Here is a 143,584-nt window from a genome sequence, read left to right on the forward strand (position 1 = left end):
TAATGGTTGGACACAGGTATTTTCAAGTTAGGTATTAAGGCCTCAGGCCCAAAGATAGTTTGTGGTTAATTCATGCATTCTCACCTCTCTTTGGGTCTTTAGTTCTGTTCTACGAACTACACATATAATATTTGCATAAGAATGTGAGTTTCTGGTTGCGTAGGTATAGGGAGCTTTGAGGGATATTACACACATGCAGTTTCAACTCCACACCAGAGAGGATATGGGGTTTGAAATCATGTTGCCTTAATGGCTTACGTCTATATTGTTTATAAGCTGGTTTCAGGTCATGACCTATGCCCTGGATTTATACAATACGTATTCAATGACCAAGCCTCTGAAAGACATGAGGTAGGAGCACGACTCACTCTTCATGATGGAGGGACATTTTTACCATCCTTTTCAGCCATCGGTAAATAGCAACTACACTGGTCCTTCAGCCACTGTACAGTGGGAAGAAGGAAGGGGAAGGAGAAGGGGGGTTAGAGTGTGAAGGATCCTTCAGACTGAGTGGGAAGGAGGAAGAAGGGAAAGGGGGAAGGAGAGAGGGAGGGAGGGGTTAGAGTGTGAATAGCAACCACACTGATCCTTCAGCCACTGTACAGTGGGAAGGAGGGAAGAAGGGAAAGGGGGAAGGAGAGAGGGAGGGGTTAGAGTGTGAATAGCAACCACACTGGTCCTTCAGCCACTGTACAGTGGGAGGGAGGGAAGAAGGGAAAGGGGGAAGGAGAGAGGGAGGGAGGGGTTAGAGTGTGAATAGCAACCACACTGGTCCTTCAGCCACTGTACAGTGGGAGGGAGGGAAGAAGGGAAAGGGGGAAGGAGAGAGGGAGGGAGGGGTTAGAGTGTGAATAGCAACCACACTGGTCCTTCAGCCACTGTACAGTGGGAGGGAGGGAAGAAGGAAAGGGGAAGGAGAGAGGGAGGGGAGGTTAGAGTGTGAATAGCAACTACACTGGTCCTTCAGCCACTGTACAGTGGGAGGGAGGGAAGAAGGGAAAGGGGGAAGGAGGAGAGGGAGGGAGAGGTTAGAGTGTGAATAGCAACTACACTGGTCCTTCAGCCACTGTACAGTGGGAAGAAGGGAAGAGGGAGGGGAAGGAGAGAGAAGAGGAGGGGTTAGAGGGAGGGGAGGGGTGTGAATAGCAACCACACTGATCCTTCAGCCACTGTACAGTGGGAAGGAGGGAAGAAGGGAAAGGGGGAAGGAGAGAGGGAGGGGTTAGAGTGTGAATAGCAACCACACTGGTCCTTCAGCCACTGTACAGTGGGAAGGAGGGAAGAAGGGAAAGGGGGAAGGAGAGAGGGATGGAGGGGTTAGAGTGTGAATAGCAACCACACTGGTCCTTCAGCCACTGTACAGTGGGAGGGAGGGAAGAAGGGAAAGGGGGAAGGAGAGAGGGAGGGGTTAGAGTGTGAATAGCAACCACACTGGTCCTTCAGCCACTGTACAGTGGGAGGGAGGGAAGAAGGGAAAGGGAGAAGGAGAGAGGGAGGGGTTCGAGTGTGAATAGCAACCACACTGGTCCTTCAGCCACTGTACAGTGGGAGGGAGGGAAGAAGGGAAAGGGGGAAGGAGAGAGGGAGGGGTTAGAGTGTGAATAGCAACCACACTGGTCCTTCAGCCACTGTACAGTGGGAGGGAGGGAAGAAGGGAAAGGGGGAAGGAGAGAGGGAGGGAGAGGTTAGAGTGTGAATAGCAACTACACTGGTCCTTCAGCCACTGTACAGTGGGAGGGAGGGAAGAAGGGAAAGGGAGAAGGAGAGAGGGAGGGAGAGGTTAGAGTGTGAATAGGACCCAGTGTCAGTCCTGTGTCTCTGCCAGCTGGGCAGCACCAGAGGATGGCAGTCTGCAGCGTAGACTGTGTCATCTGTATAGAGAGGAATGAATGGGGAAGTCACATGACTAGTAATGTGCAGTACACCTGGAGAAGCCGGGGAGGGGGAGGATTGGTCAATAAAGGACCAAGTAAGTATGCATGATCATAAGATGACCAGGTATTATCTTTGACTCCCGAGTGGCGCAGCGGTGCTAGAGGCGTCACTACAGACCCAGGCTGTATCACAACCGGCCGTGATTGGGAGTCCAATATGGTGTCGCACAATTGGCCCAGTGTGGATAGGGTTTGGCCGGGGTAGGCCCGTCATGAGAAAAAAATACAATTGTAAATAAGAATTTGTTCTTAACAGACTTGCCTAGTTAAATAAATACAAATACATTTAGACTAGTGACATCATCCTAATGTGACACATCACAAATTAACTACTTGTAACTTTTTTGGCAAAATAAAAATGGTTAAGAAAATATTACAATGAATGTACATAATGTTACAGATTTGCCTCTGGTCTACTCTTCTCTGTTAGGAGCACATCTCTATCACATAGATACACTAACTAACTAACAGAATATGCCCGTTTTTAAGTATGTGCTCTATATGAATCAGCACGCACCGTTGTTTAAAGAGCTTTGCTACTCGCTGAAATAAAAGTAATTAATTGGTGGTATACACCAAGGACATAATTATATTTTTCAGTAACTGGCACATATTTAATTACCAGTAATTGTTCCCGAGCCTTGTTGAAAAGTGTTGTACACCAGACAGTGGTACTGTATTGTACATTAATCCTGGTGCTGATACACACTCATTACCACGTTGGTGTCAAAGAGTAGGCATGAAAACAACAGTGGAAGATTATTTACCCCACCCCCTTCAATGATGTGATAATGAGCTGACATGTAGGGGAGACCGGGGCACAAAGTAACAGTTTCGCTCTTTTGCTTATTTATGAAACATTATTTGAGTTAGATTCATGATATTTGTATTCAAACATCACACATCTCAGCTACCATTGCCCACGGTAACTACATTTCTAGGACATACCCGTCGTTTACAAGTGGCGGCAGTCAAGATGTAGGCGGGGCTGCAGGTTGCAGGGTTAAATGGAACACTGTCTTCAATTGTAATTACCCCAATTAGGGGTAATTGAACAATTTAATGATTTGGAACTGATATTTGAAAATACCCAAAACTGACCAAAAATATGTTAATTTAATCTTTTAGGTAAAAAATGTATAACATTTTATATAAGATACATTTAGCATTCAAAAATATAAATATGTTTATGTTTTAAGGTATTCTCTTAGTTGTAAACTTGATGGAAAGAAGTGAAATGTTATATCATTATGTAAATGTGTCTAAATACTATATAAAATACCATCTAATTTTAAGTAAGGGGTTTAATAGTGACAAATGTTACAATTTGCATCTAATCTTGTGAGAAAATACAATTATAATTCTAATCAACTACACCAATGAAAATACTTATTCTTACTGATAAAAATCCTATATGATTAGAAACATAGGGGATGTTCCACATGTCAATAATAAAAAAATACAAAACGACTTGTTGCCAATACAACAAAATATAATAATGTCATAGGAGTGTAGATACACTAACCAATCATTTTCACGTTGATTACCAGCTTTCTAACTGGTTTCTAATTGGAGTTATTTCGTTGTTACTCTGTGCCCCGGTCTACCCTACATACATGTAGTACATACACATACAGATCTACTCCTGGTCCACATGCCTTTGTTTCCAGTCCTTAGGCTCAATACCCATCCTCCACCATATGTGTTAATGCCAGCCAGATTGGAAAATAGTTATTTAAGACCCCTGTCTACCACAAAGGGCACCAATACTGATTAACAGGACTTTCAGTGAAGTGTGGTCCCATTTAAAAGTGTTAGGAGCTAAACGTACCTGCTGGGCTGATGGGGGGCTTGAACATGAGAACAGGGTTTAATAAGTAAACAGAGACACGGGAGGAAAGAAGAACAGAGCTTCTGATCAGGCCTTATTTGCCCAGCCCCCCTGTGTGCCCCAGTAGCTGATTAGCCCTGCCGATTGTACCTTGTAATTGCTCTGCCTTGACCCCCTCTGGGCAAATATTACATTTTAGTGGTTTAACCTTTGCAGGCTACAGTGTGGTGAAATTGCCAGAGCAGATGTCTATGGAGCCCAGCAGTAGTTCCCAGGTCCCTCTGATCAACAGAGAAAATGCCTCCCAGATTGGACCCTTGACTATAGTCTCAATTTGCCGCCGCAGCCTTTCAGTCAGACGCCTGATTTCTTTACAGTGATTTCCCCCAAAATGATTTCCCTGCTCCTGTCTCTAGGACTACCAACCCTGGCTGTGAATTGAGGTTGTAAGCGTGGCGTGTCATTTTGGATCTGTGCAATCACTGTAATTATAGAGAGAGAGAGGGAGGGGGATCGATCAACGGAAAGATTGTCAACTCATCAATCAAACTAGTCTAGCCATCAATCTATCTATTGAATTCAAATATCAATCCTAAGACTCTATTCGACATAGGCCCACAATATTGTTAACTCTAATAGTTCAAATTATTCATTTTCATTGTGTTAATTGCAACCATGTCCCCTAATGAAAAAAGGAAAACTTGTAATGGTTCAACCAAGGACAAGTCAAAGGTTTCTCTCTCTAACTGAGAGCTCTAGTCTACATGGAAGACTTGACGATGTACAATTTCAGTTATTGACAATACAACCAAATCCGTTATGTGGTGAAACAGTGGTAACCAACTGGTCGCATCGTGTTGAAGGATCCATGAAGGCTGAAGAAAACAACTCATTCCCACTGACTGTCATTGCTGTAATATTCCATGCATCCACAGATGACTCGAGGAGAATGTAGAGTCAAACTCCTGTCACGCAGTCGGATAAAAGCATTATTTTCTGACAAATCTTTTTTTGTAATAAACTATGATTGATTTGCGACTACATGCTAGATTTCTCTCCAAACCTCCATCCAACCGCGGGCCAAATGAAAACAATATGAATATAGTCGCAAAAAGCTCACACAACCACATTGCACACAGACTGGAATTTCCCTGACTTTCAACTTCCATGTTCAAATATCTGAATATTTATTTGCCCAGATAGGTCTTCACTGCAACTAGCACCAGTTGGATTCAGCACGGGCATAAAGTAGACATGCTTTTGATTTGATTGTGAAATCCTTCAGGTGTTACAATAAGTAAGATAAACTCGCTGTGAAACAAGTTGTTCCAACTTGAAAAAGAAGTTACCCAACTTTTTTATTAGTGTTTTTTTGTGTGTACGTACATGTATGTGTATGAGTCCTGTCTCTCTAAGTGTCTCTGGTGTAGGGTGTGGGGAGACCCCTACTCATCCTATTTGGCTGAGACCATTATGGGAAATGTTGGTGGGACGGAGGCGGGCGGAAGTTTTTCTTAGGGCATTCTCAGCTATTTCCAGGGGCTCAGGTTTCCCCTGTCCCGTCTGGGTCCCCCCTCCCGCGCACCTCTTCCTCCCAAACTGCCGCCAGCTGGCTCCCAGGGCCCCCAGCGCCCCTCTCCACACAACGCTGTAATGACTTCCTTCCTGCTGCTCCCTCTCTCCGGTGCAGGGACTCCCTGCCTCTGCCTCCACCTCCACACTCACCTGTAATGACTTCCTTCCTGCTGCTCCCTCTCTCCGGTGCAGGGACTCCCTGCATCTGCCTCCACCTCCACACTCACCTGAAATGAGAAAACTGTCCTGTGGAAGAGGGAGCAGGAAAAAGAGACTACTTCTTTATTTCAACCTGGGAAAGGACTGAAGTAACCCCTTCAGTTTGATTCAGGGGGGAAACCTAATACAGAGAGAGAGAGAGAGAGAGAGAGAGAGAGAGAGAGAGAGACAGAGACAGAGAGAGAGAGAGCGAGAGAGAGAGACAGAGACAGAGACAGAGACAGAGACACAGAGAGAGAGAGAGAGAGAGAGAGAGAGAGAGAGAGAGAGAGCGAGCGAGAGAGAGAGACAGAGAGAGAGAGTTCTCCAAAGTGGTTCCATATGCTAGACAGAAGCCAAGCTTGGTCTGGGAGCCACTGGGCCACACTGGTCCACTACAGAGACACAGACATGTGATGGTCACACCCAGACCCATACAGACAGAGACATCCCATAACTAAGACAGAAAGTCCAACAGAAAAAGAGAAGCATAGGGGCCAAAAGGACTGACAAATATCATGTGTTATCTTAGAAAATGGTAAACCGTGTGATGTTATACTGTTTTATATAGTCGCTTATTTTATTTTATAGCTTGTTATATCCTGTCATACTAAATCATGTTTACTGTTTCATTGTCAAGATCTCTAGAGAAACCTCCAGGGCTGAAGCCCCAATAAGACATTAGATGTGAATCCCTGTGTTCAGTCTGAGGGTGGCTACCTTAATGTAGCTCTCCCAGCCAGCTCTCCTCTCCTCAGCAGGACAGCCAGGCTCCCCATCTCCCTATGGGCCCTTGCTAAAAAAGACTAATATCTGTGGACATCTATAGCTGCCACGGTCCAATCTGTCTCAGTGGTGGATTCGTTTCACGGCCTGCCAGGAGTGTTTTGTAATTAGCCTGATATTGATGAAGGCTGATTCCAGCAGGTAATTCGCTGACAGTTCAGCTTTGTGTCTCCGCTCCGCAGAATGTCTCTATTCATTAAAAGGTTTCACGAGTGTGAATTCATTTCCACTTCATGCTTTTGCTCTTTGATCAGCTGTGAGGGGGGATTTCATGGCCATCAGAGATAGGATATCTAGCTAAACAGTCGTCACGGTAGGAGACTGTGTGGCTCAGCGGGACGGGTGGGAAAATGGCCGTGGCCACAGCAGAGTGATCGGGGACATCTGATCTCATACTAGATTCGCTGTGGGAATCAGTGTTCACTGATGATCCGTTTGTGGGATTAGTCAAAGACCACAGACACACTGATAGTAATACCAATACCAGATGGAAGGTCTAATAGTGAACCTGAGGTTTACTCCAGAGTAGTCTGGACACAGCGGTCTGAGGCACTGCATCTCAGTGCAGAGGCGTCACTACAGAACCTGTTTCGATCCCGGGCTGTATCACAATCGGCCGTAATCGGGAGTCCTATAGGGCGGCACACAATTGTCCCAGCGCCTTCCGGGTTAGAGGAGGGTTTGGCCAGGGTAGGCCGTCATTGTAAAATAAGAATTAGTTTTTAACTGACTTGCCTAGTTAAGTAAAGGTTAAATAAAACATTTAAATGAATAATATCCACTATAGCAGGGCACTCCACTCTTACCCTACCAGGTCCAGAACCTGCTGGTTTTCTGCTGGTTTAATTGCACACACCTGGTGTCCCAGGTCTAAATCTGTCCCTGATTCGAAGGGAACAATGAAAACAGGCAGTGGAACTGGCTTTGAGGTCCAGAATTGAGCTTGAGGGTACTTTAACACAGGAGGCTGGTGGCACCTTAATTGGGGAGGACGGGCTCGTTGTAATGGCTGGAGCAGAATCAGTGGAATGGTATCAAATACATCAAACACATGGTTTCCATGGTTTCCATGTGCTTGATGCCATTCCATTTGCTATGTTCCAGCCATTATTATGAGCCATCCTACCCTCACCAGCCTCCACTGTACTACAGGGTTGATAGAAAACCCTTTTGCCATGAGATAATGAGTAAGGAGACACAGTGCTGAAGAGAAGTGTTGGTTAGGAGTGGAATAGACATCCATTATTAGAACCACTATAACCCTCTGGCCACCAATGCCACCCACCACCACCCTCCTCATCGTGGCACTGCTTCCTATACCCTGAGGCTGGCTACGGTGGTGGTGGGCGAAATAGGCTTTTTGACCCCAGGCATTATAGAATGATAACAATTACCTCAGCTCGTCTCTTTAGTGTTTTGGTCAAGACAAGCTGGCTGCAGTCTGACTGGCCTCAGGCCAAGCTAGGCCATTAGTGCCTGGCCACATTAGAGATGCATTAGGTCAGAGCCTAAACTGTCCTGCACCCCAGCTGCTAACTGAGGCCCTCAGTGAGGGGCCATGTTGGGGCCAGGACCGGGACGGCTGCTCTCTGGGCTCAAATGGTACTATGGGGTTTTACACACAAACACACGCACTCACGCACACACAGCCTGTTTATCACAACCAGGTAACTCCATCCCGGCCTATGTGTTAATACTGTATGAAAACCTATATTGCACAAAATGGTCAACAGCCCAAATAAAGAAAATCTCCTTTACAGTCCTTTTGAACTTTTAGCATGCGTGTACTAATATACTAGTTGTTCAGGTGTGGCACAGTGTGTGCATCTGTGTGTGTGTTGTTCTGAATGTGTGTGTGTGTTTTGAAGGCTGCTCGCTGGACTGGCTCCGCGACACCATGTGGTCGCCTCATATCCCCAGGCTGCCTTTTCCAATCACTGCCTGCTTCTCTCCCTCCCTCCCTCCGCTCACAACAGATAAGAGGCCAATCAGTGTTGGCTTGGGTACACATGCTTGTTCCTGAATGAGGGAGGAGGTGGGGGTTGTTGAAGAAGGCCTGGGGATATGTATGGTGCGCTGGCATCCATGACAAAAGCATACGCCTGTTTCCACAAGGGGGGGGGGGGGCAACTCTCTCTCACTCTATACTCACCTCACGCCTGCCTCTCCTCTGAGATTAGTTATTAAGCAATTTGGGGGATACACACTCCCTCACACTCATACACACGCACACACTAAGAGGAGACAAGCGGTTTACACTATGCAAAGCATTCTCTATGAAGGATGAGTTGGGGGAACTCTTGACAGAGAATAGCAGGGTCTTGAATTAATGTAGGTGCTTGCAAGCCTGTTTGTCACGAAGGAGTACATTTACATTTACATTTAAGTCATTTAGCAGACGCTCTTATCCAGAGCGACTTACAAATTGGTGCGTTCACCTTATGACATCCAGTGGAACAGCCACTTTACAATAGTGCATCTAAATCTTTTAAGGGGGGGTGAGAAGGATTACTTTATCCTATCCTAGGTATTCCTTAAAGAGGTGGGGTTTCAGGTGTCTCCGGAAGGTGGTGATTGACTCCGCTGTCCTGGCGTCGTGAGGGAGTTTGTTCCACCATTGGGGGGCCAGAGCAGCGAACAGTTTTGACTGGGCTGAGCGGGAACTGTACTTCCTCAGTGGTAGGGAGGCGAGCAGGCCAGAGGTGGATGAACGCAGTGCCCTTGTTTGGGTGTAGGGCCTGATCAGAGCCTGGAGGTACTGAGGTGCAGTTCCCCTCACAGCTCCGTAGGCAAGCACCATGGTCTTGTAGCGGATGCGAGCTTCAACTGGAAGCCAGTGGAGGGAGCGGAGGAGCGGGGTGACGTGAGAGAACTTGGGAAGGTTGAACACCAGACGGGCTGCGGCGTTCTGGAGTTGTAGGGGTTTAATGGCACAGGCAGGGAGCCCAGCCAACAGCGAGTTGCAGTAATCCAGACGGGAGTACCAGAGGAACGAGAGAGCCAAGGAGAGGAATAGGAAACATTATTAATAAATATGGCCGGCAGGTAGGCAGGTAGGTGGGTAGGTAGTCAGGTAGGGAGGCAGGTAGGTGGGTAGGTAGGCAGGCAGGCAGTCGGGCAGGCAGGCAGGTAGTCAGGCAGGCAGGCAGGTAGTTAGGTAGATAGATAGATAGGGAGGTAGGTAGTTATGTAGGTAGATAGGTAGGCGGATAGGTAGGTAGGTAGGTAGGTAGGTAGGTGGGTAGGTAGGTAGGTAGGAAGGTAGGTGGGTGGTTAGGTAGGTGGGTGGGCAGGGTGGGCAGGCAGGGTGGGCAGGCAGGCAGGTGGGCAGGCAGGCAGGCAGGTGGGCAGGTGGGCAGGGCAGGTGCAGGTGGGTAGGGCGGATGGGTGGGTAGGCAGGCAGGCAGGCAGGCAGGATAGGGAGGCAGGCGGGCAGGCAGGCAGGCAGGCAGGCAGGCAGGCAGGTGGTAGGCAGGTGGCAGGCAGGCGGATAGGGAGGTAGGCGGATAGGTAGGTAGGTAGGTAGTTAGGTAGGCGGATAGGGAGGTAGGCGGATAGGTAGGTAGGTAGGTAGGTAGGTAGGTAGGTAGGTAGGTAGGTAGGTAGGTAGGTTAGTTAGTTAGGTAGGCGGATAGGGAGGTAGGCGGATAGGTAGGTAGGTAGGTAGTTAGTTAGGTAGGCGGATAGGGAGGTAGGCGGATAGGTAGGTAGGTAGGTAGGTATATAAGTAGACATATAGAGAGGGAGATCATGTCATTGATGCATTGATGCTGTCTACTACTGCAGCGTGTTAGGCCTTGGTTAGAGAGGAGAGAGGGGCATCACCCAACTTATCTTAGAGGACATCAGTACAGGCTGGGGGAGGATGCCCTTGGACATGCTCTCATTCCCACAACACTGTATGACAACCTCTCTAACGGTCTAACTTGGTGGAATCTTTACTAATATACATACTATAGATACATACAGATGAATGGTAATAATATAGTTACTACAAGGTATACTCCAAGGGAATCCATTGATCATTTACTGGCCATGCACAAATGTGTTGCAACAGCCCCTGTCGTCCATTGTGATCTATAGGAGGTTCTCTGTTACATATCAGTGGGGTAAATACCAGGGAAAATGAGCTTGTGCAGACTGGCCCTCTGAGTCCATGTTTGTGGATGGACCATAATGGATTCTTAAAGCGATGAATGGCTTATAGGCATGACAGCCATGTTTCAGCGGGATGGGCTTATCCACGGCACAGGGCACTAAGGATATTAGGGAATCAGCGTAAAGCGCAGAGGAGACCACAACGGGAATAAAGCCTTGGCTCGCTGGTAAGCCCTCTCCCTCCTCCCTCGCCAGCCAGACCAGCCTGGAAACGTACGTGGTGGAGATGAGGAAGCAAGAAGACTTGGCACACAACCATATTGTGTGTTCATATCCCCATTACTTGTTGTGTGGTTCATTTTGTGGGCCATAGCCTACAATTAATAAGTGTCACTCAATCTGCCATCATAGTGACTGGAGGTCATCGTTGTCTGTTGTGGCAGTGTCTTTCAGGATGAATGTCTGCTGAAATGCCTTGGTAGTCCATACGGAACAATGACTGGATTGGATGGAAGCCAATTTCCTAATGACTGTGAGTGAGCGAGGTAGCCTATCATAGATCTGCCAACAAGCAACCGGGCATCCATAATATAGGTCCAATATATGAATGTACTTCTCCTTATACCGTATATCTCTTTCAGTCTAACAGTTGGCAAGGTATTTCTTATCTATTTATATATATTTTGAACAAAGTGCAGAAATCCAGATTAATAAAAGGCTGTCATTTAATAAAACACATTACAAAAACAAAGTGTCTTGTTTGAAGTAATTACAACCTAGTGTCATGTTTCACAGTTTACACATGAAGAACTCTCTCCTCGGCGAGCGCACACACACACACGAATATCTCCACAACCCAATCTGCTGAGGCTCTCCTGTCCTGTCAGAGTGGGACTGAGGCAGAGGTTTGATTTATGTGGCACCCCTCACCCCCCACTGTGAATTAGAGACCACGGGTCGAACACTATTTTTCTTTGTGAGCAGGGGCATGCTCGCGGCTAAAACCAGGGCAAACACCGTTTATCATTAGCTTAATGACAGCATTCCTTAGGCGAATTAACCACGCCACCATATCGACTGGCACGGGCCGGGAGTCTGCGCCCCTTCACTTTGATTCATCTCCCAGAATTCCCATTCCAACTCTATCAAAGTAATCTCAGTGAAGACACAGCATTGATCTCTAAACACCACACACACACACACACACACACACACACACACACACAACAAACCAAACCAAACCAGGTCTGCAGTGTACTTCTTACCTCTTCTTCTAGATGCAGAAATGTTCTGGACTTGCATACTACTTAACAGGCCTATGAAGTGATGTTTACCCTTGCCCATTCATGTACTGTAATGCTAGCACCTTACAGTCCGTTCACAAACCTATTGCTGCTCACTGCCTTGTGCCTCAGTCTCTCAATAATATCAAATAAGTCTATGTACCAGAGGAGGCTGTTGAGGGGAGGACGGCTGATAATAATGTCTGGAATGGAGTAAACGGAATGGCATTAAGTTATTTGATACCATTCTACTGATTCCTCTCCAGTCATTACCACGAGCCCGTCCTCCCCAGTTTAGGTGCACCAGCCTCCTGTGGTATGTACTCTGTATCCTACTTTAGTAAAATATTGAAAGACTCCAACAGCACCTATGCTTATTGTATCTAAAAGTAGAACGTAATAAAAAAAGAACATTCTAGAAACATTTTATTACAAACAATAAAGAAAAGCAATAACAACAAGAGATTTTAAATGGGAGGTTTTTACAGCAGTGGTTCTAGTTACAAGGTCAGTCAACTTTAGAGATGTACGGTATATTCATGTTTACTTACTCAGTCAGGTCATGATTAGAGTGAAACATATCCCATCAGGTCACCCAGATGTGATTGAACAGGAGTATGACTTCTCTGAAGACTCAGGTGTTCCTCCAGGACACAGGAGGTTATTCTACCTGACACAGGGTCACTGTCCCTGTGTCACCCCTTACATAAAACCCTGGGTAGACGGGCTCAGTGAATGTAGAGTGGAATGTGTGCAGGTGGGTCAGTGTGACAGACGAGACGCTGTAGAAGGACAGCGTGGTGGCCGGCCAGTCCAGATACGCTCCCACTGTTGGAGCGGGGGGAGGGGACAGGTATGTCAGTTCTCGTATAATTGTGCCTGGCAGAGTAACTGTCATAAAAGCTGTTCAGATTCCAGGACTTGTCATTGGCTCCAAGCCGACTGTCAGGACCCTTTCCTCTCCTGCTGATTCCTTTATATGTTACCGCGATACAAGCCCTCCCACTCAACTCTACCTCCCAGTAGCAGCACCCAGTCAGACCCTCTCTACACAGCACCTGTTCATAGTCCTCAAAACTCTCTGTGTGATCAGAATACGGCTGCTCCCTCCAGGTCCATTCCACCTTCCTGTTCTCCTCAGACAGAGATAGGGTTCTGTGTGCTGTGTTTGGCTCCAGTGTCAGATCACAGGCATCTAAATGGGGGAGACCAGGATTGAAATATACTGTATTTGGGGGAAAAACCACTTGGAAAGCATGTATTTGAACATACACAGTATTGTTTTACAGGACTTTTGTTTTGCAGTACTTTTGTTTTGCAATGATGCAGAAAAATTAATCCATGCTTTTGTCACTTCTAGGTTAGACTACTGCAATGCTCTACTTTCCGGCTACCTGGATAAAGCACTAAATACACTTCAGTTAGTGCTAAACACGGCTGCTAGAATCCTGACTAGAACCAAACAATTTGATCATGTTACTCCAGTGCTAGCCTCTCTACACTGGCTTCCTATCAAAGCAAGGGCTGATTTCAAGGTTTTACTGCTAACCTACAAAGCATTACATGGGCTTGCTCCTACCTATCTCTCTGATTTGGTCCTGCCGTACATACCTACACGTACGCTACGGTCACAAGACGCAGGCCTCCTAATTGTCCCTAGAATTTCTAAGCAAACAGCTGGAGGCAGGGCTTTCCCCTATAGAGCTCCATTTTCATGGAACGGTCTGCCTACCCATGTCAGGGACGCAAACTCGGTCTCAACCTTTAAGTCTTTACTGAAGACTCATCTCTTCAGTGGGTCATATGATTGAGTGTAGGCTGGCCCAGGAGTGGGAAGGTGAACGGAAAGGCTCTGGAGCAACGAACCGCCCTTGCTGTCTCTGCCTAGCCGGTTCCCCTCTTTCCACTGGGATTCTCTGCCTCTAACCCTATTACAGGGGCTGAGTCACTGGCTTACTGGGGCTCTCTCATGCCGTCCCTGGAAGGGGTGCGTCACCTGAGTGGGTTGATTCACTGATGTGGTCATCCTGTCTGGGTTGGCGCCCCCCCTTGGGTTGTGCCGTGGCGGAGATCTTTGTGGGCTATACTCAGCCTTGTCTCAGGATGGTAAGTTGGTGGTTGAAGATGTCCCTCTAGTGGTGTGGGGGCTGTGCTTTGGCAAAGTGGGTGGGGTTATATCCTTCCTGTTTGGCCCTGTCCGGGGTGTCCTCGGATGGGGCCACAGTGTCTCCCCCACCCTCCTGTCTCAGCCTCCAGTATTTATGCTGCAGTAGTTTATGTGTCGGGGGCTAGGGTCAGTTTGTTATATCTGGAGTACTTCTCCTGTCCTATTCGGTGTCCTGTGTGAATCTAAGTGTGCGTTCTCTAATTCTCTCCTTCTCTTTCTTTCTCTCTCTCGAGGACCTGAGCCCTAGGACCATGCCCCAGGACTACCTGACATGATGACTCCTTGCTGTCCCCAGTCCACCTGACCGTGCTGCTACTCCAGTTTCAACTGTTCTGCCTTATTATTATACGACCATGCTGGTCATTTATGAACATTTGAACATCTTGGCCATGTTCTGTTATAATCTCCACCCGGCACAGCTAGAAGAGGACTGGCCACCCCACATAGCCTGGTTCCTCTCTAGGTTTCTTCCTAGGTTTTGGCCTTTCTAGGGAGTTTTTCCTAGCCACCGTGCTTCTACACCTGCATTGCTTGCTGTTTGGGGTTTTAGGCTGGGTTTCGGTACAGCACTTTGAGATATCAGCTGATGTACGAAGGGCTATATAAATACATTTGATTTGATTTGATTTGATTTGTGTAGAGGCACAGATCTGGAGAAGGGCACTGAAACAGCTGCAGCATTGAAGGTCCCCAAGAACACAGCGGCCTACATCATTCTTAAATGGAAGAAGTTTGGAACCACCAAGAATCTTCCTAGAGCTGGCCGCCCGGCCAAATTGAGCAATCGGGGGAGAAGAGCCTTGGTCAGGGAGGTGAACAAGAACCCGATGGTCACTCTGACAGAGTTCCAGAGTTCCTCTGTAGAGATGGGAGAACCTTCCAGCAGGACAACCATCTCTGCAGCGCTCTACCAATCAGGCCTCTATGGTAGAGTGGCCAGATGGAAGCCACTCTTCAGGAAAAGGCACATGACAGCCCGCTTGCAGTTTGACAAATGAGAAACAAATGAGAAACAAGATTTTCTGGTCTGATGAAACCAGGTTTGAACTCTTTGGCCTGAATGCAAAGTGTCACGTCTGGAGGAAACCTGGCACCATCCCTATGGTGAAGCATAGCGGTGGAAGAATCATGCTGTGGGGATGTTTTTCAGAAGCAGGGACTGGGACAATAGTCAGGATTGAGGGAAAGATGAAAGGAGAGAAGTACAGAGAGAACCTTGATGAAAACCTGCTCCAGAGCGCTCAGGACCTCAGACTGGGGCAAAGGTTTACCTTCCAACAGGACAACAAACCTAAGCACACCACCAAGACAACGCAGGAGTGGCTTCGGGACAAGTATCTGAATGTCCTTGAGTGGCCCATCCAGAGCACAGACTTAAACACGATCAAACATCTCTGGAGATAGCTGATAATAGCTGTGCAGCGACGCTCCCCACCTAACCTGGCAGAGCTTGAGAGGATCTGCAGAGAAGAATGGGAGAAACTGCCCAAATACAGGTGTGCCAAGCTTGTAGCGTCATACCCAAGAAGACTCGAGGCTGTAATCGCTGCCAAAGGTGCTTGAACAAAGTACTGAGTAAAGGGTCTAAATACTTATGTAAACGTGATATTGACTTTTTTTATTTGTATACATTTGCTAAAATTTCTAAAAACCTGTTTTTGTATTGTTATTATGGGGTATTGCGTGTAGATTGATGAGGGGAAAACACAATTGAATCCATTTTAGGATAAGGCTGTAACCTAACAAAATGTTGAAAAAGTCAAGGGGTCTGAATACTTTCCAAATGCAGTATCACTAGCATATTACACACAACCCAACAACTTACAGTAGTGATCATTCATTTATGTCTCCCCTTCGTGTGAAGCTCTGCTCTTCATTCTGCTGTCTGGTGAACTGAAGGGAGAGTCAAGGTACAAAGCGTTTCACTGATCCACCTCCTCCCTGTAGGAACCAGTTGGTCCCCAACATTGTCTCACCACTGTAAGCCTAAATATGTTGTAACAGAGAGAAGAATGTTGGTGAATATGTTTGTACCTCAAACAAATAAAATAAAATTAAATGTATTTATAACGCCCTTCTTACATCAGCTGATATCTCAAAATGCTGTACAGAAACCCAGCCTAAAACCCCAAACAGCAAGCAATGCAGGTGTAGAAGCACAGTGTCTAGGAAAAACTCCCTAGAAAGGCCAAAACTTAGGAAGAAACCTCGAGAGGAACCAGGCTATGTGGGGTGGCCAGTCCTCTTCTGGCTGTGCCGGGTGGAGATTATAACAGAACATGGCCAAGATGTTAAAATGATCATAAATGACCAGCATGGTCAAATAATAATAATCACAGTAGTTGTCGAGGGTGCAGCAAGTCAGCACCTCAGGAGTAAATGTCAGTGGGCTTTTCATAGCCGATCATTGAGAGTATCTCTACCACTCCTGCTGTCTCTAGAGAGTTGAAAACAGCAGCAGAATTCAAGTGTACACACCCCAAAATACTCACAGTCAGTGGTGGAAAGTACTTAAGTAAAAATACTTTAAAGTACTACTTAAGTCGTTTTTTGGGGAATCTGTACTTTACTATTTATATTGTTGACAACTTTTACTTCACTTCATTCCTAAAGAAAATAATGTACTTTTTACTCCATACATTTTCCCTGACACCCAAAAGTACTAGATACATTTTGAATGCTTAGCAGGACAGGAAACTGGTCCAATTCACACACTTATCAAGAGAACATCCCTGGTCATCCCTAATGCCTCCAATTTGGCAGACTCACTAAACACAAATGCTTAGTTTAAATTATGTCTGAGTGTTGAAGTGTCCCCTCGCTATCCGTAAAACAAGAAAGTCATGCTGTATGGTTTGATTAATATAAGGACTTTTAAATTATTTATACTTGGACTTTTAATTTTGATACTTAAGTATATGTGGATTCATTTCTGAAATACTTACTTTATGTCATCTCCGTTTTGATACTTAAGTATATGTGGATTCATTTCTGAAATACTTACTTTATGTCATCTCCGTTTTGAAGATGTCATATAATAGATCCTGTGCAACAAATCGTTTTTTTTACTCTGAACTTTTCCGGAGGACCTTACACAACACCAGGAAGCCGCAGGGAGAGAAGAGTTTCTTAAAAGAAAAGTTCAGTATTTTAACATTTGAAAACTAGCAATGGTGGAAACTCCCTCCGGCCAATGCCTACAACAACCCTATATGGTTTTAAATCCATGAAGGGGGAGTGCAAGTATCCAACACCCCACAGCAACTCGCCCAAGCTTTCCCCATTTCTCCTTCTCCCAAATCCAGTCAGCTGATGTTCTGAAGAGCTGCAAAATCTGGACCCCTACAAATCAGCTAGGCTAGACAAACTGGACCCTTTCTTTCTAAAATGATCTGCCGAAATTGTTGCCACCCCTATTACTAGCCTGTTCAACCTCTCTTTCGTGTCGTCTGAGATTCCCAAAGATTGGAAAGCAGCTGCGGTCATCCCCCTCTTCAAAGGGGGGGGACACTCTTGACCCAAACTGCTGCAGATCTATATCTATCCTACCCTGCCTTTCTAAGGTCTTCGAAAGCCAATTCAACAAACAGATTACCAACCATTTTGAATCTCACCATACCCTCTCTGCTATGCAATCTGGTTTCAGAGCTGGTCATGGGTGCACCTCAGCCACGCTCAAGGTCCTAAACGATATCTTAACCGCCATCGATAAGAAACATTACTGTGCAGCCGTATTCATTGATCTAGCCAAAGCTTTCGACTCTGTCAATCACCACATCCTCATCGGCAGACTCGATAGCCTTGGTTTCTCAAATGATTGCCTCGCCTGGTTCACCAACTACTTATCTGATAGAGTTCAGTGTGTCAAATCGGAGGGTCTGCTGTCCGGACCTCTGGCAGTCTCTATGGGGGTGCCACAGGGTTCAATTCTTGGACAATTCTTGATATCGCTCTTGCTGCTGGTGAGTCTCTGATCCACCTCTACACAGACGACACCATTCTGTATACTTCTGGCCCTTCTTTGGACACTGTGTTAACAACCCTCCAGGCAAGCTTCAATGCCATACAACTCTCCTTCCATGGCCTCCAATTGCTCTGAAATACAAGTAAAACTAAATGCATGCTCTTCAACCGATCGCTGCCTGCACCTGCCCGCCTGTCCAACATCACTACTCTGGAAGGCTCTGACTTAGAATACGTGGACAACTACAAATACCTAGGTGTCTGGTTAGACTGTAAACTCTCCTTCCAGACTCACATCAAACATCTCCAATCCAAAGTTAAATCTAGAATTGGCTTCCTATTTTGCAACAAAGCATCCTTCACTCATGCTGCCAAACATACCCTTGTAAAACTGACCATCCTACCAATCCTCGACTTCGGCGATGTCATTTACAAAATAGCCTTCAATACCCTACTCAACAAATTGGATGCAGTCTATTACAGTGCCATCCGTTTTGTCACCAAAGCCCCATATACTACCCACCATTGCGACCTGTACGCTCTCGTTGGCTGGCCCTCGCTTCATACTTGTCGCCAAACCCACTGGCTCCATGTCATCTACAAGACCCTGCTAGGTAAAGTCCCCCCTTATCTCAGCTCGCTGGTCACCATAGCATCGCCCACCTGTAGCATGCGCTCCAGCAGGTATATCTCTCTGGTCACCCCCAAAACCAATTCTTTCTTTGGCCGCCTCTCCTTCCAGTTCTCTGCTGCCAATGACTGGAACGAACTACAAAAATCTCTGAAACTGGAAATACTTATCTCCCTCACTAGCTTTAAGCACCAGCTGTCAGAGCAGCTCACAGATTACTGCACCTGTACATAGCTCACCTATAATTTAGCCCAAACAACTACCTCTTTCCCTACTGTATTTATTTATTTATTTTGCTCCTTTGCACCCCATTATTTTTATTTCTACTTTGCACATTCTTCCACTGCAAATCTACCATCCCAGTGTTTTACTTGCTATATTGTATTTACTTTGCCACCATGGCCTTGTTTTCGCCTTTACATCCCTTATCTCACCTCACTTGCTCACATTGTATATAGACTTATTTTTCTACTGTATTATTGACTATATGTTTGTTTTACTCCATGTGTAACTCTGTGTCGTTGTATCTGTCGAACTGCTTTGCTTTATCTTGGCCAGGTCGCAATTGTAAATGAGAACTTGTTCTCAACTTGCCTACCTGGTTAAATAAAGGTGAAGGTAGGATGCAACAAAGGGACTGAACAACCTATACATTTATTCTAGTTATTCTATGGATTTATCAAATACGGTTATTGTTTTGTTGAATCAAATACGTTGTATCCGAATTTTGCCAGATATACTGTGAGAAATGTAATGGAGTAACATTGTAACAGTTACATTGTAACACAAATGCATTTGCTATCGACGTACTTCCTGTTTTCACGAGAGCGTCGTACAGCAAACATGGCGGCCTCCAGTGGAAAAACCGTGGTATATTTTCTTTCGAAATTCGGAAATTGCTGCTTCAATTTTAACACAGTCTCGTCAAATTTAACTGGCCAGGTAAAGCCAAGAGTTTAATTCGGCATGTTTTCACGGTAATGTCAACGGGGTTGAGCTGCAGAGAAGGGCTGAGTCGTCCCTGAAATAGCTCCGCGCTAGTAGCAATGCGCTGCCTTGTCAACTAGCTCACATGTAAACTGTCATTGAAGTAAGACAGACAGCTAGCTAAGTAGCTAGTTGACTCTCTAGATATTGTTATTCTTGTCTCAACATGCATGCCATATTGGACATAGCTAGCTACATGAACATAATGGACATACAATTCGCAATATTTTGGTTGAATAGAACCGTAGTTAGCTAAGCCTCACAGAGCTTGTTTACATAGCTAGCTAACGTTTTACTACGTTAATCCAATGTTAGTCCCATTTACTAGTGGATACCTTGCTGTCAAATGCACATCAGTTGGTCTATTTGTCAATGCCAAATCTCACCGTTTCAGACTAATTTAATGCACCTAAAAGACCAGAGACTGTCTATTAGCCCAGATAACTGACATTCATCCATCCCTGTGATACCAAGGCCCTGGGTTATTAAAGCACCAGTTCTATACTACAGTATGTATCCTAACATAAGAACCTCCTCTCTCCCACACCTCAGGTGCTGTCCAGACAGCTATGTGTGAGTGCTGTTCTCCACAGGAAGAACCTGGCTGCAGCAGGCCCAGAGAAATTCTCAGAGGAGTTCATCAAGAAGCAGGTGGAGGAGTTCAACATCGGGAAGAGACATCTAGCCAACATGATGGGAGAGGACCCTGAGACCTTCACTCAGGGGGACATTAATGTAAGAAAGACTGCACTTATGTCTAACGAGGGGTGTACAACTCCTGTCTTTCATAGAGGGATGCAGTGGAAACCCTAGATGGATGTAGTGTAATGCAGTTTTTTGTCCTTACCCTACAATCAGAGACAGATTCATACCTCAATAAGTCTGTGTCCACCATCAACTCAATTGAGATATGCATTTGGCTAGGCAATGTTTAGAAAGGTGGCACCTTATTTGGAGTAGATCAATTATGCTTTCTTTCTCAGAGGAGATGTCACATGTCTTTAAGGTGGTTTTCCAGCCATATTAGTTTAATTCCCCAACAGTAGTTGAGAATCGTCTCTGGTCTGTCTCTGGTCTGTCTCCGCATGCCATCAGCAGCATCTGGTGGAGCCGATCACACAGACACACTCTAACAGTCACCAGCAGGGGCCAGCACTGTGTAATGTGCTGTGTCCACTGTATTAGCAACGCCTGATACACACACATCTCATGTTTTATTCATTACGAAGGAAGAATGCATTAGCTTCGTTTGCCCCACTCATTTAGTTTGATTTCCCATGATTCTTCACTTCCCGGCGGTCTCTAACCATCGTTCTATTTAATGAACAGAACTGTTAGCACTTACCAGTGGGCTGTGTAAAACAGTTTATGGTCATATGCATGTCCTTAAAACACCTAGGTGATGGGGTAAGGAAGTTTAATTGAAAATAACAGAAAGGCTGGCATACTGAATTTGCCCTCAATTACCACCTTTAATGACAACGTTTCGATCCAACACGGCTCTTCATCAGGTCAAGCAGACCGCGTTATCCCATCCCCTATATATATCCACATTTTACCTCACATAGCCATTACACATACGACGCATAGTGGGTGTAGATGCTATACAAAATATGGCCATTCAAAAAACAACACTTTATGCATATTCAATAAACAGAGAGGTACATGTTGGCATCAATAATTACATTCATATGTACAATCAGGCCGGGTTGGAAGCTAGACAGCAGTAAGGGAATATTATGTTCAAAAGTGTAAAACACCCACCTACATTACCATGACATGTGGGATGCACGGTGGTCGTGCAAATCATTGCAGAGTGACCTACTTCAAAACAACTTGTGTACCTCTACTATTCTGGTGTCCAGAAGATGTGCACACATATAGTCATTCTGAAAATAAACAATAAGACCTGGATCTGGTCACACAGACAGACTCAGCAGGGGCCAGCACTGTGTAATGTGCTGTGTCCACTGTATTAGCAACGCCTGATACACACACATCCCATGTTTTATTCATTACAAAGGAAGAATGCATTAGCTCCGTTTGCCCCACTCATTTAGTTTGATTTCCCATGATTCTTCACTTCCTGGCAGTCTCTAACCTTCATCCTATCTAATGAATAGAGCTGTTAGCAGTGGGCTGTGTAACAGGAAGTGACATGGAGCGTCCCGTCCTCAGATGAGTGGAGGAGGGAGAGATGGGGGAATGGGGAGACTGGACAGGGGGTGAGGGAAATTAGGGAGACGGGTGAGGGAAATGAGGGAGACTGGAGAGGGAAATGAGGGAGACTGGACAGCGAATGGGGTACCACTGGAGGGGGAATTAGGGGAAAAGGAGGGGTAATGGGGACCACTGGAGGGGTAATTAGGGGAAAAGGAGGGGTAATGGGGACAACTGGAGGGGTAATTAGGGAAAAGGAGGGGTAATGGGGACCACTGGAGGGGTAATTAGGGGAAAAGGAGGGGTAATGGGGACCACTGGAGGGGTAATTAGGGGAAAAGGAGGGGTAATGGGTACCACTGGAGGGGTAATTAGGGGGAAAAGGAGGGGTAATGGGGACCACTGGAGGGGTAATTAGGGAAAAGGAGGGGTAATGGGGACCACTGGAGGGGTAATTAGGGGAAAAGGAGGGGTAATGGGGACCACTGGAGGGGTAATTAGGGGAAAAGGAGGGGTAATGGGGACCACTGGAGGGGTAATTAGGGGAAAAGGAGGGGTAATGGGGACCACTGGAGGGGTAATTAGGGGAGACTTGCGCCTGTGTGTTATTGTTGACTCTGGTTCAGTTGATGTGACATTCCTAGTAGCGCAAACAATGCAAGTGTTAGCAGGTGAGATAATTAAAGTGAAACTTAGTTTCTAAATTAGGCACTGGGCAGAAACTATTGTGTAGCAGTACTCTCTTTAAGTTGTTTTATTGACATCGATGGAGTTCAGACCGAGTGGAGGAATCTAGAGTGCTGTGAACAACACATTGAAATCTGTGGCAGGGAGATGGTCTCTCCCTTTCCCCTCTCTCTGTCTCTCCCTAGGGGACTCTGCCATATTGCAGCCTAGGGTATGAAATTAACAGGTGCTGCCTTCATCTGGCACAGTGTTCCACTCTCCTCCTCCCGTCTTCTTCTTTTTACCTCCCCCTCACCTGCCTCTCTCTCTCTCTCTCTCTCTCTCTCGCTTTGATTCCCCTCGTCTTGACAGCCCAAAAGGCTGCAGCATGCTCTCTCCTTCTAGCACCTGTTCCCTCTCTTAATTGAGCAGACAGAGTGAAGGAGGAAAATAAGTTAAAGATGAGGGAGAGGAGGGATGAGCAGACTGGTTGGAGAAGAGTGGCAGGGTGGACACTACCTGTCTGTCCCCCTCTCCTCCCACACACACACACCTTCAGAGTCTCCCCCCCCACACACACACACAAACCTTCAGACCCCCCAACACACACATGCCTTCAGCCCCCCACACACACACACACACACACCCTGTCAAGAGTAGTGCCATCTGTAGCAGCACTAATGACCTGGCTCCACTCTGCTGCCTTCACAAGGAGACTGGCTGTGAGTGTGTGAACTTAGGGTGAACTGGTGACTCTAGTCTGTCCTCTGGTTCCTGTCACCTAGCTGTTTGTTTGTTCTCTCTCCCCTCTAACTTTCACTGTTGTTCTCTAGGAACTTCCCTCTAGCCTTTATCTGAACTCTTAAAAGACTTGAGTGTCTCCTCTCTAACCTGTTAGCTAGCCTGGCTGCTACTATCATTTATCCCTGTTCAGAGCTGGCTGTTTAAACTAAATGTTTCTCCCTGTTCAGAGCTGGCTGTTTAAAAAAGGCTTTAGACTCTGTCAATCACCACATCGTCATCGGCAGACTCGATAGCCTTGGTTTCTCAAATGATTGCCTCACCTGGTTCACCAACTACTTCTCTGATAGAGTTCAGTGTGTCAAATCGGAGGGTCTGCTGTCCGGACCTCTGGCAGTCTCTATGGGGGTGCCTCAGCGTTCAATTCTTGGACCGACTCTCTTCTCTGTATACATCAATGATGTCGCTCTTGCTGCTGGTGAGTCTCTGATCCACCTCTACGCAGACGACACCACTCTGTATACCTTCTTTGGACACTGTGTTAACAACCCTCCAGACGAGCTTCAATGCCATACAACCCTCCTTCCGTGGCCTCCAATTGCTCTTAAATACAAGTAAAACTAAATGCATGCTCTTCAACCGATCGCTGCCTGCACCTGCCCGCCCGTCCAACATCACTACTCTGGACGGCTCTGACTTAGAATATGTGGACAATTACAAATACTTAGGTGTCTGGTTAGACTGTAAACTCTCCTTCCAGATTCACGTCAAACATCTCCAATCCAAAGTTAAATCTAGAATTGGCATCCTATTTTGCAACAAAGCATCCTTCATCCTACCGATCCTCAACTTCGGCGAAGTCATTTACAAAATAGCCTCCAATACCCTACTCAATAAATTGGATGCAGTCTATCACAGTGCCATCCGTTTTGTCACCAAAGCCCCATATACTACCCACCACTGCGACCTGTACGCTCTCGTTGGCTGGCCCTCGCTTCATACTTGTCGCCAAACGCACTGGCTCCATGTCATCTACAAGACCCTGCTAGGTAAAGTCCCCCCTTATCTCACCTCGCTGGTCACCATAGCAGCACCCACCTGTAGCACACAGGTATATCTCTCTGGTCACCCCCAAAACCAATTCTTCCTTTGGCCGCCTCTCCTTCCAGTTCTCTGCTGCCAATGACTGGAACAAACTACAAAAATCTCTGAAACTGGAAACACTTATCTCCCTCACTAGCTTTAAGCACCAGCTGTCAGAGCAGCTCACAGATTACTGCACCTGTACATAGCTCACCTATAATTTAGCCCAAACAACTACCTCTTTCCCTACTGTATTTATTTATTTTGCTCCTTTGCACCCCATTATTTCTATCTCTACTTTGCACATTCTTCCACTGCAAATCTACCATTCCAGTGTTTTACTTGCTATATTGTATTTACTTCGCCACCATGGCCTTTTTTGTCTTTACCTCCCTTATCTCACCTAATTTGCTCACATTGTATATAGACTTATTTTTCTACTGTATTATTGACTGTATGTTTGTTTTACTCCATGTGTAACTCTGTGTTGTTGTATGTGTCGAACTGCTTTGCTTTATCTTGGCCAGGTCGCAATTGTAAATGAGAACTTGTTCTCAACTTGCCTACCTGGTTAAATAAAGGTGAAATAAATACAATTAAAATTAAAAACTAAATGTTTCTCCCTGTTTAGAGCTGGCTGTTTAAAGGTTTCTCCCTGTTTAGAGCTGGCTGTTTAAAGGTTTCTCCTGTTTAGAGCTGGCTGTTTAAAGGTTTCTCCCTGTTTAGAGCTGGCTGTTTAAATGTTTCTCCCTGTTTAGAGCTGGCTGTTTAAATGTTTCTCCCTGTTTAGAGCTGGCTGTTTAAATGTTTCTCCCTGTTTAGAGCTGGCTGTTTAAATGTTTCTCCCTGTTTAGAGCTGGCTGTTTAAATGTTTCTCCTGTTTAGAGCTGGCTGTTTAAACTAAACGTTTCTCCCTCCATCTTTATGATGTGTTAATGATATTTGACTTCTCTCCTGTTTCTGTTCCAGAGAAGCATTGCATACCTGTTCCCCTCATACCTGTTCCCCTCATACCTGTTCCCCTCATACCTGTTCCCCTCATACCCGTTCCCCTCCGGCCTGTTCCCCTCATACCTGTTCCCCTCATACCTGTTCCCCTCACACCTGTTCCCCTCATACCTGTTCCCCTCCAGCCTGTTCCCCTCATACCTGTTCCCCTCATACCTGTTCCCCTCATACCTGTTCCCCTCCAGCCTGTTCCCCTCATACCTGTTCCCCTCATACCTGTTCCCCTCATACCTGTTCCCCTCATACCTGTTCCCCTCCGGCCTGTTCCCCTCATACCTGTTCCCCTCATACCTGTTCCCCTCCGGCCTGTTCCCCTCATACCTGTTCCCCTCCGGCCTGTTCCCCTCATACCTGTTCCCCTCATACCTGTTCACCTCATACCTGTTCCCCTCATACCTGTTCCCCTCCAGCCTGGTCCCCTCCAGCCTGTTCCCCTCATACCTGTTCCCCTCATACCTGTTCCCCTCATACCTGTTCCCCTCATACCTGTTCCCCTCCGGCCTGTTCCCCTCCATACCTGTTCCCCTCATACCTGTTCCCCTCATACCTGTTCCCCTCATACCCATTCCCCTCCGGCCTGTTCCCCTCATACCTGTTCCCCTCATACCTGTTCCCCTCACACCTGTTCCCCTCATACCTGTTCCCCTCCAGCCTGTTCCCCTCATACCTGTTCCCCTCATACCTGTTCCCCTCATACCTGTTCCCCTCCAGCCTGTTCCCCTCATACCTGTTCCCCTCATACCTGTTCCCCTCATACCTGTTCCCCTCATACCTGTTCCCCTCCGGCCTGTTCCCCTCATACCTGTTCCCCTCATACCTGTTCCCCTCCGGCCTGTTCCCCTCATACCTGTTCCCCTCCGGCCTGTTCCCCTCATACCTGTTCCCCTCATACCTGTTCACCTCATACCTGTTCCCCTCATACCTGTTCCCCTCCAGCCTGGTCCCCTCCAGCCTGTTCCCCTCATACCTGTTCCCCTCATACCTGTTCCCCTCATACCTGTTCCCCTCATACCTGTTCCCCTCCGGCCTGTTCCCCTCATACCTGTTCCCCTCATACCTGTTCCCCCAGAGCATACCTGTTCCCCTCATACCCATTCCCCTCCGGCCTGTTCCCCTCATACCTGTTCCCCTCATACCTGTTCCCCTCACACCTGTTCCCCTCATACCTGTTCCCAGCTCTGTTCCCCTCATACCTGTTCCCCAGTCATACCTGTTCCCCTCATACCTGTTCCCCTCCAGCCTGTTCCCCTCATACCTGTTCCCCTCATACCTGTTCCCCTCATACCTGTTCCCCTCCGGCCTGTTCCCCTCATACCTGTTCCCCTCATACCTGTTCCCCTCCGGCCTGTTCCCCTCTGGTCGTGATACCTGTTCCCCTCCGGCCTGTTCCCCTCATACCTGTTCCCCTCATACCTGTTCACCTCATACCTGTTCCCCTCATACCTGTTCCCCTCCAGCCTGGTCCCCTCCAGCCTGTTCCCCTCATACCTGTTCCCCTCATACCTGTTCCCCTCATACCTGTTCCCCTCCGGCCTGTTCCCCTCACCTGACTGACCTGTTCCCCTCATACCTGTTCCCCTTTTGAGAGAAAAGAAAGAACCTGTTCCCCTCCTGGCCTGTTCCCCTCATACCTGTTCCCCTCATACCTGTTCCCCTCATACCTGTTCCCCTCATACCTGTTCCCCTCCGGCCTGTTTGACAATAAAGCCAAACCATTGATGAAGGTAAGACTTCCTCCCTGTCTCCTTTTTCTGTCTCATGTATGTGTATTTACTCAGAAACGTCATATTCATTAGTGATTCAAAATCTTCATATTTTCTTCCAGCATCCGGATGAGGAGTTTCCAAAACAGAGAGGTAGGTCCTTTTTAAATAGACTTACAACTGAGATGGATTGTTCTACTCCTATGGTAATTTTCACTGTGTGAGAGCTGCACTTTCACAACATCACCAACAGGGGGACCTCTTGAGTCTTTTGCTCAATCTCTAACTGATTGGGCTAGACAAAGTAAAGTGGTTTACACCAATGGCCTAACTCTCTCTCTCTCTCTCTCTCTCTCATATATATATATATATATATATATATATATATATATATATATATATATATCCTCTAGCTGTCCAATGGGGCGCAGATAGACGGCCATTCCACTTTCTGTTCTACACAGGAAAGCAGTCCTACTACTCTCTAATGCACGTGAGTACTGGGTGTATGAGTGAGAGAGACCGGGAAAGACTGAGGGGGGATGTTTTTCTGGAGGTAGAAAGCCCCCAGTCTTCGCCTCCAGGGCCCTATTTATGGGAGAGAGAGGCTTCTGATCCCCAGGGAAAGGTGCTCCTGTCACATCCCATTTCACACACAAAGCCAGAGCTACAGCTGAATACAGCAGGAAGGCCGGGTGAGGAGGGAGGGAAGGGTGGGGAGGTATGGAGAGCAATGTGGATGGAGGTGGGATGGTGAGAGTAGGAGCAGTGTGAGAGGGAGGGGGGTGGGGGTGTAATGGGAGGGGTGCAGACAGGCAGGGGGCGTGACTGTGTCTGTGACGGGCCCCTCTGTCCCTGTCCTAAATCGTGTTTCAGGCCTGGCTCGGTGACTACCATGGCTGATAGTCAGACTTTGTGCCTGGATGAGAGCTGCTCTGCCCTGGGGATTTCACCAGAGAGGTAGAGGGTCCCTGGAGACTGGTGCTGTAGATTAGCTACCCACCTCTACCCACTCAGCTTACCCTCCATCCCTCCATCTTCTGTATTTTTCCTTCACACCCACTCGTTCTCCCTCTTTACCTCCCTCTTGTTTATATGGTTGATTTGACCTAGGAAAGAGGTGTGTTTCTCCGGCAGATAAGAAGTGTGTGTAACCTGGCAATATTTTTGTCTTCTTGTCAACCCCCCCATCCCTTCCCATGCCCTGCAGCAACTCCTGGCTCCCTGCTGTTACTTTAAATAGGGATGTCAGACCAGACGTGTCTGAGAGGGAGGGAGGGATGGAGGGCTGTCTGTCTGAGGGAAAACTACTCTCTTTCTCTCAATTCGATTTTAAGAGCTTCATTGGCTTGTGAAACATATGTTAACTAGATAATAAACAAAAGTCAAATAACCAATCAAAAATAACAGTAAACAGTACACTCTACTGCTCTCTCTCTTCCCTTCTCTGTGACGGGGAACTCACCCCCTCCACTCTTTTGGCTTTTCTCTCTCTCCCCCTTCCCCCCCCCCTCTCAGCCCGGACCCCTGTAGTGCAACCCGACCATGTACAACAAACACCCCAGTGTGCCTTGCAGGGGAGAACTGAGTCTGAGATGAAAAGGGGGACGGGTCACTACACCCTCTGTTTCTCCCTCTTTCTATGCGTCTCTCTCACTACACAACGTATTGTTTGATACCTCTGGAAGAATCACAATCCCAACATTTGAGTGTTAATTAACTCTGCAAACACACCTATACTTACATGTGCACAGTGCTGTATTTACAGCCACAACACCTCCCCCCGCCCCATAATACATCACACACACACACAGCTCTGCCAAGTCATTGGGGTGTACAGCTGGCTGTGTATATGAGGAAGAGGCTTCCAGGTTGAGTGCTCTTTGGTTCTGTTGGGTTTATCCCCCTCACTGACTACCCCCTACCCTACCCTCTGCTGAGGGGAACCAGGGGTTCCTGACTCCCCCCTACCCTCTGCTGAGGGGAACCAGGGGTTCCTGACTACCCCTACCATACCCTCTGCTGAGGGGAACCAGCGGTCCTGACTACCCCCTACCCACTGCTGAGGGGAACCAGGTGTACCTGACTACCCCCTACCCACTGCTGAGGGGAACCAGGTGTACCTGACTACCCCCTACCCACTGCTGAGGGGAACCAGGTGTACCTGACTACCCCCTACCCTCTGCTGAGGGGAACCAGGGGTTCCTGACTCCCCCCTACCCTCTGCTGAGGGGAACCAGGGGTTCCTAACTACCCCCTACCCTACCCTCTGCTGAGGGGAACCAGCGGTCCTGACTACCCCTACCCTACCCTCTGCTGAGGGGAACCAGCGGTCCTGACTACCCCCTACCATACCCTCTGCTGAGGGGAACCAGCGGTCCTGACTACCCCTACCCTACCCTACCCTCTGCTGAGGGGAACCAGGGGTTCCTGACTACCCCTACCCACTGCTGAGGGGAACCAGGTGTGCCTGACTACCCCCTACCCACTGCTGAGGGGAACCAGGTGTACCTGACTACCCCCTACCCTACCCACTGCTGAGGGGAACCAGGTGTACCTGACTACCCCTACCCTACCCACTGCTGAGGGGAACCAGGTGTACCTGACTACCCCCTACCCACTGCTGAGGGGAACCAGGTGTACCTGACTACCCCTACCCACTGCTGAGGGGAACCAGGGGTTCCTGACTACCCCCTACCATACCCTCTGCTGAGGGGAACCAGGGGTTCCCAGGTGACTCCCCCTACCCTCTGCTGAGGGGAACCAGGGGTTCCTGACTACCCCCTACTCTACCCTCTGCTGAGGGGAACCAGGGGTTCCTGACTCCCCCCTACCCACTGCTGAGGGGAACCAGGTGTACCTGACTACCCCCTACCCTCTGCTGAGGGGAACCAGGGGTTCCTGACTCCCCCCTACCCTCTGCTGAGGGGAACCAGGGGTTCCTAACTACCCCCTGCCCTCTGCTGAGGGGAACCAGGGTTCCTAACTACCCCCTACCCTACCCTCTGCTGAGGGGAACCAGCGGTCCTGACTACCCCTACCCTACCCTCTGCTGAGGGGAACCAGCGGTCCTGACTACCCCCTACCATACCCTCTGCTGAGGGGAACCAGCGGTCCTGACTACCCCCTACCCTACCCTCTGCTGAGGGGAACCAGGGGTTCCTGACTACCCCCTACCCACTGCTGAGGGGAACCAGGTGTGCCTGACTACCCCCTACCCACTGCTGAGGGGAACCAGGTGTACCTGACTACCCCCTACCCTACCCACTGCTGAGGGGAACCAGGTGTACCTGACTACCCCCTACCCACTGCTGAGGGGAACCAGGTGTACCTGACTACCCCCTACCCACTGCTGAGGGGAACCAGGGGTTCCTGACTACCCCCTACCATACCCTCTGCTGAGGGGAACCAGGGGTTCCTGACTCCCCCCTACCCTCTGCTGAGGGGAACCAGGGGTTCCTGACTACCCCCTACCCTACCCTCTGCTGAGGGGAACCAGGTGTACCTGACTACCCCCTAACCACTGCTGAGGGGAACCAGGTGTACCTGACTACCCCCTACCCACTGCTGAGGGGAACCAGGTGTACCTGACTACCCCCTACCCACTGCTGAGGGGAACCAGGTGTACCTGACTACCCCCTACCCTCTGCTGAGGGGAACCAGGGGTTCCTGACTCCCCCCTACCCTCTGCTGAGGGGAACCAGGGGTTCCTGACTACCCCCTACCCTACCCTCTGCTGAGGGGAACCAGGTGTACCTGACTACCCCCTACCCACTGCTGAGGGGAACCAGGTGTACCTGACTACCCCCTACCCACTGCTGAGGGGAACCAGGTGTACCTGACTACCCCCTACCCACTGCTGAGGGGAACCAGGTGTACCTGGTGTACCTGACTACCCCTACCCTACCCTCTGCTGAGGGGAACCAGCGGTCCTGACTACCCCCTACCATACCCTCTGCTGAGGGGAACCAGCGGTCCTGACTACCCCCTACCCTACCCTCTGCTGAGGGGAACCAGGGGTTCCTGACTACCCCCTACCCTCTGCTGAGGGGAACCAGCGGTCCTGACTACCCCCTACCCTACCCTCTGCTGAGGGGAACCAGGGGTTCCTGACTACCCCCTACCCTCTGCTGAGGGGAACCAGCGGTCCTGACTACCCCCTACCCTACCCTCTGCTGATGGGAACCAGGGGTTCCTGACTACCCCTACCCTCTGCTGAGGGGAACCAGCGACTCCTGACTACCCCCTACCCTACCCTCTGCTGAGGGGAACCAGGGGTTCCTGACTACCCCCTGACCAGGGGTTCTCTGCTGAGGGGAACCAGGGGTTCCTGACTACCCCCCCTACCCTCTGCTGAGGGAAACCAGGGGTTCCTGACTACCCCCCCTACCCTCTGCTGAGGGGAACCAGGGGTTCCTGACTACCCCCTACCCTCTGCTGAGGGGAACCAGGGGTTCCTGACTACCCCCTACCCTCTGCTGGGGGAACCAGGGGTTCCTGACTACCCCTACCCTCTGCTGAGGGGAACCAGGGGTTCCTGACTACCCCCTACCCTCTGCTGAGGGGAACCAGGGGTTCCTGACTACCCCCTACCCACTGCTGAGGGGAACCAGGGGTTCCTGACTACCCCCTACCATACCCTCTGCTGAGGGGAACCAGGGGTTCCTGACTCCCCCCTACCCTCTGCTGAGGGGAACCAGGTGTACCTGACTACCCCCTACCCACTGCTGAGGGGAACCAGGTGTACCTGACTACCCCCTACCCACTGCTGAGGGGAACCAGGTGTACCTGACTACCCCCTACCCACTGCTGAGGGGAACCAGGTGTACCTGACTACCCCCTACCCTCTGCTGAGGGGAACCAGGGTTCCTGACTCCCCTACCCTCTGCTGAGGGGAACCAGGGGTTCCTGACTACCCCTACCTACCCTCTGCTGAGGGGAACCAGGTGTACCTGACTACCCCCTACCCACTGCTGAGGGGAACCAGGTGTACCTGACTACCCCCTACCCACTGCTGAGGGGAACCAGGTGTACCTGACTACCCCTACCCACTGCTGAGGGGAACCAGGTGTACCTGACTACCCCCTACCCTCTGCTGAGGGGAACCAGGGGTTCCTGACTCCCCCCTACCCTCTGCTGAGGGGAACCAGGGGTTCCTAACTACCCCCTACCCTACCTACTGCTGAGGGGAACCAGCGGTCCTGACTACCCCCCTACCCACTGCTGAGGGAACCAGGTGTACCTGACTACCCCCTACCAGGGGTTCCTGACTGCTGAGGGGAACCAGGTGTAGGGGAACCTGACTACCCCCTACCTGCTACCCCTCTGCTGAGGGGAACCAGGGGTTCCTAACTACCCCTACCCTACCCTCTGCTGAGGGGAACCAGCGGGGGAACCAGGGGTCCTGACTACCCCTACCCTACCCTCTGCTGAGGGGAACCAGCGGTCCTGACTACCCCTACCATACCCCTCTGCTGAGGGGAACCAGGGGTCCTGACCCTACCCCTACCCTACCCTCTGCTGAGGGGAACCAGGGTTCCTGACTACCCCCTACCCTCTGCTGAGGGGAACCAGGGGTCCTGACTACCCCCTACCCCCAGGGTTCCTACCCTACCCTCTGCTGAGGGGAACCAGGGGTTCCTGACAACCCCCTACCCTCTGCTGAGGGGAACCAGCGGTCCTGACTACCCCCTACCCTACCCTCTGCTGATGGGAACCAGGGGTTCCTGCTGAGGGGAACCAGCGGTCCTGGGACCCCCTACCCTCTGCTGAGGGGAACCAGGGGTTCCTGACTACCCCTACTACCCCTGCTGACCCTGACCCTCTGCTGAGGGGAACCAGGGGTTCCTGACTACCCCCTACCCTCTGCTGAGGGAACCAGGGTTCCTGACTACCCCCTACCCTCTGCTGAGGGGAACCAGGGGTTCCTGACTACCCCCTACCCTCTGCTGAGGGAAACCAGGGGTTCCTGACTACCCCCTACCCTCTGCTGAGGGGAACCAGGGGTTCCTGACTACCCCCTACCCTCTGCTGGGGGGAACCAGGGGTTCCTGACTACCCCCTACCCTCTGCTGAGGGGAACCAGGGTTTCCTGACTCGGGACTCTGGAGCCTCTGATGTAGGAGGATTTCATTCTCCTATTCCTCAGAGCTTTGCTATGTAATGGCTCACTGGTGAAGACAAATCAAAACCATGCTAACAGGGTGCTGCTTCACGCTGCTTATTGAATTTGAAGAACTAGACGTGAGTTGAGTATAAAATAAAAGTATAGAAGGCATCCATTACTCTTCTATATCTCTTTCTCTCTGTATGACTGGCTTGTCTCCCACTATCCTCCTCTTTTTCATCCAGGCCTCTATACCTCAATCATTTCCCAGCCATTGTTGGGCCCAGTGTTCACAAATGTGTAACGCCAAACCCCCCCCACACCACCACCTGCCCTCCCTTTTTATGAAGATTATTTTATTACTTCTTTTTTTGTGACACAAATTGGTTTTTGCTTGATGTTTGCTCCCCCCCCCCTCCCCTCCCCTCTCTCTCTCTGTCTCTCTGTCTCTCTGTCTCTCTGTCTCTCTGTCTCTCTCTGTCTCTCTGTCTCTCTGTCTCTCTGTCTCTCTCTGTCTCTCTGTCTCTCTGTCTCTCTCTGTCTCTCTGTGGTGGAGTGGCGGCGGATTAGACTCCACTCTATCAAGAAGGAATTAAACAAACATCTGCTGAATAATGGACAGGGAAATGAGTTCTCACCGGTCGCGTGGGGGAAGGGGGGGGGGGGGATGGGGAGTTGAGGCTGCTTTGGGACGTGACCAGAATGCTAGGCTGCTGGCCCGGGTCAGGTCTGGGCCCTCTACCACCAGCCTTAATGTACTGTACCACGCTTGATGGGCTAATGCCAAGCTCGTGGGCTCCATGCCTATTTAGATAAGCGTGCCCACAGACAGCGGGTAGCTAGCCCTCTCGCTCTTCATGTCGGCTTCTAGGGGAGAAAGGGGGAGTAAGCTTTAGCCCAAGTGCTCCCCAATTCAATTTTCCCACCCAATTAAATCCAGCCAAGGATGGGGACAGATATGGGATCTGCTTTCATAATGGAGAATTCTCTGTCTTTCTTTATCTCTAGTGTGTGTGTGTGTGTGTGTGTGTGGGTGCGCGCGCACACGCTCCAGAGTATACAGTGCATTCCATACTGGTCTTTTCTTGATACAACACAAATACACATTGTTAATACTGAGTGAAAGGTTCATAGACCATAGAGTGTTCCATGTTGTTTAATCTGGTCGTCTGTGTCCCCCTGTCCCATTCAGGACACCTTCACTAAAGCCCTGGCAGTAGAGAAGCACCAGGACCGTCTGAGAGGAAAGGATCTCTTCACCCAGGACGCCAAGCAGATGTGAGGATAGTTGTTTTTTGTCAGAGCAGTGAAATAAGTTCACCAGTGAATGTTGATACGCGTGTGTGTGTGTTCAGTTCTCTGAAAGAAGAGCTGGAGGAGTTGTTGGTGGAGACCCTCTCAGAACACGATGTAAGAAGGAACTCTTTTAATGCCGTCCAGATATCTGGTCCCTCTCCCTGGTCCCTCTCCCTGGTCCCTCTCCCTGGTCTCTCTCCCTGGTCCTTCCCTCTGGTCCCTCTCCCTGGTCCCTCTCTCTGGTCCCTCTCCCTGGTCCCTCTCCCTGGTCCCTCTCCCTGGTCCCTCTCCCTGGTCCCTCTCTCTGGTCCCTCTCTCTGGTCCCTCTCTCTGGTCCCTCTCTCTGGTCCCTCTCCATGGTCCCTCTCCCTGGTCCCTCTCCCTGGTCCCTCTCCCTGGTCTCTCTCCCTGGTCCCTCTCCCTGGTCCCTCTCCCTGGTCCCTCTCCCTGGTCTCACATTTTCAACAATACTGATGGTTTTATCACAAATGCTGCATTATATAGCGACTGTGCACCCTGGTGTTGGCACGTGCGCTCTAGCTAACAGGTAGCAGATACATTGCGGGTACAGCCTACAGGATGAGATTACTATGGACTAAAGAGCGAGATTCGTTTAATTTGTCAAAAGACACCCAAGCATCAATCATCATGTCACCAGAATAAGACCCTCAATATTTATTGGAAAGTAGCATAAAACTCATCACCTTGCACTTTCACCACCCTGTGAAGTTCATCATCATTTATTTCATCTGTAGTCTAATAAACTGGATGGTTTCCTGGGTCGTAGTGGGAGTACCACACAACGTCATCACATGACTCCAAGTTTACCATATGATGGTTATTATATCAATATTTGCAACATTTGGAAAGCTTACCGACAACTGCTGTTTCCATCATGCCTTCCAGTATTTGTATCTGACATGTTCTTAACTCACATAGAAGGTTGACTGGAAACCTGGTTGTTGGCATGCTAGATACTGTATTACTGGTAGGATGCAGTTCACCTAGTCACCACAGGAGGTTGCTGTTTAGACACTGAACAGAGCCCTCAACGCCAATAGAAAGTAGGCGTGTGTGCTTATGTACTTACGCTCCGGGGTGACGTTTCCCCTACAGATCCAGGATCAGCGTCCCCTCCCCCAATCCTAACCTTTGCCATTAGTCGGGGAAATGATCAACTGACCCAAGATCAGCATCTAGGGGCTACTCCTGTTCTTCCATGTTGTGTGTGTTTCTCGTCAGTATGCACGGTTCATCCAGCTGATGGAGAGGTTGCTGTCTCTGCCCTACTGCTCTGTGGAGGAGGACTTTGTCCAGCGCTACCGCAGACAGCTGGAGATCCAGTCCTCCAAGCAGCAGGTCCAGCCCCTACAATACGACCAGCACGGAGTGGCTTACAGCACCGGAGATGGTACACAGCAATCAATTAATACGACAGAGCTTTTATCAATCAATGGATCAATATGTTACGAGTAGCATTTATTTACATTTGTCTTAAAGCAGTTGACAGAAACAGGGTCTAAATTTCATGACAGTTTCAGTGATCTTTCCCTTTCAAAGAATGACCTACAGTCATTGGTTGACCAGGGCTTCATGGTAGAAGAGAGAGATCTAGGATAATAAGGTGTGTGTGTCTCCTCAGGCAGAAGGAAGACCGCTACGGGTACTGTCCTACTGAGAGACAAACTATGTCCACTACTTCCCTGTCCTGCAAGACCGGTCCGTATCCCTTCCCAGTAGACATCCACCGTAATGTTTTCAAATAGCATGTGCTTTCAGACCAGTACTGATGAAGTAGGAGACAAATCAGAGAGGAAGCTTTAGAGGATTGACATGGCTCGTTAGTGCTTCCTCCCCCACCGAAGAAATCACAAGTCCCTGCTTCTTTCCACACTCCTCTCCCCGTCCTTCCTTAGTGTGCACGCCGTCCCACGTGCACTCTCAAAACGTGCACGCCATCCCACGTGCACTCTCAAAACGCTGTTGAAAAGTATCTTTATGTTGCACCTCACTGCGTTTATAGCCTCTTTTATTTATCTGGGATATAGCAGCGTTAATTACACAACTGTGTGTGTGTGTGTGTGTGTGTGTGTGTGTGTGTGTGTGTGTGTGTGTGTGTGTGTGTGTGTGTGTCTCCTGGGCTGAGGACAGACTGAGACAGGACTTAATAGGACCTGAAGCGTGACGGTGGTTTGACTGTGTCAGCAATAAGCCTTTCATTTAGTCTGCTGGGATGTGGGCCAGAACATACACATTCAGACACACACCCCTCATCTGTCTTGTTCATGCTGAGACAGAAGAGTGACTGCTGTAGTGTCTAAATATGACCGTGTGGCTCTAACAGAGGTTAACAGGACTCTATACACACACCACTGCTCTTTACAATCCTCTAGACAACCACTGCTGTTGATAACTGGTATTCTCTCTCTCTCTCTCTCTCCTCCTCATCCCTTCACACCATCTCATCCCTCTCCTCCCTTCTCTCCATCTCCATCCCTCTCCTCCCTCCTTTCCATCTCCATCCCTTTCCTCTCCTCCTCATCCCTCTCCTCTCCTCCTCATCCCTCTCCTCCCTCCTCTCCTCCTCATCCCTTCTCACCATCTCCTCCCTCCTCTCCTCCTCATCCCTCTCCTCCTCATCCCTCTCCTCCCTCCCTCCCTCATCCCTCTCTCTCTCTCTCTCTCTCTCTCTCCTCATCCCTCCTCTCCTCCTCATCCCTCTCCTCCTCATCCCTTCTCACCATCTCATCCCTCTCCTCCCTCTTCTCCTCCTTATCCCTCTCCTCCCTCCTCTCCTCCTCATCCCTTCTCACCATCTCATCCTTCTCCTCCTCATCCCTCTCCTCCCTCCTCTCCTCCTCATCCCTTCTCACCATCTCATCCCTCTCCTCCCTCTTCTCCTCCTCATCCCTCTCCCTCCTCATCCCTCTCCTCCCTCCTTTCCATCTCCATCCCTCTCCTCCCTCCTTTCCATCTCCATCCCTCTCCTCCCTCCTTTCCATCTCCATCCCTCTCCTCCCTCCTTTCCATCTCCATCCCTTTCCTCCCTCCTCCTCATCCCTCTCCTCCCTCCTCTCCATCTCCATCCCTTCTCACTCTCCTCCTCCTCTCCTCCTCATCCCTCTCCCTCCTCCCCATCCCTCTCCTCCCCCCTCCCTTGATGTTCCCCCTCCACCTCGTCTCTTTGACATCAGTGCAGTGTGAGTGGCGGGGGCCATCCCCAGGCCTCTCCCTCCTCATCCCTCTGAGCCTCCTCATCCCTTGGTAGTGGTACTCACCATCTCATCCCTCTCCTCCCTCTTCTCCTCCTCATCCCTGCTGGGATCCTGCGTTTAAAAAAAAAAACACATCACCACAAGAGACATCATCCTTAAGACATCAACCATCTCATCCCTGGCCTCACTTCTCCTCAACTCATCCCTCTCCTCCCTCCACTCCTCCTCATCCCTTCTCACTCTGACATCCCATCCTCCCACCTTGACAACATCTCCATCCCTCTGACAACTCCCACAACATCCTTTCCAGCATCAGCAACACAAATCCATCCCTCTCAGCAACACAACATCCAGCATGGCCATCACAACATTTCCATCTCCATCCCTCTCAACTCCCTCCATTTCCATCTCCATCCCTCTGGCAGCCTCCCTCCTTTCCATCTCCATCCCTCTCCTCCCTCCTCTCCATCTCCATCCTTCTCCTCCCTTCTCTCCATCCCTCTTTCCCCCTCCCTTCTCCCCATCCCTCTCCTCTCCCCCTGACAGAGAGCAGTTGATGTTCCCCAGCAGCACAACATCCACCTCGTGGAGCAACACAACATGACAACAGCATGGCAGCAACACAACATGACAACAGCAGGTTTGACAACAGCATGGCAGTGCAGTGGCAGCAGCACAACATGACAACAGCATGGCAGGGGGCCATTCCAGCCAGGCGGGGGGGCGCTACGCCTTGCCATCTCCCGCATGCGCCATGCTGAGCTTTCTGTCTGAGGGACAGGTGGAGACCATGAGACAAGGTTGGTAGTGGTACTACACACACACACACGACTAACGAGACACACACATCATTCAGAAAGCTTCATTATCTATTGTTGTATTTTTTAAATTTTATTTAACTAGGCAAGTCAGTTAAGAACAAATTGTTATTTACAATGATGACCTACCAAGAGGCAAAAGGCCTCCTGCTGGGATGGGGGCTGCGATTTTTAAAAAAAACACATCACCACAAGAGACATCACTACATAAAGAGAGACTTAAGACATCAACATAGCATGGCAGCAGCACAAATGGCAGCAGCACAAATGGCAGCAGCACAACATGACAACAGCATGGCAGCAGCACAACATGACAACAGCATGGCAGCAACACAACATGACAACAGCATGGCAGCAACACAACATGACAACAGCATGGCGGCAGCACAACATGACAACAGCATGGTAGCAACACAACATGACAACAGCATGGCAGCAACACAACATGACAACAGCATGGCAGCAGCACAACATGACAACAGCATGGCAGCAACACAACATGACAACAGCATGGCAGCAGCACAACATGACAACAGCATGGTAGCCACACAACATGACAACAGCATGGTAGCATGACAACAGCATGGTAGCCACACAACATGACAACAGCATGGCAGCAACACAACATGACAACAGCATGGTAGCCACACAACATGACAACAGCATGGTAGCCACACAACATGACAACAGCATGGTAGCCACACAACATGACAACAGCATGGCAGCAACACAACATGACAACAGCATGGCAGCAACACAACATGACAACAGCATGGCAGCAACACAACATGACAACAGCATGGTAGCAACACAACATGACAACAGCATGGCAGCAACACAACATGACAACAGCATGGCAGCAACACAACATGACAACAGCATGGCAGCAACACAACATGACAACAGCATGGCAGCAACACAACATGACAACAGCATGGCAGCAACACAAATGACAACAGCATGGCAGCAGCACAACATGACAACAGCATGGCAGCAACACAACATGACAACAGCATGGCAGCAGCACAACATGACAACAGCATGGCAGCAACACAACATGACAACAGCATGGCAGCAACACAACATGACAACAGCATGGCAGCAGCACAACATGACAACAGCATGGCAGCAACACAACATGACAACAGCATGGCAGCAACACAACATGACAACAGCATGGCAGCAACACAACATGACAACAGCATGGCAGCAACACAACATGACAACATGACAACAGCATGGCAGCAACACAACATGACAACAGCATGGCAGCAACACAACATGACAACAGCATGGCAGCAACACAACATGACAACAGCATGGCAGCAACACAACATGACAACAGCATGGCAGCAACACAACATGACAACAGCATGGCAGCAACACAACATGACAACAGCATGGCAGCAACACAACATGACAACAGCATGGTAGCAACACAACATGACAGCAGCATGCAACACAACATGACACAACATGACAACAGCATGGCAGCAACACAACATGACAACAGCATGGCAGCAACACAACATGGCAACAGCATGGCAGCAACACAACATGACAACAGCATGGCAGCAGCATGGTAGCATGACAACAGCATGGCAGCAACACAACATGACAACAGCATGGCAGCAACACAACATGACAACAGCATGGCAGCAACACAACATGACAACAGCATGGCAGCAACACAACATGACAACAGCATGGCAGCAACACAACATGACAACAGCATGGCAGCCACACAACATGACAACAGCATGGCAGCAACACAACATGACAACAGCATGGCAGCAACACAACATGACAACAGCATGGTAGCAACACAACATGACAGCAGCAACACAACATGACAACAGCATGGCAGCAACACAACATGACAACAGCATGGCAGCAACACAACATGACAACAGCATGGCAGCAACACAACATGACAACAGCATGGGAGCAACACAACATGACAACAGCATGGCAGCAGCACAACATGACAACAGCATGGCAGCAACACAACATGACAACAGCATGGCAGCAACACAACATGACAACAGCATGGCAGCAACATAACATGACAACAGCATGGCAGCAACACAACATGACAACAGCATGGCAGCAGCACAACATGACAACAGCATGGTAGCCACACAACATGACAAAAGCATGGCAGCAACACAACATGACAACAGCATGGCATCAACACAACATGACAACAGCATGGTAGCAACACAACATGACAACAGCATGGCAGCAACACAACATGACAACAGCATGACAGCAACACAACAAGACAACAGCATGGCAGCAACACAACATGACAACAGCATGGCAGCAACACAACATGACAACAGCATGGCAGCAACACAACATGACAACAGCATGGCAGCAACACAACTTGACAACAGCATGGTAGCAATACAACATGACAACAGCATGGCAGCAACACAACATGACAACAGCATGGCAGCAACACAACATGACAACAGCATGGTAGCAATACAACATGACAACAGCATGGTAGCCACACAACATGGTAGCAGCACAAAACATGGTACAAACATTATTGAGCACAGACAACAGCACAAAGGGCAAGAAGGTAAAGCCAATAATACATCACGCAAAGCAGCCACAATTATCAGTAAGTGTCCATGACTGAGTCTTTGAATGAAGAGATTGAGATAAACTGTCCAGTTTGAGTGTTTGTTGCAGCTTGTTCCAGTTGCTAGCTGCAGCGAACTGAAAAGAGGAGCGACCCAGGGATGTGTGTGCTTTGGGGACCTTTAACAGAATGTGACTGGCAGAATGGGTGTTGTATGTGGAGGAGCTGCAGTAGATATCTCAGATAGGGGGGAGTGAGGCCTAAGAGTGTTTTATAAATAAGCATCAAACAGTTGGTCTTGCGATGGGTACACAGAGATGACCAGTTTACAGAGGAGTATAGAGTGCAGTGATGTGTCCTATAAGGAGCATTGGTGGCAAATCTGATGGCCGAGTGGTAAAGAACATCTAGCCGCTCGAGAGCACCCTTACCTAACAATCTACAAATTATGTCTCCGTAATCTAGCATGTGTAGGATGGTCATCTGAATCAGGGTTAGTCTGGCAACTGGGGTGAAAGAGGAGCGAGTACGATAGAGGAAACCAAGTGTAGATTCAACTTTAGCCTGCAGCTTTGATATGTGTTGAGAGAAGGACCGTTTTAATGTGCATCAAATGAACAACACTGGTCGCTGTTCCTCTGTTGCTTTGTCGTTGATGTATTGTACTATTTTTGGTTTGACCTTTGTCCTGCATCTCTGCCTCCTTCTCAGCTGGGCTGCTGACCCCAGAATTAAGGAGAGGAAGAAGCCGGGCCAGGAGGGAGCGAGGAGGAAGTTCACCTGGAAGAAACGCTGAGGTGGAGGACAGAATAGAACTGGACACAGGGAAATCACAGCAGCATCTTCATCATTATCTTCCTCTGAGATCAGAACTGTTATTAGTAAGTGGACAAATTGTTCATCCAACCCCTGTTGTAGCTTTTATATGTCCCCTAAAGGTGTTTTAGATCTGGAAATAGCCACCAAGTACATGACTCAAATGCATGTACAAATTCAAAGGGGTTCTGTCCATGTGAGGGCAGGATACCCAACTCCATATAGGCTGTAATGTTTTTTTTCTGCCACCAGAGGGCCATCTCTGGCAACACACCTGTCCATTATCTTTGTCTGTATATTGAAAATAAAATGTTGTTTTTCATATACCTTGCTATAATATGCTGTTTTTATTCCATATAAAAAATAAATGACCGGTAACGTTACAGCTGCACTTTAACCAGGCGCTGTCCACTGTCATGGGGTGCTGAAAGTCCACGTTAGCGATTCTGCCTTAGTCGCTGTCCATGGTGCTGAAACCTGCGGTGCAGAATCTGTATTTATATTTCGTGCCTTCAGAACTTTCACTCCTGCGTTAAATTGGACAAAGTCACCACAGTACCATCATTTGCCGTCTCAATTTACACCACAGGAGGGCGATAAATGCGCATAAAATGCCCTGGTTTAACCAGGGGAGTGTTCAAGATGCTCTGAGCATGCGGTTGTAGAATATGTACAGTGGCTGGTGAAATTATTATTAAATTCAATAGATCTTTATGTGTATATCAATGAAGTCAACTGTGTATGCTTGTAGATCAAATATAAATGGTTTAGCCAATATCTTGTGTTATCAAATGGTAGGCTATGATAAAATAATATATTTTCACTTCGGACATAATCTCTCATTCTCTGTTTTAATAAATATATTTGAAACAAAAATGTTGCATCTTCTTTAGGCACATTTTCACAGAGCACAGTGGCCGTCTGCTCCTTCTTTACGGACAAAGACAATGTGTTGTGCATTGTCTTTGTGGTCAAACAAATAATTGTCACTTCTCAATGTGACAACTGTGAAGTTTGAGGAGAGGACGCTTGCACGCACCTGTCCTGAAATCACTAATTAGGCAACAGTTCCCGCGGTGGATTCAGCTCTTTGGGGGTGGAGACAGTCTGTAGCACGCCACCATCCCTTATTGGGTGACATCTGAAAGCTCTAGTCCTGATGGACACTAGAGCAAGCGAGATACAACCCATACCCAAATCACAGTGTGGGCAACGGGTGAGTTGAGACTTGAGTGTAGCTTACCCCGTCCACCATTTAATAAAACATATATCGGGTATTTGTACTTTTCCATCCAATGGATGCAGCAGTGATGAACCCCCAGATAATGACGGATGTCAACGGCAACAGCAATGCCGCGAACGCCGAACTGGAGGTGAAAAAGCTCCAAGAGCTGGTTCGGAAATTGGAGCGGCAAAATGAGCAATTGAGGACGCGGGCGAACGGTTGCACTGGCAACCCCCACATTCTACCTCCCTCCCCGGCCTATATGGCCGGGAGCTACTGCATACCTAGCCCGTTACCGACGCTACTGTGCCAGTCTTCCTTGGAGTCATTTTTCCCGTTGGACGAACCGTTCGAATATTTACATTCGCATTATGTTGATACTGCTCTCGAGACGGAGGCTGATTATATGGAACGTACGGTTCTGGATGAGGTGGACATTCTGGACCTAGATGCTCTATTCTCTATTGAAGACTCTGAAGCTACCTGGTAACTATTTCACAATATCCAATGGTTTGTATAATGTAGTTGACAGGTTGCAAATTTAATCTGACAGATTTCTTTGAAACTTGCAGTCCTTATTTGCATATGACAATTGATCTGTCATATACGATGGTGATGCAGTGTTCTGTTTATTTTTTATAGGATATGTGACTGTTACTCTGGTATGGAAAATAATGATGTACCTGCAAATGAGACTCAAATCCCAGTAGGAATGATATACGACAACAAAGCCACACCTTCGGGGCAAATTGGACAGAAATATGGAGCTGACACTTGTTCCAATATCATTCGATTTTTCTTTAGCAAACACAAAACATCGATGTGTTGCAGTTATCATAGTCAACGATTATGATTGAGCAGACGGCCACTGTGCTCTGAAAATGTGCCTGTTGAAATGGAGGCTAGACCGCATCAGTCTGAGACATGTCGACTTGTGGGTGGACGACTGGACACAAGAAGTGCTATAATTTTAGTGGTAAAACGTATGCATAAGAATACCCGCTGATAAAATGTGACATTATACTTGTGACTCTATCTTTATTATGTCAAATCCATTATAGTGCCCAAAACCAATTTTGGACTGCAGTCAGAATTGGCTGCTCCACACTATGCGCCATGGTTTGCACTTGTTGGCTACAATCAATATGATTCTATTCTCAGGTCCTAAGTGAGGTTGTGGCTTGATGTACATTTTTTGGGATCATAGTAAAACTGGAAAATGTATCCTTGATCTGAAACCAGGCTTCCCTGTAGGCCCATAAGGGTTGATATGGGACTATAGGGCAGTAAAATCCTCTTCATTCCTCCTCTTCTGGCTCTCATCCTGTCTTCCCTGCAGGCTGTATGTGTCAGCCAAGGCCCGGCTGTGGGGGGAGAGCCCTGTTACCCCCCTCCAGTGGAGCAGACAGGTCCTGGACAGCCCCAGAACAGAGGTGGAGTCGGCCCGCTCACTGTGCCTCAGGTTGGACCAAGGTATGAGGAGGGGTGGAAACTAGGGACCGAAAAGGGTGGATAGATGGATGGCTATATAATAGACCATTGGTTTCTATCAACCTGACAAAACGTTTAGTTTTCAAAGACTTCCTTTCAACAGATGGTTATGATTCTACTTTACTGTGTGTGTGGGTACATGGAGGTGAGGGGGGAGGCACTGTGATGCCTTGAGCTCAGTGTGAAACAGGTCCTCAAGTCTCAGGATTATGTAACCAGCCAACTCCAGACTATTTTGGACTCTGAGATAAAAGTACAGCACCTTGCCAGACAGTCAATACACACACAGCACCAGATACATTAAACTACACACAACACCAGCTACATTAAACTACACACAACACCAGCTACATTAAACTACACACAGCACCAGCTACATTAAACTACACACAGCACCAGCTACATTAAACTACACACAGCACCAGCTACATTAAACTACACACAGCACCAGCTACATTAAACTACACACAACACCAGCTACATTAAACTACACACAGCACCAGCTACATTAAACTACACACAACACCAGCTACATTAAACTACACACAGCACCAGCTATTAAATTAAACTACACACAACACCAGCTACATTAAACTACACACAACACCAGCTACATTAAACTACACACAACACCAGCTACATTAAACTACACACAGCACCAGCTACATTAAACTACACACAACACCAGCTACATTAAACTACACACAACACCAGCTACATTAAACTACACACAGTGCTGGTATCATTAAACTACGCACAACACGACCAGCGCCATTAAACTATGCACGGTGGTCACCTGGTTAGGTGATGGAGATCACATTCTAATTCCCAGCATCTACCTGAAGAAGGGTTGCAGTAGAGAGGTGACTGGGTCCAATGAGAGGCCCTGAAGTGAAGGTGTGAGTGGCCGACTCTGGGAATTTAGCGGTAACGTCAGGGTTAATGCCTCTACTCCTGAGACATTCCATGGTGTCTAATGACCACTGAGAGAGTGGACCTTGGGTTCATGTCTGAGAGGAAGCTGTGGTGTGAAACAGTGAATAGATGTAACGTCTCCCACGGTCTGCGCTGAAGGTAATGTATTAATACTCTGCTCTAGTCTAAGCTCTTAATGAGAGGTGAAGCACTGGCCGTAACTGTCTGTGTGCGTCACTTTCAACAACTTGGAGTAAACACACACGTCAGCTTAATTGCATTTCTTTTTACTGTTATATATTTGAAATGTATCAAATGTTTTGATATGGTTTTGCATATTAGATCCTATTTAACTTGGCCTTCAAATTATATACTTGTCATGCAACAGCTTATCGTTGCATCATTGAAGCTGCCATTTTTTAATTTGTAATTTTATTTAACCAGGCAAGTCAGTTACGAACAATTGTTATTTACAATGACTGCCGAGGAACAGTGGGTTAACTGCCTTGTTCAGGGGCAGAACGACAGATTTGTATCTTTTCAGCTTAGGGATTCAATCTAGCAACCTTTCGGTTACTAGTCCAACGCTCTAAACACAGGCTACCTGCCGCCATTTCATCAGTGAACTACAGGTAACCGCCAAAATAAAGGACAGAGAGGTGTTTCCTTTATTTTGGCAGTTACCTGTATTTTACTACAATATATTGCTGTAAGGATCTATACTAGAAGCCTGTATATTAATTCCACAGTAGCTGTAACTGCAGGAAAATCCTTCCACTGCTTTCACACTTGACCTACTATCTGCCTGTTGCTACGTTCACAGGGCCTCCCTCAGCAACCAGAGGGGTAACCATGGTTACCGTGTTTACATGAAAGGCACCTCGCCTTGATGCTGCTAAGTGGTTTATATTCTCAGTGACAGGTATAACATAACCCCACTCTATCTGGTGCAGGGATATATGCAGCGCTGTGTTGAACAGCTCACAGTCGAACCACCACACACAGAGAGATTTGTACATTGTTAAAACACTGTATATATATAATATGACATTTGTAATGTCTTTATTGTTTTGAAACTTCTGTATGTGTGATGTTTACTGTTAATTTTTATTGTTTATTTCACTTTATATATTCACTTTATATATTATCTACCTCACTTGCTTTGGCAATGTTAACACATGTTTCCCATGCCAATAAAGCCCTTGAATTGAATTGAATTGAGAGAGAGATGATTTGCTTTCTCAGCTCTGCAACATTTATTAATCATTCTCCTCTCTCTTTGTTCTTTTGATCCACCACATCTCCTCTAGATAGATTTCTGTAAATATGCTAAGCGGGTGTTCATTCCTGTAGGTCTCCTCTATGAATATATTTCAGAAGGTGTGTGTGGTCGCTGCTCCGTCCTGGTTCTGGCCCGTGCTGAATGGGTGTGTTGAGCAGTGTGTGTGTGTGAGGTTGTGAATGCAGCTTTGTTTCCTGGGCATTGGACAGCAGATGTGTTCCCTGGCTGCTACTGAATAGTGGTTCTGTGACTGTCACAGCAATGTGACGCGCTGGGTGTGAGGTAAACAACCGCTTCACACTGCTGACCTCTGTTCCTTGTGAGGGGCCCGGAAAGCACTGACAGCTGTGTGTGTTTTGGGGGTGGTCCGATAGAGTATGACATTGCCTTTTCCCCTCCCTCCCTCCTCCTACCTCCGTAGTCCATAGGTGGCGGGGGGTCTTCTCCAGCCACTCTTCCCCTGCCCTCCCCCTGAGACGTGTAGCAGGAGTGTCCCCCCTCAGTGCCTCGTTCTCCAGGTCCTGCCCCACCCCTCCGCCCGCTGACAGACCTGGTAAATACACACACAGATTACTATGTGACATGGGTACATATTTCCATAATGTTCCATAATATTACCATATGACATTAGTTGAACTAGGGTTTTTTCATCCTTGCAACCTGATCAGGAGAAACTCTTGTCCCTATTGAGCAGAATCAGGGCCATATTGAGCAGAAAAATCCTGGGCTGTGTTTAGCAGAAACTCAACACTCCTGATCAGTTCACCAGGCGAGGAAAACCCCTGGTTCTTAGACATGAGGGTTACTCCATCCATGATTACTTCTTAAACATGATATTTCACGATTGAAAAAAATACCACAGTCTCTTCATTGGAATAGTTTAATTTTTTTCTTCATTGAAACAACTCTCCATGATTCTCTCTCTCTCCCCCTTATCCTGTCTCTGTCCCCTCCCTTTCTTTCTCCCTCCATCAGCCTCATTCTCCTCACCCCTCCATCCTCTCCTCCACCTGTCCCTGACTCCTGTAGGGAAGGCTGAGAGAATTCCCACATTCCTCCCAGCCAATCACTCAGCCAATCGCAGTAAGCCTCGCTCCCCCGCTGGCTCACGTTGTCTCAGTCTCTCTGTCATGTCAAGGTTTGCGTCTCAATAGTCTGTTTGAAAGAGCTTCCTCTCCTTGTCTCCTCTCCTTCAGTCCTGCTGATGTTAGACATATGGACTGGTGAAATACCTTAAGTTTCACCTACTGGCTGTCTTGTCAGATCAGAATAGAGGTGGACACAAGAAGAGAGGAGAGGAAGCCGTTATAGACTATTGAGAAGCCCCCAAGGTCATCATTCATCATTTGTCACGGCAAGAGAAGGAGTGTTTCAGTGTGTGTTCAGTTTCTGCTACTTCAGGTGTTTGCCATGTGAAGTTCAACATTGTCCCCTCACCATCGCACTGACTTGAGTGGAATAGTCCCTTTGGTGAAGGAAGCGCCACATGTCACACAGCTAGGTCGAGCCTGTGGGATCTGGTTGGCGGCCATAATGGAAAATGGCCATGGGGGCTTGGAGTGGCCATAAACACAATATGGCCTTTTCTAGCTTTGTCTGTGATTTGTGGTGCTTCTGGTGCTTCTATCACCAAAGGCACAATTCCATGACGTGGCCTCCCTACTAACAGTGACTCGGCAATGTTTCTTAAAGGGAGAGTGATGTTTTTTTGCTGCCAGTGTGCCTCTATCTAAACTAATCTTGCTTTTCATCTGGTCAGTTTTTTCTTTGTTCATTGTTAATGTAAAATCTCTGCAATGTAATTTGTCTGTGATCTGACCTCTGAACTGTGTTGTTGTGTGCTGAAGGCCGCAGCCTCCGGCGGTTCCTCCTCAGCCCCCAGTCTTCCATGGACAGTGAGCTCAGTGCCTCAGAGCTGGAGGATGACTCCATCACGCAGGGATACAAGCTGCAGGACCTTGTTGACGTCCAGGTCATGGCTCGTCTGCAGGAGGACAGTGAGTCCCTCACCCTTTATTAAAAACTGTTGTCGTCACATAGTTATGACTATATATTGTTTTACATAGTAAGAGGTGAGTTTTCCCCCCTTTCTATGTAAAAGTGTGGAAAATGCTTTATAAATCAGAACTATTATTAACTATTGAATAAGTGACCTGAAAGGGAATAACTCTGGGCCCCAAGGTTAAAGGTAGGGCCCAGAGTTGTTCCTGGTCAGTTCAAGTGGTCTTGGATTCCTGGCCATATTCTTGCCCTTTATTGTTCCTCTCTGTCCTTATCTTCCTCTGTCCTTCTCTCCCTTCTAACACTGTAACCTGTGATACAAGACCTCAGGCTTCATCCAGGCTTTATTAACCTTAACCTCAGGCGCAGAAGGTGACGACTGATTGTGTGCGCGTGCGTGTTTGTGTGTTTGCGCTTGTCCGTATTTCCCCCTCCTTCAGGTCTTCGTCAGGACTACGCCACCACCTCCATCAACCGCCGCAGCGCCAGCTTCTCCTTCCTCTCCCTTCAGCACAACGGCGAGGCTGACCTGGAGGAGGAAGAGGATGAGGAAGAGTACGGGCAGCTACCTCCTCCCCAGCCCCGTCTGACCCGTGTGGGACCCACCCTGCAGCGCGGCCTCTCCCACTCCCACACCTTCTCCAGCATACGGGACTGGAGGAGGAGCACAACCAGCCTCTCCAGCCCCTCCAGCCCTCAGTACCCCTCTGGAGGATTCTCCTATCAGCCCCCACCCCCACCCCAGGCCCTGGCCAGCCCCACACTCAGCACCTACACACCCGAACCACAGGGCTTCAGGCCTGGATCAGGTGAGCAGGCCTGGCCCATGCAGGTACTTGGGCTGCGTTCATTAGAGAAAATGGGAGATTTTTTTTTTGGGGGGGGTTAGTTGCACTGGACTCCTCCATTTTGTATGTGTGTGTGTGTTCTTCTGTTCGGTGTCTATTGGACTCAACCCTGGCCCTCTGTTTAAATTTATGAAATCTCACACTTTCTAATAAGAATTCTTGCTCTGCAAGACTCTCTTCTAATAATGTTTGTGTTTTCTGTGTATTTATGTTCGCTATATATTTTGGGGATCACATTTGTAATGCAGATATGAGTACATTTTTCAAACAAGCCTTGTTTTCTTGATGGAACATTAGCATAACAAAGTACAATATTAGTAGGGCTACAAAATAATTGACACAACATGATGGCCCTCTTATGAAAGTTATACTAATCTATTTCTAGGTTTGTTTTCAACTTGTCATTGTTTATGTTAATGGAGGAAGAGGTCATTTTAAGGTCACCCACTCGTTAGTTACTACCGTAGGTACTTCCCTTGCCTGTTGACTGTACTGGCAGACTACCAGGGATGTGCTCACTGTAAGCCTCTTGAGACACTGACTGATCCGTAAGCTCTTGGAGGCTATTCTGTTTCTGTTCTGGGAGCTGAACCGGAGAGGGACACTGAATAGAGGGTGGTGAGATTACAGGAGATGTTTCTCTTTGGGGCCTCAACACTGGTGTTCTTCAAGAGAGACTAGTGAGTGGCACGTAATTCCTCTTGAAGAGGGCTCTATGTGGAATCTGAAATGATAAAGTCTTAGTCATCTAGATCTGTGGCCTTGAATTCATACAGGAATATTGTGTGTGTGTGTGTGCACATTCTATTTAGATAAGCTGCGGAGGAGCATGCCCAACCTGTTCAGGGCTCCCAGTGTGCCTAGTCCACTGAGCCCAGCCAATCACATCGGCTCTCCTTCCACCCTTCGGAACAGTCTGAGCTTCGACTCGTCCAATGGGTTGGCCAGCAGGCTACAGTCCTCCAGTGAGATACCGTCTTCTTCTTTGTTTTAGATCTGACCATACACATACTATAAAACTGCAGGGCTTGATTGACTTTCCAAAATTCATCAAATTGAAAATGATCATTCTAAGTAGATAGTCCATACATTATACAGTACATCTGAGGAAAACATGAATATTATATCAATCCATTAATCTGTATATGATCTATTGTCAACCCTCTCCCCACTAGTCCCTTCACCCGGTCAGTTGCAGAACAGAGTCCAGAGTGTGGGGAACTTCCAGTCGTTGTCACGGCAACCTCTCAAAGCCACAGCCTATGTCAGCCCCACTGTGAAAGGGCCAGTTACCATGCCGACCTCCACCAGTCTGCAGTCCCTGAGCGGCATCCCCCTCCCCAGTAAACCAGCCGTGGGGGTTGGGGGCACTCCTACGCCCCCCCGGAGCAGTCTGCCCCGCCCCGCCTCCTTTATTGGGACCAGCTCCACCCCTCGAAGCAAGATCGCCCAACCCACACGCAGGTAGGCTACTATAGGACACAAGGGGAGCGCCAACAAGCTCAAAACTAGGTTATTGTTGTCTGGGATCATAATTTCCTACTTTTCATCTCAATCTGATCTTCTTTTCCCCAGTTTATTGACGCCTCCTAAGAGCTTGTCCAGCCTGAGTGCCCTACGAGACGGGAGCTGGAGGGATGGCTGCTACTGAGAGAGGGATGAATGGAGAGATGAGATTCAGAGAAGAAGAAGAGCTGGCAATTTAGATAGACCCTGCTGGTTGGGGTCACTCACTGCCACACAAAGTGTTCTTGGGGAATTGAGAAGGCAGGTCAACCAAACTATAGGGAATAACAACCTTGTGTAGAACGCCCTCATGATTGGGTATTTGAGGTGTGGTCAGCACTCAGTCAAACATGCATTCTCCACCTGTCCAATTTGGTCTGTGCCAAGGGGAATCCCCCTGTTGATATTTTTATGCACTAACAAGTTTTAACCACATTATGGTTACATTAACATACTAAAGAAAGAGCTGCCACTTTATGCTAATTAAGCCACATAATTCGTTTTTTTACTTTGGAATTCTGATTACTAAAAGGTGTATTTTCTCTTAATGGAGAGCACCAAATATGCTGCTAAAAAAAGTCTAAATCACTCCCTATTGTCTGGGTGTATTTGGTCTAATTTTTACATGGCAAGGTATATTTAAAATACATCTTATGATTAGTGTAGGGACAAAAGTTAACTTTCAGTGTGCATTGTTGGGATGCTGATCGTATTGATGCAATATTCTTCATGATTTATTTAAAAAATGTATGTGAAGCATATTAACCAAATGTAAAGCTAACGTCTGAATCTGTTTACAAAATGTCTCACCAAGACAGGGAAATGACTTCAAGTTGTGTTTTGGACACTTTTTAAACTATAAAGATTCACTGGTATATCTATGAAATATTTGTAATTGTTGCACTGATTGTACAAGTGTGAATTGAAATGTAATTGATTTTGTTCCTTTTATTTGTGATATTGCACTTTTATGGTTAATTATAATTTTGTTGATGAAGAGCACAGGGTAGATGTTTTGTTTTTTGGGATGAAGGATTACTTTTTAAAGATCACTTACATTGCATTCTCCGTCTGTTTAATCATTTTTTCACTATTTCAAAAAAAGCAGGTTAGTCTTCATGGCACACCTCACCATCTCTTTCTCCAAAACATTTTTTTGACTGTATTTAATTGAATGAGTGTAGTTGTTTTAAAAACTAAAATTAAAGATTTTCAAATGATAAAAAAAAGTTACTTGGACCTGATATTCAATTCTGTCTCTAGAGTTAGTAGGCTACTGGTTATTTTCACAGGTGAAGTTCTTACAGTTTCTCTATATGTCAGATTGATTGTAATTCAGTTTCCGTATCAAATGTCATGTAACACTTTCTGTTTTAAGCCTATTCCAACATTTCACCGTTAATGCCTAACCTCAAAAATGCGGAGTTAATGTCTAAGCACTTAGAAATTTGTCGTTTGAGTAACGTGGATGAACGTGTAATTCTGATCTGAGACTGTGAGCGCTAGTTTCAGCATTACTAGAGTAGCCTACATCAGATCAGTATTCTATTTTGTCAGGTTGCAACATTTCACAGGCAAAGCCACAGGCAGGCATATGCCTGTATCTGTAGGCCTACTGTGCATAACATGTTCAAAGTTTTAATAAAAATATCGTTCCCATACCGGGAGTCGAACCCGGGCCGCCTGGGTGAAAACCAGGAATCCTAACCGCTAGACCATATGGGAGGTTGGAAAATGTAGCAGTAATTTGACAGTGAAATCCATAGATAAGCTTATTGGTACTGTAGAGCGTTATTTCCGAACCCTTGAGGGCCCCAACAGTACACTTTTCATTATAGCCTTGGTAAACAGGGTTTGGTGATTAATCCGGGGTTACAATAGAAATATGTACTGTTGGGGGTATTCGAAAAGTGATGTAAAGTACTTAAGTAAAAATACTTTAAAGCACTACTTAAGTAGTTTTTTGGGATATCTGTACTTTACTATTTACATTTTTGACAACTTACTTTTACTTCACTACATTCCTAAATAAAATAACGTACGTTCTACTCCATACATTTTCCCTGACACCCAAAAGTACTCGAACTCGTTACATTTTGAATGCTAAGCAGGACAGGACAATTGTCCAATTCACGCACTTAAAGAGAAAATCCCTGGTCATCCCTACTGCATCTGACCTGGCAGACTCACTAAACACAAATGCTTTGTTTGTAGTGATGGGTCGTTCGCGAACGCGTCGGCTCTATGAGCCGGCTCTTGTAGGGGAACGTTGGGAGCCGGCTCGCATATCAGAAGAGCCGAATCTATTTATAAAAACTTTTTTTTTTTTAAAGATATGAATCATCAAAATATTTAAATGAATATAATTAACTAATTCAAATAACGAAAAAGGAAATAAAATAATATAGCTCTAAATGCTCAAGCGCACACACATTCGTTCTGACTGTCTGCTCAGACCAATAGCCTCACCTGTTGTCCCTGTCAATCAGACACACAGTGTCAACCAATGAACCAATGCGTGAGGGAGGGCCGAACCAACTCACTCACAGCCACACACTTAGCAGCTGAGGAGAGAGGAAGAGCTGTAAAATGAGTCGGAAGCATAGTAGCATTTGGATGCATTTTAATAATGTAGACAATGTTAGCGCACAGTAACGGTTCTACGCCGGTATATGCGAACTGTGAAGCTAGCTGTAGCGGAGCTTCGAGAAACTAGCGGGCCTGCTAGTGATTGTGGTGGAGCCAGAACGCCCACACGTGGAGCTGTATCCACTCAGTCAAGTAGGCCTACTCCGCGACCCACAGCTACGCAGTCTTCTATGGACTAGTTTATCCCAAAGTAGCAAACAATGCCAACTATGTTGCAAAACAAGGCCACATTTATATTGCATTGGCTAAAATGATTGCCACAGATTTCCAGCCATTTTCGATCATGGAGGACAGAGGTTTTAGAAATTAGAGCTATAGTCTAAATCCAATGTACACAATTCCAAGCAGGAAAACCCTTTCAAAACGTATTAACTCACTTATTCCACAACTTTACGAGAGCACACAGGCTTCAGTGCGGGAAAGAGTCCAAAAAGCTACTGAAGTTTGCCTTACCACTGTCAAAGGTAACCACTTGTTACATGTCACTTCATTGAAGATTTGAAGATACCCACGGCTTACTAAAGTAATGCCAGGGAGAGAGAGCATAGTGGACACATCCGTTCCCTCTGAGAGGGTCTTCTTGAAAACGGGACAAATAATTACTGAGAGAAGAAACCGCATCAGGCCCTCGAAAGTGAGGCAACTTTGATACTTAAGTATATTTGAGCAATTAGACTTACGTTTTGATACTTAAGTACATTTAAAACCAAATACTTTCAGACTTTTAATCAAGTAGTATTTTAGTGGGTGACTTTTACTTGAGCCATTTTCTATAAGGTATCTTTACTCAAGTATGACAATCGGGTACTTTTTCCACCAATGTGTTCGAGGAGCAGGGTTATTAAGAAACACTACTATTGAGAACATCACGTTCAATGATTTTTAAATAAAACAGTTGTTCCCATACCGGGAGTCGAACCCGGGCCGCCTGGGTGAAAACCAGGAATCCTAACCGCTAGACCATATGGGAGGTCTTGAAAAGTGAAAGGACTATAGACTATTTGTTCCGTCTATTCGGGACGGATGACATATCTATACTTTATTTTGTTATTTGATACATTCTTCTCATATTCTTTATAATAAACTGCGATTAAAACGACACTTTAAAACGATTGTGTTGTCAAAATAATGCCAATAAAAGCGATAACAGTAGCGAGTACAAACAATTTTGACCCTCAGAGACATCCGTATATACGTCATAAGAAACGGACGCTGTGCTGTTGATGGTTGAGAAATGTTCAACATTTTCTGCTTTTGTGTGTAGCTAGCTAGGTTGTTTAACCTTAATTATATTAACGTTATATTGGATCAGAAGACACAATGTGAGTATTTCGTTTAAGATTTACTAAAGCCATTTTCTTGCCTGCCGAAATTCTAATTTCCTTAATTTTGTCACTAGAGTCAAATACTTTCTATAGAACAAACTTCACATCAGGATCGGCAACCAAAATTAATAATTAATGTATGTGTGTTATATTAAACAGAGGGAGTAAAATGCTACTAAGATCAGTGAAACGTAGGCTAAAATGACAACGGAGTGCCATTGGAACACAGCATCATTAAATAGTACCCGCAAAACACCAGTCTCAACGTCAACAGTGAAGAGACGACTCCGGGATGATTGCCTTCTAGGCAGAGTTGCAAAGAAAAAGCCATATCTCAGACTGGCCAATAAAAATAAAAGATTAAGATGGGCAAAAGAACACAGACACTGGACAGAGGAACTCTGCCTAGAAGGCCAGCATCTCGGAGTGCCCTCTTCACTGTTGACGTTGTGACTGGTGTTTTGCGGGTACTGTTTAATGAAGCTGCCAGTTGAGGACTTGTGAGACGTCTATTTCTCAAAATAGACACTCTAATGTACTTGTCCTCTTGCTCAGTTGTGCACCGGGGCCTCCCACTCCTCTTTCTATTCTGGTTAAGCCAGTTTGCGCTGTTCTGTGAAGGGAGTATTACACAGTGTTGTACGAGATTTTCAGTTTCTTAGAAATTTCTCGCATGGAATAGCCTTCATTTTTCAGAACAAGAATAGACTGATGAGTTTCAGAAGAAAGTTATTTGTTTCTGGCCATTTTGAGCCCGTAATCGAACCCACAAATGCTGATGCTCCAGATACTCACCTAGTCTAAAGAAGGCCAGTTTTACATTTACATTACATTTAAGTCATTTAGCAGATGCTCTTATCCAGAGCGACTTACAAATTGGTGCGTTCACCTTAAGACATCCAGTGGAACAGCCACTTTACAATAGTGCATCTAAATCTTTTAAGGGGGGTAAAACAAAAAAAACATATTTTTAATTGCTTCTTTAATCAGAACAACAGTTTTCAGCTGTGCTAACACAATTGCAAAAGGGTTTTCTAATGATCAATTAGCCTTTCATAATTATGAACTTGGATTAGCTATCCCAACGTGTCATTGGAACACAGGAGTGATGGTTGCTGATAATGGGCCCCTGTACGCCTATGTAGATATTCCATTAAAAATCAGCCTTTTCCAGCTACAATAGTAATTTACAACATTTACAATGTCTACACTGTATTTCTGATGTGATTTTAATGGACAACAAAATATGATTTTCTTTCAAAAACATATTTTATATATATATATCTAAAAGCACATTTTTGTCCATTAAATTAAAAAAAAAAAAAAATTATTCCACCTTTATTTAACCAGGTAGGCAAGTTGAGAACAAGTTCTCATTTACAATTGTGACCTGGCAATGTAGTGTAGACATATGTCTTACTTTTTAACTTTGCACTGTTGGGAATTGTCTCATAAATTAGCATTTCACTGTAAAGTCTACACCTGTTGTATAACATGACCAATAACATTTGAGTTCATATTGTTGCATCTACTCATAAGCTAACATAAGCTAGCTAGTTCAGTTTGTACGACCATGGTTGTGTTTTATTCACTGCCCAAATTGCTATTCTGATCAGCTTTCAAACACATGTTTATGAAGTTGTTTATTTTGTTTGTATTACTCAGGTCAGAATATTGGAAGTCCCAGCCGAAGAAATTCTGCCAGTACTGCAAGTGCTGGATAGCCGACAATAAACCTGTGAGTGTTGAGTAAATTGTCATGTAATTTGTACCGGTATGTAAAGTTGGTGTAATTAGCCGACTAGCTACCCATTCAGGCATGATCATCATGCTAGTTATTCAGTCTCTTTGACTAGGCCCTTCTCATGTTGCTAACGTTGAATGAATGCTCCCTTGTTCTTGGTGATGTGTGTCAAAGAGAGAGTAGTCGGTTATGTTATGACTGCAAGGGGTTGTGGCTGAGGACAAGATTTGATCATATATTCACCCCTGTGCTTGTTTGTTTCTCATGCAGAGTGTTGAGTTTCATGAACGAGGGAAGAATCACAAAGAAAATGTTGCTGCCAAAATTGCTGAGGTGAGTTGTCATCATTGTGTTTTGCCTTCAACTTGTGAAACAGAAAGATGGGTGCCTGTCAGTGCCAGGGTTGTAGCTACCATACTGCATAAGAAATACAGATGCCATAAATGTCAATCACCTGAGACTACTGTTTTCTCTCTGGGCTCTATGTAGTCTGCTGATAACACGTTATTACACAGAGGTATCAACAGGGGTCACTGTTGATGCTTTGTAAACACAGCTTGGCATACATAGCCCTCCTGGCTGGCCTAGTGGTGTATTTAAGCAGATATGCCACTCTCACCCCATGCTGTCATCTCATTGGTGACTTGACTGATACTCCGGCCCCTCTTCTGTTCAGATGCAAAAGAAGAGCATTGACAAGGCGAAGAAGGAGGATCGTCAGTCTAAAGAGTTTGCAACGATGGAGGCGGCTGCACTGAAAGCTTATGAGGAGGATATGAAAAGGTTGGGGATAAAACCATCAGGTAACTTCTTAGTTAAATGTTTTATTGATTTACTAACTTAATAACCTGCCAGTCTGTTTTTATTTGTACCGTCTAATAAGTGTGTAACTTATTACCATTGTTTCTTATAGTTTTTGTATTCTAATATTTTATTATCTCTTATTGTTGTTGCATTGTCGAGAAGGAACCTGTCAAGTAAGCATTTTGTCGGATGATGTACACATGATGTATACATGATGTATACTGTACATACGACTAATGAAACATGAAGCTTTTAAAAAGTTGTTAGAACACACTCCGTGTAGGTTGTTTTGGATAAGAGGGTCTGCTCAAATGGCTAATATATCAATGTGATTTCGTGTGTTTGCTTAGGTTCCCCATCTCAAACCAAAGCCCAAACTCCAAGCCCTGTTCCATCTCAATCTCCACCTCGAAAACAAGAAAAGAAGCGAAAGCCTGGAAAGGAGAGGATGCCCAGAAACGAATCAGAGAACTGGGTGGAGGGAAAGACAGGCGAAGGACTCACATACTACTACAACTCTATGACAGGAGGTAGGCAAGGTTCACACAAGGTGCTTGAAGTACTTAAAGTAATTGAATTTGGCACTCTGAAATTCAATTACTTGAATACCTTGAAAATCTGAAGTTTGTACTTGAAAAGTACTTGAATTAAAAGGAGAGGAGAACAGAAAACGATCAAATAAGTTAATTTGAAAAATATTAGAAAAATATATTGGTCTTACGAATTCATTTACAGGTACACTACCAAGTTTTATTTAATGTGTTTCCACTCTGGTTGCCAGGCGAGCTCTCTCATTCTACCCACACTGCCACTCAGCCCGGCAGGTACAGAACCGACTGATTAGGCACTGCCAAACGTCACATCGATAGCTAAAATCCTGGGCAACATGGTGTAATCGGCCCTGGAGGGGAAAGGCGCAACACTGCATCCTGCGCTGGTGCCAGTTCTACATTAAGAGATTTTTTTTTTCCTCATTCAAGGGGCGCCTGCGATAATCCACTTTATCAAGCGGCAGCCGTGCTCCTGCTGTACTGGTTGCCGTTCACGTGCCGTTTTCCCTCACACAGCCCACCTGCCCTTCTCCCGATCAGCGACTCTAAAGCTGCTAGTCAGAAGCAAGACGCTTTGTCCTAGCTATTGAGAGGTAGATTCCCAAATGCCCAATAAAACTACAATACTGTCATAAAGCTGGAGTTGTGTAGTAATGCGAATAAGAAATGTGTGTTCACAAGTAGGCATGTCCCAAAACTCTGCTCATCACTACTCAAATTACGTCAACTGATTTACCTCATGTATGTAGTACATGTAGTAAATAAGTAGTGAAACATGTATTATTGAGTAGAGCCTTTAAGGTAGTAATGAATAAGTACGTTTTTTTCCCGTGAGGTTTTGGCGAATATACCGCCATCTGGTGGCGAATATAAACAATTGCATAATAGGAGCTATCACAAATTGCTTGGAAATGGGTCCTTGGAAATAAATATTAGTGCTTAAAAAGTACTTGAAAGCCCTTGAATTTGGTTTGCAACTCTCCGTACGAATCATGGGTAGGCTGAAGACCACAACACCTCCGCAGATATCAGAGATGACGGGTTAAAAGTCAGACTGTGACTTTAATAAATCAGTCTTGAACATACACCTAGGACCATTCACCTTTCTCCTGAAGCATTGTGTTTCTATATCCTTTCAGAATCTCTGTGGGACAAACCATATGGGTTGCAGGGAAAGAGCACACCCTCTCCACAGCCGGGTCAAACCGAGGTACACCCAACTTTTTAATGTATTTTTCTTAATACCTTTCATTTCACCAGGAAGTCTCTTGTATGTTGTTACCCATTTGATATGTTTAGAGTCAGTGCAATGTACCAATGTAATGCATTCAAGTCCTGGTGTGAACACACTTGTTTTCTGTAGATCTCCTTAGGTAGTGCCTGGATGGAGGCCGTCAGTTCTGATGGATTTACATACTACTACAACACAGAGACTGGAGGTCAGTCTATGAAGACAGGTGATGACAAGAATGATGTATGTTTGACATAATTATGTTTGACATAGTTTTGATGTTTCCCCCACTCTGACAGAGTCCAGCTGGGAAAGACCTGCAGATCTCCCTGCCGGTGGTGAGTCTGGGTCTGGGCCCAGTGGAGAGACCGTGGGCCCCCCAGGGTTAGATGACCCATCTGCCCTGCAGCCAGAACCCCTCTCTGGGAAGGACAGCTCCAACAGTACCAAAGGAGCCGGGGAGAGAGAGGATTCCAAACAGGTACCAAGATTCAGTTCAGGGTGAGACTCAGTTCTCAATACAACCCCATTGGTAGTGAATGGGCACAAACAATAGTAGGCATTAGTTTAGGGTTTGAGTCATGGTGACTGACAATCATTTCAATAATTATTTGCTCTCCTCACAAAAAGAATACACCGCCTTCAGACAAGGAGGGAGAGAATAAAGATGGTGAGGATGATGACGGGGGGAAGGTAGACGAAGGGGCCAAAGACACACTGGCAGCTGTGCCTGAGGAGAAAGAGGAGATGCCTGCTGTAAAGAAGCCCAGGAAGACCAACCCTTACGGAGCCTGGGAGCAGATACAGGAAGAAGAAGAGCCTTAGTAAGAGACTGTTATACTGTCAATGTCTTCATTTGGATTTAACTATGAGATTTTGTTAGTTTGCCTTAATGAACAGGACCCTGGTGCTAGTCTGTCTCTACTTTAGCCAACTTGTTATTGTGTGCCTTCTTAAATGCTAAACTAATAACTCACCTACCTGCTCTATACCCCACCCATCACCACCCATGTTCTCTCCTCCAGTGAGAAAGTGGATCTGCAGCTACCACAGGTGGAAGGTGCAGCTAGCGCCCCCGCCCCCACGGAGCTGCCGCCTGAGCCCAAACCCAAGTTTAGGGAGCGTATCATCACCTCTCTGGGCGACGAGGGAGGCCCCGCGTCGGGAGCCGGGGCCACGTTCAGGAAGAGGAAAGCAGAGAACGGGAAATCCTCCAGGAGCCTGAGGCAACGGGGAGATGATGACTAATACTCAGGCTAACTCAGATATTAACTCTTTTTAAACAGACACAAGGCTTGACAAACTGGGGGATGTTGTTGGAGATTGTTGTTATTGTGTAAGGGGACAATTTGAGCAACGTCATATAATACCTGGATACGCAGGTCAGGTCCCTGTGGGCTACAGAGAACTCGAGATAGGTACTCACCAAGATGCCATCATTTCAGAATTGTTCAGGTTGAATTTTACCCATCCAACCACCTAAGTTAAGGTATATCAGCAGCTTTTGGGGTTGAATAGTACAAGCAGACGTCTGAAACCAGCTGGATCAGTGGCTTTAGCTGTCCTAACTTCAAGTGTTACTCTTTACAATTTCCTTTTTCAATGCCTGATGCCCTCCTGCTTGTGTTTGAGTTGAATAGCGTACAGCCGTGACGGACAGACTATCATTCCCAGAGGTATATTCTTATGCGTGTGTGATGTATTTTTAACTGGATCATTTGTGGATGGCTTGAGAAGGACCCCTGTGATGTCCTTACTGTGGTGGTGGTTATTTTCCACATCACCACCAGTACATTCTCATGCCTGGGTTTCCCAAAACCATCGTAGCACTACAGTCATCTTTTGTCTATTTATTTTCAATGGTATTAATATCCTAGTGCTACGATGCTTTGGGGAATCCCAGCCGTGAACCGTACTCCAGCATGGTTGGAGTATGCGAGAAAGAATGCAAAGCAAGTTTTCTACAGAATGATTGATTAAAGATTGTACTTTATTTTTAATTTTTTTATTGAGAGCACTGTTGAATATATATACTGCTGGTGTGGACATTTTCTCTGTGCTTCTTCCTTTAGTAATCAATCATCTTCCATGGATTTATTTTGCAGACTTCTGTCAGAGCAACTCAAACATTTCACAGGGGCTCGAGTAGCCTCGAAGGTAATTCAACCCTTCACTGGTGCCAATACATGCTCATTGCTATGGCTGTGTAGGAGAGATACTGATGCCATGGCTGGCCAGCTGCCAGACGGCCTGGGTGCTTGAGATTAGAGCATGTGTGTTGGGCTGAAACATAGCTCTGACACACCCAATGGGCTCGTCGCCAACTATTTTCAGGCAAGTTTTAGGACTTTATTAAGATGCTAGGGTGTAATTTGGTATGTTTGAGACTGGTTAAAGAGCTGGGTTGTCTGCAGCCAGGCTCTCTCTGCTCTCTTCTCCACCCACACGCCATTCTTTCACAAACTGAATCAGTGTTCGAGCGACTGCTTCCATATCTGGTCTGACTGTTCTCCTGTCAGTGCTGCTGCAGTGGGTCATGTCAGCTAGCTCCCAGAACTAAGGCGTCACACTGTCTTGAGTCAGTATCTCTGACTGCAGGTCACCACCAGCTCCAGCAGAGCCTCCTTGTCTCCGTGTTCCAACAGCTCTGAGATCAGATCATCCAGGGGCTCCCCGCCCCTCATGAACTCCTGCCAAGGGAATGCAGAAGACACATTAACCAACTATTACCACTACATGTAAAAACATTACACAACAAATCAACTTCCATTATAGACTGCTTGTTTGCATAGTTAGAAGCCCACCTTGATATCTCTGGTCACATAACCAGTCCGGTGATCTGTCACGCGATCCTGGCTGAAGTTGTAGGTGCGAATCCTCTCCGACTGGGAGCGAGTGCCCACCTGGAGAAGGAGTAACATGAATGGCTGAGGTGAGTTGGGGGGAGGGGGACAGTAAAGCGTTAGGATGGGACTGTGTGTCGGGGATCACCTGCTGTTTGCGTGCCGTAAGTCTCTGCTCCGTCTCTCTGCCCATCATGCTCTGGTAGAGGCGGGCCTTCAGCACGCGCAGGGCCGTGTCACGATTCTGCAGCTGAGAGCGGGACGTCTGACACTCTGCCACCGTTCCTAGGGTCAGAGAACGGGTCAGTCAGTAATTCCATTTCAATTCAGTCAATATCAGGAGATCAATTCAAAATCAAGAATTGAGAAGTGGCATTGATTTTTTTTTAAACTTCTTAAAGTTGATTTTCAATAAATATTCTGTTTCCCCGAACTGCAAGCGCTTACCTGTTGGCAGGTGTACTATTCGGACAGCACTGTCTGTTGTGTTGACACTTTGACCTCCCGCCCCTCTCGATCTGAACGTATCAACCCGCAGGTCCTTAGGGTCAATGCTGATGTCCAGCTACAAAACAGAATCCCAATGTATTATCGTTCAGACAGGCAGACCGACAGACAGACAGGACAGTACCTCGTTGGGTTGTGGCAGGACGATGACAGTCATGGTTCCTGTGTGAATACGTTGCATCCTGGAGGACAGGCCCACCTCGGGGATCCTCTGGACCCGGTGTGTCCCTCCCTCATGCTTCAGATGCTGGTACACACTCTCCCCCGCTATCCTTACTGCCGCATGGTGCAGACCACCTGAGTGAATCAAATCAGACAAACACCAATCAATCATACAGAAACGCAGACACTTTCATCCAGTGACCCATAAAACACAGACAGAAGAAGCATTACCATATTCAGCAGGTGTGTAGTTGAAGATCTCAAAGTCCCAGTTCTTGTGGCTGGCAAGGCCTTGGTACATATCAAACATCTCTCTGGTGAACTGTTGACAGATGTCACCTGGATCCAAACATGTGCACCAGAGAGGGGACATCCATTATCATCAGGACCAGGAGTGTAATGGAGAGCCGTTGTCCATGTGTAACGGATGTGAAACCGGGTATGGGCGAGGGGACGGTCTAAAGTTATACTGTTACACATGGCCTATGCTGTTCATTGAGTAATTACAGTTCACCGACTCACCTCCTGTTGTCCTCCCTGTTACCACCTCCAGAAGGACATTACTGGTGTCGTGTGGGTCACTGGGTACTAGTGTCTGGATCAACTGGGGGAATATGAATTCAGATGTTCTCATCAAGTTCCAGACTGACCCAAGGCAGACATTTAAAATGTTCTGTGTCTAATGTCTGTTCGTACATCTTTTCTCAATGACTCGATTCTTTGGGTGATCTGTGCTTGTTCCTCTTTCAGTAGCTGGACCATTTGTCGGTCTTCCTCTTTGGAACCGACTGTCTCTGTAAAAGGAGAATATGGATGATCTGTACAATATTTTCAGATACATGACACGTTTCACAGTTAGCACATTGTTATTGAAGCATTGGCGACCTCTGGTTATTGCGGCACGTAGGCGTTACAGACACTTATGAAAGGAAGATACAGAAAGACCACTAGCTAGGTAGCAATTTAACAAAATACACAAAATAGCTTACTTACTCTGAAGCAGAGTTTCAACCTCCTCTAGGTCTTTCACGGCGTGTTCAGCACTCTGAAACGCAGTGGCCACTGGTGAAAGTCCCACCTGTCTCTTGTTCAACTCTTTCCTGGCGGGGTCGTTGAGAAACCCATGTTGTAATGTTTTGGTGACATCTCTGTACTCTTCCACAAGCTGCCGAAGATATCTTTGTACGGACTCATTCCGGTATAAATCTCCCAAATGATTGTTACAACAGCGTCTTGATGGTACGAGTGATCGATTTGCTAGTTCCTTCCATATTCTTTTGCGCATGTGGAGGGCGCACCAGCCATACAGTCGAATACATTTCTGCGTAAGCATCTGGCTACAGTGTATACGAAATAAGTGTAAACTGGTTACATGAGTTTATCACCTCATATTTAGTAACATTGTAAAGAATATAATCACGCTTCCAGCAAGGTCAAAGAGTGTTGTTGAATGCTGGGATATGTAGTCATAAATGATGTTTTTCGCACAGTATTTTACAACAGCACCCCTGGTGGTGTTAAAAAGCTATTTAAATTAATCTGTAATCTGATTGGTCCTCAAAGAGGGGGGTACTAAACTGAGAAAACCACCTCTTAACAACTTGTATTGGTAATGAGAATACGCTGAAATACAAACATATCTCGCGGAAAGCATAGACTAACATTGGGTCTGTATTTATGAAACAGTGGATATTTAACGTTCAGTATTAAACGGATCTTTATGAAATGGAAAGCAGTCTGCCAAGATTTCAGCAGCTCAGGAGAACAGAAGCAACTTCAAACAGAACTCTTATTGGTACCGTCGTTTTCATGGGATTACTTCAAGTGGTATCAAGTGTTGCTGTAGTACTTCACTTGACAGGTCATCTTCAACAGGTAAGGAAATCATAATAATACAAGTCCTGATGCATAGGTCTCTTAGATTGGATAATATCAAGAGTCTCCTCTAAAAATGGTCATAAAATCTATGTAATTCTATAGCACCAAGTTGTATTTTGTAAGAAAAAAAGTTATTGTCATAACAGTTTGCAGGTGCTGCAAGAAAATGATTATATACAATGATTGCCACAAATACACATTTGTAATCCATTTCAAGTGGTTGATCTCTCACCACAACATCTATAACACATTACACTTCAAATAGAGGCAAAGTGTTTCATATTGTATGGACGGTTTTTACTGGCTATTGCATCTTATGGCTTACAATGTAGCCTTATGTTTTACAAGAGAGCAACAAGTCAAAATAAAAGTTTATTGGTTTACACAGATTTGCAGATGGTATCGCAGGTGCAGCGAAATGCTTGTGTTTTTAGCTCCAACAGTACAGTAATACCTAACAATACAAAACAATATACACATAATCCAAAAAGTAAAAAGAAAGAAATGAAGAAATATCAGAATGAACAATGTCAGAGTCCGGAATATAAATATGTATATTGGTGTGTAGGGACAGTATATGAATAGAGAAGGTGTGTACAGCACTAGTTATATAGGATGAGCCTTGACTAGAATACAGTATATACTGTACATATAAAGTGACCTAGTGGCCTCATGGGTGGAATGTTATTCATATTTTTCATAAATAATAAACTTTGTTTCAAAAAACCTGCAGAAAATCCGATGTTTCTATGTCAAACAGTTTTGTTATATTTCAGTCTTCTGTGATGTATATAAAGGTTAATATTCAAATGCAAACTCAAAATGTAATACATTTCAACTCTATATCTGACATGGTGCAGGTGTCTTCTTTTTAAGCCCACAACCATGTGTGTGAAGGTGTATACTTGTTTCAAAGTAGATTTGTTTAAAGACTACCAAAAATACACTGTGTGACCCTGATTTAGCCCACTGCAGTAAAAAAGTTTAAGTGACAAGTGGTCAATAACTCTATAAATGTGTCTCTAACAGCAGTGTATCGATGCCCAATGAGGGATTTGGGCTGCTGTGACCTCTAACCTCTCTTGCCGCTGTCTCTGTTGGCAACTTCAGGTCACCCAGACCGGACCAGCCCTAGTTGAGACTTCGGACGACCTACAGAGAGGGGAGTCACAGAGGTGCCCAAAAAAACCCAGGGAGGTCATACCATCAGCCCACCTGCCCATTCAGCCTCCCAGTGGGCACATCCAGAGAGATATCCAGAACACCATGATCCACTGGGACCACGCCCATGGACACCTGTCCAAGATCGGGTACCATGACGGCAGGATCCTAGTCCGCGAGGGAGGCCTGTACTACATCTATGCCAAAACCTGCTTCAGGTACTACGACCAGGTAGAGGAGTCACTGTTGGAGTCTGGGTCTCATGCTCCAGGGAGAAAAGGGGCTTCAGCAGAGCCTAGCATTCACAGAGAAGATGGGGCCGGGGCTGGTGCCCTTCTTATACAATACGTGTTCCACGAGCGTCACAGTCACAGTGCCCCCCTCAGGCCAGCTGTGCTGATGAAAAGCGGCAGCACCAAGCACTGGCAGAGGGGCCACTACCACATGTGTTGTCAGCAGCAGGGAGGGGCTTTCCCCCTGGGGCCCGGGGACAGTATCTACGTCAGCGTGTCCAACTCCTGGCTGCTGGACCCGGAAGCTGAGGGAAGCTACTTCGGGGCCTTCAGAATCAGCAGATGAAGAATGAGGAAGCAGACCCAGGGCAATTAATTGATGAATTAGTAACTGATATCTCTTTAATCCCATTCCCAGCTCAGGGCTGTAGATGAGGTGGAATTCATACCTGTTAGGTAGCTGAACTGTCTGCATATGGAATAGATTTTTGTATTTTTATACTGTGAAAACAAACTGAATTTGGCTCACTTTGAACTTAGTTTTATGAAGTTTTCAATATTTATGTATTTTCTGATGTCTCTCGTATTCAATTCTGTGTTCAGTTTTTTGTGTGTTTCTAGAACATTCCAATAAAGCCATATACACTTGTAAAAATACAGGAGAGGGATTATAAATGCTCTGTTATTATCACCAATATTGCCATGCTTCAATCCATGTCATAGGAAAACAGGGATACCATTAGACCATTACGTTTCACCCTGAGACGGTTTACCTCAGCACATCTCTGAAAACTTGACACTGTCTCAGGCGTATGAGCGCAGGGCGCCACGATTTTATGTGCTTTCTGTGGTTAGAAGGGAATAACTCCAGTTAGTGATGCATGCTGGGAGTGCTGTGTCATGCACATTTAGAGGCCCCCTACTCTCCTTACTCATTCCCTGATTTCACTGACCCCTATAGTTCTGCCCCTCCCCCACCTCGCCTCATGTCTCTGATTTAAAATGAAATGAGATACTCTTTTGTTGACGTGTAATGTCATTACTATGCTCAGTTTGCCTTCTTCACGTGAAAATCCATTTGCGAAGTGAGGAATCGATCTGTCCATGCTTGGATTAGAACAATTCAACACACACACCATGTTTCCCTTGAAAGCTTTCTTCACTCGTATGTCATTTCCATGTCAAAGCCTGCATTATAACGCCACCTAACTACACCATCTCAGCTCTACAGTTGCACTGCTAAGAGAGCATTAAAGTTATCCACTGAAACAAAGATTGTTTCATTTGTTTTCAGTCTGGCATATAGCTGGCACTGTTCTTTAACCTATCGGAAAATGGGCAACAATAGCACACGAATCAGCTCGGCTTTCAAAAAGAGGTTTCATTTGTAAAACTGCTGATGCAAGCACTCAAATTACTATACTTCAAATCAGTAGAGGCTGCTGAGGGGAGGACGGCTCATAGTAATGTCTGGAACGGAGTGAATGGAATGGCATCAAACACATGGAAACCTCAGTATTCACCCCAAAACACAGGTAGCCCAAATATCAGCAGATGAGATGAATAAAAGGGTATTCATGTAGTTGACCACCCACAGCCAACAACCCCTGTTCTAGGGCTATTAATGGTATTTAAAAGATCAACATTGTATGAAATAAAAAATTAACATAGCTATGTTCTACTGTATCTCCATCCATCCCCTCTTCACTGTCTCTCTTCCTATTTTGAGGAAGGATGGAGTGGACAAAATAATAGCAACAGATACTTCTAGTTAATGTTTTATTTACACAATGCAGACTAGGGTAAAAACAGGAACACCTGTGACCTAGTAAAAACCCTCTCTTTGGCACACGTGTTGTAGTGCTGATGAAACACAGGGAATGAGAGACAATGTCAGGGAACCAGACAGGAAATAGTTGTGGTTATATTGAGTCACAGATAGAGGGAGGGATTGGAAGGAGGGAGGGATTGGAGGAAGGGAGGGACAGTAGGAGGGAGGGAAGGAGGCAGGGAGGGGAAGCACCCTGTTGAGTCATACATACAGTTTATCCTGTTGTGTCTATGGGACTGAGACTGAGATTGAGTGAGGAGGGCTCTATTTAATCAAACACACATGAGAAATTCAAACGCCGAAAAAGTGCATAGGATGTAATGGCGCAATAGTCTATAAGACCATGATGTTCACTGCAGCACATACGTTTTGTTTTCATAACTGGTTACGGGGCACCGGCACACACCTGTACCTATTATGTACACCGTAAACTTGTCTCAATAAAGCCACAAGACTCAGAAACCACAGCAGCACTTCAGCATCTGGAGGCAAACATGTTAACAATAATAGCCCAGTGTTTTCCCTATACCTAAGCATTCAACCACAAATGGGGAACGCCAACTGTCATCACGTTCAAACAATTTGCTCTTTTTAGTGCGCAAACAAATACAAACAACAAATAAAATATTTACATCCACCAGCACAAATAACAGTCAGGTCCTGTGCTAGTAAATCAAGTCTATCGGCTATTGTTTAGCTAATGGTGGGTCCCTCACCCGCCTTCACAGCCAAATCCTACTGGGTCATGGCTTTATGGGCTGCATGGGCCTGGGAAAGAAACCTTGTTTTGTTCATCTGGATGGTCGCAATACATTTCCAGTAGGCTGCACAAAAACTGAAAGGACTTGATCCCATCACACACGCGCACGTGGAAGCGTAATGGGGATGTTTCAGTACTAGCTTCCTTATATCCTTCCTATATTCATGTTTTAGTAAGGAAACAAAATGAGTGACTTGAGTACATATCCTGGAGGTCTGCTGTGTGCAAGCAAATAGCCTACAGACACATTTTCTCCATAACTGCCGTCTTCTCATATCATAAATGATGTTTAGAAAGGTATAGAGAGAGCGAGAGAGAGAATGGTCTCTACATTATTCGTTAACCCTAAAACACCACTTGTGGATCTAACCAGTAGGCTATGGCCTCACACTGGGAACAAAGAAACATGTAAATACACATAGCTGACATCTATACTGTCTCATACCACCAGAAACCACAGGGACAAGTCCCTGTCATTTATCACATACAAATTATGTATAGAATCAAATCCGGACATCTGGCAATCCATTGTAAAATAAATGTATACAAAAACTAGGGCTACATTTCCTTTAGTTTACTTCACTGACTAATGGATTTGAATAACAATCACTATTTATTTCCCCTACATTTTGTGTGGGAAGGGCACAAATGAACATTTCTCCAATATCTGGAAAATGAAGATGAGCCACTCAATTCAATGGAACTCTTTGGGTGTGTCCGAACTTGTGGTTTCTTTAATGGTTTAATTCTTAACATAAGTATATTGTTTTACTCGGCAAAGGTGAAGTCAGTCAATATGGGGCGTATTGGGGGAATCACACCGGAAACCCCCCACCGGAAACGTCCGCCAGGCCAAGAGAGCGCACGTGCTGAGCTGAGCGCGAAAACCAACTCTGTTTCGCGCTCAACAACAAACGTGTCAACATGGCCAACTCTGCTGGGATGACGGTGGAAAATGGCAAGAAAACATATAGCAAATTCCCTATAAAATGTTGGACTATCTGTATTATCTTGGGAAGCTTTGCTAAAACAGCAGCAAAGTAGGCCTAAAGTTGTTGGGGGTGGAGATACTAAAGAGTTAATGTTTGTAGGACTACAACTAGCTAATTTAGGAAGCTAACGTTAGCTAGCTTAGCTAATAACAAACCACCTTCTTTCTTCAGACGTGACAGGGTCCCTTCCATGTATTGCTGTAGAGACACATGGAGGGCCTGACTTCTCTCTAACACAAGCTTTAGAAGAAGTCTCACAACAAGGATATGCCCAGATTGTGGCCCTCCGGGAGAAACAACAAGTGCTCAGCTCTCTCCAGGTGAATCTCTCCTTACCTGCTAACACACTGACCAGTAACTGTAATTATTGCTGCTTAAATTAAATATATTTTCCTTGCAACATTAATATCAGAACATTTGTTTTAACACTCAGTGTAAAGCAATGTTGTTTTCATCTGCTACCAGGCCATACTATCAGACATCGAGAAGAAAGGCAAAGAAGCTGAAGTGGAGTTAAAATCCAACGTGAGGCAGATTCTCATCCTGGAGGGTGAGATGGAACACCTGCAGCGACACATGCAAGACCTGGGCTTGCGTTCCGTCACCGTCTACAATGAAAACACAGAGCTCCGACTGCTGATCGAGGAAGAAGAGGACAACTTTAGCCGTGTGCTGGCCGGTTACAACACCTACCGGAACAAGATGGAGGGCCACCGGACAGCCGTCTTGCAAGCGGAGAGCCAGACGAGGGCTCACAGGGAGCTAGTGGAGAAGAGGGCTCTGGTCAGAGTGCTCACAGAGAGGAGAGAGGAGCTGAGGGCCGACCTGGAGAACCCAGAGGGGAACGCTGTGAAGCAGGCACAGGTCAGAGCAGCTGAGGAACCAGTGTAGATGTTGACAGATTACAGTCATATGGGATATGTTAAAAAATAATAATAATTGGTCCTGCGATCCCTGTCTTCTCCAATTCGTCTGGTCGCAAGTTGTTATCGTGAATCAATAATAAAACTGCAATCTCTTGACAGAAAGAGTTGGATGACATGAGGGGGCAGATCTCAGACCGGAGGAAGATGGTGACTGAGAGAAGAGAGCTCATCCTGAAGGAGTTTGAGAGTCACACACTGATCAAGAAGCATATCGAGGTACGGTAGTGAATCCCTATTGTCTGATGCTCACTTACCCCCCTTTTCCTCTAATCCAACAGAAAAGAACTCACTCCAGACAGTGATTGTCAGATAAAGACTCACCATGTACAGTATTCATAATAAGAATAACTATTTATTTATCTGGTACCTTTCGAACATGCAACTCAAAGTGTTGTACATACAAAAAGGAAAGAAATGCAGGACAATGTCAACAAAAATCAAAAAGTACAATATCTGTTTAAAACCCAAGTGTGTTGTTCTCAGATCCAGAACAGACGGTACGATGCCATCGTGAAGCGTCTCCACTGCCAACTAATGAAGGCCCAGTCCGGCCACAGGCAGTTGTCTGATGATATCTACCACATGGAGAGAGAGATCCAGGACCTCAAGAGACACCTCGAGGTGCCATAAGTTAGCATTCTGGTTCATAAAACTGTATGTTTTGTAGTATGACCTAAGGCTAGGAGTTTTCCCTAACCAAGACATACTTCAGGCACTAGTGTAGGTCTGTGCATGACAGTTTTGTTGCTGTTCATTTTATTTTTTTTACACTTTTCTCTCTCATAGTTTTTTCAGTGAAAGTAATGAATTGGAAAGCCATTAAACAAAAACATGTCTTTACAGAAAACTCCCTTTCCCTCCCCATTATAAATAACTTGGGTTTCCCCCTGAATTTTAGAGGTAAAACTGTGACACTCACTGACCAGCAGAGGGCAATGGTGTCAACCAATTAAGAAATAGCAACTATTCCTGTGTTACTGTATAGAAGACAATAATCACTGTCAGTCACTTTGTAGACAAAACAATATTTATTGGTGTGTTTCTCTCCTGTTTCTCATCATCTTGACAAAAACAACAGATCAGAACAGGAGACAAACTGATGAGATGGAGACGTGAAGGAAACCTTTTATACATTAAACCATGGCAGGGATCGCCTTAGCGTAAATGCTGTACATGATAGAACCAACTACCGGATTACACACACTAAGACACGCAACATCAGAGGAACAGAATACTGAGTCATCATCAACAGTTTTAGGGTTAGAGAATAAAGTAGGGACCAAAATTTCCTTTCTCTCTCTTTCTCTCTCCCTCCCTCTCTCTCTCTCTCACACATATTAATAATTGATGGTGCTTTTAAACGGAACAAAAATAAGATGAAACAGGGTAGAAACGTGTCAGTGTTCTTGTTTGTTTCCCGACATTAAAGAAGTCTCGGTCCCCAGAGACTCTCTTTCTTTCTCTCTCCTTTGTTTATTTCCCTCTCCACTTCCTTCTCCTCTTCGCTCTGTGGGCTGGGGGTTGCAGCAGTAAATATAGTTGAGTCATTTCTCTGTCCATCAGAAGGCTTCTGAGTGTCAGATCAGAATCTGCACTTTGGAAGTCTAATTAACTGTCCATTTCAAATATAACCATGACATCATCTGTAGGACCAACTTCAATTAAATTATATGTGATCATGTAAACATAACAGAAACACCATCAGTTTAGTCAGTTCAGTCCAGATTCACAGTGGTCAGGCATGCGTGTGTCCAGCCTCGTACCACCACCCCCCATCCATGTCCCTTCAGACACCCAAGGGGGGTTAGGGTTAAGTTTAGACTAGGGGCTCATCATCCATTAATTAGCCCAGGGGCTGTAAATGCTTGTCCTGGGGGCCCACAGTGGTTTTTAATCCAGGACTGAAAGAGAGTTTCTCCCTGAGCGTGTGGGAGTTTGAGGGACAGCCAGCCAGGCAGTCCTACAGGCAGTCTTCCAGCAAAGACTCTGGTCTAGGTCTTGCTCCAGTGTAGGGGGGGTCACAGCGATGAGAGGAAGCCCAGTAGCAGTGAGGCCAGGCTGGGTATTAGGGCTGGGGCTAGCAGGGACTCTGGGCTCCAGTCTGCAGCTCCATCAGTCAGAAAGGGCTCTGGAGAGTCAAACCCTGAACTGCCTGGAACAGACAGAGAGAATGACAGCATGATTCAACAGAGAGTGAAAACACTGAAGTCTGAACAGACAGAAAGAAAACAACAGAACGGAGAGGACAGAAAACATCTGAAAGGAGAGATGGGACAGAATCGAACAGAGAGAAAGAGAAGGCCAGAACCATCTGAAAGGAGAGATGGGACAGAATAGAACAGAGAGAAAGAGAAGGCCAGAACAATCTGAAAGGAGAGATGGGACAGAATAGAACAGAGAGAAAGAGAAGGCCAGAACAATCTGAAAGGAGAGATGGGACAGAATAGAACAGAGAGAAAGAGAAGGCCAGAACCATCTGAAAGGAGAGATGGGACAGAATCGAACAGAGAGAAAGAGAAGGCCAGAACCATCTGAAAGGAGAGATGGGACAGAATCGAACAGAGAGAAAGAGAAGGCCAGAACCATCTGAAAGCGGAGAGAAAATTATAGAAGCATTTGAAAGTAGAGTGAAAGAAATCTAAACAACCAGCTGATTAGAGACAGAGAACAACAGAATGGAGAGACAATTACTAAAATAGACAGAAAATAATAATAAGAAAGTGTTCCAGATACATGTCTCTATTCATGTCTCTATTAGGAACTACATTTAAAGGAGAGGAGTCATGTCTCTATTAGGAACTACATTGAAAGGAGAGGAGTCATGTCTCTATTAGGAACTACATTTAAAGAAGAGGAGTCATGTCTCTATTAGGAACTACATTTAAAGAAGAGGAGTCATGTCTCTATTAGGAACTACATTGAAAGGAGAGGAGTCATGTCTCTATTAGGAACTACATTTAAAGGAGAGGAGTCATGTCTCTATTAGGAACTACATTTAAAGGAGAGGAGTCATGTCTCTATTAGGAACTACATTTAAAGAAGAGGAGTCATGTCTCTATTAGGAACTACATTTAAAGGTGAGGAGTCATGTCTCTATTAGGAACTACATTTAAAGAAGAGGAGTCATGTCTCTATTCGGAACTAAATTTAAAGGAGAGGCGTCATGTCTCTATTAGGAACTACATTGAAAGGAGAGGAGTCATGTCTCTATTAGGAACTACATTTAAAGGAGAGGAGTCATGTCTCTATTCGGAACTACATTGAAAGGAGAGGAGTCATGTCTCTATTAGGAACTACATTGAAAGGAGAGGAGTCATGTCTCTATTCGGAACTACATTTAAAGGAGAGGAGTCATGTCTCTATTAGGAACTACATTGAAAGGAGTGGAGTCATGTCTCCATTAGGAACTAAATTTAAAGGAGAGGAGTCATGTCTCTATTAGGAACTACATTTAAAGGAGAGGAGTCATGTCTCCATTAGGAACTAAATTTAAAGGAGAGGAGTCATATCTCTATTAGGAACTACATTTAAAGGAGAGTCATGTCTCTATTAGGAACTACATTTCAAGGAGAGGATTCATGCCTCTGTTAGGAACTAAATTAAATGGAGAGGAGTCATGTCTATTTTGGGTACTTAACTTAAAGGAGAGGAGTCATGTCTCTGTGTGTGTATTTGTGTGTGTGTATGTGTAGTTAGAGCGTGACTTACCTGGGGGTCTGACATACACCTTCAGCCTCAGACACGGCCTCCCTACATGGTTGGGATGAGGAGACGCTGACAGAGAGAAAGAGGGAGGGAAAGAAAATGAGATGGAGATAGTTTCTATGTCGGTTACGCCACTGTGAATGGGGTTCAGGTTAGACCTGGGTGATCCCACTACATCTGGTGTCCATGGGGTTGAAAGGGAGACACACACACACACACACACACACACACACACACACACACACACACACACACACACACACACACACACACACACACACACACACACACACACACAGTGAGAGGATAAGAAGAGCTAAGTTTGACCTCAGGGCAACATAAAAATTTGCCACTCAGAGGAAATAACCACGACCCTTCCTCTGCCCTCTCTCCCTCCCTCTACGTTTCTCTCATTCCTCCTCTTCTCTCTCTCCTCATAGCAGTAGTAATAGATATACTAGTAGTTGTACTGTAGCAGTAAGAGGAGTAAATCCTAACTTACATTGAAGTCAAGAATTGTACTTCGTCATGCATTCATGTCAAATTCGACTTAAATGGACGTTTCGACTCACCCCATAATATGTTGTTGTTGTACTGCAGTACTACGACATATTTCTCACATTTATAGTAGTAGTACTGTAGTAATACAAGATATTACTCACATGTATAGTAGTAGGACTGTAGTAGTACAATATATTGCTCACATTTATAGTAGTAGTACTGTAGTAGTACAAGATATTACTTACATTTATAGTGGTAGTACTGTAGTAGTACAAGATATTACTCACATTTATAGTCGTAGTACTGCAGTAGTACAACATATTTCTCATATTTATAGTGGTAGTACTGTAGTAGTACAAGATATTGCTCACATATTAGTTATATTGTAGTGGTACGATATATTACGCACAGATATAGTAGTATTCATGTCCTGGCCTGAACTCGAAGCCCAGGGAGAAAGGCGTAAACAGCTGGAACTTTTCTGAGAAGCGCAGGGGACCGTCAGGACCGGTAGGACGGTTGCACTCCCAGCGTTTGAACCCCCTCATCCTGTGTTGACAGGAAGTGTATCCTTCGTGGTTGACCATGAACAGGATATAGCGTTCCATTCGACCGTGAGCCGGAGGGCCGTTGGTGTAGAATGGACAGTAGATGTCGAGGTAGTCATTTATATTGACCGCAACCCTGTAGTCATGGTGGAACCTAGACCGCAACACAACAACATGGTTAAAACACTGCCACAACACAACCACAGGGTTAGGATGGATTTACACTGCTTTCTCTTTCCATCTAGCTGTCTCTCTCTGTCTCTCTCTCTCTCTCTCCTTGCTTCTGTTTCTCTCTCTCCCACTCCTCATATCTCTCTCCAACTCCCTGTCCTCCACCATCTATATCCTCTATCCCCTCATATCTCCCCTCTCCCCATCTGTTGTCTCTCTGTAAGCATTAATCAGAGTGCTCAACCACCGTGACCAAGCAGATACACACACACACACACACACACACACACACACACACACACACATGCATGTGGGTCTTTCTATAAATAATGAGGCCAGTGTGACATTGGGCAAAACATTTCTAAATGGTTTGAAACAAGATCAAAAGGATTTTCATGCAGTTCCACATCTATACTTAGAGGAATAAAAGGGAATACATGCAAATGATCCCATTACTCCACCTATACAACAACACAGGACTATACATCCTGTAAGTAGCTCATTACTCCACCTATACAACAACACAGGACTAGGACTATACATCCTGTAAGTAGCTCATTACTCCACCTATACAACAACACAGGACTAGGACTATACATCCTGTAAGTAGCTCATTACTCCACCTATACAACAACACAGGACTAGGACTATACATCCTATAAGTAGCCCATTACTCCACCTATACAACAACACAGGACTAGGACTATACATCCTGTAAGTAGCCCATTACTCCACCTATACAACAACACAGGACTAGGACTATACATCCTTTAAGTAGCCCATTACTCCACCTATACAACAACACAGGACTAGGACTATACATCCTTTAAGTAGCCCATTACTCCACCTATACAACAACACAGGACTAGGACTATACATCCTGTAAGTAGCCCATTACTCCACCTATACAACAACACAGGACTAGGACTGTACATCCTTTAAGTAGCCCATTACTCCACCTATACAACAACACAGGACTAGGACTATACATCCTGTAAGTAGCCCATTACTCCACCTATACAACAACACAGGACTAGGACTATACATCCTGTAAGTAGCCCTTTACTCCACCTATACAACAACACAGGACTAGGACTATACATCCTGTAAGTAGCCCATTACTCCACCTATACAACAACACAGGACTAGGACTATACGTCCTTTAAGTAGCCCATTACTCCACCTATACAACAACACAGGACTAGGACTATACATCCTTTAAGTAGCCCATTACTCCACCTATACAACAACACAGGACTAGGACTATACATCCTGTAAGTAGCCCATTACTCCACCTATACAACAACACAGGACTAGGACTATACATCCTGTAAGTAGCCCATTAATCCACCTATACAACAACACAGGACTAGGACTATACATCCTGTAAGTAGCCCATTACTCCACCTATACAACAACACAGGACTAGGACTATACATCCTGTAAGTAGCCCATTACTCCACCTATACAACAACACAGGACTAGGACTATACATCCTGTAAGTAGCCCATTAATCCACCTATACAACAACACAGGACTAGGACTATACATCCTGTAAGTAGCCCATTACTCCACCTATACAACAACACAGGACTAGGACTATACATCCTGTAAGTAGGGTTCATACAGACACTGGCAAGTCTAATTCAAGGATGTTCAGGGACGCTTTCAAGTGTCCTTTTCGAGGATGTCAACAATGTTAAACAATTGTATAATTTATATAATTGTACATATAGGGCCTAATACAGAACCCCCGTCCACCCAAAAAAGTGCAAAAGAAAAAGTATATAAAAAAAAAAAGTATATATAATTAGAATATTGATATTGCCGGAGTCTCCCTCCAGTCCGGAGCTGCCGGAGTCTCCCTCCAGTCGGGAGCTGCCGGAGTCTCCCTCCAGTCGGGAGCTGCCGGAGTCTCCCTCCAGTCGGGAACTGCCGGAGTCTCCCTCCAGTCCGGAGCTGCCCGGAGTCTCCCTCCAGTCGGAGTCTCCCTCCAGTCGGGAGCTGCCGGAGTCTCCCTCCAGTCGGGAGCTGCCGGAGTCTCCCTCCAGTCGGGAACTGCCGGAGTCTCCCTCCAGTCCGGAGCTGCCGGAGTCTCCCTCCAGTCGGGAGCTGCCGGAGTCTCCCTCCAGTTCGGAGCTGCCGGAGTCACCCTCCGGTCCGGAGCTGCCGGAGTCTCCCTTCAGTCCAGAGGCGCTACTCACTCCAGACTCGGCCATCAGTCCAGTGGCGTCCTCCAGTCCGGGGTCGACGGTGAGGGTTCCCGCTCTACATGCATTACCGAAGTGGGCCGAGCCAGAATTGGAGCGGAGCCGGCACCGCAGAGTAATGCCCACCCTGACCCTCCCCTATAGGTTCAGGTTTTGCGGCCGGAGTACGCACCTTTGGGGGGGGGGGGGGTGTACTGTCACGCCCTGACCGTAGATTGCTATATGTTTCTATTGTTGTTTGGTCAGGGTGTGATTTGGGTGGGCATTCTTTGTTTGTATGTCTAGGTTTTTGTATTTCTATGTTTCGGCCGTAGTATGGTTCTCAATCAGGGACAGCTGTCTATCGTTGTCTCTGATTGGGAATCATACTTAGGTAGCCTGTTTTTCCACTTTATTTGTGGGTAGTTGTATTTCTGTTTAGTGTTTGTTTCACCTTGCAGGACTGTTTCGGGTTTCCCTTTTGTTATTTTTGTCTTCAGTGTTCAGTTCCTTAAAATAAAGATGAACACGTATCCCGCTGCATTTTGGTCTGACGATTCCTCTTCTTCCGATGAAAGCCGTTACAGTAGCCATATTCTAGTACTTGAATTTCTGAGCTCCGAATTCATGTTCAAGTGGGCTACTTCAAGCCCCTTGTCGTTTAAAATGGCAGGTGTAACATGGAAAATAAAATGGATTTGTCATGTTATTTCATTACTAGATCATGTTGTGAATAAGCCCACTAGGCTATGTAATTTGTCGTCATTATATGCAGAATAATTAATAGGAATAGTGTTGGGTGTTGCGCAATAGTCTATCTTACACAATTGCGCACAGCTAGACTCAGGAATGAGACACCAAAATATTCTGGACCTACAGTACCAGTCAAAGGTTTGGACACCTACTCATTCAAGGGTTTTTCTTTATTTTTACTATTTTCTACATTGTAGAATAATAGTGAAGACATCAAAACTATGAAATAACACATATGGAATCATGTAGCAACCCAAAAAGTGTTCTTTGAAGTAGTCAACCTTTGCCTTGATGACAGCTTTGCAAGCTCTTGGCCTTGTAGTGTATGATCCCCCCTTATACTCTATCTTAATGTAATGACATGAAATAAATGTGTTATCAATGACTTATTAACAAGTTGTCCAGTATAAGAAATCCTCACTGGTACCCTAGTTTATAGAAAGACCCGTGTGTGTGTGCTTCATTGTGTGTGTGTGCTTCATTGTGTGTGTGTGCTTCATTGTGTGGGCGTGTGTGTGAAGGGTTTAGGTTGTGAGGATTTCTTCTCTAAAACAGAAACACAGCTTTTCTCCTCCAGTGGCCAAACTTTGCCCCCCACCGATCTAGAAATAGGCATCCGCTCAGGGGGAAACACACACATCAAGCGACGCCCATAGTGTAGCAGCTCTGTTCCACTCTTTCCGTTTTCAACCTTGAGAATGAAGACCAATAGTAAAATGGGAAGATCTACACACATAGCTGGCCGGTCAAAAAAATGCAACTCTCTAGCCTCATTGGGTTTCAAATAATCATATTTTTATTTGGTTAATTTACTACCATTTATGTTCTTGACATTGCGAGCTATTCACTGGTGGAGATGTAAAAGCAATCTGAATAAGGGCTGGATTCAATCCAATCGCGCATTACACGCAATGTTCCCACATTGCTCAATCGGAAATTACCTTTAAATGCCTGTCACGTCCTGACCATAGAAAGCTTTTATTTTCTATGGTAGAATAGGTCAGGGCGTGACTGGGGGGTTGTTCTAGTTTATATTTTCTATGTGGGGTTCTAGGTTTATTTTCTATGTTGGTGATTTGTATGATTCCCAATTAGAGGCAGCTGGTTGTTGTCTCTAATTGGAGATCATACTTAAGTAGCATTTTTTCGACCTGTGGGTTATGGGATATTATTTATGTTTAGTTGCCTGTTAGCACTGCATTGTCGTCACAGTTCGTTTATTCTTCATTGTTTAGTTTCACTTTCTAAGTTTCACTTTCTAATAAATCATGTGGAACTCTACGTACGCTGCTCCTTGGTCCGACATTCATTCCAACGAACGTGACAGAATATCCCATCAACAAAGGACCAAGCAGCGTGCCCGGGAGGAGATCAGGGAGAGAACATCCTGGACTTGGGATGAATTAATGGCAGGAGACAAGAGCCATGGAAGCAGGCGGAAGCAACGAAGGAGGGACAGCGACGAAGTCGGGGAGGAAGGCCACAGAAACCCCAATACATTTTTTGGGGGGGATCACATGGAGCAGTCGGCGGTGCCGAGGAGTGAACCAGAGCCAGTCTGGGAAAAAAGGGAGAATTTGGAGGAGAGAGAAATGGGAAAGTTGTTGAGTTGGTGAAGGATGCACGGATTTTGCCCGAAGGAACGTGTTGTCAGTTTGGTGCCACCTGAGTCAGCTCTCCATACTCGTCCTGAGAAGTGTGTTAAAGTTCCGGAACAATTGATGCCGGCTATACGCACCAGGTCTCCAGTGCACCTTCACAGCCCGGTACGTCCTGTGCCTGCTCCTCGCACTCTCCCTCAAGTGCGTGTCCCCAGTCCGGTACGTCCTGTGCCTGCTCCTCACACTTTCCCTGAAGTGCGCCTCCCCAGTCCAGTACGTCCTGTTCCTTCTCCCCGCACTCGCCCTGAAGTGCGTATCATCAGTCCGGTGCCACCTGTACCTGCCCCACGCATCAGGCTTCCAGTGCACCTCCCCAGTCCAGTACGTCCTGTGCCTGCTCTGCGCACTCGCCCTGAAGTGCGTGTCACTAGTCCGGTGCCATCTGTACCGGCCCCACATATCAGGCGTCCAGTGCGCCTCCCCAGTCCAGTACATCCTGTGCCTGCTCTGTGCGCTCGCCCTGAGGTGCGTGTCACCAGCCCGGTACCACCAGTGCCGGCCCCACGCACCAGGCTTCCTGCGACGACACCCAGTCCAGAGCTTCCGGCGACAGTTCTCAGTCCAGAGCTTCCTGCGACAGTTCCCAGTCCAGAACTTCCTGCGACAGTTCCCAGTCCAGAGCTTCCGGCGACAGTTCCCAGTCCAGAGCTTCCTGCGACAGTTCCCAGTCCAGAACTTCCGGCGACAGTTCCCAGTCCAGAGCTTCCTGCGACAGTTCCCAGTCCAGAACTTCCGGCGACAGTTCCCAGTCCAGAGCTTCCTGCGACAGTTCCCAGTCCAGAACTTCCTGCGACAGTTCCCAGTCCAGAACTTCCGGCGACAGTTCCCAGTCCAGAGCTTCCGGCGACGTTTCACAGTCCGGAACCTCCTGAGACGGTCCATGGTCCGGAACCTCCTGTCACGTCCTGACCATAGAAAGCTTTTATTTTCTATGGTAGAGTAGGTCAGGATGTGACTGGGGGGTTGTTCTAGTTTATATTTTCTATGTGGGGTTCTAGGTTTATTTTCTATGTTGTGATTTGCATGATTTCCAATTAGAGGCAGCTGGTTATCGTTGTCTCTAATTGGAGATCATACTTAAGTAGCATTTTTTCCACCTGTGGGTTATGGGATATTATTTATGTTTAGTTGCCTGTTAGCACTGCATTGTCGACACGGTTTATTTATTCTTTATTGTTTCGTTTTTTTTCTAAGTTTCACTTTCTAATAAATAATGTGGAACTCTACTTACGCTGCACCTTGGTCCGACATTTATTCCAACGAACGTGACAATGCCAAGCGTGTTTCAATGTGCGAACGGATTGAATCCCGGCCTAAGTATATTCGGTTACATACCCAATATTGGGGGTGAGTTAGAGAGAGTAGCCTAACAGGGATGATTGAGATAGTAACAGGACTGACTGACTATTGTAACTGGACTGATTGAGATAGTAACAGGACTGACACTATTGTAACTGGACTGATTGAGATAGTAACAGGACTGACTGACTATAACAGGGATGATTGGATGGCTTACATTATTGATAGAGATATTGACAGCACTAATCGAGATAGTAACATGATTGATAGAGATATTGACAGCACTAATCGAGATAGTAACATGATTGATAGAGATATTGACAGCACTAATCGAGATAGTAACATGATTGATAGAGATATTGACAGCACTAATCGAGATAGTAACATGATTGATAGAGATATTGACAGCACTAATCGAGATAGTAACATGATTGATAGAGATATTGACAGCACTAATCGAGATAGTAACATGATTGATAGAGATATTGACAGCACTAATCGAGATAGTAACAGCACTAATTATAAATAATTATATAAAGCTAAAGAGACTTAAAGCGTATAAATAAATATTTTTCTTGTTAACAAAATAGAGTGTTGGGCAGAAGGGTAAGCTATATTCTGAATAATTCACATTAAACACACACACACACACACACACACACACACACACACACACACACACACACACACACACACACACACACACACACACACACACACACACACACACACACACACACACACACACACACAGGGTAAGCTCTTGTGTGAATTATTCAGGTCAGCCAAACTGTTGCTGCTGTTGGCTGTGCTGTGTAGCTGTTTCATATTTAATGGTCCTTTTGATGTGTATTAATTAACTACTGCTAGCTCTGCTGTTTCACTTCCTTTAAACACACACACACACACACACACACAAAGACACACCTCCTTAGCCCGTGGGCCTAATGGCGAGATGAAAGAGAGGAAAGAGGAGGAGGACGGGGGAGGAAGAGAGACTAACTAACCCTCAACTAACTGATACAGGAGTAGCTAGGAGAGGTTGTGTCGTTAAGAAGCGATGTGTGTGTGTTCCTCTGGCGCTCTCATTTTAATCCTTGTATAGGGGTTGTGGTGGGAATCTGCACACCATGCTAAATCGATACACACCCTTTCACTTTAAAGAGAGTGTGTGCTTGTGTGTGTCCACCTTAGTATGCAGCTCAGACTCAGACATAGCGGGGGAATATTTGGACTGGGGGGTTACATAAGACAGACACTTGAGTGGTTTTGACCTTGGTTACAACCCCCTCATACACACACACACACACAAGCACACAGTCACACACACACACAATCAGTCACACACACAGTCTCACACACACAGTTACACACATAGTCACACACACACACACTCGCACAGTACACACACACACACACTGAACTTTATTTTAAGCACTGAGTGCATACATGAAGGCAGTGTGTGTGTGTTAATGTAGATTAAGAGCCTGAAAGAGGACACATTGAACTGAGGGAAACAGGGGACCATATCCTTTATTCCCCCCTTCTCTCTATTCTTGCCTTCCCCTCCTTTTCCTCTAGGTCTTATCATTCCCCTTCTCTTTCCATGACCCTCTCCACTTTCCCGCCATCTCCTTCTCTCCTCCATATCCTTCTCTTTCTCCTTCTCTTTCCTCCTCTTCTCTTCCATCCATCTCCTTCTCTTTCCTCCTCTTCTCTTCCATCCATCTCCTTCTCTTTCCTCCATATCCTTCTCTTTCCTCCTTCTCTTCCCTCCTTCTTTTCCCTCCATATCCTTCTCTTCCCTCCTTCTTTTCCCTCCATATCCTTCTCTTTCCTCCATATCCTTCTCTTTCCTCCATAACCTTCTCTTTTTTCCATATCCTTCTCTTTCCTCCTTCTCTTCTCTTCCCTCCTCTTTCCTCCTTCTCTTCTCTTTCCTCCATCTCCATCTCTTTCCTCCATATCCTTCTCTTTCCTCCTTCTCTTCTCTTCCCCCCTCTTTTCCCTCATCTCCTTATCTTCCCTGCATCTCCTTCTCTTTCCTCCATATCCTTATCTTCCCTCCTTCTCTTTCCTCCATCTCCTTCTCTTTCCTCCTTCTCTTCTATTCTCTTCCCTCCTTCTCTTCTCTTCTCTTTCCTCCTTCTCTTCTCTTCCCTCTTCTTTCCTCCTTCTCTTCTCTTTCCTCCTTCTCTTCCCTCCATCTCCTTCTCTACCCTCCATCTCCTTCTCATTCCTCCATCTTCTGTTTTCTTATCAGTTGTCCTTCCTCTTCTCTAAACAGTTCCTTTTCACCATCTCTCACTCCATCCCTCAGTAAAAAAGATCAGACAGGCTGTTTGCTCTCTCTCTCCCTCTCACTCCCCCTCTCTCTTTCTCTCTCTCTCTTTCTGGCAGGATGACAGCTCTCACTCGTCCCAGGGCAGGCCCTTATGTAAACAGCCCCATCGCACTCAGGCTGTGTGTGTGTGTGTGTGTGTGTGTGTGTGTGTGTGTGTGTGTGTGTGTGTGTGTGTGTGTGTGTGTAACCCTCTCATTACCATATCAAAGCCTGTGATCGCTCCTCTCCTCCCAGTGTTAGAGTGGCATATTAATAGTTGTGTAGGTTAAACTTCCAGATAAAGCAGGCTGATGAAGGTTAGCTCCCTCTGTTTGAAAGAGTTCACTTACTTGCATTTCCCTGCGGTGTGTGTGTGTGTGTGTGTGTTTGTCGATTGAAGAATATGATACAGGACTGGGCTTTGATTGGCTGACAGATTTGATTGGCTGACAGATTCATCTTTTGATTGGTCCTACCCCGAGGCTCTCAGATGACCTTCAGCAACTTTCTCAACTTTTTTTCTCATCCAGCACTTCTCTCCTCTCATATCCCTCTACAGTCTCCTCTCATATCCCTCTACACTCTCCTCTCATATCCCTCTACACTCTCCTCTCACATCCCTCTACACTCTCCTCTCATATCTCTCTACACTCTCCTCTCATATCTCTCTACACTCTCCTCTCATATCCCTCTACACTCTCCTCTCATATCCCTCTACACTCTCCTCTCACATCCCTCTACACTCTCCTCTCATATCCCTCTACACTCTCCTCTCATATCCCTCGACACTCTCCTCTCATATCCCTCTACACTCTCCTCTCATATCCCTCTACACTCTCCTCTCATATCCCTCGACACTCTCCTCTCACATCCCTCTACACTCTCCTCTCACATCCCTCTACACTCTCCTCTCATATCTCTCTACACTCTCCTCTCATATCCCTCTACACTCTCCTCTCACATCCCTCTACACTCTCCTCTCATATCTCTCTACACTCTCCTCTCATATCTCTCTACACTCTCCTCTCATATGCCTCTACACTCTCCTCTCATATCCCTCTACACCAGGGGTGGGCAAACTTTTTGACTCGCGGGCCACAATGGGTTCTAAAATTTGACAGAGGGGCCGGGCCAGGAGCATTTGGAGGGAGTGTTTGGGCCGGATATACTAAAGCATTAAATGTAGTGTGTGCAAACCTCATAGCACAGGAAGAACACTACAACCCAATTTATTAACTGTCTTTCAAATGTGAAAAATAGCCCTTATCAGTTAATAAATTTGATAAATTTAAATTTAAAAATTTAATAAATTTAAATTTATTAAACTTTCCATATGCATTTTTTCATAACACAGCAGAAAAACTCACCATTTCAGTGGGAACAGTGTTGTTGGTCTCCCTTTTTTGCCAGTGCATCAAAGTCTGGAGTTAGTTTTGTTGTGGCAATTCTCAGGACAGATCTGAGGTGTTGGTCAGTTAACTTGGATCTGTGATGGGCTTTGTTGATTTTCATGACGCTAAACGTCTGCTCACACACGTAGGTCGAGCCAAACAACACCAGCATCTTCTGCACCGTCCTCCGGAGGTTTGGAAACGCGGTCTCGTTAAGTGAAGCGTAAAAGTCATTCAGTTTAAGAGACTTGAACTTCTCCTTTGAGACGGAGTCAGACTGAAGATCGATCAGTTCCAATTGCAGCTCCTGCGGTGCTGATTCGGGGTCTTGTGACAGGGGACAGGACACCAGTTGAAGTGACTTGTCAATTTTTTCAAAATCACAGAACCGACGACGGCAAAATTCTCTGTGCAGATCGTCCAGTGATTTGCAGTATTTCTTCGCATTTCGGGCGGCCTCTTTCTGCACGGCTAGTGTGGGGAAATGTGCGAAAGATTTGTTTGACATTTGCCTGGAGAATAAAACCAGCTTGGATTTGAAGGCTCTCACATTTGTGTACATGTCGTGCGCAAACTGATCTTTCCCCTGTAGCTTCACGTTCAGCTCATTCATGTGTGAAAATATGTCCACAGCAAACGCAAAGTCACAAAGCCAGTTTGTGTCGCTCAGCTCGGGGAATTCTTCGGATTTCCCCATTAAATTAAAAAATGAGCGAATCTCGTCTTTGAGCTCCCAGACTCGTTGAAACACTTTCCCCAAACTTAACCAGCGGACGTGAGAGTGGTAAATTAGGTCCTGGTGATCCGCATTAGTTTCTTCAAGGAACATAATGAACTGACGATGATTAAGTCCCCTTGCTCGTATGAAGTTAACAAGTTTTACAACTGGATCCACGACGTGATTAAGCTGCAATACAGACTTACACAGAGACTCCTGATGAATGATGCAGTGAAGTAAAATAACATCCTGGTCAGGGTTTTCTTCTTTCACTTTATCCTGGATTCTTTTCAGCAGCCCAATGTTTTTTCCAGTTAAATTTGGCGATCCATCCGTGGTGACATTGGCAAGTTTACTCCAAGGTAGCTTCATTCTCTCGATGACAGCAGACACCTGTTCATATAAGTCCTCTCCTCGCGTTTTCCCTTACAGTGATTCCATGCTCAAAAGCTCCTCCGTTATCTCAAAACTGTCGTTAATCCCTCGGATAAAAATTAGGAGCTGAGCAGTGTCTTTTATGTCGTTACTTTCATCCAGTGCTAGTGAATATAACTTAAAGGACTCCGCCTTTTTGTTTAACTCGCTGACTATATCTTCGTCAATCAGTTCCACGCGGCGAGTCACTGTCCTGCGTGCTAAACTGATTTTTTCAAACTTGGCTTTGCTCTCCGGACACAAGAGACCTGCTGTCTCTACCATGCACTCTTTCAAAACTCGCCTTCGGAGAAAGGCTTGCTAGCCTTTGCTAATTTGAATGCCAGCAAATAACTTGCCTTGGTACTTGACTCTTGAATTGCAGTTTGTCGGTGAAAAAGTTCTGTTGACTCTGTAAATTAGCTGCCAACCTCTGAGCAGTAGCCGCCCGTTCTTGTGTTGACTGCTTGCTAGCATAGTTTGCATGCTTCGTGGCAAAGTGACGGCTGATATTGTACTCTTTGAAAACCGCAACAGCTTCTTGGCATATCAGACATACAGCCGTTGATCGGACTTCAGTGAAGAAGTATTTTGTTGTCCACTCCTTATTAAACACTCGGCATTCGCTGTCCACTTTCCTTCTCTTTGGTCCGCTCATTTTCACAGAAGGGCTTAATGGTGACGTGAAACGAAGTGAAAATTAAAGTGAAATAAAGAGAAATACGCGCCACTCCAACAACGGTCAATGTGTTTTGAGTGCGCCATCTATTGGGGAAACGTGGGCATTGCAGGGAAAGGGGAAAAAAGGAGGTTTTTACTATAATTTGGACAAGTTCGGCGGGCCGGATTAAAAAGCCTAACGGGCCGTATGTGGCCCGCGGGCCGTAGTTTGCCCATGTCTGCTCTACACTCTCCTCTCACATCCCTCTACACTCTCCTCTCATATCCCTCGACACTCTCCTCTCACATCCCTCTACACTCTCCTCTCACATCCCTCTACACTCTCCTCTCATATCTCTCTACACTCTCCTCTCATATCCCTCTACACTCTCCTCTCACATCCCTCTACACTCTCCTCTCATATCCCTCTACACTCTCCTCTCACATCCCTCTACACTCTCCTCTCATATCCCTCTAAACTCTCCTCTCATATCCCTCTACACTCTCCTCTCACATCCCTCTACACTCTCCTCTCATACCCCTCTACACTCTCCTCTCATATCCCTCTACACTCTCCTCTCACATCCCTCTACACTCTCCTCTCATATCCCTCTACACTCTCCTCTCACATCCCTCTACACTCTCCTCTCATATCCCTCTACACTCTCCTCTCATATCCCTCTACACTCTCCTCTCACATCCCTCTACACTCTCCTCTCATATCCCTCTACACTCTCCTCTCATATCCCTCTACACTCTCCTCTCATATCCCTACACTCTCCTCTCATATCCCTCTACTCTCCTCTCATATCCCTCTACACTCTGCTCTCACATCCCTCTACACTCTCCTCTCATATCCCTCTACACTCTCCTCTCACATCCCTCTACACTCTCCTCTCATATCCCTCTACACTCTCCTCTCATATCCCTCTACACTCTCCTCTCACATCCCTCTACACTCTCCTCTCATATCTCTCTACACTCTCCTCTCACATCCCTCTACACTCTCCCTCTCATATCCCTCTACACTCTCCTCTCATATCCCTCTACACTCTCCTCTCATATCCCTCTACACTCTCCTCTCACATCCCTCTACACTCTCCTCTCATATCTCTCTACACTCTCCTCTCACATCCCTCTACACTCTCCTCTCATATCCCTCTACACTCTCCTCTCACATCCCTCTACACTCTCCTCTCATATCCCTCTACACTCTGCTCTCATATCCTCTACACTCTCCTCTCACATCCCTCTACACTCTCCTCTCATATCCCTCTACACTCTCCTCTCACATCCCTCTACACTCTCCTCTCACATCCCTCTACACTCTCCTCTCATATCTCTCTACACTCTCCTCTCACATCCCTCTACACTCTCCTCTCATATCTCTCTACACTCTCCTCTCACATCCCTCTACACTCTCCTCTTGTATCCCTCTCTCCTCTCGGGACTAGTTGTGTACGGTACTACCCCTCTCCTCTTGTATCCCTCTCTCCTCTCTGGACTAGTTGTGTACGGTACTACCCCTCTCCTCTTTTATCCCTCTCTCCTCTCGGGACTAGTTGTGTACGGTACTACCCCTCTCCTCTTGTATCCCTCTCTCCTCTCGGGACTAGTTGTGTACGGTACTACCCCTCTCCTCTTGTATCCCTCTCTCCTCTCGGGACTAGTTGTGTACGGTACTACCCCTCTCCTCTTGTATCCCTCTCTCCTCTCGGGACTAGTTGTGTACGGTACTACCCCTCTCCTCTTGTATCCCTCTCTCCTCTCGGGACTAGTTGTGTACGGTACTACCCCTCTCCTCTTGTATCCCTCTCTCCTCTCGGGACTAGTTGTGTACGGTACTACCCCTCTCCTCTTGTATCCCTCTCTCCTCTCGGGACTAGTTGTGTACGGTACTACCCCTCTCCTCTTGTATCCCTCTCTCCTCTCGGGACTAGTTGTGTACGGTACTACCCCTCTCCTCTTGTATCCCTCTCTCCTCTCGGGACTAGTTGTGTACGGTACTACCCCTCTCCTCTTGTATCCTTCTCTCCTCTCGGGACTAGTTGTGTACGGTACTACCCCTCCCGGGTATGAGAGGGTTGGAGAAGCTTATTGGAATAAATTGACTTAAAGTATGTAACTGCTCCAGTGATTTTGATGAAATGGAATAATTGAATCTCAGAGTAGATGCTTCACATTTGTCTGATTGACTGACGACTAACTAACTGATTAACCAACTGACATAAACATAAGAGTTTTCTCTCCCTCCATCCCTCTCTCCACCCACCCATCCTCATGTGTGTCTACTGTGGTAGCCTGACTTAATCACTCAAAGCTGGAAAACACTTAGAGGCTCTTCACTAAATCCATATTGAACACACACACACACACATCCATATCAAAATGAGGTTATATTTGCGGGCAGTTTGCCACATCTTTGATCAATAATATAATTTCTGTTTTATTAATACCTCCAAACACTGACATGCCCCGTAAGCACTTTACCAGAAAACAAGCAACCATAACCCCCTTCTGCCCCCAACCCTTTACCAGACAACCACCAACACAACCGTTTACCAGACAACCACCACCCCAACCCTTTACCAGACAACCACTAACACAACCCTTTACCAGACAATCACCACCCCAACCGTTTATCAGACAACCCCTACCCAACCCTTTACCAGACAACCACCACCCCAACCCTTTACCAGACAACCACCACCCAACCCTTTACCAGACAACCACCACCCCAACCCTTTACCAGACAACCACCACCCAACCCTTTACCAGACAATCACCACCCCAACCCTTTACCAGACAACCACCACCCAACCCTTTACCAGACAACCACCACCCAACCCTTTACCAGACAACCACCACCCCAACCCTTTACCAGACAACCCCACCCAACCCTTTACCAGACAATCACCACCCCAACCGTTTATCAGACAACCCCTACCCAACCCTTTACCAGACAACCACCACCCCAACCCTTTACCAGACAACCCCCACCCAACCCTTTACCAGACAATCACCACCCCAACGCTTTACCAGACAACCACCAACACAACCCTTTACCAGACAATCACCACCCCAACCCTTTACCAGACAACCACCACCCCAACCCTTTATCAGACAACCACCACCCCAACCCTTTACCAGACAACCACCACCCAACCCTTTACCAGACAACCACCACCCAACCCTTTACCAGACAACCACCACCCCAACCCTTTACCAGACAACCACCAACCTAACCCTTTACCAGACAACCAACACCCCAACCCTTTACCAGACAACCACCACCCAACCCTTTACCAGACAACCACCACCCCAACCCTTTACCAGACAACCACTAACACAACCCTTTACCAGACAGCCACCACCCCAACCCTTTACCAGACAACCACCACCCCAACCCTTTACCAGACAACCACCACCCCAACCCTTTATCAGACAACCACCAACCCAACCCTTTACCAGACAACCACTAACACAACCCTTTACCAGACAACCACCACCCCAACCCTTTACCAGACAACCACCGCCCCAACCCTTTATCAGACAACCACCACCCAACCCTTTACCAGACAACCACCACCCAACCCTTTACCAGACAACCACCACCCCAACCCTTTACCAGACAACCACCACCCCAACCCTTTACCAGACAACCACCACCCCAGCCCTTTACCAGACAACCACCACCCCAACCCTTTACCAGACAACCACCACCCCAGCCCTTTACCAGACAACCACCAACCAATCCCTTTACCAGACAACCACCACCCCAGCCCTTTACCAGACAACCACCAACCAATCCCTTTACCAGACAACCACCACCCCAACCCTTTACCAGACAACCACCACCCCAGCCCTTTACCAGACAACCACCAACCAATCCCTTTACCAGACAACCACCAACCAACCCTTTACCAGACAATCACCACCCCAAACCTTTATCAGACAATCACCAACCCTTTACCAGATAAGCACCAACACAAGCCTTTACCAGACAACCACCAACCAAACCCTTTACCAGACAACCACCAACCAAACCCTTTACCAGACAACCACCACCCAACCCTTTACCAGACAACCACCACCCCAACCCTTTACCAGACATCCACCACCCAACCCTTTACCAGACAACCACCACCCCAACCCTTTACCAGACAACCACCACCCAACCCTTTACCAGACAACCACCACCCAACCCTTTACCAGACAACCACCACCCCAACCCTTTACCAGACAACCCCCACCCAACCCTTTACCAGACAATCACCACCCCAACCCTTTACCAGACAACCACCAACACAACCCTTTACCAGACAATCACCACCCCAACCCTTTACCAGACAACCACCACCCCAACCCTTTATCAGACAACCACCACCCCAACCCTTTACCAGACAACCACCACCCAACCCTTTACCAGACAACCACCACCCAACCCTTTACCAGACAACCACCACCCCAACCCTTTACCAGACAACCACCAACCTAACCCTTTACCAGACAACCACCACCCCAACCCTTTACCAGACAACCCCCAACACAAGCCTTTACCAGACAACCACCAACCAAACCCTTTACCAGACAATCACCAACCAAACCCTTTACCAGACAACCACCACCCCAACCCTTTACCAGACAATCACCACCCCAACCCTTTATCAGACAATCACCAACCCTTTACCAGACAACCACCAACACAACCCTTTACCAGACAACCACCACCCCAACCCTTTACCAGACAACCACCACCCCAACCCTTTACCAGACAACCACCACCCCAACCCTTTACCAGACAGCCACCACCCCAACCCTTTACCAGACAACTACCACCCCAGCCCTTTACCAGACAACCACCAACCAATCCCTTTACCAGACAACCACCAACCAACCCTTTACCAGACAATCACCACCCCAACCCTTTATCAGACAATCACCAACCCTTTACCAGATAAGCACCAACACAAGCCTTTACCAGACAACCACCAACCAAACCCTTTACCAGACAACCACCAACCAAACCCTTTACCAGACAACCACCAACCAAACCCTTTACCAGACAACCCCCAACCCAGCCCTTTACCAGACAACCCCCAACCCAGCCCTTTACCAGACAACCACCAACCAAACCCTTTACCAGACAACCACCAACCAATCCCTTTACCAGACAACCACCACCCCAACCCTTTACCAGACAATCACCACCCCAACCCTTTATCAGACAATCACCAACCCTTTACCAGATAAGCACCAACACAAGCCTTTACCAGACAACCACCAACCAAACCCTTTACCAGACAACCACCACCCCAACCCTTTACCAGACAATCACCACCCCAACCCTTTATCAGACAATCACCAACCCTTTACCAGATAAGCACCAACACAACCCTTTACCAGACAACCACCACCCCAACCCTTTACCAGACAACCACCACCCCAACCCTTTACCAGACAACCACCACCCCAACCCTTTACCAGACAACCACCACCCCAACCCTTTACCAGACAGCCACCACCCCAACCCTTTACCAGACAACCACCACCCCAGCCCTTTACCAGACAACCACCACCCCAACCCTTTACCAGACAACCACCACCCCAGCCCTTTACCAGACAACCACCAACCAATCCCTTTACCAGACAACCACCAACCAACCCTTTACCAGACAATCACCACCCCAACCCTTTATCAGACAATCACCAACCCTTTACCAGATAAGCACCAACACAAGCCTTTACCAGACAACCACCAACCAAACCCTTTACCAGACAACCACCACCCAAACCCTTTACCAGACAACCACCACCCCAGCCCTTTACCAGACAACCACCAACCAATCCCTTTACCAGCCAACCACCACCCCAACCCTTTACCAGACAATCACCACCCCAACCCTTTATCAGACAATCACCAACCCTTTACCAGATAAGCACCAACACAAGCCTTTACCAGACAACCACCAACCAAACCCTTTACCAGACAACCACCAACCAAACCCTTTACCAGACAACCCCCAACCCAGCCCTTTACCAGACAACCATCACCCCAACCCTTTACCAGACAACCCCAACCCAGCCCTTTACCAGACAACCCCAACCCAGCCCTTTACCAGACAACCACCAACCCAGCCCTTTACCAGACAACCACCAACCAATCCCTTTACCAGACAATCACCACCCCAGCCCTTTACCAGACAACCACCAACCAAACCCTTTACCAGACAACCACCAACCAAACCCTTTACCAGACAACCACCACCCCAACCCTTTACCAGACAATCACCACCCCAACCCTTTATCAGACAATCACCAACCCTTTACCAGATAAGCACCAACACAAGCCTTTACCAGACAACCACCAACCAAACCCTTTACCAGACAACCACCAACCAAACCCTTTACCAGACAACCCCCAACCCAGCCCTTTACCAGACAACCATCACCCCAACCCTTTACCAGACAACCCCAACCCAGCCCTTTACCAGACAACCCCAACCCAGCCCTTTACCAGACAACCACCAACCCAGCCCTTTACCAGACAACCACCAACCAATCCCTTTACCAGACAATCACCACCCCAGCCCTTTACCAGACAACCACCAACCAATCCCTTTACCAGACAACCACCACCCCAACCCTTTACCAGACAACCACCAACCAATCCCTTTACCAGACAATCACCACCCCAGCCCTTTACCAGACAACCACCAACCAATCCCTTTACCAGACAATCACCACCCCAACCCTTTACCAGACAATCACCAACCCTTTACCAGACAACCTCCAGCCCTTTACCAGACAACCCCCAACCCAGCCCTTTACCAGACAACCACCACCCCAACCCTTTACCAGATAACCCCCAACCCTTTACCAGATAACCCCCAACCCTTTACCAGACAAACCCCAACCCAGCCCTTTACCAGACAACCACCACCCCAACCCTTTACCAGACAACCACCACCTATAGAGGATTCTCTAACCAGACAACCAGCATCTATAGAGGATTCTCTAACCAGACAACCAGCACCTATAGAGGATTCTCTAACCAGACAACCAGCATCTATAGAGGATTCTCTAACAAGACAACCAGCATCTATAGAGGATTCTCTAACCAGACAACCAACATCTGTAGAGGATTCTCTAACCAGACAACCAGCATCTATAGAGGATTGTCTAACCAGACAACCAGCATCTATAGAGGATTCTCTAACCAGACAACCAGCATCTATAGAGGATTCTCTAACCAGACAAGCACCACCTATAGAGGATTCTCTAACCAGACAACCAGCATCTATAGAGGATTCTCTAACCAGACAACCAGCATCTATAGAGGATTCTCTAACCAGACAACCAGCATCCTTTCTAACCCATATGTCTGTCTCACTGTATAGACTTCCTCTTTTTCTCTTCAAATGATTTAACACATTTCTACTTTTAACCCTCTTATGTCTCTCAGCTTTCTCTACTGAAATGTCGTCTTGAGGATTAATAAAGTATGAACCTATCAGCCTATATATTTGAAAGTCTAAGTGATTTGACGGTAGTTTAGAGAAAGCATTTGGCTAATAACACTTTTATCAATGTCCATGTACAAAACATAGAACATTTTGAAATAATTTGACAGTGTAGATGGATCATTAATACATTATTTATCCATCTGACTGTGTAGAGAAAAAAAAAGTATAAATGATTTGTAGAGCACAGGGTTACAGCCGAGGTTCGTGTGTGTGTGTGTGTGTGGTGGGGGGGAGTAGAGCTAGGCTTAGAGACAAATGTGGAAGCATTACAGGAGATGTTCTTCTTCACAGCTGAAACATGTTAAAGCTGAACATTTACGAAATAGCACAGTGCACGAATGCACCTGAATGAGGCTGGCAGAGAGAACATGAATTATACATCCAGGCAGTCTCTCTGAATTAGTGAGAAAGAAGGAGGGAGAGAGAGATTGTGCCTCATCACCTCAAAACTAATAAAGACAGCAGTGTGTGTTGAGGGGGGGTTAATTCCCTCTCTCCACAACCAGAGAGAAAACAGTCTTTGAACTTTGAACCAATGAGGACACACACACACACACACACACACACACACACACACACACACACACACACACACACACACACACACACACACACACACACACACACACACACACACACACACACACACACACACACACACACACACACACACACACACACACCTGAAAACATCTCTCATACATACAAGTATTTTCACTCTAACTGTTTCTATACACACACACACAATAATGCTTCAAGTTAGTGGTTGGTCACCATGAGTAAACACACCCAAAGCGTGGATTACAGAACTAATAAGGCATTTAATCATTTGGGTGAACTATCCCTTTAAGAAGCCCAGCGTAAAGCTGTTAGTAATGTTAGAAGGTAGCTGCACCGCCACTTTCTCAGCAGTCTAGTTTTTAGGACCGACCCAGTTTAGAACAGTGCACCATCTCTAACACACACACACAAAGACACACATTTCTGGGATCTGGAAAGAAGACAGAAGTGTGTGTTTGAAGTGTGTGTGATCAAACAGTGAGTATGCAGCTCCACAGCCGTATGCCACAACTCATACCTCACACACTCCTCCTGTAACTCCTCCTGTAACTCCTCCTGTAATCTCTTTATCTCCCCTGTCTTTGTCCCCGCCTTTCTTATAGTCTATTTCTCTACTTCTTTCCTCTCTCACTCCTGTCATTTCATTGTCGTGTGTGTGTGGGCGTGCGTCTGTGTCGAATACCTTCTTTCCATCTCTTATGTTTCGATGTAATATTGAATGTTTCCATCTAATATCTCTAGTACATTGTGTTTCTAATACAGTACACCAGATATCTGCTATCTTTGACATCTACTATCAGGTATTGTATAGATCAATAAAAACAAAGAAGGCTATGAAGTTACCAGTATAATGTGTGTCCCTCAGTGTTATGTCATTGGTGTTACCGCCTTGAAAATCAATGATTAGAAAGATATACAAGGACCTTGAGCATTCTCTCCAGTGGCAAACTGTTATCGGGGATGGGTCTATATTAAATCAAATGATTAGCTAAACACAGCCTTTTAATACGTCATACATTTGAGGATTCAGTTGACCGTGTGGTGTGTCTAAATCCAAAGTACCACTTGGTGTTTAGTGAATTGCAATGAAGGGAAATAACATTGTGAGCAAAATGATAAATCATATCACTTCAGTACATTCTTTTTAAAGGATTGATGGCCTTAGATTTCAGCATTTGTGGTCTCCATTTCAGAAAAATCTTAACATAAAATGTCCCATTGTGTAACGATGTGCGCTGAGAGTCGGGAAGCAAGTTCAGGGAGTGAGTGTTTTAATAAATAAACGCAACTAAAAACAAGAAACACAAACAATGCATAGACATGACACTGGAACAGAAACAATTGCGCCTGGGGAAGGAACCAAAGGGAGTGACATATATGGGGAAGGTAATCAGGGAAGTGATGGAGTCCAGGTGAGTCTCATGAGGCGCTGGTGCGCATAACGATGGTGACAGGTGTGCACCATAACGAGCAGCCTGGTGACCTAGAGGTCGGAGAGGGAGCACACGTGACACATTGGGGTTACCCTCATTGGTGTTAATACTCCTACTGGTGACACAATGTTATCATAATGGTAAACGTTATTTAAAGTCATTAAGGTACCATGTTAGTTGATTTAGAATGGGAAGATGCAACTAAATACATTGAAATAAATACGCATCTAGAAGAATGAAGTACTTTTTTCTCCAAAGTGCTCAAATGTCACCGTAATTCAAGAAGGACCTGTCAGTGAAGCGAGATCAGATTAAGAATAAGGGGATATTTCAGACAAGTGCCTCCATCTTTTAAAACATATCATGAGTGGTGATGTGATTGCAATATCAAACACACACACCACTAAAAACAGAGATTTCCTGACAAAGTTGGCTGAGTGAAAGTTGTTCTGAGTCCTTAAATGCTATATAGACATTTAACATCACCTGTGAAGCTAAACCAAGTGGAAAACAGATCGTGTACACCAGCAAAACATCTCTTTCTCTTTCTGTCTCTATCTACATAATTTCTCTCATCCACATCTCGCTTCACAACTCTTCTCCTTCTCTCCTTACAACCTCTGTCTCCCTCCCTCCCTCTCTCTCTGTAAAAATGGTGTACTGAGAGCACACACACACACACACACACACACACACACACACACACACACACACACACACACACACACACACACACACACACACACATACATACACACATACACACACACACACACACACACCAGAAGCTTTGATTACTGTATTGTAATCAAGTCAGAGACGTTAAAGGCTTTTGTTGTCTTGTCTCCTGTTTCTTTTCTGTTGTTTAGAAGTGTTTGTCATAATTGGTGTACATCAGTCATAGTGGGAATAAACGGTAGACAGACACAGACAGAGAAAGAAACAGATAGACAGGAAGACAGGCAGACAGAGGCTGTTTCATGTCGAACAGAGAAAACAGTAAGATAGAGAGACAGGCAGACACACACACTAACACACAGAGGTTTGCTGTTACATGTAAGTGTATAGTAAAGATGTGTGTGTCAGAACAAACTGAAATATATATCTGTTTATGTCACAGGGGACAGTAGAGAAAGTGTGTGTGTGTGTGTGTGTGTGTGTGTGTGTGTGTGTGTGTGTGTGTGTGTGTGTGTGTGTGTATGTGTATGTGTGTGTGTGTGTGTGTGTGTGTGTGTGTGTGTGTGTGTGTGTGTGTGTGTGTGTTGGGGGACAAGGGCAAGACAGATACATGGATCTGAATGTGCCACAGGAGACAGGAGAGACTGCGCATGGCTAAGTCTGTGTGTCTGACACAGTTGCATGGAGAGTAGGCCTTTCTGCGCACACAGACACACACCCTTTTCAGTCTCTCTCTGAGGACATCCATCCCATAGCATGAAACCCTCTGCAACCATCATTAGGGACCTCTGGAGGAGGATGGAGAGAACCATAAAGCATCCCAGAAGAGAGAGGAGAAAACGTGATGGGGAGAAAATAGGATGGGGAGAAAACAGGATGGGGAGCAAACAGGATGGGGAGGAACAGGATTGGGAGAAAACGGGATGGGGAGAAAACAGGATGGGGAGAAAACGGGATGGGGAGAAAACAGGATGGGGAGAAAACAGGATGGGGAGGAACAGGATGGGGAGAAAACGGGATGGGGAGAAAACAGGATGGGGAGAAAAAGGATGGGGAGAAAACGTGATGGGGAGAAAACAGGATGGAGAGGAACAGGATGGGGAGGAACAGGATGGGGAGGAACAGGATGGTGAGAAAACAGGATGGGGAGAAAACGGGATAGGGAGAAAACAGGATGGGGAGAAAACAGGATGGGGAGAAAACAGGATGGGGAGGAAAAGGATGGGGAGAAAACGGGATGAGGAGAAAACGGGATGGGGAGAAAACAGGATGGAGAGGAACAGGATGGAGAGGAAAAGGATGGGGAGAAAACGGGATGAGGAGAAAACGGGATGGGGAGAAAACAGGATGGGGAGGAACCGGAGGGGGAGAAAACAGGATGGGGAGAAAACGGGATACGGAGAAAACAGGATGGGGAGAAAACAGGATGGGGAGAAAACAGGATTGGGAGGAACAGGATGGGGAGAAAACGGGATGGGGAGAAAACAGGATGGGGAGAAAACGGGATGGGGAGAAAACAGGATGGAGAGGAACAGGATGGAGAGGAACAGGATGGGGAGAAAACGGGATGGGGAGGAACAGGATGGGGAGAAATAAGGATGGGGAGGAACAGGATGGGGAGAAAACGGGATAGGGAGGAACAGGATGGGGAGAAAACGGGATGGGGAGAAAACAGGATGGGGAGGAACAGGATGGGGAGAAAACAGGATGGGGAGGAACGATGGGGAGAAAACAGGATGGGGAGAAAACAGGATGGGGAGGAACAGGATGGTGAGAAAACAGGATGGGGAGGAACAGGATGGGGAGAAAACAGGATGGGGAGGAACAGGAAGGGGAGAAAACGGGATGGGGAGAAAACGGGATGCGGAGAAAACAGGATGGGGAGAAAACGGGATGGGGAGAAAACGGGATGGGGAGAAAACGGGATGGGGAGGAACAGGATGGGGAGAAAATGGGATAGGGAGAAAACGGGATGGGGAGAAAACGGGATGGGGAGAAAACGGGATGGGGAGGAACAGGATGGGGAGAAAACGGGATGGGGAGGAACAGGATGGGGAGAAAAAGGGATGGGGAGGAACAGGATGGGGAGAAAAGAGGATGGGGAGGAACAGGATGGGGAGAAAACGGGATGGGGAGAAAACAGGATGGGGAGAAAACGGGATGGGGGGGAGAAAACGGGATGGGGAGAAAACAGGATGGGGAGGAACAGGATGGGGAGAAAACAGGATGGGGAGGAACAAGATGGGGAGAAAACGGGATGGGGAGGAACAGGATGGGGAGAAAACGGGATGGGAGAAAACAGGATGGGGAGAAAACTGGATGGGGAGAAAACAGGATGGGGAGGAAAAGAGAGGAGAAGAATAGAATTACTTTGAAGGATCAACCCTGGGATTAGATTTGGCTATTCTCTGAGGCTAGAGAGACAGGATGCGTGTGTGTTTTGCAAAAACAAAGCTGTGTGTGTGTGGTTTGAAACTTATCTCCTGTTAATTTGTTTCTGTATAAACAAACTTTTCCATCAACCTCCCATCACACATTAATTCAACGATACAACAATAGCATTGCACAAACAAAGCATGTTGTCTGATGTAGCACGTTGACAGAGGGAGGAGGGGAAGAGCAGAGTGAGAGGGAAAAAAGAAGGAAAGAGAGGAGAGAGAGAGTAGAGTCTTCCTCCTTGCCTGTTAAATATTTGAGCACTTGTGGAGAGACAGAGCTGTTAGCTGAACTAAATCAGCAGCGTCGGTGTGTGTGTGTTGCAGGGGGAGACAGGGCTGTTAGCTGAACTAAATCAGTAGCGTCGGTGTGTGTGTGTTGCAGGGGGAGACAGGGCTGTTAGCCGGTTAGTGGTAATTCAACCGTGATAGAGTGGGAGCACTTTCACTGTTTATATATGTACCTGAGAGAGAGAGAAGGGATGGAGGGAGGGAGAGGGAGGCTGTCCAGTCTGTCAGAATTCATTAGACTGACAAAGCGAGGCTGCTCTGCACCATGTCAATGAGACCCAGCTAACCACAGCAGTGTGTGTGTGTGTGTGTGTGTTTGCATGTGTCTATCCCCTATACTCAATAACTAGAGAGGGAGGCAGAATGAAAGGGGGAGGCATGATGCCCTCATTGTCTATCAGAGACAAAAGGAGCTTTCAGCTCAATTATAGCATCCACACACACACACACACACACACACACACACACACACACACACACACACACACACACACACACACACACACACACACACTGTATCATCCTACCTGGGGTTCGTGCTGTTCCAGTAGACAGTATGGTGGTCGAAGATGATCTGGTCTTCAGCCGAGACGGACAGACAGGAAGACAGGACGGTCAGACACATCAGGACCATCTGCGTCACACACGTACACATGCTCCTCTGACCAGGCCGAGCCGTCCACCTCACACTCCTCCAACCAGTTACACACAACATCATAGTGTCCACTTGAAGTCTGCTTGTTAGATCCACCTCCACAGTAGTCTTCGCTGGTTATGTTAGCTTACAGTTGAGTTGGAATATCCAGTACATGGACCGTCTCAATCAGTGTCTGGGCATTCAAAGATCCCAGTCCATTCCGATTGCTCCAGCCTGTTAGTGGAAACAGGTTGGCAGAGGTCGTAGTGGGCAGGATTTTGAACCCAGGACTTTGTAATGCGGTTTGGATCCAGGTGTGTTGTTTTGGCGTGTTTTTGTTTTATGAACCTTATCCTGAACCTTGAACACTTTGCTAGCATGCCTAAAGCTAACCTTACCCTAACCAATCGCTAGCATGCCCAAACCTAACCTGTTGCGCAAATCACTCAATCTCAATCAATACAGGAAGAGTGTCTATGTTCTTGCCAGGGTCTGAGACTTGTCCTCCCATTGTACAACATGTGCTCCCCTGAATATGACATCCAAACTAGTGACTTTCATTCTCCTGAATCCATGCGTTTATCTTAAGTCCACTGTCTGTCCATTGATGATTGATTACGGTGATTGTTATTATTTGACATATTTCTGTATTTCTATCAATACTGGCATTGATGAATTATCAGCCATCTCACGATGTCGTCCTCTCTCTATCGATCACACACCATCAGCACAAATAGAAACCTCTTCTCTCCACTCCTCTCCTCCACTCCACAAAGAGACGCGAAGCCAAATCCAATCTGGGTTTAATGTCGTCCGGGGACCGAACATCCTGACTCCTCTCAGCTCGCTGGGACTGAACTGTCTTCAGTAAGAGATATATTGGTTCGTAACAGTTTCCTCAGGGAGTAGTTTTGGTACTGAAGACTTTCTTCAGTGAGACATGTTCCAGTGCTGAACAGTTTCTTCAGTAAGAAATTATGTTTTGGTGCTGAAGGTTCCTCTGTAAGATGTTTGGGTACTGACCAGTTTCCCCACTAACAGATTCTGTTTAGGTGCTGAAGGAAAGATGTTTGGGTACTGACCAGTTACTCCAGTAACAGATTCTGTTTTGGTGCTGAAGGAAAGATGTTTCAGTACTGACCAGTTACTCCAGTAACATATTTTGTTTTGGTGCTGAAGGAAAGATGTTTCGGTACTGACCAGTTACTCCAGTAACAGATTCTGTTTTGGTGCTGAAAGTAAGATGTTTCGGTACTGACCAGTTACTCCAGTAACAGATTCTGTTTTGGTGCTGAAGGTAAGATGTTTCAGTACTGACCAGTTACTCCAGTAACAGATTCTGTTTTGGTGCTGAAGGTAAGATGTTTCAGTACTGACCAGTTACTCCAGTAACAGATTCTGTTTTGGTGCTGAAGGAGAGATGTTTCGGTACTGACCAGTTACTCCAGTAACAGATTCTGTTTTGGTGCTGAAGGTAAGATGTTTCGGTACTGACCAGTTACTCCAGTAACAGATTCTGTTTTGGTGCTGAAGGTAAGATGTTTCGGTACTGACCAGTTTCTATCTAGTCCTGAACATCTCCCTTTATTAAGGGAGGTCCATTTGAATATTCTTCAGATGTCCGTTCGGGTCAATAAACCACGACAGGTTAATCGTTTCCTCAGTGAGAGTGGCTGGTTGGGTCCTGTTATTGCTGCTCGTTTTCATCAGAGATCACCAGCTATCACGCTCCTCCCGTCCCAAGTTCCTCTTCTGTCTGTTTCTGCTGATTTGGATGTAAAATACAATTCGGCTTCATGGTCCACACTCCACAATGTTCTTTACGGATCAACACACACAGACTGGCAGAGACACACTCAGACTGGCAGAGACACACACAGACTGGCAGAGAGACAGACCGACAGAGTGAATAACGTGGCGATCCTTCCAACAGTCTCTCACGGTGACAACACTCCTCGTGGTGAATCTGATTCTCAGCTCCCGCTGCTGCCAGAATCTCCTCACTGCTTGTTCTTACCTCCTTCTCTCCCTCCCTCCCTCTTTCTCCCTCCCTCCCTCTCCCCATCCTCCCTCTCCCCTCCCTCCCTCTCCCCATCCTCCCTCTCCCCTCCCTCCCTCTCCCCTCCCCATCCTCCCTCTCCCCATCCGCCCTCTCCCCTCCCTCCCTCCCTCTGAGCTGGCGGAGTCTCTCAGTCTCTTACCTCTGGGGACAGTGTCTGACTCACTGCTCTCGCGGCTCTGAAGCCGCTTAGTTCAGCTGTATTAAACTGTATGTATCCACATGTACATAACATGGGTTAGGATAATACTGACAGTGTTAGGTTAGATTATCACTGTCAATCCAGTTACTACATCTGTACAAATCAAGTTGTGTAATCAAGTTATTACTACACCTTTATTGTACAATTAAGGTATTACTACATTTGTACTGTTCCACAATAATGTAGTTATAATTGTAGCGCATCTGTGCTGCAAGAATGTATATAATCGAAGCATTAAGAGTATTGTAATAATAAATACTAATCTGTATGAACAGACCTATATATACCCCCATCATAACCAATATAACCCAAATACAGCTGTAAAATAATACATCTACTGGCATACTGGGTCTGCTCTGTGTAATAAACCATTATAACAATCATAACCAAAATAAATTAATAATAAACTAACCATTCTAACAATCATAACCAAAATAAATTAATAATAAATGAACCATTCTAACCATCATAACCTAAATTAATTAATAATAAACTAACCATCATAACCATCATAAATTAATAATAAACTATCCACCATAACTTAAATAAATGAATAACAAGCATTTCGCTACATCCGGAATGACATCTGCTAAATGTGTATGTGACCAATAAAAATGTGATTTGAATAAACTAACCATCATAACCTAAAAATGTTTTTATAAACTAACCATTCTAACCATCATAATGTAAAAATGGTTTTATAAACCAACCATCATAACCTAAAAATGTTTTTATAAACTAACCATTCTAACCATCATAACCTAAAAAGGTTTTTATAAACTAACCATTCTAACCATCATAACCTAAAAATGGTTTTATAAACCAACCATCATAACGTAAAAATGTTTTTATAAACTAACCATTCTAACCATCATAACGTAAAAATGGTTTTATAAACCAACCATCATAACCTAAAAATGTTTTTATAAACCAACCATCATAACCTAAAAATGTTTTTATAAACTAACCATTCTAACCATCATAACGTAAAAATGTTTTTATAAACTAACCATTCTAACCATCATAACCTAAAAATGGTTTTATAAACCAACCATCATAACCTAAAAATGTTTTTATAAACCAACCATCATAACCTAAAAATGTTTTTATAAACAAACCATTCTAACCATCATAACCTAAACATGTTTTTATAAACTAACCATTCTAACCATCATAACCTAAATAAATTAATAACAAACTAACCATTCTAACCATCATAACCTAAAAATGTTTTTATAAACTAACCATTCTAAACATCATAACCTAAACATGATTTTATAAACCAACCATCATAACCTAAAAATGTTTTTATAAACTAACCATTCTAACCATCATAACCTAAAAATGTTTTTATAAACTAACCATTCTAACCATCATAACCTAAATAAATTAATAACAAACTAACCATTCTAACCATCATAACCTAAAAATGTTTTTATAAACTAACCATTCTAAACATCATAACCTAAAAATGTTTTTATAAACTAACCATTCTAACCATCATAACCTAAATAAATGAATAATAAACTAACCATCATAACCTAAATAAATTAATAATAAACTAACCATTCTAACCCAAACAACCCAGACCCAGCTGCATGTGGTCTGACTGTCTGACTGAATTATTCATAAGGTGGCTGTCTAGAGCACGCATGTTTAAACACACACCTCTCATCCCTCCTCTACCCCTCCGTCCTAGTCTCCTGTCTCGCTCCTCTCCATCTCTCTGCCGGTCTGGAGCGTGCATGTTTAAACACACACCTCTCGTCCCTCCTTACCCCTCCCTCCTAGTCTCCTGTCTCGCTCCTCTCAATCTCTCTGCCGGTCTGCAGCACGCATGTTTAAACACACATGCAGGAGGAAGTAGCTTGTAGATGCCCTACCCAACCCAACACACGAGCAGAACAGGGTTGAGCAACCCTGGAGCTGTGTGAGCTTAAGTGCCTTGCTCAAGGGCGCAAAGGCAGTATGTAGGACATGGGATAGAGGCCACTGCCAAGAGCCCTCCGGCTGTCTGCTCACTCCCGGCAGATAATCCCCATGAGCCCTGGGATCTGAATTGGCAACCCTCCGGTTACTGGCCCGCTTCATATGCAGGATAATGACAGATGTTTGTTTTTTTACAAGTGAAGTTCTAAAATATATATATATAGTACCAGTCAAAAGTTAGGACGCACCTACTCTTTACAGGGTTTTTCTTTATTTGTAATATTTTCTACATTGTAGAATAACAGTGAAGATGTCAAAACTATGAAATAACACATATGGAATCATCTAGTAGCCAAAAAAGTGTTAAACAAATCAAAATATATTTTATATTTGAGATTCTTCAAAGTAGCCACCCTTTGCTTTGATTGACAGCTTTGCACACTCTTGGCATTCTCTCAACCAGCTTCATGAGGTATGCCTTGTTAAAAGTTCATTTGTGGAATTTCTTTCCTTAATGCATTTGGGGCAATCACTTGTGTTGTGACAAGGTAGGGGTGGTATACAGAAGATAGCCCTATTTGATAAATAACCAAGTCCATTTTATGGCAAGAACAGCTCAAATAAGCAAAAAGAAACGACAGTCCATCATTACTTTAAGACATGAAGGTCAGTCAAATGTCAAGAACTTTGAAAGTTTCTTCAAGTGCAGTCGCAAAAACCATCAAGCGTTATGAAGAAACTGGCTCTCATGGCTCTCATGAGGACCACCATGGGAAAGGAAAACCCAGAATTACCTCTGCTGCAGAGGATAAGTTCATTAGAGTTACAAGCCTCAGAAATTGCAGCCCAAATAAATGCTTCACAGAGTTCAAGTAACAGACACATCTCAACATCAACTGTTCAGAGGAGACTGTGAATCAGGCCTTCATGGTCAAATTTCAAAGAAACCCCTACTAAAGGACACCAATAAGAAGAAGAGACTTGTTTGGGCCAAGAAACACGAGCAATGGACATTAGACCGGTGGAAATCTGTCCTTTTGGTCCGATGAGTCCAAATTTGAGATTTTTGGTTCCAACCGCTGTGTCTTTGTCAGACACAGAGTAGGTGAACAAATTACCTCTGCATGTGTGGTTCCCACCGTGAAGCATGGAGGAGGAGGTGTGATGGTGCTTTGCTGGTGACACTGCCTGTGATTTATTTTGAATTCAAGGCACACTTAACCAGCATGGCTACCATAGCATTCTTCAGCGATACGCCATCCCATCTGGTTTGCGCTTAGTGGGACTATCATTTGTTTTTCAATAGGACAATGACCAAACACACCTCCAAGTTATTACTTCCGGCGCCGACAGAGATGGCCGCCTTGCTTCGCGTTCCTAGGAAACTATGCAGTTTTTTGTTTTTTTACGTGTTATTTCTTACATTAGTACCCCAGGTCATCTTAGGTTTCATTACATACAGTCGAGAAGAACTACTGAATATAAGATCAGCGTCAACTCACCATCAGTATGACCAAGAATATGTTTTTCGCGACGCGGATCCTGTGTTCTGCCTTACAAACAGGACAACGGAATGGATCGCATGCAGCGACCCAAAAAAACGACTCCGAAAAAGAGGGAAACGAGGCGGTCTTCTGGTCAGACTCCGGAGACGGGCACACCGTGCACCACTCCCTAGCATTCTTCTTGCCAATGTCCAGTCTCTTGACAACAAGGTTGATGAAATCCGAGCAAGGGTAGCATTCCAGAGGGACATCAGAGACTGTAACGTTCTGTGCTTCACGGAAACATGGCTCACTGGAGAGACGCTATCCGAAGCGGTGCAGCCAACGGGTTTCTCCACGCATCGCGCCGACAGAAACAAACACCTTTCTGGTAAGAAGAGGGGCGGGGGCGTATGCCTTATGGCTAACGAGACATGGTGTGATGAAAGAAACATACAGGAACTCAAATCCTTCTGTTCACCTGATTTAGAATTCCTCACAATCGAATGTAGACCGCATTATCTACCAAGAGAATTCTCTTCGATTATAATCACAGCCGTATATATCCCCCTCCAAGCAGACACATCGATGGCTCTGAACGAACTTTATTTAACTCTTTGCAAACTGGAAACCATTTATCCGGAGGCTGCATTCATTGTAGCTGGGGATTTTAACAAGGCTAATCTGAAAACAAGACTCCCTAAATTTTATCAGCATATCGATTGCGCAACCAGGGGTGGAAAAACCTTGGATCATTGTTACTCTAACTTCCGCGACGCATATAAGGCCCTGCCCCGCCCCCCTTTCGGAAAAGCTGACCACGACTCCATTTTGTTGATCCCTGCCTACAGACGGAAACTAAAACTAGAGGCTCCCACGCTGAGGTCTGTCCAACGCTGGTCCGACCAAGCTGACTCCACACTCCAAGACTGCTTCCATCACGTGGACTGGGATATGTTTCGTATTGCGTCAGATAACAACATTGACGAATACGCTGATTCGGTGTGCGAGTTCATTAGAACGTGCGTTGAAGATGTCGTTCCCATAGCAACGATTAAAACATTCCCTAACCAGAAACCGTGGATTGATGGCAGCATTCGCGTGAAACTGAAAGTGCGAACCACTGCTTTTAATCAGGGCAAGGTGTCTGGTAACATGACCGAATACAAACAGTGCAGCTATTCCCTCCGCAAGGCTATCAAACAAGCTAAGCGTCAGTACAGAGACAAAGTAGAATCTCAATTCAACGGCTCAGACACAAGAGGCATGTGGCAGGGTCTACAGTCAATCACGGACTACAGGAAGAAATCCAGCCCAGTCACGGACCAGGATGTCTTGCTCCCAGGCAGACTAAATAACTTTTTTGCCCGCTTTGAGGACAATACAGTGCCACTGACACGGCCTGCAACGAAAACATGCGGTCTCTCCTTCACTGCAGCCGAGGTGAGTAAGACATTTAAACGTGTTAACCCTCGCAAGGCTGCAGGCCCAGACGGCATCCCCAGCTGCGCCCTCAGAGCATGCGCAGACCAGCTGGCCGGTGTGTTTACGGGCATATTCAATCAATCCCTATACCAGTCTGCTGTTCCCACATGCTTCAAGAGGGCAACCATTGTTCCTGTTCCCAAGAAAGCTAAGGTAACTGAGCTAAACGACTACCGCCCCGTAGCACTCACTTCCGTCATCATGAAGTGCTTTGAGAGACTAGTCAAGGACCATATCACCTCCACCCTACCTGACACCCTAGACCCACTCCAATTTGCTTACCGCCCAAATAGGTCCACAGACGATGCAATCTCAACCACACTGCACACTGCCCTAACCCATCTGGACAAGAGGAATACCTATGTGAGAATGCTGTTCATCGACTACAGCTCGGCATTCAACACCATAGTACCCTCCAAGCTCGTCATCAAGCTCGAGACCCTGGGTCTCGACCCCGCCCTGTGCAACTGGGTACTGGACTTCCTGACGGGCCGCCCCCAGGTGTTGAGGGTAGGCAACAACATCTCCTCCCCGCTGATCCTCAACACTGGGGCCCCACAAGGGTGCGTTCTGAGCCCTCTCCTGTACTCCCTGTTCACCCACGACTGCGTGGCCACGCACGCCTCCAACTCAATCATGAAGTTTGCGGACGACACAACAGTGGTAGGCTTGATTACCAACAACGACGAGACGGCCTACAGGGAGGAGGTGAGGGCCCTCGGAGTGTGGTGTCAGGAAAATAACCTCACACTCAACGTCAACAAAACTAAGGAGATGATTGTGGACTTCAGGAAACAGCAGAGGGAACACCCCCCTATCCACATCGATGGAACAGTAGTGGAGAGGGTAGCAAGTTTTAAGTTCCTCGGCATACACATCACAGACAAACTGAATTGGTCCACTCACACAGACAGCATCGTGAAGAAGGCGCAGCAGCGCCTCTTCAACCTCAGGAGGCTGAAGAAATTCGGCTTGTCACCAAAAGCACTCACAAACTTCTACAGATGCACAATCGAGAGCATCCTGGCGGGCTGTATCACCGCCTGGTACGGCAACTGCTCCGCCCTCAACCGCAAGGCTCTCCAGAGGGTAGTGAGGTCTGCACAACGCATCACCGGGGGCAAACTACCTGCCCTCCAGGACACCTACACCACCCGATGTTACAGGAAGGCCATAAAGATCATCAAGGACATCAACCACCCGAGCCACTGCCTGTTCACCCCGCTATCATCCAGAAGGCGAGGTCAGTACAGGTGCATCAAAGCTGGGACCAAGAGACTGAAAAACAGCTTCTATCTCAAGGCCATCAGACTGTTAAACAGACACCACTAACATTGAGTGGCTGCTGCCAACACACTGACACTGACTCAACTCCAGCCACTTTAATAATGGGAATTGATGGGAAATGATGTAAATATATCACTAGCCACTTTAAACAATGCTACCTTATATAATGTTACTTACCCTACATTATTCATCTCATATGCATACGTATATACTGTACTCTATATCATTGACTGCATCCTTATGTAATACATGTATCACTAGCCACTTTAACTATGCCACTTTGTTTACATACTCATCTCATATGTATATACTGTACTCGATACCATCTACTGTATCTTGCCTATGCTGCTCTGTACCGTCACTCATTCATATATCCTTATGTACATATTCTTTATCCCCTTACACTGTGTATAAGACAGTAGTTTAGGAATTGTTAGTTAGATTACTTGTTGGTTATTACTGCATTGTCGGAACTAGAAGCACAAGCATTTCGCTACAGTCGCATTAACATCTGCTAACCATGTGTATGTGACAAATAAAATTTGATTTGATTTGAAGCTGTGTAAGGGCTATTTGACCAAGAAGGAGAGTGATGGAGTGCTGCATAAGATGACCTGGCCTTCACAGGGTAGCCTAGTGGTTAGAGTGTTGGACTAAGGTACAAATCTGTCGTTCTGCCCCTGAACAGGCAGTTAACCCACTGTTCCTAGGCCGTCATTGAAAATAAGAATTTGTTCTTAACTGACTTGCCTAGTTAAATAAAGGTAAATAAAAAAAAATTAAAAACTCAACCCAATTGAGATGGTTTGGGATGAGTTGTAGCACAGAGTGAAGGAAAAGCAGCCAACAAGTGCTCATCATATGTGGGAACTCCTTCAAGACTGTTGGAAAAACATTCCAGGTGAAGCTGGTTGAGAGAATGCAAAGCTGTCATCAACGCAAAGGGTGGCTACTTTGAAGAATCTCAAATATAAAATATATTTGGATTTGTTTAACACTTTTTTGGTTACTACAGGACTCCAAGTGTTATTTAATAGTTGTGATGTCTTCACTACTATTCTACAATGTAGATAATAAAAATAAAAACTCTTGAATGAGTAGGTGTGTCCAAACTTTTGACTGGTACTGTATATTGAAGAAAATCCAACAGTGTATGGGCGGGAAATTACTACACTGCTCAAAAAAATAAAGGGAACACCTCAAAGTGGCGCTGAGCATCATGGGCTGTGATGACCCGTTGCGCCTCAAAGAAACTCTTCTTCTCTTCCTCTCCTTCTCTCTCTCTTTTTCCTCTTCTCTCTTTACACCCAGGTAAGAGTAGTGTGATGGACTGGATTCAAGCCTAGGTCTCCTGCACACAGTGGGCAGACTTAGCCTTAGGCAGAAGAGGCAATTGCCTCAGGCCTCACATCATCAACGGGCCTCGTGAGCTGGACATAATTTTACATATACAATACCAGTCAAAAGTTTGGACACACTTACTCATTCAACTGTTTTTCTTTCTTTTTACTATTTCCTACATTGTAGAATAATAGTGAAGACTATGAATTAAGACATACGGAATCATGTAGTAAGCAAAAAAGTTGCCACCCTTTGCCTTGATGACAGCTTTGCACACTCTTTGTTTATCATCAGCTAGGGTAAATGTTGAGATCTGCCTCATACCATCACTTCTGACTGGTGCTGTATATATACACTGCTCAAAAAAATAAAGGGAACACTTAAACAACACAATGTAACTCCAAGTCAATCACACTTCTGTGAAATCAAACTGTCCACTTAGGAAGCAACACTGATTGACAACAAATTTCACATGCTGTTGTGCAAATGGAATAGACAACAGGTGGAAATTATAGGCAATTAGCAAGACACCCCCAATAAAGGAGTGGTTCTGCAGGTGGGGACCACAGACCACTTCTCAGTTCCTATGCTTCCTGGCTGATGTTTTGGTCACTTTTGAATGCTGGCGGTGCTTTCACTCTAGTGGTAGCATGAGACGGAGTCTACAACCCACACAAGTGGCTCAGGTAGTGCAGCTCATCCAGGATGGCACATCAATGCGAGCTGTGGCAAGATTGTTTGCTGTGTCTGTCAGCGTAGTGTCCAGAGCATGGAGGCGCTACCAGGAGACAGGCCAGTACATCAGGAGACGTGGAGGAGGCCGTAGGAGGGCAACAACCCAGCAGCAGGACCGCTACCTCCGCCTTTGTGCAAGGAGGAGCAGAAGGAGCACTGCCAGAGCCCTGCAAAATGACCTCCAAAAGCCACAAATGTGCATGTGTCTGCTCAAACGGTCAGAAACAGACTCCATGAGGGTGGTATAAGGGCCCGACGTCCACAGGTGGGGGTTGTGCTTACAGCCCAACACCGTGCAGGACGTTTTTCATTTGCCAGAGAACAAGATGGGCAAATTCACCACTGGCGCCCTGTGCTCTTCACAGATGAAAGCAGGTTCACACTGAGCACGTGACAGACGTGAGTCTGGAGACGCCGTGGAGAACGTTCTGCTGCCTGCAACATCCTCCAGCATGACCGGTTTGGCGGTGGGTAAGTCATGGTGTGGGGTGGCATTTCTTTGGGGGGCCGCACAGCCATCCATGTGCTCCCCAGTGGTAGCCTGACTGCCATTAGGTACAGAGATGAGATCCTCAGACCCCTTGTGAGACCATATGCTGGTGCGGTTGGCCCTGGGTTCCTCCTAATGCAAGACAATGCTAGACCTCATGGTGCTGGAGTGTGTCAGCAGTTCCTGCAAGAGGAAGGCATTGATGCTATGGACTGGCCCGCCCGTTCCCCAGACCTGAATCCAATTGAGCACATCTGCACCACAGACTGTCCAGGAGTTGACGGATGCTTTAGTCCAGGTCTGGGAGATCCCTCAGGAGACCATCCGCCACCTCATCAGGAGCATGCCCAGGCGTTGTAGGGAGGTCATACAGGCACGTGGAGGCCACACACACACTACTGAGCCTCATTTTGACTTGTTTTAAGGACATTACATCAAAATTGGATCAGCCTGTAGTGTGGTTTTACACTTTAATTTTGAGTGTGACTCCAAATCCAGACCTCCATGGGTTGATAAATTTGATTTCCATTGATAATTTTGTCAGCACATTCAACTATGTAAAGAAAAAAGTATTTAATAAGAATATTTCATTCAGATCTAGGATGTGTTATTTTAGTGTATTTTAGGCACCAAAGCAATGTCCTCGGAGTAAAAGTACAAGAAAATGTCAGAGATAATTACCAGGGTCCAGTTTTTCTAAAGTTAACTATCTGGATTTCGGTTATCAGATTAGATTAAATGCATAGAAATAAAATGAATAGAACAGGCAAATCATTGACTTGAACTACTGTTCTATTTCTATGCATTTAATCCTATCTAATTGGTGAAAAAGTCACCTTTGTAGCAGTGGGGACAGTCAGGGAGATCATCACCAGGTTGTCATCTTCGTAGCAGCAGGGACAGTCAGAGAAATAATCACAAGGTAAAGTCACCTCTGTATCAGTGGGGACAAAGTCAGTAAGAGATGGCTCCACCTAGTGCCATATTATCTTCCTGGATAGTGATGTATACTGTATACATGGCTCTGGCTCCACCAAGTGGCCATACAGGGACTGACCAGTGAGAGGGTCATTCCCAAGCCTATCAGAAGGCAAAGAACCTTGCTTAAACCTCTCAAATCTTTTCAAATCTACAAGTGTGCCGATAGGGAGTAGGGGCCGGGGTAGTGCCTTGAGACTAGGGGGCCATTTGGAAATCAGCAAACATCAAAAACACAAGGCTGTGTTCCATTAAGTTTAATTTCTTTGTGATACAAAACTCATCTTTACAGCCCTCCAGAGAAAGCTGGCATTACCTTTATATCAAAATATACATGTTGGAATCAACGTTTGTTAACTATATATCAAAATATACATGTTGGAATGAAATGGAATCTGTGGTACAATCCAAATCACTGTGGTACAAAAACACTAAATATAGACAGACAAAAACCCTCCCCCTGCTTCATGACATCACATCCTGTTGACCCCTGACCCCAATAAAACCTATAAAGGAAAATAAAAGCAACAACCGTTACCAGGAGAGGAACACAGAACTACCTCACAGCTATCCACTGTGATATCACCAACTAGGTCAACATACAGTATATATTCATGCTTAAAGTACTCTACCAACAGAGGAATTTAACTGTAATTAATCAGAAATGGGTCAAGAAACCAAATATCACAAATTCAAGGTATAACTCACTCAAAATTAAGATATTTTAAATCTAGTAAATCTAAATCGACTGATTAGGTATAAAACGAAAACAAAATCAAATCCCTAAAGGCGATTTGGACCATAGAATCAAACCAATGGGAGAAAAGAGTTTAGAACGTTGTCTTTTAAACTTACAAGGATCGTTTAAGTAGCAGGGGTGGTAGGTACTTTGGTCCTCAATAACATCAACAGCTACATGAAACTGTTTATGCTACAAAATAATCTATAGCAAAAGCCATATATAGTCAGTGCCAGAACAAAGGTAATAAATACGTTTGTGTTGTAGGCACTAAACACCTAAGGCTGTATGAAATAAAATTGGAGAATTGCATGTGTGTATCTGTAAAATATTAGGGGTGAAGTAGGCACTAAAGACTAAATGCTGCATGATTTTAAGTGGCACCTCTGGAGCAAGAATTAAGACTTGAGGCACAGTGACGGTAGATATCAAACAGTACACGGTATAGAAAATGATAAGAGTATAGAACTACTAATGTTACAAAAATACAATGGAATGCATAGTGTACATCTAGAAATCAAAAAGCGAAGACCACAGCCATATATTTCAAATCAAATTATTGATGTTCAAAGAAATATATATATATATATTTTTTTTTTTAAAGAGTCCAATCGTATAAAATCAATGTAATAGCATGGAAAGGCTAGCCGGCTGGTCTGGTTAAGGCACTAGACTGTTGCGGAAAGGCATTTTGTTAGAGCAATATGACTAGTGGTGAAGATCCCAAGGACAGACAGTAGAAACAGAAAACATTAATCAATGGAATCTTTTTTTTTTTTAAGTATATCAAATGAAAAAAACATTGTAATCTAGAAACAGAAAGACTAGATGTGCATTCTGCAGAGTGTAGAAACAGAAATACTAGATGTGCATCTTGGAGAGTTCTGTGAGTTTTCTTCCATAGAAGTCGAACTACTAAAATAAAATATGAACCGATTATATCCATAGTAAATGTAAATAATTGTGTAAAAATAATGATAAAACTTAAACAAGTATAAAGGAATGATTAAGTGTCTCGTGTAGAACAAGACTTGACATAAACGACGTGGAAGGCATTCTGATGAACAGGTTTGGTCTATACTCTGTAGTTACAGCTGTGTGTGAGTGATTGTGTTAGATGGTAGATTTGGAGAAAGACACTCTGAGGTGGTGGTTATCTCCCAGGTCATGGTTGTGGAACTCGATGAGACACTCAACAGCTTCCTCCACTGAGCTCATCTGGATCAGAGCCATCTTACGGTCCTTCCTATACACACCAGGAAAGAGGATTCCCCATTACATCAGGTAGTGATGCCATAAAGACTAGAACATCGTCAGGTAGTGATGCCATAAAGACTAGAACATCGTCAGGTAGTGATGCAATAAAGACCATTCCACCATTGGGTAGTGACATCGTAAAGACCTTTACATTGTCGGGTAGTGATGCCACAAAGACTATTACATCATTAGGTAAAGCACATCAATTACCTCAACTAACCTGTACCCCCGCACACTGACTCGGTACTGGTGCCCCCTGTAACCTTGTTATTGTGTTTTAGTCTACTTGATAAAGATTTTCTTAACTCTTCTTGAACTGCACTGTTGGGTTAAGGGCTTGTAAGTAAGCATTTCACGGTAAGGTCTACACTTGTTGTATTCGGCGCATGTGACAAATAAAGTTTGATTTGATGATTAGGTAGTGATGTCATAAAAGTGTAGTTGGATGTTGAGACTTACTGGAAGAACTTGAAGGCCGTGACTGAAGCTCCTGAACTGCTGAACAGTGCCTTCAGATCCTCCTCCCCTACTGCAGGACTAGAGAGAGAAAGAGAAAGCATTAGGAGAAAGCAATAGGACAACCAAACATAAAGGGGATGTTGTGTGTGTGTGTGTGTGTGTGTGTGTGTGTACGTACGGTATGTTGGAGAGGTGCAGTGTGCCAGAGGGAGGGTAGATGTTGTTGTAGTTTTTGGAGCCAGGCTTCTTAAAACGGTGGAGAGGAGAGGTGGCATAGTCCTTAGTCAACCCCTGGTCCTCATGGCCTTGAATAGGATAGAGTAGAACATGTCATGACACAACAGTAGTGGATGTTAAGACGGCCCATACCTTCCCTGGGCAGCTGTGTGTTTAGACATGGTAGTGTGTGTACATACCGTCTCTGGGCAGCTGTGTGTCTACATGGTAGTGTGTGTACATACCGTCTCTGGGCAGCTGTGTGTTTAGACATGGTAGTGTGTGTACATACCGTCTCTGGGCAGCTGTGTGTTTAGACATGGTAGTGTGTGTACATACCGTCTCTGGGCAGCTGTGTGTTTAGACATGGTAGTGTGTGTACATACCGTCTCTGGGCAGCTGTGTGTTAAGACATGGTAGTGTGTGTACATACCTTCTCTGGGCAGCTGTACGGTGGTGTGTTTAGACATGGAGACACGTAGAGACCGGCCATGAAGACGCACCCCGTTCAGGTGGCTCATCGCTGAGGAGAAGACAAGCCCGTCAAACACCAGAGCACACACACTAACTACTGCAATGCACACAACAACACACAGTCACATACACACAGTACCTAGCTGAGCCTGTGTGCCATCAGCCATCTGGACCAGAGCGTTGTCCTTCTTATTGAACAGAATCTTCACTCTCATCACGTCGCCATACACACCTGGAGAACACACACAGGTTAAAACACAGCACACACTACAAACCAGATGCATTTTTCATGAAGAAAGAGACTTAGTTGTAATGTCACTGTTGTAATGTGATCGTCTTGATCAACAGCAGACAGACTAGACTACTGTAATGCCCAGACAACAAGTTCTATACCACCACACTACTCAGTTTCTGGCCATTGAAATGAAACGACTGATTAATGTAAAGGAGAGCTTGGATTTCTGATTCAGAGACAGACAGACCACAACATGAAAACCAGCCCAGGTAACAGTTAGATTCAGTACCAGTTGGTAATTAAATAAATATATTAAGTGAAACAGATTAAAGAATGATAAAATAATAAAAAGTATATATTTAGGTCAATATAAGGGTAAATGAAGACTGAATGAGGTAGGTACAGTGATGATATAATATTATTGGTAACAGTAGGTAAATGTAAAATCTAAAGTCATAAAGGGAAACGAAAGGCTGATAACATACCAAAGAGAATAAAGAGGCAGTTTGGTGTAACGCTCTTTATAAACAGCAGGGGGAGGTAGAGGAACCAGGGAGGGGGAGAGAGAAAGAGGGAGGGGACAGGGGTAAAGTGGAGGAGGAGAGTGGAGTCAGGGATGGAGGGATGGAGTCCAGCAGTCAGCAGCCAAGAGGTCCACGGGAGGATCACATGGAGGAGAAAGAGAGGGAGAGATAGAGGGAGAATGATGAGAAGAAAAAGTTGGCATAGGAGTGAGTTTTTATAAAGGGCAAAGAGCAGGATGAGATGGGGAAGGAGAGAGAATAAAAGAAAGAAAAGGAGGTAAAGAAGAAAAAAAACAAGGTCAGTAAACACAGAATAGTGTCTAAATTAAAACACGGTCACTATGGCAACATTAGGAGGAGAAAAGAGAGATTAACAATGCAACAGTACAGGTCAGATAATACAGTACAATAACATGGGGGGTGTCTCTATATAAGGATTATTGTGTCTCCAGCAACTCAAGAATAGACAAAAAGGAAGCCATGAAATGGAAGATAACAGAAGACTGTTAGTTCTAAACTGTGGAGACACACCCATTTAAAGGGCTCAGAGGAAAAGTTTACTCTGGTGTGCTTGTACGATAGAAAAAGAATGTATACTGGTGTGCTTGTGGGTGAGAGAAAGAGTGTGTGGGTAGTAACAGTCCTGACCTCTGGGTTGAGGTTGCTGACCAATAGGACGCCAGCTTGTCCTCCTCCACCGCCGAGGGCTTGCAGGCCGAGACGACTAGCGGCCATGCCCCCTGGACCCATACCGAATGACGCCAAGGCACCGGGCATAGACAAACCTAGACGCACACAAAGAAACACACACATTATCTCAAGCACCGGGGCCAACCTGTGCAGCTGGAGTAGACCGACTGATGATTTGACAATGTAGCAAAAGCTATGTAATAAATGGAGTAAGAACAGGGTTGTAGTAGGCTACAGGTAGAGTGAACCAGCTGACTGGAATTTTGGATGAAAAGCGTGCCCAATTTCAAATGCCTGCTTCTCATCCCCAGAAGATAAGATATGCATATTATTAGTACATTTGGATGGGAAACACTCTGAAGTTTCTAAAACTGTTTAAATCATGTCTGAGTATAACAGAACTTATGTAGCAGGCGAAACCCCGTGGACAAACCATTCAGATTTCCCAGTGAAAATGAGTTCACTGGGATCCCAGATTCCCACCAGATTCTCACCAGATTCCCACCAGATTCCCACCAGATTCCCACCAGATTCCCACCGCTTCCACTGGGGCGGCAGGGTAGCCTAGTGGTTAGAGCGGTGGACTAGTAACCGGAAGGTTGCAAGTTCAAACCCCCGAGCTGACAAGGTACAAATCTGTCTTTCTGCCACCCGAACAGGCAGTTAAACCCACTGTTCCTAGGCAGTCATTGAAAATAAGAATTTGTTCTTAACTGTTAACTGACTAAATAAAAGGTAAAATAAAATGTCACCAGTCTTTAGAAATTGGTTGAGATTATTCCTTTGTGTAATGAATAAGTACGGCCATCTTGAACGAGTGTCACTTCATGTGTACTGTTTGAGAGGCGCAACACCAGAAAGCATGCTTGAGTTTGTTTTCTTCCTGTATTGAACACAGAACACCTCTCAATTTTATCGATTATTTACTTTAAAAAATACCTAAAGTTGGCAATACAAGTAGTTTGAAATGTTTTGGCAAAGTTTACAGGCAACTTTTGAGATATTTTGTCGCCACGTTGCGCAGGACGGAACCGGTGTTTTTCTGGATCAAACGCTCCAAATAAATGGACATTTTGGATATATATGGATGGAATTAATCGAACAAAAGGACCATTTGTGATGGGAAATATTTGAGTGCCAACAGAAGAAGCTCGTCAAAGGTAGGGCATGATTTATATTTTTATTTCTGCGTTTTGTGGCGAGCCTGCAGGGTTGAAATGTTCTCTCTTTTGTTTACTATGGTGCTATCCTCACCGAAAAGCCTTTTTAAAAATCTGACATGTTGGATGGATTCACAACACGTGTAGCTTTAATTTGGTATCTTACGCGTGTGGTTTCACAAAAGTTTGATTTTTATAGGAATTTATTTGAATTTGGCGCTCTGCATTTTCTCTGGCTTTTAGCAAAGTGGGAGGCTACCGTCCCACATATCCCAGAGAGGTTAATGTGAGGATGTACCTGCTGCCTGCTGTAGAGTGAAGGCCTGGGGGAATCCGTGTCCATACGGAGACGCTGAGATCAGACCTGGAGACCCTGGAAAGAGATAGAAGGTGGGGGAGGGAGAGGGAATGGAAAAATAATATGAATCTAATTTCAGTGTCAGTTTGACAGTCTCCAGAAGAGCACCCTGGTAGCTACATGCTAGCTCCTGGCACAAAAAAAGTTTGCGAAACACCGGTCTAACGTGTGTGTGTTACCGAAGGCGGCAGCAGCCATCGCGTGCTGGTCCATTCCAGGCTGAGGGTTGTGATGCTCTCCAGTAGAAAGGTCAGGTCTGGTGTAGTCACGGCTCTTATCGTTGTTAAACTTCACGTTGAGGCTGGTCAGCTTGGAGAAACTCACCCTTAGAGTACAGCAACCGTTATAGATGTTCTGACCGTCTAGAGACTGCAGAGACAGAGGGATTAGGGGTGTGGAAGTTCAGGCAAGTCCATTTACAGCATCTATTATTGATGTTCTGACCATCTGGAGACAGCAGAGAGAGAGAGATGGAAAAATCAGAGGTTTATTAGAGGGGGGGGGGGGGGTGTACGTACCATTTTGGTGTGCTGTGCCGTCATGGGGTCAGCGTATTGGACCAGAGCCTGGAACTGGTTGTTCTTAGTGAAGGTGATGATCTTCAGAACAGACCCATACTTGGAGAAGATCTACAGGGGAGAACACACACAGGTTACATCCCTTCTGCAGACATTTTGACAACAAGCAAAAGAAAACCATCTGAACACCCTCACGACGAAGAAACACTGGAGGAGTGTGCGTACCTGGTGCAGGACTTCCAGTGTGACGGGGTAGAAGAGGTTTTCTACTATGACTCTAAGGACAGGGCTCTGGGTGGCCATGCCTCTGGCTCCCATCTCTCCCCCTCCAATTGACATGGTAGCACCCATTACACCCCCCATACCAGACATGGTAGAGCCCAACATGGTGCCACCCTGGACAGCATTCACCGCCTGCAGTGCTGCCTGGACTCTCTAGGGAGGGGACACACAAACATACACTGTTATTACATTGTACTGTGGGCACTATGCTGTAACCTCTGCATATGACAAAGAAAATTATTTGACAAATGTGCTACAGACATACAAGTTAGTGAGTCTCATATTGGTATGGGTCAATGGGGGAAGTGTCCTCTTACTACTTGGTTAGGTGAGTTGTCGGTCTTGAGTTCCTTGTGGTTGCTATACTGCATGAATACAGGCTGCTGTCTGATGAGGGGGGTGACCGTAGCGTAGTAGTTCACCATGGTCTGAGCCTGGTCCACAGTGTTCATCTCCAGGAATGCCTACACACACACATAAGATCAGCCGGGTGTGTGAACCCCTTTAGGGTAAAGGATCTGTAATGTGTGTGTGAACACCTTTAGGGTAGAGGATCTGTAGTGTGTGTGAACACCTTTAGGGTAGAGAATCAGTAGTGAGTGTGAGACCACCTTTAGGGTAGAGGATCTGTAGTGTGTGTGAGAACACCTTTAGGGTAGAGGATCTGTAGTGTGTGTGAGAACACCTTTAGGGTAAAGGATCTGTAGTGTGTGTGAGAACACCTTTAGGGTAAAGGATCTGTAGTGTGTGTGAGAACACCTTTAGGGTAAAGGATCTGTAGTGTGTGTGAGAACACCTTTAGGGTAAAGGATCTGTAGTGTGTGTGAACCCCTTTAGGGTAAAGGATCTGTAGTGTGTGTGTGAGAACACCTTTAGGGTAAAGGATCTGTAGTGTGTGTGAGAGAACACCTTTAGGGTAGAGGATCTGTAGTGTGTGTGTGAGAACACCTTTAGGGTAAAGGATCTGTAGTGTGCTCGCGTACCTGGTTCTTTCCCTTCATCATCAGAAGGTTGGTGACCTTCCCAAAGGGCATTCCCATGCTGATGACCTCAGAATCCTGGATGTCCCCGGGCAGCTGGCGCAGGTGGATGACACGCGATGGAGCGCTGGGGCTCCGCATCTCACCTTTGAACTTCTTACTGTCATTACCGTTGGCTACAAACAGACAACTTTTAAATTTAACTTCTTACTCTTAGCACCATTAACTACTAGAGAACAACAGAACATTCTGATTAGTAGCTAATGGTAATGTGTCTGTTAATCAGAATGTTCTGTGCTGTTCTCTAGTAGCTAATGGTAATGTGTCTGTTAACTTATTTTGGGTAGGGGGCGATATTTGGAAGCTTGGATGAAAAACATGCCCAAATTAAGCTGCCTGCTACTCAGCCGTAAAAGCTAGAATATGCATATAATTAGTAAATTTGGATAGAAAACACCGAAGTTTCTAAAACTGTTTGAATGATGTCTGCGAGTATAACAGAACTCATATGGCAGGCAAAAACCCGAGAAAAAAATCCAAACCAGGAAGTGGGAAATCTGAGATTTGTGGTTTTTCAACTCAGCCCCCATTGAAGATACAGGGTGATATTGGTTTCACTTCCCACGGCTTCCACTAGATGTCTACAGTATTTAGAACCTGTTTTGGGGATTCTACTCTAAAGGAGGGGCTCATAAGGGCTATTTGAGTGCCAGCCTCAGTCTGGGCGCTCACGTGAAAGGTTCCACTTCATTTGTACAGACAAAGGAATTGTCCGGTCGGAACATTAAGTTTTATGTTAAAAACATCCTAAAGATTGATTCCATACTTAGTTTGGCATGTTTCTACGGAACTTTTTAAAGTTTTCGTCCGACGTCCGGCACGACCTGAACACACTTTTGGATTTGTTTATCACGCCCTAACAAAAGAAGATATTTGGACATAACTGATGGACATTATCGAACAAATCAAACATTTATGGTGGAACTGGGATTCCGGGGAGTGCATTCTGATGAAGATCGTCAAAGGTAAGCGAATATTTAAAATGCTATTTCTGAGTGATGTTGACTACCCAATATGGTGGGAATCTTTTTGGCTGCTTTGTTGTCTAAAGGCTGTACTCAGATTATTGCATGGTTTGCTTTCTTTAAAAATCTGACACAGCGGTGAGAAGTTTATCTAAAGTTCCATGTATAATAGTCGTATCTTTATTATGAATGTTTCTGTAAATTTATGTGGCTCTCTGCAATATCACTGCATGTTTTAGAACTGCTGAATGCAACGCGCCAATGTAAACTCAAATTTAAAAAATTAAATATATATATATATATATAAATATGAACTTTATCAAACAAAACGTATTGTGTAACATGAAGTCCTATGAGTGTCATCTGATGAAGATCAAAGGTTAGTGATACATTTGATCTCTATTTCTGCTTTTTGTGACTTTTCTCCTTGGCTGGAAAAATTGCTGTCTTTTTCTGTGGCTTGGTGGTGACCCAACAATCGTTTGTGGTGCTTTCGCTGTAAATCCTTTTTGAAATCAGACACTGTGGCTGGATTAACGAGAATTGTATCTTTAAAATTATTGTATGCTTGAGGAATTGTAATTATGAGATTTGTGTTGTTTCGAATTTGGAGCCCTGCACATTCCCTGGCTGTTGCGGGGTCCTAGGCAGGTTAATCAGAATGTTCTATGCTGTTCTCTAGTATCTAATGGTTATGTGTCTGTTAATCAGAATGTTCTATGCTGTTCTCTAGTAGCTAATGGTAATGTGTCTGTTAATCAGAATGTTCTATGCTGTTCTCTAGTAGCTAATAGTAATGTGTCTGTTAGAGAACAACATTCTGATTAACAGACACAGTACCATTAGCTACTAGAGAACAGAGAACATTATGATTAACCATCAGCTACACACACACCTGGGGTCATGATGTAGGAGGAGAAGAGTTCATCAGATCCCCTCTGGAAGAGAAAGGAACATTCACAATGATCATAACCACATACATCATGGAGACAGAGACAGGCCTAGCTGGGTTGTATTCACTAAGCACTAACTGGAAGAAAACATGAACATGCTCAATAACAAACTTGTTTCCATTTTCTGTTCCAAAATGTTTTGCTACATACACCAACAAATACGACCTGGGTAAATGTATTAACAGAGTTATGGCTGGAGAGGAGCAGTCTGTCAGACAGATGGTCTTGCTCGGCCAGACTACAGTTAATGAAGCCGCTCTGTGTCAGTCAGTCAATGGTGCTCATGTCTGGAGTGGCCCAGCAGCCTCACTCCATCTCTCTACAATACAGCTACTGTTCCAGCCAGAGACAAAGACACTCATGCTAACAGCACTCAAGAGACACAGCCAGAGAGGAGACTTTAACCAACGTTTTAGCACAGAAGACAGGGGTAAAGACAGAGAAAAAACAAGGAATTAAATTGTGAATGAAAAGATGCCTACCTTGGTACCCACTGAGACACTGGGGAGAGAGAGAAAAGGAGGGTTACTCATCTGAGTTACTCCAAAGACGGCAGGATGCATTTCCCTAAAAGATCAACCAATCGGTAAATCACTTAATCAACATTTTACATTGATTGTAAATGCAAAAATCTTATCAGGAGACTTACTCTATGTCTGTGACGTAGCCAGGTCCCATAGGATACAGATCAGCATCTAACTTGTGTCTGTTGAGACAAAGGGGGGGAAGAGAGGAGACAAGGAAATGGAGGATAGAGGAAGTTTAGTTACTAACTTTATGGAAGTTCATAGCTAGCTAGAAACTGCATTGACTCAAGAAAAGTTGCGTTAGTTCACTTCGTTGAATTGAAATGTCCCCTGAGCAGCTAATAGCCATAGAATTGGAAGAATTTACCCTAATCCCGAACACACAACATTCGCCTTCCACAAACACGAGCGCACATATGGAATGCGGAAACTAGCTAACGTTACAAAGACACGTTGATTCAAGATGGGCGTTTTTTTCAAACTACATTTGGTAATACGTTAAAGGTGGTTACTTTTGTCTACATGGAAAAAAAACTGCAACTAGCGTTTTTTTATGTTATTTGCAATATAATAAGTTTTAAAAAAAACAACCCTTATTAAAAGTCTTAACTTCAACAAGTTCGCATCTCTTCCGGACACGCTCACGCGCAGACAATGCTAACTAGCTAGCCTTGTTGAAAGTCTCAAACATCATCTCGTCTCAAACTAAACGTTAAACTACTACTAAACATATTGCATAACAACATAACTGTATATAAAAATAGTCAAACTACGGTTAGATTATTTCCGTTTCTTTTCGACATGAAACTACATCTTTTTCACTCACCCTTCCATCGTTCGATATAATCCACAGGTCTCTGGAGCGGCGGCAGAATTCCTTGATTTTCATACAAAATGGCTGAATACACCGAGGCGTTCGTTGATTGGTCCAGGTACTTGGAAAAACCCGAAATGGGCGGGCACTTACACCTAGCATCGCGAATTGATTGGTTCGTAAAAGGGTGGTTATAACATTCTCTTAAAGTTCTCGACCGAAATTTGACCAAAATAACTGTGAAACCATACCCTTGCTTTGTTGACACACATTGATACACATTGATTTATTATGTTCTAGTATCGGATGGCTGACTCGCAAACCTTTGCAACTAAACAATGAATGCTGCTTCTTTCCTGTTTCACAATCAGTTCATGTAGTTCAGAAAATACAAATTCCATAGAGTTGTAGTTCATGCATTGGCCAACAGATGGCATAATTTGTCTATTACAGGGCTGACTGAGGAGGAGCAGCTGTGTGATTTGGTTTACTGTGGGACTCTAAGCAAGACCTGCTGGGTCAAAATATCAACGTTCATTATACTTCAGCAGCAGATTACTATGCTGGATACAATGGAATAGTTATTTAGGTACAAACTCCATGCTTGGTAAACAAAATCAACCACACATGAATTAATCAAAAGTATTTCACAGACTTAACCCAGGTGTTTTTTGTTTGAAACAGTTGTTACTATTTCCAATGCATAAAAAAGCAGAGGTAATCTATGGTAATCTATGGTGTGTGGATATGACCCATAAACAAACCCAGCTAACCCAAGACCATCACACTCCCTGGTTCCAGTGAGAGATCTGTAATCTCTCACTCTCTTGCTCCTCTCTCTCTCTCTCACCCCCTAACCCCACCTTCTCTCTCCACCTCCCTCTCCCCTCTCTCTTTCCCTTCATTCAACCTATCCTCTCCAGTCTCCCTTCTCTCCCTCCTCCCTCTCTCATCCCAGACCCCACCCTTTCTCTTTCCCCTAGTGTACACTGTAGAGCAGGGTAATGGAACACACAGACACCAGAGAGTCTCTGGGAATGGAAGGTTTATTCTGTTGACGACAGGTTTCACCTTCCCTTCGATCCCCAATAGAACCCATTATTACATTCATGTTAAGCAATATGCCGTGATGATGGATATCGTTACCAATGATACTGATCAGACCTGATGAGGAGTATTACGATCAATAACAACACTAATCAGAGTTAGAGTTAATGCTACATCAGAAGATTCAACATCACTGACTCAACCAAATTCACAAGCATCAGCATTAAAACAATGGCTGGGCTTGACTCAAACAGTGAAACAGCCATCTTAGAATTAAAAATAATAATAAAATAGTGAAATGTGTTTATGAGTTGCACAGTGTCATTGTGAGTCTAATGAGGAGATGAGTAGAGATCAATAGATTACTAGATGTAAGTAGAGTATAAATGACTTGAGATGATGAGATAGAGATGACGACATGGGATGGACAGTTTAAAACAGAGATAATAATGTTATCTGAGATGTACCAGACGACATGGTGTGGTTGCTTGATGAATTGATTGATTGGTTTACCTATTGATTTGTGATGAAGGTACAAGCTTGCATGCAGAGTGTGGCTGGCTATGATTTGGCAGAAACCAAACCAATAAATACATTGTATAAAACTTGATATCAATATATTTGAATACTGTTCACACTGTGAAACTATATTACAGACAATATAATATGAAACTGACTGATAAATACTCGATACACAGGGAAATATACAAAATGTATGTCTTCTTCATATTCTGGACTAAAAAACAATGATAGACATTTTCCAGATGGCTCCAATAGCAGACACATTACAATACAAAGACCTGCTACATTTTCTTTTCAACAATAACGTGACGGCACATCCAGTTCAATAATAAAGACACTATTAATAGACTAGAATACAGAAGTACACACAGAATACACTATAAATGTCAAGACAGAAAAATATAAAAATAGCATTCACAATAAAAGAATGATCCATATCAGAAGAAATACATAGTAAATAGTAGTAAATAGTAGTACGATAGCAGTACACAGTGAGGGAGGTTTTGTTTGATCAGTCTGGAGGTACTAGCTGTATCTGAAACAGCAGCCCTTTCCTATACTAGTGCACTGTGGGAGTGTTTTGGCCCAAAGTACTATAGGGAATAGGGTTCCATTTCAGATTTCCCCATTGTTATTGTAGTACTAGAGTAATACATAGTCTACTGTATATTGTCCTGGCTGTAGGTTGTTATTGTAGTACTAGAGTAGTACATAGTCTAGTGTATATTGTCCTGGCTGTAGGTTGTTATTGTAGTACTAGAGTAGTACATAGTCTAGTGTATATTGTCCTGGCTGTAGGTTGTTATTGTAGTACTAGAGTAGTACATAGTCTAGTGTATATTGTCCTGGCTGTAGGTTGTTATTCTAGTACTAGAGTAGTACATAGTCTAGTGTATATTGTCCTGGCTGTAGGTTGTTATTGTAGTACTAGAGTAGTACATAGTCTACTGTATATTGTCCTGGCTGTAGGTTGTTATTGTAGTACTAGAGTAGTACATAGTCTACTGTATATTGTCCTGGCTGTAGGTTGTTATTGTAGTACTAGAGTAATATATAGTCTACTGTATATTGTCCTGGCTGTAGGTTGTTATTGTAGTACTAGAGTAGTACATAGTCTAGTGTATATTGTCCTGGCTGTAGGTTGTTATTGTAGTACTAGAGTAGTACATAGTCTAGTGTATATTGTCCTGGCTGTAGGTTGTTATTGTAGTACTAGAGTAGTACATAGTCTAGTGCATATTGTCCTGGCTGTAGGTTGTTATTGTAGTACTAGAGTAGTACATAGTCTAGTGTATATTGTCCTGGCTGTAGGTTGTTATTGTAGTACTAGAGTAGTACATAGTCTAGTGTATATTGTCCTGGCTGTAGGTTGTTATTGTAGTACTAGAGTAGTACATAGTCTAGTGTATATTGTCCTGGCTGTAGGTTGTTATTGTAGTACTAGAGTAGTACATAGTCTAGTGTATATTGTCCTGGCTGTAGGTTGTTATTGTAGTACTAGAGTAATACATAGTCTAGTGTATATTGTCCTGGCTGTAGGTTGTTGTTGTAGTACTACTACAGTAATACAGTAGTATTGATTCTCCAGTGTCTGTTGGCTGTATATGGTTGGTGTTGGCTGTAGTTTTTGCTGCTTGGCAGGAGGAGTCGGACTGTTTGGTTTTGTAGTCCTGTGAAGTGTGTGATCAGACACACATACACATACGCACTCAAGTCCCTCTTGCTCTGACACACTCACACACACACACAGACACACACACAAGCATCTTTCTTTGACACAAACACACACACGCACACACACACACACACACACACACACACACACACACACACACACACACACACACACACACACACACACACACACACACACACACACACACACACTCACATGACTGTGCAACACTTGCAACTCGGTTTCTTTTCCTTCTCCCCCTCCTCCCCTCCTCCCCCATTTGCCTCCCCCTTCTCACCCGTACTCCCATTGGCTGCTGTCTGGGTCTCCGTCTCCCCCTCTCCTACCCCCTTCCCCTCCCCTCCCCGTCTGGTAGCATCACAAACTCCGCCTTGACTGAGCCGTCTCCACCCTCTGTCCCCCTGCCTCCCCCACCTCCCCTGCTGTCTCACCCTCCAGAGCTGTATAGCCCATGAAGACCAGGGTAACAGGGTTCTCAGCGCTGGCCTGGTCTGGACTGGGACCCAACAGCTTGGCTTCTACTCCTGTTAGTTCTCTTCTAGGACTCTGGTTCTGTGATACTCCATTTACAGCTGGGGAGAGAAGGGAGAGGAGAGAGGGGGGAAATAGAGAGGGGAAGAGAAGGGAGAGGAGAGAGGGGGGAAATAGAGAGGGGAGAGAAGGGAGAGGAGAGAGGGGGAAATAGAGAGGGGAAGAGAAAGGAGAGGAGAGAGGGGGAGAGAAGGGAGAGGAGAGAGGGGGAAATAGAGAGGGGGAAAGAAGGGTGAGGAAAGGGGGAAATAGAGAGGGGGAGAGAAGGGAGAGGAGAGAGGGGGAAATAGAGAGGGGAGAGAAAGAGGAGAGTGAGAGAGGGGGAAATAGAGAGGGGAGAGAAAGAGGAGAGTGAGAGACGGGGAAATAGAGAGGGGGAGAGAAAGAGGAGAGTGAGAGAGGGGGAAATAGAGAGGGGGAGAGAAAGAGGTGAGTGAGAGGGGGGGGGAGCTGGTTAGGCTCTACATTAACACAAATCTAGAAAACATTAGCCAGGTTTCCATCCAACTGTTTTTATGTGAATAAAGTACTGTCATATAAAAATAGTTTGCATATAATCAGAAAATGTTGGTAAACTTTTGGTACTTTTTTAACAAATGGGAAAAAAAAGCAATACCACATGGAAAATACTGACCTCTGTTCTCTTTGGTCACGACCGGATTCTCCAGCTCCTCTATATCCTGCTCCAAGCTGACACAGACACACACACGCACGCACGCACGCACGCACACACACACACACACACATTAATTACACATGAATGGAGTGTGTGGAGAAAGAGTATTAAAGAGAAAGTAAAGAGTTACTTCACTTTATCGACAATAACGACCGGCAACGGCGTGTGTGTGTGTGTGTGTGTGTGCGTATGCGTGTGTATGCATGTGCACTAACCAGAGGATGCTCTTCTCTAGTGCCTTAGTCCTCTCTTCGTCCTCCTGAAGTCGTCTCTGAGTCTCATCTTCCTCTGGAGCCCCATCCAACAACCAGCGCTCTCTCAGAGCCTTCGACTACACACGCACGTACGCAGGAAATATACGCACGCACGCACGCACAAACACACACACACACACACACGCAAGCACAGGTAGAATAGAATGAGCAAGGGCATAGAGAGAGGGTAGACAGACAGTAGGAAATAGAGGTTCAACCCCTGGTCACAGAGGAAGGTATTTAGGCTATGTACACACTTAGAAAAAAATGGTTCTATCTAGAACCAATAAAGTTTCTTCAGCTGTCCCCATAGGAGAACACTTTGAAGAACCCTTTTTGGTTAAGGGTAGAACCCTTTCGGTTCCATGTAGAACACTTTCCAGGGAGGATTCTACATGGAACCGAAAGGGTTCTAAAGCCTTTTATCTAAGTGTATATTTCAGGCAGCGACACTGTCAGCTAGGTAGACCAGCTCCTTCTCTCCCCAGCATTCTCCTCTCAGCTAGACCAGCTCCAGGAAAAAGGAGCAGGCCTTCTCTCCCCAGGATTCTCCTGTCAGCTAGACCAGCTCCAGGATAAAGGAGTAGTCCTTCTCTCCCCAGGATTCTTCTGTCAGCTAGACCAGCTCCTTCTCTCCCCAGCATTCTCCTCTCAGCTAGACCAGCTCCAGGAAAAAGGAGTAGTCCTTCACTCCCCAGGATTCTTCTGTCAGCTAGACCAGCTCCTTCTCTCCTCAGCATTCTCCTGTCAGCTAGACCAGTTCCAGGAAAAAGGAGTAGTCCTTCTCTCCCCAGGATTCTCCTCTCAGCTAGACCAGTTCCAGGAAAAAGGAGCAGGCCTTTACTCCCCAATATTATTCTGTCAGCTAGACCAGCTCCAGGATAAAGGAGTAGGCCTTCTCTCCTCAGGATTCTTCTGTCAGCTAGACCAGCTCCAGGAAAAAGGAGTAGTCCTTCTCTCCCCAGGATTCTTCTGTCAGCTAGACCAGCTCCAGGATAAAGGGGTAGTCCTTCTCTCCTCAGCATTCTTCTGTCAGCTTTATGTGTATTCCAACCATATGATGAAGAAGAATTTACAAACAACACTCCCCTTTTCCTCATTCATTCATCCATCCACCCCTCTCTCTCTCTCTCTCTCTCTCTCTACTTCACTGTCTCTCATCCATCCACCCCTCTCTCTCTCTTTACTTCATTGTCTCTCATCCATCCACCCCCCTCTCTCTCTCTCTCTCTCTCTCTCTCTACTTCACTGTCTCTCATCCATCCACCCCTCTCTCTCTCTTTACTTCACTGTCTCTCATCCATCACCCTCCCTTTCTATCGCTCTCTCTCTCCATTAAGAAAATATGTATATACATTTTCCCATAACGCTGCATAACACTCCTCCCTCTCTCTTCCATATTTCTCTCTCTCCATTTTACATTTACATTTGAGTCATTTAGCAGACTCTCTTCTCCAGAGCGACAGTTAGTGCATTCATCTTAAGATAGATAGGTGGGACAACCACACATCAGACCTAGTACGTACATTTTTCCTCAGTAAAGTAGCCATCAGCAAAGTGTCTCCCCTTCCCCCCACCGCTTGGATATAATTGGATATACACACCCCTCCCCAGCTCAGCACGCTGTTCATTGTTCTGGTGCAAATACTACTTACACTACTGACAATGGAAGGAACACAAACACACTCCCACTTTTTTTTGTGTTTTTTTTTGGTACCTTTATTTTACTAGGCAAGTCAGTTAAGAACAAATTCTTATTTTCAATGACGGCCTGGGAACAGTGGGTTAACTGCCTGTTCAGGGGCAGAACGACAGATTTGTACCTTGTCAGCTCGGGGGTTCAAACTTGCAACCTTTCCGTTACTAGTCCAACACTCTAACCACTAGGCTACCCTGCCGACTCATACACACTCACACACATACACACACACCTCTCAAACTTTTACTTCTCTACCATACGTGTGCACATCTCCATGGTTACATCACAAAATCTCCAGGCTGCATTACATCATCACATATGACACCTAATTAGAAACAGCCGCTGTAGAACTCATTGTGTGTGTGTGTGCGTGTGTCTATAGTGTGTGTGTGTGTGTGTCTATAATCCATAGAAGGTTGGTCAGAGGAAACAGATTTGTGTCCCACTCCCTCTGAGCAGGAAACCACTCTCACACAGAGAAGACAGGAATGGGAGCACACAAGGTCATTGGTGGTGTTCTAACACACACTACTTTATCAGAGGCTGGTGCTTCAGTCAGTGTGTGAAGGGTTATCAAAGGGCTATTTTAGCTTTGGTCAAGTCAGCTAGAGGGGAGATAACAGGGAGGCTATGTAGTGTGCATCGAAGCAGGCTTTATCTCCTAGCTTGTGTTAACAGTCTGTAACAGCCGAGTGTGTTTCTATCTGGTACTAAACAGAGACACAAAGGCTTGTGTGCGTGTGTGCGTGCGTGCGTGTGTGTGTGTGTGTGTGTGTGCGTGTGCGTGTGTGTGTACCTTTAGGTGTTGAAGCTGTCTTCTGTCATCTTCCAGCTGTCTCCTCTTGTTCTCAATCTCTGTCTGCCTCTTCCTCTTCTCCTGTAAAGACACAACACACACACACGCACGCACACACACACACACACACACACACACACACACACACACACACACACACACACACACACACACACACACACACACACACACACACACACACACACACACACACACAGTAAGTGGCCATGTTAACCAATGTGCTGTGTCTGCATGTTCATGCCGGATATAAGTCCATTACTGTTCTAGCATTAGCCTAATGCTTCTGGATGTTCAGCTACAGATGTTCATCTACAGGCCGTAGAGGGATAGGATGTCTAGAGGGATAGGATGTCTAGAGGGATAGGAGGTCTAGAGGGATAGGATGTCTAGAGGGATAGGATGTCTAGAGGGATAGGAGGTCTAGAGGGATAGGATGTCTAGAGGGATAGGATGTCTAGAGGGATAGGATGTCTAGAGGGATAGGAGGTCTAGAGGGATAGGATGTCTAGAGGGATAGGAGGTCTAGAGGGATAGGATGTCTAGAGGGATAGGAGGTCTAGAGGGATAGGATGTCTAGAGGGATAGGATGTCTAGAGGGATAGGAGGTCTAGAGGGATAGGATGTCTAGAGGGATAGGATGTCTGGAGGGATAGGATGTCTAGAGGGATAGGATGTCTAGAGGGATAGGATGTCTGGAGGGATAGGATGTCTAGAGGGATAGGATGTCTGGAGGGATAGGAGGTCTGGAGGGATAGGATGTCTAGAGGGATAGGATGTCTAGAGGGATAGGATGTCTAGAGGGATAGGATGTCTGGAGGGATAGGATGTCTAGAGGGATAGGATGTCTAGAGGGATAGGATGTCTGGAGGGATAGGATGTCTAGAGGGATAGGATGTCTGGAGGGATAGGAGGTCTGGAGGGATAGGAGGTCTGGAGGGATAGGAGGTCTGGAGGGATAGGATGTCTAGAGGGATAGGAGGTCTGGAGGGATAGGAGGTCTGGAGGGATAGGAGGTCTGGAGGGATAGGATGTCTAGAGGGATAGGAGGTCTGGAGGGATAGGATGTCTGGAGGGATAGGAGGTCTGGAGGGATAGGAGGTCTGGAGGGATAGGAGGTCTGGAGGGATAGGATGTCTAGAGGGATAGGATGTCTGGAGGGATAGGAGGTCTGGAGGGATAGGATGTCTGGAGGGATAGGATGTCTAGAGGGATAGGAGGTCTGGAGGGATAGGAGGTCTGGAGGGATAGGAGGTCTGGAGGGATAGGAGGTCTGGAGGGATAGGAGGTCTGGAGGGATAGGATGTCTGGAGGGATAGGAGGTCTGGAGGGGAGGTCTGGAGGGATAGGAGGTCTGGAGGGATAGGAGGTCTGGAGGGATAGGATGTCTGGAGGGATAGGAGGTCAGGATGTCTGGAGGGATAGGAGGTCTGGAGGGATAGGAGGTCTGGAGGGATAGGAGGTCTGGAGGGATAGGAGGTCTGGAGGGATAGGATGTCTGGAGGGATAGGATGTCTGGAGGATAGGGATAGGAGGTCTGGAGGGATAGGAGGTCTGGAGGGATAGGAGGTCTGGAGGGATAGGAGGTCTGGAGGGATAGGAGGTCTGGAGGGATAGGATGTCTGGAGGGATAGGAGGTCTGGAGGGATAGGAGGTCTGGAGGGATAGGAGGTCTGGAGGGATAGGAGGTCTGGAGGGATAGGATGTCTGGAGGGATAGGAGGTCTGGAGGGATAGGAGGTCTGGAGGGATAGGAGGTCTGGAGGGATAGGATGTCTAGAGGGATAGGATGTCTGGAGGGATAGGAGGTCTGGAGGGATAGGATGTCTGGATGGATAGGAGGTCTGGAGGGATAGGAGGTCTGGAGGGATAGGAGGTCTGGAGGGATAGGAGGTCTGGAGGGATAGGAGGTCTGGAGGGATAGGATGTCTAGAGGGATAGGATGTCTAGAGGGATAGGAGGTCTGGAGGGATAGGATGTCTGGAGGGATAGGATGTCTAGAGGGATAGGAGGTCTGGAGGGATAGGAGGTCTGGAGGGATAGGAGGTCTGGAGGGATAGGATGTCTAGAGGGATAGGATGTCTAGAGGGATAGGAGGTCTGGAGGGATAGGATGTCTAGAGGGATAGGATGTCTAGAGGGATAGGAGGTCTGGAGGGATAGGATGTCTAGAGGGATAGGAGGTCTGGAGGGATAGGAGGTCTGGAGGGATAGGAGGTCTGGAGGGATAGGAGGTCTGGAGGGATAGGATGTCTAGAGGGATAGGAGGTCTGGAGGGATAGGAGGTCTGGAGGGATAGGATGTCTAGAGGGATAGGAGGTTTGGAGGGATAGGAGGTCTGGAGGGATAGGATGTCTAGAGGGATAGGAGGTCTGGAGGGATAGGTCTGGAGGTCTGGGGAGGGATAGGAGGTCTGGAGGGATAGGATGTCTAGAGGGATAGGATGTCTAGAGGGATAGGAGGTCTGGAGGGATAGGAGGTCTGGAGGGATAGGAGGTCTGGAGGGATAGGATGTCTAGAGGGATAGGAGGTCTGGAGGGATAGGAGGTCTGGAGGTATAGGATGTCTGGAGGGATAGGAGGTCTGGAGGGATAGGAGGTCTGGAGGTATAGGAGGTCTGGAGGGATAGGAGGTCTGGAGGGATAGGAGGTCTGGAGGTATAGGAGGTCTGGAGGGATAGGAGGTCTGGAGGGATAGGAGGTCTGGAGGTATAGGATGTCTGGAGGGATAGGAGGTCTGGAGGGATAGGATGTCTAGAGGGATAGGAGGTCTGGAGGGATAGGATGTCTAGAGGGATAGGAGGTCTGGAGGGATAGGAGGTCTGGAGGGATAGGATGTCTAGAGGGATATGGAGTCTAGAGGGATAGGAGGTCTAGAGGGATAGGATGTCTGGAGGGATAGGATGTCTAGAGGGATAGGAGGTCTAGAGGGATAGGATGTCTAGAGGGATAGGATGTCTGGAGGGATAGGATGTCTAGAGGGATAGGAGGTCTGGAGGGATAGGAGGTCTGGAGGGATAGGATGTCTAGAGGGATATGATGTCTGGAGGGATAGGATGTCTAGGGGGATAGGAGGTCTGGAGGGATAGGAGGTCTGGAGGTATAGGATGTCTGGAGGGATAGGAGGTCTGGAGGGATAGGATGTCTAGAGGGATAGGAGGTCTATAGGGATAGGATGTCTAGAGGGATAGGATGTCTGGAGGGATAGGATGTCTAGAGGGATAGGAGGTCTAGAGGGACAGGATGTCTGGAGGGATAGGAGGTCTAGAGGGATAGGATGTCTAGAGGGATAGGGGGTCTGGAGGGATAGGGGGTCTGGAGGGATAAGGGGTCTGGAAGGATATGATGTCTAGAGGGATAGGATGTCTAGAGGGATAGGATGTCTAGAGGGATAGGGGGTCTGGAGGGATAGGAGGTCTGGAGGGATAGGGGGTCTGGAGAGATAGGAGGTCTAGAGGGATAGGGGGTCTGGAGGGATAGGAGGCCTGGAGGGATAGGGGGTCTGGAGGGGTAGGAGGTCTAGAGGGATAGGGGTCTGGAGGGATAGAGTGTCTGGAGGGATAGGAGGTCTGGAGGGATGGGGGTCTGGAGGGATAGGGGGTCTGGAGGGATAGGGGTCTGGAGGGATAGGAGGTCTGGAGGGATGGGGGTCTGGAGGGATAGGGGGTCTGGAGGGATAGGAGGTCTAGAGGGATAGGAGTTCTGGAGGGATATGGGGTCTGGAGGGATAGGAGGTCTGGAGGGATAGGGGTTCTGGAGGGATAGGGGTTTGGAGGGATAGGAGGTCTAGAGGGATAGGGGGCCTAGAGGGATAGGGGGTCTGGAGGGATAGGGGGTCTGGAGGGATAGGAGGTCCGGAGGGATAGGGGGTCTGGAGGGATAGGGGGTCTGGGGGATAGGAGGTCATGGAGGGATAGGGGGTCTGGAGGGATAGGAGGTCCGGAGGGATAGGGGGTCTGGAGGGATAGGGGGTCTGGGGGATAGGAGGTCATGGAGGGATAGGAGGTCTAGAGGGATATGAGGTATAGAGGGATAGGAGGTCTAGAGGGATAGGAGGTCTGGAGGGATAGGAGGTCTGGAGGGATAGGAGGTCTAGAGGGACAGGAGGTCTGGAGGGATAGGATGTCTTGAGGGATAGGGGGTCTGGAGAGATAGGGGGTCTGGAGGGATAGGAGGTCTGGAGGGATGGAGGTCTGGAGGGATAGGGGGTCTGGCGGGATAGGGGGTCTGGAGGGATAGGGGGTCTGGGGGTCTGGAGGGATAGGTCTGGAGGGATAGGGGTTCTGGAGGGATAGGAGGTCTGGAGGGATAGGATGTCTTGAGGGATAGGGGTCTGGAGGGATAGGGGGTCTGGAGGTCTGGAGGGATAGGTCTGGAGGGATAGGGGTCTGGCGGGATAGGGGGTCTGGAGGGATAGGGGGTCTGGAGGTCTGGAGGGATAGGTCTGGAGGGATAGGGGTTCTGGAGGGATAGGAGGTCTGGAGGGATAGGATGTCTTGAGGGATAGGGGGTCTGGAGAGATAGGGGGTCTGGAGGGATAGGAGGTCTGGAGGGATAGGGGGTCTGGAGGGATAGGCGTCTGGAGGGATAGGGGGTCTGGCGGGATAGGGGTCTGGAAGGATAGGGGTCTGGAGGTCTGGAGGGATAGGTCTGGAGGGATATGGGTTCTGGAGGGATAGGAGGTGTGGAGGGATATGGGGTCTGGAGGGATATGGGTTCTGTAGGGATAGGGTTTTTGGAGGGATAGGGGTTCTGGAGGGATAGGGGTCTGGAGGGTTAGGGGTTCTGGAGGGATAGGAGGTCTGGAGGGATATGGGGTCTGGAGGGATATGAGGTCTGGAGGGATAGGGTGTCCTGAGGGATAGGGGTTCTGGAGGGATAGGGTGTCTGGAGGGATAGGGGGTCTGGGAGTCTGGAGGAATAGGGGTCTGGAGGGATAGGGGTTCTAGAGGGATATGGGTTCTGGAGGGATAGGGGTCTGGAGGGATATGCGGTCTGGAGGGATATGGGGTCTGGAGGCATAGGGGTTCTAGAGGGATATGGGTTCTGGAGGGATAGGGGTCTGGAGGGATAGGGGTTCTGGAGGGATAGGGGGTCTGGAGGGATATGCGGTCTGGAGGGATATGGGGTCTGGAGGGATAGGGGTTCTGGAGGGATAGGAGGTTTGGAGGGATATGGGGTCTGGAGGGATCGGGGTTCTGAAGGGATAGGGGTTCTGGAGGGATATGGGTTCTGGGAGGGATAGGAGGTCTGTTGGTATATGGTGTCTGGAGGGATATGAGGTCTGGAGGGATAGGGTGTCTGGAGGGATAGGGGTTCTGGAAGGATAGGGGTTCTGGAGAGATAGGGGTCTGGAGGGTCTGGAGGGATAGGGGTTCTAGAGGGATATGGGTTCTGGAGGGATAGGGGGTCTGGAGGGATAGGAGGTCTGGAGGGATAGGGGGTCTAGAGGGATATGGGGTCTGGAGGGATATGTGGTCTGGGGGATAGGGGGTCTGAAGGGATAGGGGTTCTGAAGGGATAGGGAGTCTGGAGGGATAGGGGGTCTGGAGGGATAGGGGTCTGGAGGTCTGGAAAGATAGGATGTCTAGAGGGATAGGGGGTCTGGAGGTATATGGGGTCTGGAGGGATATGGGGTCTGGAGGGATATGGGGTCTGAAGGGATAGGGAGTCTGGAGGGATAGGGGTCTGGAGGGATAGGGGGTCTGGAGGTCTGGAAAGATAGGATGTCTAGAGGGATACGGGGTCTGGAGGTATATGGGGTCTGGAGGGATATGGGGTCTGGAAGGATATGGGGTCTGTAGGGATAGGAGGTCTGGAGGGATAGGATGTCTTGAGGGATAGGGGGTCTGGAGAGATAGGGGTCTGGAGGGATAGGAGGTCTGGAGGGATGGAGGTCTGGAGGGATAGGGGGTCTGGCGGGATAGGGGGTCTGGAGGGATAGGGGGTCTGGAGGGATATGGGGTATGGAGGGATATGGGGTCTGGAGGGATATGGGGTCTGGAGGGATATGGGGTCTGGAGGGATAGGGGGTCTGGAGGGATATGGGGTCTGGAGGGATATGGGGTCTGGAGGGATATGGGGTCTGGAGGGATATGGGGTCTGGAGGGATAGGGGGTCTGGAGGGATATGGGGTCTGGAGGGATATGGGGTCTGGAGGGATAGGGGGTCTGGCGGGATAGGGGGTCTGGAGGGATATGGGGTCTGGAGGGATAGGGGGTCTGGAGGGATATGGGGTCTGGAGGTCTGGAAAGATAGGATGTCTAGAGGGATAGGGGTCTGGAGGTATATGGGGTCTGGAGGGATATGGGGTCTGGAGGTATATGGGGTCTGGAGGGATAGGAGGTCTGGAGGTATATGGGGTCTGGAGGTATATGGGGTCTGGAGGGATAGGAGGTCTGGAGGTATATGGGGTCTGGAGGTATATGGGGTCTGGAGGGATAGGAGGTCTGGAGGGATAGGGGGTCTGGAGGGATAGGGGGTCTGGAGGGATAGGGGGTCTGGAGGGATAGGAGGTCTGGAGGGATAGGGGGTCTGGAGGGATAGGAGGTCTGGAGGGATAGGGGGTCTGGAGGGATAGGGGTCTGGAGGGATAGGGGTCTGGCGGGGGTCTGGAGGGATAGGGGGTCTGGCGGGATAGGGGGTCTGGAGGGATAGGGGGTCTGGCGGGATAGGGGGTCTGGAAGGATAGGGGGTCTGGAGGTCTGGAGGATAGGTCTGGAGGGATATGGGTTCTGGAGGGATAGGAGGTGTGGAGGGATATGGGGTCTGGAGGGATATGGGTTCTGTAGGGATAGGGTTTTTGGAGGGATAGGGGTTCTGGAGGGATAGGGGTCTGGAGGGTTAGGGGTTCTGGAGGGATAGGAGGTCTGGAGGGATATGGGGTCTGGAGGGATATGGGGTCTGGAGGGATAGGGTGTCTGGAGGGATAGGGGGTCTGGGAGTCTGGAGGAATAGGGGGTCTGGAGGGATAGGGGTTCTAGAGGGATATGGGTTCTGGAGGGATAGGGGGTCTGGAGGGATATGCGGTCTGGAGGGATATGGGGTCTGGAGGCATAGGGGTTCTAGAGGGATATGGGTTCTGGAGGGATAGGGGGTCTGGAGGGATAGGGGTTCTGGAGGGATAGGGGGTCTGGAGGGATATGCGGTCTGGAGGGATATGGGGTCTGGAGGGATAGGGGTTCTGGAGGGATAGGAGGTTTGGAGGGATATGGGGTCTGGAGGGATCGGGGTTCTGAAGGGATAGGGGTTCTGGAGGGATATGGGTTCTGGGAGGGATAGGAGGTCTGTTGGTATATGGTGTCTGGAGGGATATGAGGTCTGGAGGGATAGGGTGTCTGGAGGGATAGGGGTTCTGGAAGGATAGGGGTTCTGGAGAGATAGGGGGTCTGGAGGGTCTGGAGGGATAGGGGTTCTAGAGGGATATGGGTTCTGGAGGGATAGGGGGTCTGGAGGGATAGGAGGTCTGGAGGGATAGGGGGTCTAGAGGGATATGGGGTCTGGAGGGATATGTGGTCTGGGGGATAGGGGGTCTGAAGGGATAGGGGTTCTGAAGGGATAGGGAGTCTGGAGGGATAGGGGTCTGGAGGGATAGGGGGTCTGGAGGTCTGGAAAGATAGGATGTCTAGAGGGATAGGGGGTCTGGAGGTATATGGGGTCTGGAGGGATATGGGGTCTGGAGGGATATGGGGTCTGGAGGGATAGGAGGTCTGGAGGGATAGGATGTCTTGAGGGATAGGGGTCTGGAGAGATAGGGGGTCTGGAGGGATAGGAGGTCTGGAGGGATGGAGGTCTGGAGGGATAGGGGTCTGGCGGGATAGGGGGTCTGGAGGGATAGGGGGTCTGGAGGGATAGGGGTCTGGAGGGATATGGGGTCTGGAGGGATATGGGGTCTGGAGGGATATGGGGTCTGGAGGGATAGGGGGTCTGGAGGGATATGGGGTCTGGAGGGATATGGGGTCTGGAGGGATATGGGGTCTGGAGGGATAGGGGTCTGGAAGGATATGGGGTCTGGAGGGATATGGGGTCTGGAGGGATAGGGGTCTGGCGGGATAGGGGGTCTGGAGGGATATGGGGTCTGGAGGGATAGGGGTCTGGAGGGATATGGGGTCTGGAGGTCTGGAAAGATAGGATGTCTAGAGGGATAGGGGGTCTGGAGGGGGTATATGGGGTCTGGGGGATATGGGGTCTGAAGGGATAGGGAGTCTGGAGGGATAGGGGGTCTGGAGGGATATGGGGTCTGGAGGTCTGGAAAGATAGGATGTCTAGAGGGATAGGGGTCTGGAGGTATATGGGGTCTGGAGGGATATGGGGTCTGGAGGGATATGGGGTCTGAAGGGATAGGGAGTCTGGAGGGATAGGGGGTCTGGAGGGATAGGGGGTCTGGAGGTCTGGAAAGATAGGATGTCTAGAGGGATAGGGGGTCTGGAGGTATATGGGGTCTGGAGGTATATGGGGTCTGGAGGTATATGGGGTCTGGAGGGATAGGAGGTCTGGAGGTATATGGGGTCTGGAGGTATATGGGGTCTGGAGGGATAGGAGGTCTGGAGGTATATGGGGTCTGGAGGTATATGGGGTCTGGAGGGATAGGAGGTCTGGAGGGATAGGGGGTCTGGAGGGATAGGGGTCTGGAGGGATAGGGGTCTGGAGGGATAGGAGGTCTGGAGTGATAGGGGGTCTGGAGGGATAGGAGGTCTGGAGCGATAGGGGTCTGGAGGGATAGGGGGTCTGGAGGGATAGGGGTCTGGAGGGATAGGGGGTCTGTCTGGAGGGGGGGTCTGGAGGGATAGGGGGTCTGGAGGGATAGGGGGTCTGGAGGGATAGGGGGTCTGGAGGGATAGGGGTCTGGAGGGATAGGGGGTCTGGAGGGATAGGAGGTCTGGAGGGATAGGAGGTCTGGAGGGATAGGGGGTCTGGAGGGATAGGGGTCTGGAGGGATAGGGGGTCTGGAGGTATATGGGGTCTGAAGGGATAGGGAGTCTGGAGGGATAGGGGGTCTGGAGGGATATGGGGTCTGGAGGTCTGGAAAGATAGGATGTCTAGAGGGATAGGGGGTCTGGAGGTATATGGGGTCTGGAGGGATATGGGGTCTGGAGGGATATGGGTCTGAAGGGATAGGGAGTCTGGAGGGATAGGGGGTCTGGAGGGATAGGGGGTCTGGAGGTCTGGAAAGATAGGATGTCTAGAGGGATAGGGGGTCTGGAGGTATATGGGGTCTGGAGGTATAGGAGGTCTGGAGGGATAGGGGGTCTGGAGGGATAGGAGGTCTGGAGGGATAGGGGGTCTGGAGGGATAGGGGGTCTGGAGGGATAGGGGGTCTGGAGGTATATGGGGTCTGGGGGATATGGGGTCTGGAGGGATATGGGGTCTGAAGGGATAGGGAGTCTGGAGGGATAGGGGTCTGGAGGGATATGGGGTCTGGAGGTCTGGAAAGATAGGATGTCTAGAGGGATAGGGGGTCTGGAGGTATATGGGGTCTGGAGGGATATGGGGTCTGGAGGGATATGGGGTCTGAAGGGATAGGAGTCTGGAGGGATAGGGGGTCTGGAGGGATAGGGGGTCTGGAGGTCTGGAAAGATAGGATGTCTAGAGGGATAGGGGGTCTGGAGGTATATGGGGTCTGGAGGTATATGGGGTCTGGAGGTATATGGGGTCTGGAGGGATAGGAGGTCTGGAGGTATATGGGGTCTGGAGGTATATGGGGTCTGGAGGGATAGGAGGTCTGGAGGTATATGGGGTCTGGAGGTATATGGGGTCTGGAGGGATAGGAGGTCTGGAGGGATAGGGGGTCTGGAGGGATAGGGGGTCTGGAGGGATAGGGGGTCTGGAGGGATAGGAGGTCTGGAGTGATAGGGGGTCTGGAGGGATAGGAGGTCTGGAGCGATAGGGGGTCTGGAGGGATAGGGGGTCTGGAGGGATAGGGGGTCTGGAGGGATAGGGGGTCTGGCGGGGGTCTGGAGGGATAGGGGTCTGGCGGGATAGGGGGTCTGGAGGGATAGGGGTCTGGCGGGATAGGGGGTCTGGAGGGATAGGGGTCTGGAGGGATAGGGGGTCTGGAGGGATAGGAGGTCTGGAGGGATAGGGGGTCTGGAGGGATAGGAGGTCTGGAGGGATAGGGGGTCTGGAGGGATAGGGGGTCTGGAGGGATAGGGGTCTGGAGGGATAGGAGGTCTGGAGGTATATGGGGTCTGGAGGGATAGGAGGTCTGGAGGGATAGGGGGTCTGGAGGGATAGGGGGTCTGGAGGGATAGGGGGTCTGGAGGGATAGGAGGTCTGGAGGTATATGGGGTCTGGAGGGATAGGAGGTCTGGAGGGATAGGAGGTCTGGAGGTATATGGGGTCTGGAGGGATATGGGGTCTGGAGGGATAGGGGTCTGGAGGGATAGGAGGTCTGGAGGTATATGGGGTCTGGAGGGATATGGGGTCTGGAGGGATAGGGGTCTGGAGGGATAGGAGGTCTGGAGGTATATGGGGTCTGGAGGGATAGGAGGTCTGGAGGGATAGGAGGTCTGGAGGTATATGGGGTCTGGAGGGATATGGGGTCTGGAGGGATAGGGGGTCTGGAGGGATAGGAGGTGTGGAGGTATATGGGGTCTGGAGGGATATGGGGTCTGGAGGGATATGGGGTCTGGAGGGATAGGAGGTCTGGAGGGATATGGGGTCTGGAGGGATATGGGGTCTGGAGGGATAGGAGGTCTGGAGGGATATGGGGTCTGGAGGGATATGGGGTCTGGAGGGATATGGGGTCTGGAGGGATAGGAGGTCTGGAGGGATAGGAGGTCTGGAGGTATATGGGGTCTGGAGGGATATGGGGTCTGGAGGGATAGGAGGTCTGGAGGGATAGGGGGTCTGGAGGGATAGGGGCTGAAAGGGCTATTAGGTCTGAGGTGTGTGTGTAAAAAGCAATGAGTGGGTTACAGGGTTAATTCGGCATGGTTACAGGGTTAATTCGGCATGGTTACATGGTTAATTAGGCATGGTTACAGGGTTAATTCGGCATGGTTACATGGTTAATTAGGCATGGTTTGGGGAAGGCTCTGCAAACCGACCGACCTCATACCCTCAAGCATCATAAAGTATTCTCACGGCTTGCTAGAGCCGAACTACTATTGTGAACTATCGTAGCGCAGTGGTCTGAGCAAGTTCTTTTTTTTGGTGAGCGCGACGTTCTCAGGAACTTTTCAAATGTCTGAAATCGAAGTCTATTTCTGTTGATCAGGCTGGTCTAACAGGAGTTATTAATTAATGGTTGTATGAAACCATGCATGCTGTGTGTGTGTGTGTGTGTGTGTGTGTGTGTGTGTGTGTGTGTGTGTGTGTGTGTGTGTGTGTGTGTGTGTGTGTGTGTGTGTGTGTGTGTGTGTGTGTGTCACTTACAGCGATGGCCTGAATTCTCTCCTGCTGTGAAACCTCAGCCATCCTGAGAGAGAGAAATAAAGTTAGTGAGATAGAAGAATAACAGAGTGATGTCGACATTCCTGCTTTAATAGATTCCAGAGCTCTGGCAGGGAATACCGCTCTGCCTCATTGGGAAGACTTGCATGGTTGCGTGAGTGCGTGAGTGCGTCCGCGTATGTGTGGTGCCGTACGTGGGTGTGATCAGTCTGAAATAAACACCAAGAGACCTGGATTAGGAGAGACATACAACACACACTGCAGGTACCCTGACACGCTGCATAACATGACATAACACAACACGTACATGAATACTGATCGTAACCCTATAACATGAACCCTAACTCTGGAGGGATTCTCATTATAGAATTTAATAACTCTCCCCATCTACTCAGAAACATCCAGAAACAGTATTGGGGTAGAGAGGAGTCTGATCAATCAATCAATGCTAATGGTAGAGCAGAGCCATAAGGCCGAGGTTATTGACCAGTCTGTTATGCACAGTCAACTCCTGATACAATGTGGTCTGTGTGTGTGTGTGTGTGTGTGTGTGTGTGTGTGTGTGTGTGTGTGTGTGTGTGTGTGTGTGTGTGTGTGTGTGTGTGTGTGTGTGTGAGTGTGTGTTTGTATGTAATTGTAGCCTGAGGGAGAACAGGTAGTAGAATATACTGGACCCCTCTGTTCTCTATCAATAGTGCATTGGATTTTATATATCTGGTGCAGGACTGCTGATGATCATGAGTGAGTGCGTGAAAGAGAGAGAGTGAGAGAGAGAGAGAGATAGAGAGAGAGAAGGAACAGCACGTCAGAAATCAGCTCAATATAATCGAAGAATTCATAGACTCTAACCACCTCTGGGAAAATTGGAAAACACTAAACGAACAATGGGTAAACCACTTCTCCAATAGTGTCACGCCCTGGTCTAAGTATTTTGTGTTTTCTTCATGTATTGGGTCAGGCCAGGGTGTGGCATAGAGTTTTTGTATTGTGGTGTGTTTTGTCTTGGGATTTTGGAATGTGTGTATAGTGGGATTGTAGCTTAGTGGGGTGTTCTAGGAGAGTCTATGGCTGTCTGAAGTGGTTCTCAATCAGAGGCAGGTGTTTACCGTTGTCTCTGATTGGGAACCATATTTAGGCAGCCATATTCTTTGGTTGTATTGTGGGTGATTGTCCTGTGTGTCTTGATGTCCTGGGTAGAGGTTAGTAGACACTTGTATAGGCTGTTTTCGGTTTTCGTTTTGTAGTGTTAGTGTTTTGTTGTGTGTTACGTTGGTTTATTAAAGATGAATCACAATAGACACGCTGCAGTTTGGTCCGACTCTCCTTCACCATTAGA

The 143,584-nt window shown here is 46.5% G+C and overlaps 8 protein-coding genes, 2 non-coding genes and 1 pseudogene across 12 annotated transcripts in view; 5 read left to right on the top strand and 6 right to left on the bottom strand.

The window, feature by feature from the left end:
- Positions 1–19,309: 19,309 nt before the first annotated feature.
- LOC115120098 (small ribosomal subunit protein uS9m-like) lies at positions 19,310–41,964 on the top strand (annotated as a pseudogene).
- Positions 41,965–42,772: 808 nt separating this feature from the next.
- Positions 42,773–51,989, top strand: LOC115120092 (SLAIN motif-containing protein 1-like). Of its 2 annotated transcripts, XM_029648985.2 has the most exons (9): positions 42,773–43,369; positions 44,223–44,356; positions 46,993–47,124; positions 47,547–47,654; positions 48,419–48,568; positions 49,013–49,381; positions 50,233–50,385; positions 50,596–50,884; positions 50,996–51,989. In XM_029648985.2, exons 1-9 carry the CDS (start codon positions 42,954–42,956, stop codon positions 51,069–51,071), a joined length of 1,827 nt encoding a protein of 608 aa, XP_029504845.1. In that variant the 5' UTR covers positions 42,773–42,953; the 3' UTR covers positions 51,072–51,989. The 2 variants fall into 2 exon arrangements, with proteins under 2 accessions (XP_029504845.1, XP_029504847.1); XM_029648987.2 differs by lacking the exons at positions 46,993–47,124; positions 47,547–47,654 and having other exon boundaries at positions 42,774–43,369.
- Positions 51,990–52,579: 590 nt separating this feature from the next.
- Positions 52,580–52,651, bottom strand: trnae-uuc (transfer RNA glutamic acid (anticodon UUC)). Its single transcript has one exon. It is a non-coding gene; the product is annotated as a tRNA-Glu (tRNA).
- A 1,822-nt stretch (positions 52,652–54,473) lies between these two features.
- On the bottom strand, positions 54,474–54,545 carry trnae-uuc (transfer RNA glutamic acid (anticodon UUC)). Its single transcript has one exon. It is a non-coding gene; the product is annotated as a tRNA-Glu (tRNA).
- A 234-nt stretch (positions 54,546–54,779) lies between these two features.
- Positions 54,780–61,276, top strand: LOC115120095 (WW domain-binding protein 4-like). The gene is made up of 10 exons (XM_029648992.2): positions 54,780–54,897; positions 56,566–56,638; positions 56,915–56,977; positions 57,321–57,447; positions 57,799–57,978; positions 59,139–59,209; positions 59,363–59,438; positions 59,530–59,711; positions 59,861–60,054; positions 60,256–61,276. Coding segments are annotated over exons 1-10 (1,191 nt in total). The 5' UTR covers positions 54,780–54,895; the 3' UTR covers positions 60,479–61,276.
- Positions 61,203–64,176, bottom strand: LOC115120094 (peptide chain release factor 1, mitochondrial-like). The gene is made up of 9 exons (XM_029648989.2): positions 63,736–64,176; positions 63,439–63,536; positions 63,265–63,346; positions 62,974–63,081; positions 62,705–62,877; positions 62,521–62,638; positions 62,222–62,358; positions 62,035–62,133; positions 61,203–61,920 (listed from the first exon to the last, which is right to left on the bottom strand). Exons 1-9 carry the CDS (start codon positions 64,073–64,075, stop codon positions 61,810–61,812), a joined length of 1,266 nt encoding a protein of 421 aa, XP_029504849.1. The 5' UTR covers positions 64,076–64,176; the 3' UTR covers positions 61,203–61,809.
- A 33-nt stretch (positions 64,177–64,209) lies between these two features.
- LOC115120096 (tumor necrosis factor ligand superfamily member 11-like) lies at positions 64,210–67,036 on the top strand. Its single transcript, XM_029648993.2, has 2 exons — positions 64,210–64,617; positions 65,731–67,036. Exons 1-2 carry the CDS (start codon positions 64,468–64,470, stop codon positions 66,358–66,360), a joined length of 780 nt encoding a protein of 259 aa, XP_029504853.2. The 5' UTR covers positions 64,210–64,467; the 3' UTR covers positions 66,361–67,036.
- A 2,493-nt stretch (positions 67,037–69,529) lies between these two features.
- On the top strand, positions 69,530–72,408 carry LOC115120097 (coiled-coil domain-containing protein 122). The gene is made up of 5 exons (XM_065021502.1): positions 69,530–69,553; positions 69,741–69,917; positions 70,063–70,461; positions 70,623–70,739; positions 71,007–72,408. Exons 1-5 carry the CDS (start codon positions 69,530–69,532, stop codon positions 71,151–71,153), a joined length of 864 nt encoding a protein of 287 aa, XP_064877574.1. The 3' UTR covers positions 71,154–72,408.
- LOC115120091 (ephrin-A2-like) lies at positions 71,529–102,364 on the bottom strand. The gene is made up of 5 exons (XM_065024467.1): positions 100,308–102,364; positions 96,639–96,665; positions 75,139–75,473; positions 74,232–74,297; positions 71,529–72,675 (listed from the first exon to the last, which is right to left on the bottom strand). Exons 1-5 carry the CDS (start codon positions 100,496–100,498, stop codon positions 72,542–72,544), a joined length of 753 nt encoding a protein of 250 aa, XP_064880539.1. The 5' UTR covers positions 100,499–102,364; the 3' UTR covers positions 71,529–72,541.
- A 10,285-nt stretch (positions 102,365–112,649) lies between these two features.
- LOC115125838 (polypyrimidine tract-binding protein 1-like) lies at positions 112,650–123,719 on the bottom strand. 2 transcript variants are annotated; one of them, XM_029655405.2, is made up of 17 exons: positions 123,631–123,719; positions 122,927–122,983; positions 122,760–122,778; positions 122,220–122,262; positions 120,303–120,475; positions 119,637–119,783; positions 119,263–119,472; positions 119,038–119,148; positions 118,699–118,888; positions 118,460–118,534; positions 116,960–117,096; positions 116,273–116,306; positions 115,692–115,784; positions 115,512–115,601; positions 115,041–115,167; positions 114,863–114,940; positions 112,650–114,392 (listed from the first exon to the last, which is right to left on the bottom strand). In XM_029655405.2, exons 1-17 carry the CDS (start codon positions 123,636–123,638, stop codon positions 114,260–114,262), a joined length of 1,725 nt encoding a protein of 574 aa, XP_029511265.1. In that variant the 5' UTR covers positions 123,639–123,719; the 3' UTR covers positions 112,650–114,259. The 2 variants fall into 2 exon arrangements, with proteins under 2 accessions (XP_029511265.1, XP_029511264.1); XM_029655404.2 differs by having other exon boundaries at positions 122,760–122,844; positions 123,631–123,714.
- A 3,521-nt stretch (positions 123,720–127,240) lies between these two features.
- The window catches only part of LOC115125837 (paralemmin-1-like), a 22,642-nt gene continuing 6,298 nt past the window's right edge, over positions 127,241–143,584 (bottom strand). The window contains exons 2-6 of the mRNA XM_065021506.1: positions 142,231–142,273; positions 130,840–130,920; positions 128,306–128,421; positions 128,049–128,104; positions 127,241–127,455 (exon numbers count right to left, since the gene is read on the bottom strand). Coding sequence (XP_064877578.1) covers positions 127,241–127,455; positions 128,049–128,104; positions 128,306–128,421; positions 130,840–130,920; positions 142,231–142,273 — 511 coding nt within the window. The remainder of the gene's footprint in view (positions 127,456–128,048; positions 128,105–128,305; positions 128,422–130,839; positions 130,921–142,230; positions 142,274–143,584) is intronic.

Source organism: Oncorhynchus nerka, linkage group LG2 (assembly GCF_034236695.1).
Source record: "Oncorhynchus nerka isolate Pitt River linkage group LG2, Oner_Uvic_2.0, whole genome shotgun sequence".
Classification (NCBI taxonomy): domain Eukaryota; kingdom Metazoa; phylum Chordata; class Actinopteri; order Salmoniformes; family Salmonidae; genus Oncorhynchus; species Oncorhynchus nerka.

Coding starts and splice junctions, on each gene's coding strand:
- LOC115120097 (XM_065021502.1), top strand. CDS start 69,530: ATGGCCAACTCTGCTGGGATGACG. Junction 69,918..70,062: donor AAGTGCTCAGCTCTCTCCAG/GTGAATCTCTCC, acceptor ATCTGCTACCAG/GCCATACTATCAGACATCGA. Junction 70,462..70,622: donor ACGCTGTGAAGCAGGCACAG/GTCAGAGCAGCT, acceptor ATCTCTTGACAG/AAAGAGTTGGATGACATGAG.
- LOC115125838 (XM_029655404.2), bottom strand. Junction 122,845..122,926: donor GGCTACGTCACAGACATAGA/GTAAGTCTCCTG, acceptor TTGATCTTTTAG/GGAAATGCATCCTGCCGTCT. Junction 117,097..118,459: donor CACTCTACAGCAGGCAGCAG/GTACATCCTCAC, acceptor GTGTGCGTCTAG/GTTTGTCTATGCCCGGTGCC.
- LOC115120092 (XM_029648985.2), top strand. CDS start 42,954: ATGGATGCAGCAGTGATGAACCCCCAGATAATGACGGATGTCAACGGC. Junction 43,370..44,222: donor GAAGACTCTGAAGCTACCTG/GTAACTATTTCA, acceptor TCTTCCCTGCAG/GCTGTATGTGTCAGCCAAGG. Junction 48,569..49,012: donor GGCTCGTCTGCAGGAGGACA/GTGAGTCCCTCA, acceptor CCCCTCCTTCAG/GTCTTCGTCAGGACTACGCC.
- LOC115120091 (XM_065024467.1), bottom strand. CDS start 100,498: ATGATGTTGTGTGTAACTGGTTGGAGGAGTGTGAGGTGGACGGCTCGG. Junction 75,474..96,638: donor TTGAATTACGGTGACATTTG/AGCACTTTGGAG, acceptor CCCTGTGGTTGT/GTTGTGGCAGTGTTTTAACC. Junction 74,298..75,138: donor ACATGAATACTACTATATCT/GTGCGTAATATA, acceptor TCTCTCTGTCAG/CGTCTCCTCATCCCAACCAT.
- LOC115120096 (XM_029648993.2), top strand. CDS start 64,468: ATGGAAAGCAGTCTGCCAAGATTTCAGCAGCTCAGGAGAACAGAAGCA. Junction 64,618..65,730: donor TGACAGGTCATCTTCAACAG/GTAAGGAAATCA, acceptor TGGCAACTTCAG/GTCACCCAGACCGGACCAGC.
- LOC115120094 (XM_029648989.2), bottom strand. CDS start 64,075: ATGCTTACGCAGAAATGTATTCGACTGTATGGCTGGTGCGCCCTCCAC. Junction 63,082..63,264: donor AACAGGGAGGACAACAGGAG/GTGAGTCGGTGA, acceptor GTTTGGATCCAG/GTGACATCTGTCAACAGTTC. Junction 62,639..62,704: donor TCCTGCCACAACCCAACGAG/GTACTGTCCTGT, acceptor TCTGTTTTGTAG/CTGGACATCAGCATTGACCC.
- LOC115120095 (XM_029648992.2), top strand. Junction 57,979..59,138: donor CTACAACTCTATGACAGGAG/GTAGGCAAGGTT, acceptor ATATCCTTTCAG/AATCTCTGTGGGACAAACCA. Junction 59,712..59,860: donor AGAGAGAGGATTCCAAACAG/GTACCAAGATTC, acceptor CCTCACAAAAAG/AATACACCGCCTTCAGACAA.